Below are 144,179 nucleotides of genomic sequence, written 5' to 3'. Positions count from 1 at the left end.
TCATAGGTACTGATGTGTGCGGCCCAATGAGTGTTGAAGCATGCAGCGAATATTATTGTTTTCTTACCATCACTAGTGATTTGAGCAGATATGGATATATTTACTCAATGAAGCACAAGTCTAAAACATTTGAAACATTCAAGCAATTTTAGAATGAAGTTGAGAATCATTGTGACAAGAAGACAAAGTTTCTGCGATCTGATCATGGAGGGGAATATCTGAGTTATGAGTTTGGTATACAATTAAGATAGTGTGGAATTGTTTCACACCTCAGGCCACCTCTAACACCACAACGTAATGGTGTGTACAAATGTAGTAATCATACCTTATTGGATATGGTGCATTCTATGATGTCTCTTACCGATTTGTCACTACCGTTTTGGGGTTATACATTAGAGACATCTGCATTCACTTTAAAATAGGCCACCATCTAAATCCGTTGAGATGACAGTGTATGAATAATGGTTTGGCGAGAAAATTAAGGTGTTGTTTCTTAAAGTTTGGGGTTGCGACACTTATGTCAAAAGGCTTGAACCTAATAAGTTCGAACCCAAAGCAGAGAATTGCGTCTTCATAGGATACCCTAAGAAAAAATTGGGTATATCTTCTATCTCATTTCCGAAGGCAAAGTCTTTGTTGCCAAGAATGGATGCTTTCTAGAGAAGGAGTTTCTCTCGAAAGAATTTAGTGGGAGGAAGGTAGAACTTGATGAGGTTACTGAACCGTAACTTCAATTGGAGAGTAGAACGACATAGAAAGGTGTTTCTATGACACCTACAACAATGAAGAGGAACCTAATAATGATGATCATGAAGCTTCACATCAAGTCACTACCGAACCTCGTAGGTTGACAAGCGCACATACTGCCCCTGAGTGGTACGGTAATCCTGTCTTGGATGTCATGTTGTTGGACAACACTAAACCAACAAGGTGTGGAGAAGCGATGATGGGCGTGGATTCTGACAAATGGCTAGAGGCCATGAAATTAGAGATAGGATCCTCGTATGAAAACAAAGTATGGACTTTGGAAGAATTACCTGATGGTCGTAAGGCTATTTAGAACAAATGGATCTTTAAGAAAAAGACGAATGCGAATGGTAACATCACCATCTATAAATCACGACTTGTTACAAAAGGGTTTTCACAAGTTCAAGGAGTTGACTATGATGAGACTTTCTCACCCGTAGAGATGCCTAAGTCTGTCAGGATTATGTTAGCAATAGCTGCATTTTTCAATTATGAAATCTTGTAGATAGATGTCAAGACATCATTCCTTAATGATTTCCTTAAGGAAGAGTTGCAGATGATGCAACCAGAAGGTTTTGTCGATCTTGAAAATGCTAACAAAGTACGCAAGCTCCAGCAATCAATCTATGGACTCGTGAAAGCATCTCGAAGTTGGAATCTTCGCTTTGAGGAGGTGATGAAAGCATTTGGGTTCATACAAGTTTATCGAGAAGCTTGTATTTACAAGAAAGTGAGTGGGAGCTCTATAGAATTTCTAATATTATATGTGGATGACTTATTGTTGATTGGAAACAATATAGTACTTGTGGAAAGCGTGAAGATATATTTGAACAAGATTATTTCTATGAAAGACCTCGGAGAAGCTGCTTACATATTAGGCATCAGGAACTACAGAGATAGATCGAGATGCTTGATAGGACTTTTACAAAACACATACCTTTATAGGTTTTGAATAAGTTCAAAATGGATCAGTCCAAGAAGGGGTTCTTGCATGTCCTACAAGGTGTGAAGTTGATTAAGACTCAATGCTCAACAACTATAGAGGATTGTGAAAAGATGAGTGTCATCCCCTATGCTTTAGACATAGGCTCTATCATGTATGCAATGTTGTGCACAAGACTAGAAGTTAGCCTTGCCATAAGTACGGCCAGAATGTTTCAAAGTGATCTACGAGTGCAAAACTGGACAGTGGTCAAAAATATCCTTAAGTACCCGAAGAGGACTAAATAGATGTTTGTCATTTATGGAGGTGATCAAGAACTCGTCGTAATGGGTTAAATTGCTGCTAGCTTTGACACAGATCCGGATGACTTTAAGTCTCAAATCAAATACATATTTATTCTGAACGGTGGAGCAGTTAGTTGGTGTAGCTCCAAGCAAAGCGTGGTTGCAGATTCTACATGTGAGGCGGCGTACATAGCTGCTTTGGAAGCAGCGAGATAAGATGTGTGGATGAAGTAGTTCATGATGGATCTTGGAGTTGTGCCTAGTGTGCTGGATCCAATGACCCTCTTTTGTGACAACACTGGTGCCATTTCTCTTGCCAAGGAGCCAAAATTTAAAAAAGGACCATACACATTATGCGTCGCTTCAATTCCATCTGCGATTATATCAAGGCGGAGGACATAAACATTTGCAAAGTACATACGGATCTGAATGTTGCAGACCCGTTAACTAAACCTAGATCACGTGCAAAACATGGTCAACGCCAGAAATGTATGGGTGTTAGATTCATTACCATGTAATGCTAGATTATTCACTCTAGTGCTAGTGGGAGACTGTTGGAAATATGCCCTAGACGCAATAATAAAGTGGTTATTATCATATTTACTTGTTCATGATAATCGTTTATTATCCATGCTATAATTGTACTGATTAGAAACTCAGATACATGTGTGGGTATATAAATAACACCGTGTCCCTAGTAATCCTCTACTAGACTAGCTCGTTGATCAAAGATGGTTAAGGTTTCCTAACAATAGACATGAGTTGTCATTTGATAATAGGATCACATCATTAGGAGAATGATGTGATGGACAAGACCCAACCATAAACATAACATTTGATCATATCACAAAGTTTATTGCTACTACTTTCTACATGTCAAGTATCTATTCCTAAGACCATGAGATCATACAACTCCTTGACACCGGAAGAATGGCGTGTGTGTATCAAATGTCACTTCGTAACTGGATGATCATAAAGATGCTCTGCAGATACTTCCGAGGGTGGGTGTTGGGTTGGTATGGATTGACACTGGGATTTTTCACTGTGTATGATAGAGAGGTATCTATGGGCCCTCTCCGTAATACAACATCACAAGAAGCTTGGAAGCACCATGACTAAGGAGTTAGTCACGAGCTCTTCTATTACAAAAGGAGTAAAGATACTTGCTGGTAACGAGATTGAACTATGTATGGAGATACCGACGATCGAATCTCGGGCAAGTAACATACCACTCAATGAAGGGAATTGCATATGGGATTGATTGAATCCTTGGCATCGTGGTTTGACCAATAAAGATTTTCATGGAATAGGTAGGAACAAATATGGGCATCCAGGTCCCGCTACGGGTTAATGACCGTAGATTTGTCTCGGTCGTGTCTGCATAGTTGTCGAACCTGTAGGGTCCGCATGCTTAACATTCGATGACAATATAGTATTGTTGAGTTAAATATATTTGTAACTGGATGATGTTCGGAGTCTTGGACGAGATACCGGACATGATGAGGAGCTTCAGAATGGTACGGAGGTGAAGATTCATATATGCAAGTTGGTATTCAGGTTCTCAAAAAGTTCCGAGACTTACTGATTTTTTTCCGGAGATGCTAGAAGTGTTTCGGGGGTCCACCGAGAGGGTCCACCTGCCCCGGAGGCCCATGGGTTGAGAAGGAGGTGCACCAGCCCCTGGTGGGTTGGGCGCCCCTTCTGCCGAAAGGCCCACGAAGCTAAGGGCTATGATTGGAGTTAGTGTAGCCGCCATCCCTTGCCTTGGGGGCCAAGGTAGCCCTTTAGGGCGCCACCCCCACCCCTAGGGAAACCCTAGGGTAGCCGGCTGTGACAACCCGAGACCGCCGCTCCAGAAGATTCCCCTTTATTCCGTTGTTGCCGTGTTGTTATTCGTTTGCTGCATGAATCATCGCACGATGCGCATCATCTGCATTGCATCAGCACTCCGATGCCGCCAGTTTTCAAAACGTGCATCCGTTAGTAGTTGTCGGTGCTATCCATTTTCATCGTTGGCCGTTTTGAGCCTGACCACACACGCATGCGCCCGCGACACCGTTAAAAATATTGTTTTTTAAAGTGCATATAAAATATTCTCGAATTGAGTTGAAACTTGGTGGGCGGTCTTAATATTATATAGGTAGACCGCCTGCTAATTTTCGTTGCGATCGGATTCCGTCTGGTACCCGAACGGTCGACCGTAGCGACACCATCTTCGGTATATCGTCGAACGTTTTAGGTATTTTGAACTTTATCATCGGGTGCCCGTTTTCCCTCTCGTCTTAGCCCATTCAACCACTTCCATCACAACTAGCCAGCCCGCCTAACCCTAGGACATTTTCGGAGCCGTCCGATCGAGAACAAAGGATCCGAAAATGCCCAAAACCCTAACCCTAGCCCTTGTCTACAAATAGACAGGCAAAAATCCCCTCTCCCTCAATTTCCATGCCCTTGCTAACCCTAGCCGCCACTTGGCATCCGCTGCTCCTTCTCCCACCAACCTCCCAGCCACCAGGCCCACCGAGCTCGCATGCAGCCCACGTGATGCCCAACTAGGCTCGGATGCATCGGTTGTCGCCCGTAGCTCCCGCATCCACCGTCGCCCGCAACCGCTGCTCGCGAGCTCCCTCACGCACAAGCACCCGCGCCCTGCCTCCTGCCGCGTCACCGGAGTGCCATCACCAGCCAGAGTCGCACCAAGCAGAAGCCAAGTCGTCGGCCTCGAGCAGCCCTGATCCGCCGCCCTCTGCGTTGTGCTGCTCGATATCCTCACCCCGGCTCCGCCTCGAGCTGTCGTCGCCGAGAATGGGGCCCTGACGGCCGGAACCGTCCATCCCCGCCGGTACCCCATGGCTACGTCGCCCTGCGCTCCGCATCGAGCTCTGCCGATGCCGCACGCCATGGGAATAGGAGCAGCTCCGCCTCGCGTTGACCGAGTGCTACGCTCGCTTGCTCGCCCCATGTGGCCATGCGCAAGGCCCAGCTAGGCGCGAGCCTCGGGCTAGCGCCATCTCCACCACCCGAGGCACAACCTGCCTCCATGCACCATGGACTTGGCCCACGAGGTGAGAACCCCCCCCCCCCCCCCCGTGCCCCTATTCCTCGCTCATGTACTATTTACTTATCCTGCTCGCATTCCATGTTAGACCCAATAGTAGCATATTCGGCCCATAGTGATATTTTTATTAACGTGCAAATTTAGTATTTCAGAAAACCAATTATTTTAGATCGCCCGCAGATTTTATTACGTGAGTCGGATCGCAGCAAGTTATGTATGTAATTTGGCTAGAATTTCGCATAGATTACTAATTTCTAGCTCTCATGCATATTTAAAATTGTTTAGCATGTTGTTTGCATCGGTTTGCATGTCGACTTGTCAAAAACATATGTAGTTTGACTAGAATGACGTGTAGTTTCTCGTGAACTACTTTGTTTTGCGGCTTAACAAACAAAAAATGTGATTAGGACAAATCTGGACACATTTTGATTTTAACACGTGGGGTCGTTGCGGATATGCTATATGTCGTTTCCGGCCTTATTTAAAATGCCTAGATAGGTAGATTAATTTGTGCTTCACCCCTTGCCATGTTTTACAACATTTAATATTGCCATGTAAATAAACGGGAGGGAACTAAATAATTAAATGTGGAGTTTTGTCAATATGCAAGTCGTTCCATATTGAGCTCCACTTAATGTGTAGTGTTTGCGTGATGTGAATTTTCATGCCATGCCTTGCATATTTTAAACCATTCATGCATCATATGTGTTGTGCATCATGTCGTGCATGTGCCGTGGTGAATATCGTGTGTTGATGCTTGTTTCCGGTTTGCTTCGTCTCGATAGAGTTCCGGAAGCGTGTCGGAATGTGAGGATTCGTTAGACTATGTCGGTTCGTCTGATTCACGGAGTCATTCTTCTTCCAAGCAGGATCTCAGGCAAGATGATCATTTCCCTAGATACAATTACTATCATTGCCATGTTAGTTGTTTCGTTTCTATCGTTATGTCTCGATGCCTACCACCTGTTTAATATGCCTCCCAACATTGCTATGAAAACCCTCAACATGTTCACAGCCTAGCAAACCACTCATTGGCTATGTTACCGCTTGCTTAACCATTGGATAGCTTTGCTAGTTGCAGGTGTAGTTGCTTCCATGTGATAACATGGGTTCCTTGTTATATCACCATATTATTGCTAATTGATTTAATGCACCTATATACTTGGTAAAAGGCAGAAGGCTCGGCCTTTCTAGCTTGGTGTTTTGTTCCACCTTTGCTGCCTTTGTTTCGGTTACCGGTGTTATGTTCCATAAATGAACGCTCCTAACATGCTTGGGTTTATTATGGGGACCCCCTAGATTCTCGTTTTGGGATAAAGCTCATCTGGAAAGGCCCAACATTGGTACTATATTTGCCCAACATAATAATTATGTTAATACAGAAAAACATAGGGCGTCATAAACCCGAGGAGTAATTCAACGTAATGCAGGAGGGGCCAGTGCTGATGGTGTTGGTCCCAAACAGAGCAGCTTATTAAAACTACCTGGGGCAACTTGGCGTTTGGCGTGGTTACCATAGCTCATCCATCGTGTCCTGAGAACGAGATACACGGCTCCTATTGGGATGTTGCCACGTCGGGCGGCCTTGCTGGACTTGTTTTACCTTTCTCGAGCTCTTCTGCGAGGGATTCCGAGGATGATTTGGGTAATCTCGAGGTTGAGGTTTTCCAATAGGAACCCGAGGATATCACGGGTTTCCCTGATCAAGGTCATTTCGTCGTAGCGTGTGGTAGTTTGTGATGGACTAGTTGGAGCACCTCTACAAGGTTAAATCTTTTGGAAAGCCGTGCCCACAGTTATGTGGCAACGTGGAAACTTTGTTTAACAACCAATTCTAGATAACTTGAAGTAAACTTAATTAAAAGTTGCCAACTAAGTGCGTAACCGTGACTGTCTCTTTCGTGAGCTCCTTCTCCGATCGAGGACATGGTGGGGTTATGTCTGACGTAAGTAGGTGTTCAGGATCATTCACTTGATCAACAGTAGTTCACGTCCGCTATGTGTAGATCATCCTTCTCTTATTCTTGTACTCGTAAGTTAGCCACCTCAATAAATGCTCAGTCGCTTGTTGTAGCCTCACCACTTAACCATACCTCACCCATTAAGCTTTGCTAGTCTTGATACCTTTGGAAATGAGATTGTTGATTCCCCTGTGGCTCACAGATTACTAAAACACCAGTTGCAGGTACAGATAAACGGTTACTTGACGCGAGCGTGTTGACTGTTCACTTGGAGTTTCTTCTTCTACTTCATCGATCTAGGATGGGTTCCAGGCCGACAGCCTGGGATAGCAAGGATGCACGTCGTTCTTTCATGGTTTTTTTCATCCACAGTAGGACCCTGCTCTTCTTCATGATGTTTGTATGTATTGTACTGATGTGACTCTGATGTAGCATGTGGTGAGTGTAAGCCAACTCCTTATACTCATCTTTTCAGTACATGTACCTGTAACGATATCCATTCTTGCGAAACGACGAGATGCGTTTCTATCCCTGTCGAGGCCCTCGCGCCAAAATAATGATAGGGCCGCATCTTGGGCGTTACAAGTTGGTATCAGAGAAGTACCGACCTAGGAGCCCCCTTGATTGATCGAACTTGGACGAGTCGAGTCTAGTGATAAAAACTACTTCGAGTCTAGTTATTTATTGGAGAGTAGGATTCTTTTTTCTCCTCATCTATGTCTTCGTGAGGAATCTTGACGTAAGAATTTTAACTCTACTCCTCTTCTCACTCAATTTTTTTTAGGATCACGCGGATATTTTTGGAATCTGTATGACATTGATGTGACGGGGTTCTGACTTAGTGCCTCCTGCTGTGTTGATTTTATTCCGAGTAGTTGAGCTCCAGGGATTCTTGTGCACATCGTTATCATTTAGATTTCGTAGTATCTCAAGCCGTAGGATGTTCGAAATTGCTTCAATACTAGTAGTGGCGAGATAACCCCGGCATCCCCAGTACTGGTGCAGAGAGTTCGGGGGTACTACCATACTTAGTATAGTTGTGATTACGAGGATGTGAGATAGACGAGTTTCCGAGATCTCTCGTTATGTGTTGACGGATGAGATAAACTCGATGGGTAGTGTTATTGCTAGGAGTTGAGTGATGGATTTTACTCCTTGTATCCGGGGACCCGATTGCATGACCATAAATTTGGGGAGTTCTTAGGTGGGAATTAAAGTAGTTAATTATAGGAAAATGTTCCAACAGATGCATGATGTGAGGTTGGGGTTCGACATCTAGTGGATTCGTTTGTTCACGGTCATCTTACAGCGGTTCTCATTGTGTCTTAAGGAGTCCTTGTAGCTTGCTACGACTCGGGGACACTTCTTATGTCGTGTGCACTACCTTGTACATGATGGCTACTGTAGGATAGTGCCCATGCGATCTTATCCATGAAAATATCGAGCGAAATATCTATCATGAGTTTGTTCTGGCTAATTTGCAAGCCTCATCGTTTCTTTTGTTGGAGTATGGTAATTCGAGTTGCTTTGATGTCAAGTGGTGATTTCTTATCTTTTCCAAGAAGTGTTCCCATATATTTATGGGAATGCAAATTCTTTTGCTAATTCAAGTTGTCTTTTCAATTCTTCTCAACCGGAGTCGTCATGTCAATTCTTTTCCAACCGGTGTGCTTCTCTTCATGTGAATTCAATCCTCTCCAATTTTGCAAGATCAATCTCTCATTTCTTTCCCGAGTTCATCTCATCTATCCCAAGTTGTCTTCGTTTTTTCCCCTGCCCTCCGACCCTATTTCTTCAACATTTCAATTATCATCCAAGTGCCTTTGTTTCCATTGTTGCTTACACTATCTTATCCTCTGTGTGGTACCCGGTGATTCCTTGTGAAGATTCTCAGGAGTTGCTAGTTCATCATTCTTCATTCCTGTTTTCTTCTCCGGTGGAGTCAATTTAAGATTTTGGTGTCATCATATCCTTTCCATTTGTTCAGTACTTTCAATGTTGGAAATTCTTATCAAGTCTTTCTTGTTTTTTTCATCCATCTCGTTTCTATCCAGAGTGTTGAAGATATCTCAGAAGTTACTTGTTTTCAATACTTTCAATTATTTCGAGGTGCTAACCTCATCAAGTTTTCTTTATACCGGTGCAGTATCTCTCTTTCTAAGCAATGTTTTCAATGGTGTTTCTTTTGAGTGGGCCCATAACCCACAAGTTTCCCCAGGATCTTTCCTGCCTCTTTTTATCTTTTCTGGAGATCTCTAATTCTTTTCAAGTGTCACGTAAGAATGATTTTCATCAGTGATGTTCCTTCTCCAAGATCACTTTGAATTCATTTTCATCTTTGGCTCAACCTATTATTCTTCATCGTTCCGAAGTGTCTCGGTATTTTGGTGGAGTTCTCATCATTATTCTCATCTTGGAAGACATAAGTAGTGTTTCTCTTAAATCTTGTCCATTCTTTTGAAGATGGTCATCTCAACTTCGTGCTATCTTCTCAATAGTTTGCACTCAAGAGTAATTCCTTCCATATCTATCCCGTGCATTTTAGTGTTGTTATCATTTCTCGATCCTCCGAAGGCCATTATTTCAGAAGATTTCTTCGTTCTCAGCTTTCAGTTTTCATTATCAAATTCTTCTCAATTGTTGTCTCTTCGTTCGTATCTCAATTATTCCGGTGCCTCATTATAATTTTTCTCTCTGGTGGCTCATGATCTATTCGTTCTCATGTATCTCCATTCATTCTTGTTATCCCCATTCATTCCAATTCTTACCGGTGGCTCCTTCAAGACTTGTCATCAATTAAGTGGTATGCTAAATCCGTTGCTTGTCATCAATTTAACTTGATGAAGGATAAACATAAAATAATTCTTATTCTTGTTTCATAGTGATTTCAATTCTTCTTCTCGAGTGGCTCATGATATCAATTCTTTCCTCAATTGCTCATCTTTTATTTTTCGGAGTTCCAATTTTTCTTAAGTATCTCTTCGTGAAGCTTCATCTAAGTCATGGAGGGCCTGAATCTTATTCTTTTCATCCTTCATATCTTTGCATCATTCTCTTGTAGACAGAGGTTTTTCTTGCTGGTTCTTCAAGATTTCATTAATTCTCAAGGTGTTCTTCAAGATTCTTGTTGGAGAACGTCAAGTATTCTTTGTCTTGCATTTGAAAGTGCAATTCGTCCTCCTTTATTGTGGAGACCCCGACTTACAAGTCGAGATCACCGAATGAACGTGCTCAGTGATCCCAGAGATCAATGCTCACCGAACACACAACAACTGAATAACAAGAGTGTTACATCCGTACATACCATTTGATACAATAAATGACCATTGCGGTCAAGTCTTACATATATAGGGCCTTGAGGGCCGACACACCAAACTTGACGAATAGCGGAAATATTGGTCGAAAGCGTGAACCCATGCCATCAGCCTTAATCCTACGGGCATTCTGACTGGGAAGCGTCCTAGCTCGCAGGAATGTCACCAAGTTACTCTTCACCTTATCCTGACCTCTCATACCTGGTCAATGAAATAACCAGTGGCAAGCCAATGAGTACTTTGAATGTGCTCGCAAACAGCCCATGATGCGGATAATGCAGTTGGTATAGTAAAGGTAATATGCATTATTGGTGGAAAGTAACTTGATTATAATAAACATGATCATAGATGGATGTGCAACATAAGCTAGATGGTATTTAGAAGACCAGGTTACAGATATCAACATATCTGTTGTGGGCTCAACACTTCGGGTTCACCCAGCATGCCAAGTCACCAAACTTGGTCATGTCATCTCTTACTGAGATAACTCCTTGAACACACACACAGTCACACTTGGTTTATGCGAAAACGACTAGACGTAGTTTAAGCAGCACCACCCAACTGTCCTTGGCCGTGGACACGGCTATTCGAATAGTTTTACACTCTGCAGAGGTTGTACGCTGTACCCACGAGATCCGGGAAACTTCTGTGTCATCCACGACTCGCGGTATATAACATACCCAAGGTAAGTACCCGATCATTGCCTTTCCCCTAATGATACTATACAAAGAATTCCACTTGATTGGTACCCATGTCACATGGTGTACGTCTTATGACCACCAACTCTCGACATTGTCATCCATGTGAGGACCAACGGTGTGCCCGGAACACGTAAAACGACATAGTCGACCTACCTGGTACGACCCCGTCACGAGAGTGACCACATATCACTCCGGCCACTAGTAATGTGGCCTCTTTGCTAGCACCGACCAAAGTAATTAACAAAGCCCCGTCCCATCAAGGGGTATTGTTGTCGCATATGTAAGGTTGGGACGGTCGACACATCATAAACCTAATAATGTTTCCGAAACCACTCACATCAAAATATTTACCGTTGCACCATTTCTCCACAAGTGGTCACCTAACTCATCATCACCCTCCGGTATTAGTGGCACCCGTCGGGGTTTTCAAAAAACCTTTGATATATTACATCATCATGTTCATGCTTCTACTATGCTTAGTTCTACTGTCTACATGTCAACAGAATATTTGTGTGACCCTCATAGGTGGTAGGATCCATTGATAACATCATATCAATGATTTACCGAATACTCATGATCATATGCAATGGGAATAATTGCTCTACTTAGCATGCAAATAATATTTTTCTCAAACATGGTCAAAGGGCTGCTTGCCTTTGCTCACATAAGTTCTCGGGGTCTTTGAGGTCTTTCGGACCAATTCCGAGTACTCCGTCTACTCCGTCAACTATGGTCGGAACAACACAGTAAGCCAACAGCAAGCAGAAACAAAAGTGCTATAAAAATGGAAGTTTTATTTTTCTTGGACCACTCTGGTCATAAGAAAAATACATGAAGCTTACAATAGGAGGTTTGGACCATCGGGGATTTTTGAATGGATGAAACAAGGAATAGGTAATCCTTAAAGAAGCCTACATAAAATATTTCTTGGACCACTCATTTAAGCGAGCATAATTTTAGAAACATCTAGGAAGTTGTTTCACTGGATTTGGAGTTGATATGAATATAATAGGGATTTCCTAACATTGGATAAATAGAAAAAGGAAGCTATTTATTTAGTGCAACAGAATCATGCCAGATAAAAATGTTGACCAAGGCTTCAAAAATAGGGCATGATATTAGAAGGCTCTGGAATTTGGAATCACTCCATTTGGAGTTGATTTGAATCCTCTAGGATTTTTGAAAGGTGAGGCTAGGAGTATTCAAATATGTATTTGATTAATGATGCAACAGAAAAGTTGTTTGGAAAAATGTGGAAATCACATCTTTGGATAGACCTTGATTTTAGGAACATGTAGGATTTTGAATCATCAATTTTGGAGGTCATATGATTTTACTATAGATTTTTGAAGATTCTCATGAAAGGAAAAGACAAAAGAAAAGGGCTACCAAAGGTAAAACGTCGCCCAAAGCACTTAGTAGGATTCGGGCCGGCCCAGCTCCTCAACCGCGCGGGCAGGCTGGCCACGTAGAAGGCGCATTCGGTAGAATGCATCTCCATGCGGGGGAGGCGTCTTCCATCCCAAGGTGCTGCCACATAACTAGAGTGGGCCCGGCCGCTGTGTCTCTGGCAGGCGGGCCCCGCTAGTCTGGAGCTTCTTCCTCCTCTCGTTCGACCAGAGAGGGAGTAGGGAGGCAGGGTCGGCCGAAGGAGGAACTTGCCCAGGCGGCTCTAGCCACCTCTCGGCGGTGCGCCGGTCACCAGCACGCTCGGGGTAGCGAGGCGCGTCGGCCTAGGGCCCCATTCCCGCAAGGGAACCGCGGGGGCGAGCAGGGTCTTGGCCGCGGCAGGGCTAGCTTGGGTTGCTGAGAAGGAGGGCACCCCGACCACCTAAGAGGAAGGAGGGAGAGAGGGGAGGACTCACGCCGGCTAGGAGTGATCCCGCGGAAGGCTAGAGGCGAGGGGAAACCTCTGGTTGGTCCGGCTCGAGCGGAGGCTTCCAGTGGGGCTTCCGCCATTGGAGGGAGGATGAGCTCGGGAGCTGCTCTGGGCTAGTCTCGGGAGCTGAAGGAAGAGAGGGATGGAGGAGGAAGAAACCAGGGGCTCGGGGGAGGCCCTAAATGGAGGGTGGCCGAAGGGTGAGATCGAGAGCTCTCGGTGCTCTATGTCATGGGAGAAGACACGCATCCTTGGGGCGCTTTGGAGGCTAGCCAGCTTCGGGGAAGGCTTGGACCAGTCAAGGGGAGTGCCTCACACGCTGGGACACGCAGCCATGGCTGGACACATGCTGCACCTAAAGAAAAAGGTGCAGAGCACCAGTCTTGCATGCCAGTGGCATGGTCACCACTGCACTGCGTGTCCTGGACCATCTCATGGTCAAGCCTTGTTGGCAAACATGCAAGGCATGCCCTCTGGAGACTGATGGTGGAGTTTGGTTGCACCAGGGGTAGGGTAGGTAGGGTTTTGACGGTTGTCCAGTTTGCAACAACAAACTTAGAGCTAAAAAAAGTGGGTCTCAAGTGGGGAGTCTTTGGGAAAATCAATGTTTGGCAGTGATAGCTATACAAGGACTACAACACTGCCAAGTTTGAGCTCAAGCAAAGGAGGGTAGCTAGTACTTGCTGTACAAAGCTACAATTCATCCAGAAATCAACTTGTAGACGTTGTTGGGGATATTACATGCGTTATGACCCACCCTGGTTGGCCGGGTCAGGAAAGCGGCGACTCATACATACATGGTGAGTGTAAGCCTTGGCCTAGGGCCAATGGTGCACTCGGAGATCTTCGATAAAAGGCCGCCAGGGCCCATGTGCTGGATGGTGGCTCAGGATTGATGGAGAAGATAAGTCGCCAAGGAGATTTCCTGGCTTGGAAAGCACGGCGACTTAGAGATATGGAGAGCCAACGTTTGTAATGTGTCCAGGACTTTTGTAAACTCTAGGGCCTCGACCTGTATATAAAGGCTAGTCTGTAGGGCAGATAGACTAAGTTAGAAATCATCGAAAGCTAGGTCAGGCGAGTTATGCCCTCCTTGTAATCGAATCCACCATCAATATACACAAAGCAGGACATAGGCTTTTACCTCCACAAGAGGGGCCGAACCTGGGTAAACCCGAGTCTCGCTTCCGCTCACCCTCTTTGAGTCACCACCAAGATGCGATGGCTCCATCACTAACTCCTTTCACGAGGACATCTGCCGTGACAAAACCACGACTGTTGGCACCAACCGTGGGGCTTGCGCACGGTGGAGTTGAGTTCTCAAAGGGATCCCTTCCGGGGTTAGGAAACTACGCGGTCGGCAACATGACGAAGAGCCGCCGCGAGAGGTACTACATCGACAACTCTCAGTGGAGACCGGAGGCCGATTCGATCGAATCTGGATACAGGGTCCCCTTCGGCATGATTCACGTCTTCATCGGGAAGATTGGGTCTCCCGTGCCTGAGTCGTACACCTTGATACGCCCGTCCCGCCAAACATCAGGTCAGGAAACACCATGCTTTCGTTGGTTTTACACAAGGAACCGACCGACCGGACAAGCCGGTGATACAGGAAATCACACCCTGTCAACTCAGGCGATGAGTCGTCCATAGGCGACATAGATTCAATCTACCCTCTCCATGAAGGACAACTCGGGGGGTTGCTTGAAGAAGTGATCTCTGAGGATGTTGAAGGTCCCCACCGTCAAGTTACCATCGACATGGCGGGAGCAGCACCGCCTCAGCCAAGCGCGGCGCATAATAATGAAGCCAGCGAATTAGGGAAGACTCCGGCTCAAGCTATGGTGGATCTGCTAGCAGACACATCCAAACTCATGGCGATCACTGTGACGACGGATAACCAGGAAGCGGTCAACGCCGAGTTGACAAAACTAAGGGAAGAGATGGCCAAAATCCAGCGTGACATAGAAGGAGAAGCCACCAGGATGGCAACGTAGCGGGCCCAGATGACCACAGAGGCAGAACGACTGAATGCTGAGGGATGGCGGCTTGAGGGACAACAGCGCTCCTTCGATGCGATCCACCAGAGGAGGCATCATAACCGTCCGCCGGCCGATTTAAATCCAACTTGGCTCTTTGACAACCCACATACCCCTGGGATGGAGCCCAATCGGCTCTGGCAAGTCGCCCCGCGAGGCGATCCGGCTCAGCCGCCGCTTAACCCACAACCGCCTTAGCCAACGACGGCTCATGCACCCCGTTTCTAAACGCCGCGGGGTCACTTCTCCAACCCCGTCGACAACATGTTAGCAGCAACCCGCCACCTTGAGTCTCTCCCCATTCACGGAAACTCTCCGACTGAGATGGAGGCAAGAAACGCCATGGAGATGCTGAAAACAGCGTTAGTGCAACACGCGCATTACTCATATAGCCGCGAGCGGCTACACTCCACGTCCCAGGCGAGTCACACCACGAGTCGCCATGATGATCCGCCTGTAGTGTCCAGCAAATGACGGTTACCGCAGGTCAATCTGCCCGGTATGCCCGACACATGGGCTCATGACCTTGTGGATGCGGCGCGAGCCGCCCGCCTGATGGAGGTGGCGGCCGCGGTGGGTCAGGGTTATCCGGCTTATACCCTACCTTCCCCCGCGTGAGCCGAGACAGGTGGCAGGAACATCGGGATACCTTGTCTAGCACCCGCTCTTTGCAATGAGCGTATGCCTAAAGATTTCAAAGGTCCACGGAAGGTCCCTAATTACACACCGGACCTAGAGCCAGGTGCATGGATTGAGAGTTATGAGCTTGCAATGGATATGCTCGCTGTGAGTGAGGTGGTCTGCGCCAAATATTTCACCGTGATGCTTGAAGGGACAACACGCACGTGGAGCATTTGGTGCTGATCATGGAGAAATATTATCACTACGAGCCTTTCGTGCTGAAGCTCGGGTCACTCAAATGAAAGGTGTAGGACATGGGGGAATTGATGGACACCCTGACTATGTATGCCGAATCAGACGACGCCAAAGATCCCGGGGACGATGACGACAGAGTCAGCACCGCCAGGAGAGGCGAGTTGTCAAAAGGCCACCCTCAATTCCAGGGGCGAGGCAACCACAACCCCAGGGGACAAAGGAAAAATAGACAGCAGGAAGGCGTCACGGATATTGTTGCTAATACTAAAGCAGGGAACGGGAACCAACGTCAGAAGAAAAGGGGCTTCAGTGGGAAGAAGCCATGCAACTATCATGAGATGCTCAAGGGCCCCTGCCCACAACATGCTACCGTGGAAGCTCCATCTACCCACTCTTGGGAGGATTCTTATGTGATGCAGGAGTTTCGCGCTGAAGCACTCAAGAACGGGCAAGGAGGCAACCATGGCGGACACCGGGATCAATTTGGTGTGGGCGGCTCACACAGAAACCCGTTCCGTGGATTTCCTAACCCGGGCTCACACGACACGTCACATGCTAATACCGGGCAATATCAGATTCCGAACAGTCAGCAATACAATGCGCAAGGTGTTTTTTCAGCAGCAGCCTCCGCAAGGCGGCCCCCAGTGGCAAGATGACAACGGCGGCTTCCAGAATAACCCTAAGCAGCTAAACAACGGGCAATATCATGTGTTCACCACCAGTACTTGCAAAAGGGATCAAAAGGTGAAGCACGGAGCCTTCAGCATGATTGAGCTGGCGCTTCCCAGATACCTCAAGTGGTCTGAGCAACCCATTGTTTGGAGTAGGGAAGATCACCCGCCCCGGGTTGATAACCCTGGCGACTTAGCTTTGGTCATGGTGCCCCAGGTTGGGGGCTATACCCTTTCCAAGGTCCTGATGGATGGAGGCAGCAACATTAACATCTTATATTCTGATACCTTTCGGCGGATGAATTTCTCAAAAGGCGATTTGATGCCATCCTCCACGGTTTTCCACGACATTGTCCCGGGTAAGTCGGCATACCTTGTTCTACGGATCAAGCTTAATGTGGCCTTTGACACATGGTTAATTACATGAGCGAGTCCCGCATGTTTGAGGTGGTCAAAATCAAGAGTCCTTAACACACGCTTTTCGGAAGGCCGGCTCACGCTCATTTCATGGCCCGCCCATGCTATGTCTACCTTAAGCTCAAAATGTCGGGCCCTAAGGGAACTATCACGTTCAACGGGACAAGAAGATAGCTCAAGAATGCGAGGAAGGTGATGCAACTTATGCTGAGTCGGCTTGTGCAGCTGAGGAACTCAAGTTTCATCAAGCTAATGTTGACCCGGCAGATATGACACCGCTCAAGAGACCCCACAATTAATTCAGAGCCGCCGCTCAAATTTAAGCCGATAGATGACACGAAGTTGATAGATTTCATGCCTGGCGACTCCTCCAAGCAATTCACCATTGGGACGGGTCTGGACCCCAAATATGAAAGCGCGCTCATCGAATTCATCCGTGAGAATCGGGACATCTTCGCATGGAAACCTTTTGACATACCAGGTGTAACGAGAGAATTCGCTGAGCACCACATTAACATTGACCCTAAGATAAACCCGGTTCGGCAGTATCTTCGCCGGTTTAACGAAGAACGGCGTAAAGCAATTGGGGAGGAAGTCGCCCGGCTCTTGGCCGCTGGATTCATTGTTGAGCTTTTTCATCCCGAGTGGTTGGCTAATCCGGTCTTGGTGCTCAAGAAGAACGATACATTCCGCATGTGCATTGACTACACCAACCTCAACAGGGCTTGCCCAAAGGACCCTTTCGCCCTCCCTCGTATCGACCAAATCATTGACTCTACGGCGGGTTGCGAGTGACTGTGTTTTCTGGATGCTTACTCAGGATACCACCAGATCAAGATGGCTCTGGCAGATCAGGAGAAGACGTCATTTACAACTCCCTTTGGAGCCTTCTGCTATGTGTCTATGCTGTTCAGGCTCAAGAGCGTGGGGGCGACTTATCAACGCTGCATACAGAATTTCTTGCACGGTCAGATTGGGTGCAATGTTGACGCCTACGTTGATGACATAGTGGTCAGATCCCAGAAGAAAGAGTCAGTGTTGGAGGACCTCAAGGAGACTTTTGACAATTTGAGCGTGTATCAGATGAGGCTTAACCCGAGCAAGTGTGTTTTCGGTGTACCTGCAGGAAAATTATAGGGCTTCTTGGTGTCAGAACGAGGCATCGAGGTTAACCCGGATAAAATCGAAGCGATCACTTCGCTTGGCAAGCTGTCCTATGTCAACCAAGTTCAGCGCATGGTGGGTCATATTGCGGCTCTCAGTCATTTCATAAGTCGCCTTGGGGAGAAGGCCATCCCTCTTTATTAGCTGCTCAAGCAAACTGATCGTTTTGTCTGGACGGATGAAGCCAATGAAGCTTTTTAAGCCTTGAAGAAACAACTGGCTGAGGCGCCTGTCTTAGCTGCTTCGATTGACAAATAGCCTATGCTCCTGTACGTTGCTGCCAACTCTAAAGCAGTAAGCATAGTAGTGGTCGTCGAGCGTAAAGAGGAAGGGAAGGAATACCCGGTTCAAAGACCGGTTGTAATGCCCAAGAGTGTAACTTGCCTTATTTGGAACCTTCTTGTATGTAGGTCCATCATGTCATTGAGATGAGAGTTATATTCCATGTGGTATTTCATGTGCATGTCTTGTTTCCCTTGCATGCATGCATCCATATCTTTTGCCTTCTTTGTATTTGTTGTTCTTGTGGGTCCATGAATGTGGTGGTGATATGTGATGATGATACGTGATGTGATGAGTGCTGCATTTGAAGTGGGGTGCAACCATGCTAGTTTCCAAATAGGATTCAAAAATCCTCCTTCTCTATTTTCTCAAAGCTCAAGTTTTACTTGCCCTATCCCTGATTCAAAAATGTTTATATTTTAGAGTGAATAGTGGTGGATGTGATGCTAGGTCTAAAGTGTTTTGAATCTATGTTTGAGAGGGGTAAATATTCACAAAACAGTTTAATTAATTCTGTTTTGTAAATATTTGAACGCTCCAAAAATTCCTTTTCCATTTTATTTAAATAGGTCATAATTCCTTATGACCAGGGGCATTTTTATCTTTATTTTTGAAGCCATAGACTACCTCGGAGATTTATTATTTGTTGGATGTGTTTTAAATAGGAAAACCAAAAGGTTTTCCTTTTCCTTCTATCTGGCGCCAGCATGGGCCTCCTTCCCCTCCCGAGGCCCATCTTCTCCCTCTCTGTTTGCCCCAGCGACAGCCCACACGCGTTCCTCCCTTCTCTCTAACGGCGTCTTCTACCCTTCCCCTGTTTTTTCTGTTAGTAGCAGGCGCGCGAGTGAGAGAGCGTAGCGACGCTGTGAGTTCACGGACGTCGAGGCCCTATATAACCTCGGTGTGCGTGCCCTGCTACCTAGGGTTCCGCGTCCTCCCTCCTAGCGCCGCCACCTCCCTTCCATCTCCCTCTCCCTCTCCCCGTCAGGTAAGATCTGTAGGAGAGGTTCAGGGTTCAGTGATCACCGCCGACGTTCCGTTGTCCCTCCCCTCGTCGTCGACGCGTCTCCGTCGAGCCCGAGGCATCCACAAGGATGGGGGATCATCCCCCGTTCCATTTCCAACTCTAGCAAGGACGATCCTCCTTCCTGGCGTCTCCTCCACGTCGTCGTCGCCGAAGCAAGCTGCGGTCGACGCGAGGGCTGCTACTCTTCTTCCTCTTCGTCGAAGCAGATCGTCCCCGAGCACTCCAGGGTGAGCTGCTCATCCTCTTCTTCCTTTTCCCCCTCGCGCGTAGCATCCTAGGGCGTAGCGCCGCCGCTCTGTCGCCGTCGCCGCTGCTTAGCTAAGCTTGGTTGCGCCGTCGTGGCAGTCTTCCACCTGCTGCGGTAGGCACGGGAATGGGTCCCTGGTGGATCCCTCTTCCTCCCCGCGAGCAGCCGCCGATCAATTTAGGCCGTAGCTTCATCGGTGGTCGTCCCCTGTTCCGGCCGCCGCCGATCTATTGCAGGAACACAGAGGGGTTACCCAAGTGAGTAGCCTCCTCTACTCTGTTAAGTCCCGATTCGTAGCGTAGTGGTAAGTAAGTGGTATTGGCACCTGGTGGTCGTGGGTTCGAGTCCCGAAGCGCGCACCCCTTTTGTTGTTTTATTTCTGTGGCACAGTAGCTTCAGGGGAAGAGTATAACCTGCTCCGTCTCCTCTGTTCTGTCGAGCCAGGTGTTGCAGCGCAGTGGTAGAGCGTTGTGTGTGTGCACAGCAGGTCATGGGTTCGAAACCCCTCTAACCCCCTTTTATTTTTGTTTCTTTTTGTGTTGCTTGTAGCTGTTGCTACTATGTGCTTCATATCCTTGCTTGAGCAGCAAGTGGAGGTGTTCCTACCTCATTCCAGTAGGTGGCATACTTGTTTGTTTTGCTAGTATGCATGTGTAGGGCGTTAGTGAGCTAGTGCTTGTGTGTAGGGTGTATATGTGAGTGCAAACTACCATGTGTATGTGTGCTTGGGTGGTGCAAGCACCCAAGAGCATGTGTTTGTGTGTGTGTGTGTGCTTGTGCATATGTGCACTAGTGCATGTGTATGAGGTGTGCTTATGAGTGTGCAAGCACCCATGTGCTTGTGTGTGTGTAGGTGATCATGTGTGAGTGTGACACCCACATGCCAAGGCATGGTTTGACCTAGTGAGCTCTTTGTGCAAGCATGTATTTGTGTGTGTTAGTGATAGTGGTGTGAGTGTAAGTATGTGTGTGTTTTAGAATAGCATGTGTAGGTGCTAGTTTATGTATGCTTGATGTATGTGTGTGTGTGCGCTGGTGTGGTGGTGTGCTCAGGCACATGAACATGAGGTCTACCCCTCATGTGCACCATTGGAGTGATGAGAGTGTGCAAGTGCATGTGTAGGTGATGAACTAGTGTGCAACACATGTGATATGGCACTATTTGAGACTATTTGATTCCATATAGAATTTTCATCTTAGCTTTGTGCCTATTTGTTCTATGCAAGTACCTAGGCATAAGATGTGTTTTTGGGGTAGAATCATCCTAGTAATCCAATGGTGGAATTAGATTTCCCTTTGGAACACTTTCTGGGAATGTCATTTGTCTGTTTTGAACTATGTTTAGAGCTTGGTGCCATGTGATGTGATGAGCCTAAGAGGGTGATTCCTTAATGTGGCAGTAGAGGGTGAACCCCGCTACAGCAGGGTCGTTTTGTTTTATGCTTAGGAGTTTGTATGTGCAAGTTTTTCTTTGTCAAAGTCGGCATGTGGCTGAAATTATCAGCTTAGTGAAAATCTGTGATTTTCACTAAGTCTGAGAAACTGCTGATATTTTCTTCCCTTGTAGTTGTGGTTGCAGAAGTTCATGTGTTGGGAATCAGCCCTTGCAATAAACTATAAAGTTGGAGCTTTTGTGTTTGTCTAGCTCTCTGTCAATTTTCATTCCATTTAAATTTCTGTATATATTGTTTTGGGTGCTGTCAAAATGCTTCAGAGCATAAACAGGTGGTGAGAATATTTTTCTCCAAGTTAGCAGTTGTAGATCCTTCTGTGTGTAACTCCATTGTATTATATTTTTTCTCATGCTTGTAGAGATTTTGAATAGCTTTTGCCACATAGCTTATTTGACACATTTGGGTGGCTGTAGGTGCTTTGTATGTTGCTCTCACACTGCTATGTTGTTGTTTATGACAGAATGCATAGTTTTGTTGTTTTGATGCTTGTGAGTGCATAGTTGGTGGTGTCTTGAGTTTCTTGGCACAACCCCACCTATATTTGTTTGTTTGGTCATGTGGCAACCTGGGAATACCAGAAGTATGGCATTGGAGTGTGATTGTGGTAGATTTGGTCCGTAGAACTCTGTATCTTGTTTCCTAGTTTACGGTTGATCCGTAGCTCCGTTCTCTATGTTCTTTATATGTTTTTGCATCGTTTTCTCGTGATGCACCTGTTCATGTCATCTTCATGCATGTCAATATATATTAGAGAGAAGTTCTATCCAGAAGTTTGTTTTATCTTCCCATGCATATGCAAGTGATTAGAATACAGATGCATGATCATTCTCATCTCATGCATCATGTGTTTGTTGCATCATGTGGTGTTGTTGTTCATCAGATGCTATTTTTATGTTGGGTAGCACCGGGATCAGAGAGTGAGTACGTGGATTCGGGAGAGTACGTGCAGGACGAACAAGAGCAGTTCCAAGCTGAAGACATCACAGGCAAGATGACGTGACCTTGATACCATCTCTAGTCTTGTTGTGCTTATATTACGTTTCCTTCGTCATATGCTCGCTGCCTACCACCGAAATAATTGCCTCGTGATATTGCCATGAAACTCAGACACTTTCCGCTCCTACCTAATATTGAATGGCTAAGTATGCTTGCTCAACTTCTAATGGTAGCGTTGCTAGTTGCAGGTGCATTTGTCTCATGTGATAACATGAGTTTTGATATCATTATGTTTATAACCTGCTATTTAATTAATGCACCTATATACTTGGTACTGACGGGAGGCCTAGCCTTTTGCCGGGTGTTTTGTTTCGTTATTGCCGCCATAGTTTTCGGCTACCGGTGTTTGTTTCCATAACTGATCGCTCCTAACACGTTCAGGGTTGTTATGGGGACCCCCTTCATAAATCGTGTAGTGTTAAGACTTGTTCGGCAGGACCCAACATTGGTTTTAATTTGCTAATCACTTAATAATAATCTGCATAGGGAACATCAACCCCGATGATTTAATCAACAACCCGGGCCAGTGCTCCTCATGAGTGTTGGTGCACCCACCTAGCAGTCGGCAATACCACCTCAGGGAAACTTGAGGCGTTGGTAATTGTCCACTATGCATAGACGGTGTTGCCGTGAGACTGAGATACGCGGCTCTTATCGGGGTCGTCGACACACCGGGAGGTCCTGCTAGTCTTGTCTTACCTTAGTGATATATCTTGCGTATAGGAATCCCGGTGAAGCTTTGGTTCTCCCTAGAGGTGAGGTTTTCCTCTAAGGAATCCGACGAGATCACGACATTCGTGATAGAGAATTACTTTGCGGCCCGTGACCGTTTGTGATGGACTAGTTGGAGCACGCCTGCCGGGTTTAATCTTTTGAAAAGCCATGCCCGCGGTTATGTGGAAACTTGGAATATTTGTAGACATACGGTTATAGATAACTTGAGCTTAATCTAATAAAATTGCCAACCGTGTGCGTAACCGTGACTGTCCCCTTCGAAGACATATCTTTGATCGGGAACATGGTGCGGTTATGTTTGACATAAGTAGGTGTTCGGGATCACTTAGTGATCATTAGTCTTCAACCGCTCGCATGGACCACCACATCTATAGCTTGTTCTTCGTAAGTTAGCCACCATAAAGCTTAGGATGCTGCAACCTAAACACTGAACCTTCCTCACATAATAACTTGACTAGTTTCGGTACCGAGGTCATAGATTGCGGAGTCCCTGTGGCTCACAGATTACTTCAACACCCCAACAGGTAGAGGAACGCCCGACACAGGTGATCCTGATGGCACGCAGCTGGCGTGGCAGTATGATGAGGAGAACGACCGCCTGTACGTGAACTATCCAGAAGACCGAGGCGTGGTCAAGGTCGTGGGCAAGCATGCGGGATAGCATAGCCTTTTCTCATGTTATGTAGTCCGTAGAGGAACTACCTTGTCTGAATAAATGTGTGATGTAAACTCTGATATTATCTATGGAGATGGCAAACGATTCCCTATTTGTCATTCTTGTATTATGTATGTGCTATGTTTATCTTGCTTGCGAGACGCTTAGATGCGCTTCTTTCTATTTTGGGGCCTTGTTCCCTAAATTGGAAAGGACCGCATCTTAGTCGTTACAAGTTGGTAATCAGAGCCTTACGACCATAGGACCTTTGTGTGATCGTACTTGGCCGAGTCGAGTCTAGTAAAATGTTTTGAGTCTTAGTTATATCGGAGAGTAAGTTTCTTTTTTCTCCTCTTCCATGCTCTGGTGAGGTTCTCGACATAGGAAATCTTAAATCTACTCCTCTTCTCGCTTAAATTTTTTTAGGATCACGCGGGTATTTTGAATTCTATATGATATCGATGTGACGCAGTTCTGTCTTAGTGCCTCCTGTCTGCCTTGATTTCTTCCGGGGAGTTGAGCTCCACGGGATTCTTGTGCACATCGCCATCATTCAGATTTCTGAGTATCTCAGAACGAAGGATGTTCGTAATTGCTTCAATACTAGTAGTGGCGAGATAACCCCGATGTCCCTAGTACTGGTGCAGATTGTGCGGGAGTACTGCCATACTTTGTATCATTGTGATCACGAGGGTCTGTAGTAGATGAAGGTCCAAGATTTTGGTTATGTGTTGATGAATGTGATACATTGGATGGGTTAGTATAGGAGTTGTGTGAATATTACTCCTTGTATCCGTGTACCAGATTGCATGACCAGATATTTCGGGAATTCATAGGTGGGATATCAAGTAGTGACTTATAGGACAATCTTCCTACAGATGCATGATGTGAGGTTGGGATTCGACATTCAGTGGGTACGTTTTTACACGGTCGTCTTACAGCGGTTTTCGTTGTGTCTTAAAGAGTCCTTGTAGCTTTCTACGACTCGGGGATACTTCGTAAGTCGTGTGCACTACCTTGCACAGGATGGCTACTGTTAATTCGAGCCCGTGCGATCTTATCCACGAAGATATCAGATGAAATCTCGATCATATGTTTGTTTCGAGCAGTTCTAGCTCATACTTGTTTGCAAGTGATCTTAATCAGAATTTTGTCGACAGTCACTTTGAGGAATCATTCTTACTATTTTGTTTGTGTGCAATTGCTAATATTCCTGTTCAGATATTCCTGCCTTTTTGATTCAGCTTTACCTTCAATATTATTTTGTGGGCTAATGTGTTGTCCGTCTTCAGGATGGCTCCACCAACTCGTCAGAATCGAGGTCGTGAGGGTACTGAGATGCCGCCACCACCTCCTCCTCCAGAGAATCCTCCTCCGCCGCGGCCTCCTCTTGCAGAGGCTTGGCAAGCGGTGATGGCTGCTACAAATGCAAACACTCAGATGCTGATACAGTTGTTGCAAGAGAGGACTAATTAGCAGCAAGGCAACTTCCATCATGGTGGCGATCAGTTTGCTAATCTGAGTCAGTTCCTGTCAAATCAGCTGAAGACTTTCACGTCGTGTGACCAGCCGTTTGATGGTGAGGATTGGATCCGCGACATGAACAATCACTTTGAATGCAACAATGTTCGTCCAGAGTATTTCGTCAAGTTTGCAACATTCCAGCTGAAGGGGCAAGCATCTATCTCGTGGCAGCAGTTGAAGGATTCCAAGGGTGCTAGAGTGATCCCTTGGGATGAGTTCTGCAGAGACTTCAGGTCCCACAACATCCCGTCCAGCTTTGTGGAGGAGATGCATGAGAAGTTTAGGCGCTTGAAGCAAGGTGGTAACTCCGTGTACAAGTACAACGTCGAGTTCCACGAGCTAGCACGGTATGCCTTGCAGGATATTCTGGATCAAAAGAGCAAGATTTATCAGTTCAGAGGTGGTTTGAAACAGGATTTGCAGCTAGCTCTTGCTTTGCACGATCATGAGGAGTTCGATAAGTTCTACAACTTGGCTCTGAGGGCTGAGGTAGCTTTGCTCAGGGTGGAGAATTCAAAGAAGCGCTTCAGAGATTCCAGCTCGTCTTCCTCAACTCAGGTGGTTCAGAAGCAACAGAAATATTGGGTGTCTTCTCCATCTCCTCGGCACACGCAGCAGTTCAAGCATTCAGGTGGCCGTGGTTCTTCCCACCCACCCAACCCAGCTTTCCAGCAGAGATTCCAGCAGCAGAATCTAGGGCCTCCTCAGACACAGTACCGTCAGCCGGCAGATGTTACTTGTCACAGGTGTGGGCAGAAGGGTCACTATGCCAACAAGTGCACTTCTCAGCTCCGTCTTCCGCCTCCTCCTCCAGGCAAACCTCCAAGAAATTCTATCGTGAAGTTCAACCCCGGGTCTGTTAGAGTCAATATGGTGAATGCGGCTGAGGCAGAAAACTCGTCAGATGTGATTATGGGTAACCTCCTCGTTAATGATATTCCTGCTAAAGTGTTATTTGATTCTGGTGCATCGCATTCGTTTGTCTCAAGGCCATTCTCATTTAAGCATGGGTACTCAACTCGTGATTTGCCTAAGCCTCTATCAATTGTGTCTCCTGGCAAGATCATGAATTCCCACATGGTGGTTCCGAATGTTTCTGTCAAGATGGGTAGTTATTCTTTTCTGGCGTCTCCTATTGTCTTGGGCAATTCTGACATTGATTTGATCCTTGGTATGGACTTGTTGACCATGAACAAGGCATCGATTTATTGTGAAGCTAAAGAAGTGAAGATAACACATTCTTCGGAGGAAGTGATTATCTTGGCGGCATGTGATGACACAATCCGTTTATTTTTCTTAAATGAGAAGGGTGAGATTAATCCAATTTCGCAAGTCCTAGTGGTCTGCGAATATGAAGATGTGTTTCCAAAAGAACTGCCAGGAATGCCTCCGCACCAAGAAGTTGAATTTGTTATTGAGCTTGAACCGGGTACTGAGCCTGTGTGCAAACGGCCATACAAATTGGGTCCATAAGAGCTGATGGAACTTAAGAGGCAACTCGATGAGCAGGAGCGTTTGGGTCTGATCAGACCAAGCTCATCTCCTTGGGGCTGTGGAGCGTTGTTTGTCAAGAAGAAGGATGGCATGGACCGATTGTGTGTCGAATACCGTCCATTGAAAAAGAAGACAATCATAAACAAATATCCACTTCCTAACATAAATGAGTTGTTCGAGCAGTTGAAAGGGCTAAGGTCTTCTCCAAGCTCGATCTCAGGATGGGCTATCATCAAATTCGCATTCGCGAAGAGGATATTCCGAAGACTGCTTTTTGGACAAGTTTTGGCTCGTATGAGTATACGGTCAAGTCTTTTGGTTTGGCAAATGCTCCACCGACAATTTGTCGAATGATGAACTACATATTCTCTCCGTTCAAGAATGAGTTCGTCTTCCTGTATCGCGATGATATTCTGGTCTTTTTGGAGACTAAGGAAGAGCATGAAGAACATCTCAGACTAGTGCTTGATAAGCTGAGAGAGCATAAATTCTATGCCAAGTTTTCCAAATGTGAGTTCTGGTTGAAAGAAGTTGTCTATCTGGGGCACATCATCTCTACCGAGGGCATCAAAGTTGATTCGTCGATGGTGCAGGCCATTGTTGAGTGGGAGCCTCCGCAAAATGTGAAACAACTTCGTAGCTTTCTCGGGCTTGCAAGCTATTGTAGAAGGTTCGTTGAGAACTTATCCAAGATTGCTAGGCCTCTCTCAAGTCTTCTTCAGAAAGGTGTGCAGTATGCCTGGTCTCCAGAGTGTCAGTTGGCCTTCGACACACTCAAAGAGAAGCTCACCTCTACTTCAGTCTTGGTTCCTCCCGATGACTCCAAACCATACCAAGTGTTCTGCGACGCCTCACTTCAAGGTCTTGGTGCAGTTCTAATGCAAGAGAAGAAAGTGGTTGCTTATACATCGAGGCAGTTGAAGCCAAGTGAGAAGAATTATCATGTGCATGATCTTGAGCTGGCAGCAGTGGTACATGCTCTGATGACCGGGAGACACCTCTTGTTGGACCGAAAGGTTGAAGTGTTCACCGATCACAAGAGTCTCAAGTACATATTCACCCAGCCTAGCATGAATCTTCGGAAAACTCATTGGGTGGAAATACTCCAAGATTTTAATCCGAGCATCGAGTACACTCCAGGCAAAGCTAATGTCGTGGCAGATGCTTTGAGCAAGAAGGCTTACTGCAACAGTCTCATTCTGAAGCCTCTCCAACCCGACCTTTGTGAATCTTTCAGAAAGCTCAACCTTCAGTTAGTACCTCAGGGATTTCTTGCAAATCTTCAGATCTCTCCTACCTTGGAAGATCAGGTCCGAGCAGCACAGTTTCTTGATGCAATGGTGAAGAAAGTTAAGATTGGCTTGGCAAAGGGAGTTCCCAAATATAAGTGCTTTAGTGTTGATGCCAGAGACACATTGTTCTTTGAGGATCGTCTTGTCATTCCAAAAGGTGACCTCAGAAAGGTAATCATGGAAGAAGCTCATCACTCTCTGCTCTCAATACATCCAGGAAGCTCCAAGATGTATCAGGACTTGAAATAGACCTTCTGGTGGACTCGCATGAAGCGTGAGATTGCTCAGTTCATAAATGAATGTGATGTATGTCTAAGGGTGAAAGTAGAGCATCAACGTCCAGCAAGTCTTTTGTATCCATTGCCCATTCCCGAGTTGAAGTTCGACCATATTGAGATGGATTTCGTCACCGGGTTTCCGAAGTCCAAGAAGGGTAACGATGCCATCTTCGTCGTCATTGACAAGTTGAGTAAAGTGGCTCATTTTCTTCCAGTCAAGGAATCCATCTCGGTAGCTCAGCTTGCAGAGTTGTACACTTCGAGGATAGTATCTTTGCACGGCGTGCCTATGTTGATTTGTTCGGATCACGGAAGTATCTTCACTTCCAAGTTCTGGGACTCTCTTCAGTCTGCGATGGGCACGAAGATATGATTCAGCACAGCTTTTCATCCTCAGACTAGTGGGCAAGTGGAGAGAGTCAATCAGGTCCTTGAGGATATACCAAAAGCCTGTGTTATCTCTTTTGGCATGAAGTGGGAAGACTGCCTGCCTTTCGCTGAGTTCTCGTATAACAACAGTTATCAAGCTAGTTCAGGCAAAGCTCCGATTGAGATTCTCTATGGCAGGAAGTGTCGTACCCCGCTCAACTGGTCCGAGACCATCTAGCGTCTGATTCTTGGGAATGACTTGATCGAAGAAGCTGAAGAGATGTGTCGGGTCATTCGGGATAATCTCAGAGTAGCGCAGTCCCGTCAGAAGAGCTACTATGATATCAAGCATCGTGACATGTCTTATGAGCTCGATGACTTCGTCTATCTCAAAGTGTATCCTATGAAGGGTACACAATGTTTTGGCATCAAAGGAAAGCTTGCGCCTCGTTTCGTTAGTCCTTTCAGAGTTGTTGGCAAGAGAGGAGACCTTGCATATGAACTTGAGCTCCCTTCCAACTTTGCAAATGTGCACGACGTGTTCCATGTCTCTCAGCTCCGGAGATGCTTTAAGACTCCCGAGCGCACAGTTGATCTTCAAGACATCGATCTTCAACCCGACCTATCCTATCGTGAGCATCCAGTTGCGGTTCTCGAGGCGACTGAGCGCAAGATCCTCAACAAGTCTATCAAGTTTCTCAAGATGAAGTGGTCACACCATTCCGATAAAGAGGCCACTTGGGAACGCGAGGATCACCTCCGTTCCAAATTCCCAAAGTTCTTTCAGTCCTAGATCTCGGGTGGAGATATTTTTGTAGTGTGGGATAGTTTGTAATGCCCGAGAGTGTAACTTGCCTTATTTGGAACTTTCTTTTATGTGGGTCCATAATGTCATTGAGATGAGAGTTATATTCTATGTGGTATTTCATGTGCATGTCTTGTTTCCCTTTGCATGCATGCATCCATATCTTTTGACTTCTTTGTATTTGTTGTTCTTGTGGGTCCATGAATGTGGTGGTGATATGTGATGATGATATGTGATGTGATGAGTGCTGCATTTGAAGTGGGGTGCAACCATGCTAGTTTTCAAATAGGACTCAAAAACCCTCCTTCAATATTTTCTCAAAGCTCAAGTTTTACTTGCCCTATCCCTGATTCAAAAATGTTTATATTTTAGAGTGAATAGTGGTGGATGTGATGCTCGGTCTAAAGTGTTTCGAATCTATGTTTGAGAGGGGTAAATATTCACAAAACAGTTTAATTAATTCTGTTTTGTAAATATTTAAATGCTCCAAAAATTCCTTTTCCATTTTATTTAAATAGGTCATAATTCCTTATGACGAGGGCATTTTTATCTTTATTTTTGAAGCCATAGATTACCTAGGAGAATTATTGTTTCCTGGTTGTGTTTTAAATAGGAAAACCAAACGGTTTTCCTTTTTCTTCTATCTGGCGCCAGCATGGGCCTCCTTCCCCTCCCGAGGCCCATCTTCTCCCTCTCTGTTTGCCGCAGCGACAGCCCACGCGCGTTCCTCCCTTCTCTCTGACGGCGTCTTCTACCCTTCCCGTGTTTCTTCCGTCAGTAGCAGGCGCGCGAGTGAGAGAGCGTAGCGATGCCGTGAGTTCACGGACGTCGAGGACCTATATAACCTCGCCTGCGTGCCCTGCTGCCTAGGGTTCCGCGTCCTCCCCTTGTCCTAGTGGTTCCACCTCCCTTCCATCTCCCTCTCTTCCATCTCCCTCTCCCCATTAGGTAAGATGTGTAGGAGAGGTTCAGTGTTCAGTGATCGCCGCTGGCGTTCCGTCGTCCCTCCCCTTGTCGCCGACGCGTCTCCGTCGAGCCCGAGGCATCCACGAGGATGGGGGATCATCCCCCGTTCCATTTACAATGCTAGCAAGGCCGATCCTCCTTCCTGGCGTCGTCTCTGCGTTGTCATCGCCGGAGCAAGCTGCGGTCGACGCGAGGGCTTCTACTCTTCTTCCTCTTCGTCGAAGCAGATCGTCCTCGAGCACTCCAGGGTGAGCTGCTCGTCCTCTTCTTCCTTTTCCACCTCGCGTGTAGCATCCCAGGGCGTAGCGCCACCGCTCTGTCGCCGTTGCCGACGCTTAGCTGAGCTTGGTTGCGCCGCCGTGGCAGTCTTCCTCCTGCTATAGTAGGCACGGCAATGGGTCCCTTGTGGATCCCTCTTCCTCCCCGCGAGCATCCGCCAATCAATTTAGGCCATAGCTTCATCGGTGGTCGTCCCCTGTTCCGACAGCCGCCGATCTGTTGAAGAAACATAGAGGGGTTACCCAAGTGAGGAGCCTCCTCTACTCTGTTAAGTCATGATTCATAGCGTAGTGGTAAGTAAGTGGTATTGTCGCCTGGTGGTCGTGGGTTCGAGTCCCGCAGCGCACACCCCTTTTGTTGTTTAATTTCTTTGGCACAATAGCTTCAGGGGAAGAGTATAACTTGCTCCCTCTCCTTTGTTCTATCGAGCCAGGTGCTACATCGCAGTGGTAGAGCGTTGTGTGTGTGCACAACAGGTCATGGGTTCAAAACCCTCTGACCCCTTTTATTTTTGTTTCTTTTTGTGTTGCTTGTTGATGTTGCTAGTAGGTGCTTCATATCCTTGCTTGAGCAGCAACTGGAGGTGTTCCTACCTCATTCCAGTAGGTTGCATACTTGTTTGTTTTGCTAGTATGCATGTGTAGGGGGTTAGTGAGCTAGTGCTTGTGTGTAGGGTGTATATGTGAGTGCAAGCTACCATGTGTATGTGTGCTTGTGTGGTGCAAGCACCCAAGAGCATGTGTGTTTGCGTGTGTGTGTGTGCTTGTGCATATGTGCACTAGTGCATGTGCCTGAGGTGTGCTTATGAGTGTGCAAGCACCCATGTTCCTGTGTGTGTGTAGGTGATCATGTGTGTGTGTGTGTGTGCATGTGTTTGTGTGACACCCACATGCCAAGGCATGGTTTGCCTTAGTGAGCTCTTGGTGCAAGCAGGTATTTGTGTGTGTTAGTGATAGTGGTGTAAGTGTAAGTATGTGTGTGTTTTAGAATAGCATGTGTAGGTGCTAGTCTATGTATGCTTGATGTATGTGTGTGTGTGGTGTGTGGTGGTGTGCTAAGGCACATGAACATGAGGTCTACCCTAATGTGCACCATTGGAGTGATGAGAGTGTGCAAGTGCATGTGTAGGTGATGAACTAGTGTGCAACACATGTGATATGGCACTATTTGAGACTATGTGATTCCATGTAGAATTTTCATCTTAGCTTTGTGCCTATTTGTTTTATGCAAGTACCTAGGTATTATATGTGTTTTTGGGGTAGAATCATCCGAGGCATCCAATGGTGGAATCATATTTCCCTTTGGAACACTTTCTGGGAATGTAATTTTTCTCTTTTGAACTATGTTTAGAGCTTGGTGCCATGTGATGTGATGAGCCTAAGAGGGTGATTCCTTGATGTGGCAGAAGAGGGTGAACCCCTCTACAGCAGGGTGGTTTTGTTTTATGCTTAGGAGTTTGTATGTGCAAGTTGTGGTTTGTCAAAGTAGGCATGTGGCTGAAATTATCAGCTTAGTGAAAATCTTTGATTTTCACAAAGTTTGAGAAACTGCTGATATTTTATTCCCTTGTAGTTGTGGTTGCGAAAGTTCATGTGTTGGAAATCAGCCCTTGCAATCAACTAGAAAGTTGGAGATTTTGTGTTTGTCTAGCTCTGTGTTAATTTTCATTCCATTTCACTTCCTGTAGATATTGTTTTGGGTGCTGTCAAAATGCTTTTGAGCATAAACAGCTGGTGAGAATCTGAGATTTTCATTAAGTCCCTGAAAACTGATACTTTTGTCCAAGTTAGAAGCTGTAGATCTTTCTGTGTGTAACTCCTTTGTCTTATCTTTTTGATCATGCTGGTAGATCTTTTGAATATCTTTCGCCACATATCTTGTTTGGCACATTTGGGTGGCTGTAGGTGCTTTGTATGTTGCTCTCAAACTGCTATCTTGCTGTTTATGACAGAATGCATAGTTTTGTTGTTTTGATGCTTGTGAGTGCATAGTTGGTGGTGTGGTGAGTTTCTTTGCACCACCCCACCTGTATTTGTTTGTTTGGTCATGTGGCGACCTGGGAATACGAGAAGTATGCCATTGGAGTGTGATTGTGGTAGATTTTGTCCGTAGAACTCCGTATCTTGTTTCGTAGTTTCCGGTTGATCCGTAGCTCCGTTCTCTACTTTCTTTATATGTTTTTGCATCGTTTTCTCGTGATGCACCTGTTCATGTCATATTAATGCATGTCATGATAGCTTAGAGAGAAGTTCTTTCCAGAAGTCTATCTTATCTTCCCATGCATATGCAAGTGATTAGAATAGAGATGCATGATCATTCTCATCTCATGCATCATGTGTTTGTTGCATCATGTGGTGTTGTTGTTCATTGGATGGTATTTTTGTGTTGGGTAGCACCGGGATCGGAGAGTGAGTACGTGGATTCGGGAGAGTATGTGCAGGACGAACAAGAGCACTTCCAAGTTGAAGACATCAAAGGCAAGATGACGTGACCTTGATACCATCTCTAGTCTTGTTGTGCTTAGATTACGTTTCCTTCGTCATATGCTCGTTGCCTACCACTGAAATAATTGCCTCCTGATTTTGCCATGAAACCCAAACACTTTCCCCTCCTAGCTAATATTGAAGGGCTAAGTAGGCTTCCTCAGCTTCTAATGTTAGTGTCGCTAGTTGCAGGTGCATTTGTCTCATGTGATAACATGAGTTTTGATATCATTATGTTTATAACCTGCTATTTAATTAATGCACCTATATACTTGGTACTGACGGGAGGCCTAGCCTTTTGCCAGGTGTTTTGTTCCATTATTTCCACCATAGTTTCCGGCTACCGGTGTTTGATTCCAGAACTGATCGCTCCTAACACATTCGGGGTTGTTATGGGGACCCACTGGATAAATCGTGTAGTGTTAAGACTTGTCCGGCAGGACCCAACATTGGTTTTAATTTGCTAATCACTTAATAATAATCTGCATAGGGAATAGCTACCCCGCGGATTTAATCAACAACCCAGGCCGGTGCTCCTCATGAGTGTTGGTCCACCCACCTAGTAGTCGGCAATACCACCTCGGGGAAACTTGAGGAGTTGGTCATTGTCCACTATGCATAGACGGTGTTGTCCTGAGACTGAGATACGGGGCTCTTATCGGGGTCGTCGACACATTGGGAGGTCCTGCTAGTCTTGTCATACCTTAGCGATATTTCTTGCGTATAGGAATCCCGGTGAAGCTTTGGTTCTCCCAAGAGTTGCGGTTTTCCTCTAAGGAATCCGAAGAGATCACGAGATTCCTGATAGAGGATTACTTTGTGACCCATGACCGTTTGTGATGGACTAGTTGGAGCACACCTGCAGGGTTTAATCTTTCGGAAAGCCGTGCTTGCGGTTATGTGGCAACTTGGAATATTTGTAAACATCCGGTTATAGATAACTCGAACTTAATCTAATAAAATTGCCAACCCTGTCCGTAACCGTGACTGTCCCCTTCGAAGACCTATCTTTGATCGGGAACACGATGGGGTTATGTTTGACGTAAGTAGATGTTCTGGATCACTTAGTGACCATAAGTCTTCGACCGCTCACGGGGACCACCACATATATAGCTTGTTCTTCGTAAGTTAGCCACCATAAAGCTTAGGATGCTGCAACCTAAACACTGAACCTTCCTCACCTAATAACTTGACTAGTTTCGGTACCGAGGTCATAGATTGCTGAGTCCTTGTGGCTCATAGATTACTTCAACACCCCAACAGGTACATGTACGCCCGACACAGGTGATCCCTATGGCACGCAGCTGGTGTGGCAGTATGATGAGGAGAACGACCGCCTGTACGTGAACTATCCAGAAGACTGAGGCGTGGTCATGATCGTGGGCAAGCATGCGGGATAGCTTAGCCTTTTCTCTTGTTATGTAGTCCGTAGAGGAATTACCTTGTCTGAATAAATGTGTGATGTAAACTCTGATATTATCTATGGAGATGGCAAACGATTCCCTATTTGTCCTTCTTGTATTATGTATGTGCTATGTTTATCTTGCTTGCGAAACGCTTAGATGCGCTTCTTTCCATTTTGGGGCCTCGTTCCCTAAATCGGAAAGGACCGCATCTTAGTCGTTACACCGGTCTACTTTGTCAGCGAAGTCCTAACCCTCTCCAAACATCGTTACCCGCACTGGTAGAAGTTAGTTTTTGGGATCTTCATGGCGAGTTGAAAATTGAAACATTACTTTCAAGAGCACCCCATCATGGTGGTCAGTTATGCGCCGCTAGGTGATATTATACAGAACCATGAAGCAACCAGGTGGATTGCTAAGTGGGCTATTGAGCTTGGACCCCATCATGTGAAATATACAGCTCGCACGGCCATTAAGTCTCAGGCCTTAGTGGATTTCATCAACGATTGGACCGAGTTAAAAATTCCAGAGGACATACCTGACCACACGTATTGTACTATCCATTTTGATGGGTCTAGACAGATGGAAGGCTCTAGGGCTGGAGTAGTATTGACCTCACCTCAGGGTGACAAGTTTTGCTATGTCCTCCGACTTATGTTCTCGTGTACCAACAATGCGGTAGAATACGATGCTTTGCTCCATGGGCTCAGAAATGCCAAAGAGATGAACCTCAGTCGGGTCAGATGCTTGGGCGACTCAGACCTCGTGGAACAGCAAGTCTCTAGCACATGGGATTCCAGAGATCCCGTGATGGTGGTTTATAGACGTGCCGTGTCAGACGTGGCGGGTCATTTTCATGGTTACCAGGTTGATCATATTGATCGTCGACTCAATGAGGCGGCTGAAGCTCTTTCACGACTCGGATCACAGCGTAAGACGGTTTGCCCTAACGTCTTTTTGGATATATTGCATAACCCGTCAGTAAAATAGCCTTTTGAAGAGGACTTAGCGGTTCGTGACCGGGAGTCTCAACTTGTGGCGGCTCTCCATGCTACCCCGGATTGGGCGGTCCCTTACATGGCATATCTAGCGTGCGACGAGTTACCTACTGATGAGTTGCTTGCTCTACGAGGTTTTGTTTCAAGTCGTCCACAGTTGAGTCGTCCCAAGTCAGTGATTCCTGCAACAAACATCGCAAAACCAAGTTTCAGGACTATTGCAAGCAACATCCCTGACACTTGGGGGCTAATGTATGATTCAATTCTTCTAAAGTCATACCTTCAAACAAGACCCGGTTCATCTTTCAAAAGATGACTCGGCTCTTGGGGGCTACTGGTTCAAGCTTTTGTTCAACTACAAACCAGAGATCCGGCTCATCTTTCAAAAGATGACCCGACCCTTGGGGGCTATAGGTTGAAGATTTTATTCTAAGTCTTAAATTAAAGTCCCGGCTCATCTTTACAAAGATGACCCGACCATTGGGGGCTACTAGTTGAAGATGACACAAATGGACGATTCATCATGGATGACTCGTCCTTTGGAGGGCTAATGGGAGGATATGTCAATAAGAATAAAAGATATCATACCTCATGTTTGATCTGCATCATTTTGACCAGGCTCTTTTCCATCTCGTGGCTTGTCTCCACTCGGCTCACAAAACCAGAATATAGTTCCTCAAACTCTAGTTTTTCATAGTTGGGAAGCTTAAGCTTGGTGATATCTTTATCTATAAATACTTGGGCATATTTTGGCGCGTGTTTGGTTAACACCGCGGTTGGAGGCTTAGAATAGCCGGTACCAGTAACAACGACTGAATCTCGGTCTTCAGGCGCCTTAGAAGGACTGGACGGGTTGATGTTTTCAGTCATTTCCTTTTGAGGGCTTGAAGGGTTGACCCGGATATCAGGAAAATCATCAAATATATCGTCGCGAATTTCAGCTGGTTCTTCTGGAGCCTCTCGGATGAAGGTAGTCATACCAAACACTTCAGCCACTTTGGGATCAGAAGATGAGTCGCCGGTTTTCCTCTTTTTTGCTTGCACTCTGAGAAACAACGACACCAATGTTGAGACAGAGACATTGACATCCGAACGAACATGTTAGTAAAGGAACTTACCCCTGAAGACGTATCATTGGGGGGAGAGTCGACATAGCTGAGTCGCCAGATGATGGAGGTGAAACCTGATGGATAAACATTCAAAGAATGGGTAAATCAAGAGAATATCTTGCACAAGAAGAAAAAGATGCTTACAGTAACATACCTCGTTCTATCGTTTGCGACCAGTTGTTCTCTCAGGCAAGCCGGATAGTAGGTCCCCAGAGTGGCTTCGAGTGTGACGTTTCGGTGTATAACTCGCCTTCTTCAAAAGGAAATTGGGATCCAGATGAGCGTCCAGGTGAGACATGGGAACTTTCCTACAGATTCGCTTGGCCGGCTTGGGGGGAGAAGAAGTTGAGTCGGAAGAAATGGAAATTACCTAGACATCTTCATCTTGGCTCTCAAAGTCATCGTCCTATAAACGAAGGTAGCAAAGCGTGAGTACAAGTCAGATTGTTCTTCGCTGACCCGAGACTCGCCAACAATGGATGAATCTTTTGTTGTGCCTTTGCCTTTGCTCTTCTTCGTCGTCTTAGCGGCGGGTTTGGTTGTTTTCTTGACAATTGTCTTCAGTCTTCAGTACCAAAACGTTGAATCCCTCTGATTGACATGATGTAAATCTCAGATCAGAAACATGAATGAGTACATTGAAAAGCTAAAAGGGCGACTTGGATTGTTTACCTCTGGAGCCGGGTTGGAGACGCAAAAAGGTTTAAGTCCAATTTTGGAGCAATTCTCAATGGGCTCACCACTTAGTTTCTTCACAATCTCGACAATGTCTTCTTCCGAAAGCCTCACATTGTAAAAGCATTGGGGGGTGGTTTAACTCGCCATTGTATTCACACATCAAGCCATCTCGGCGGCTTAAATGCATGATTCTCCACTCCACCTAGCAGCCAATCAGATCGATCCTAGTAAGACCATTGACGGTAAGGGCCTTCAGCTTTGCAAAGATAGGGGCAAACATGGCTTCCTCTTCTTTAGTTAGCTTTTCCGGCAACTTGAATTCATGGGCAGACGTTCTTTCCTGAAGCTCAGTAAAGGGTTCTCATTGGATGGAGAGGTGTCGCAGCAGTAGAACCAAGTCTTTGCCCAACCTTTGGGATGGCTAGGAAATGTAACGGCCGGAAACCCGCATTCACGACGTCGCTGGATGTTAACTCCCCCAAGTTCTAAGCAAGGCCCTTTGACAAACTCAATCTGGCGGTTCAGATAGAAAAACTTCCTGAACAACAATACATTGGGCTCTATTTGCAGATAAGCCTCACAGAACACTTGGAACTAATAGAGGCTACTGATGCAGTTTGGCCCCATGTCTTGGGGATGAAGGTTGAAGAAGTGCAAGGCATCTCTGAAGAATTTAAGGTGATCAGCAAAAACAACTACTTCCCCTTCGCTGGGTTGAGGGGTTGTTTCCCCAAAGGCGGTTCACCAGCCAATAACTTCCTTGGGATCAAGATTACCCACTTTTACAAATTTCTCAAGATAAGCGTGATTGACTTCTGTTGGCAGCCAGTTACATTTAGAGATGGTACCCATGACTACAAAAAAAGAGATTGGCGGGTTGTCAGGATCTACGAATAATAACTCGCCAGCCAACGTTGGAACATATCTACAAGGGTGTTATAACTCACCATTGCATTGAGGGCGGATTGTGGCTCTAATGGTTTCCTTAAGGATATTCCCAATTGAGGACAGACATGTTTCCAACACTGAGAGATAATTTATGGATCTACGGGTAGTTCTATTTGAGAAAATAATACTAGCCAAAAATTCAGGCGCTAAGAACACAAGAACATTGCAAAAACAGTGTGTGGATCTATGGAGCAATGGAGGAAGAATACAACTCGTTAGGGAGCGCGATGGAACTACCACGGTTTATTTCTACGCAGAAGGATCTAAAATGCCATGCCTGGACGGGTTAATGGTAAAATAATCTAGCATTCATGGAGTTTCGGTGCTGCCCTAAGAAATATGGGGGTTCAAGATCTAGCCCTAATGAAGAAAGAGAACTTACCCGAAGGAGAAAGGCGATGACGGAAGAAGGTCGCAGAGGTTCTGCGACAGAGACCCCGCCCCCGATCAGCCTGGGAAACGGTTGGTCCACGGCAGAGGATCGACGATGGCGAGCTTGTCGAGGCGCAAGCTCGAGTAAGATGATGCAGCCGAAGAGACGGAATGGAGGTAGGTGAGGATGCCCCCCCCCCACTCCCCTGCGACTATTTAAAGACCTAGGGCAGGGTTGAAACGACAGGAGCGGGAATCGAGGCGAAAAATTGAAAACAAAAAATAATGGTGCCTATATTTTCGGGATAACAAGTGATGTCACCAATAAATGACTTGGTGACTCAAGCAATTTGTGAAAGTTGGCGGCTCGTCGCTTATTGAGGAAAGGACGGAGGTAATATGAGTCATCGAAGACAAGCGTAAGCGTTTATTGGCGTGAATGAATTCAATTCAATCTCGGGCCTAATGTTGGGGATATTACGTGCGGTATGACCCGCCCTGTTGGGCTGGGTCAGGAAAGCAGCGACTCATACATACATGGTGAGTGTAAGCCTTGGACTAGGGCCTGAGGTGCGCTAGGAGATCTTCGATAATAGGCCGCCAGGGCCCATGAGCTGGATGGCGGTTCAGGATTCATGGAGAAATAAGTCGCCAAGGAGGTTTCCTGGCTTGGAAAGCACGACGACTTAGAGATATGGAGAGCCACACTTTGTAACATGCCAGGAATTTTGTAAACCCTAGGGCCTCGACCAATATATAAAGGCGAGTCTCTAGGGCAGATAGACTAAGTTAGAAATCATCGAGAGCTAAGTCAGGCGAGTTACGCCCTCCTTGTAATCGAACCCACCATCAATGTACACAAAGTAGGACGTAGGCTTTTACCTCCACACGAGGGGCCGAACCTGGGTAAATCTAAGTATCTCTTTTGCTCAACCTCTTTGAGTCGCCACCAAGGTGTGATGGCTCCATCACTAAGTCCTTTCACGAGGACATCTGCCGTGAGAAAACCATGACAGACGTGCTGCTCATTTTTCCTACGTGAGCATGCCCTCTCTTGGATTGAAATGATGCATTGACATATTAGAGATGCCGTGCAAGAATGTGGGGGCTTTTGATTAAGCAAAAGCATAGGAAGAGGGGTAAAAAACGGGGCTGCCATGGTGTAAATGAAGGATAGTTTCAAGGGGGTCTCTCTCCAATAAATGACTAGAGGCCATAGCAAGGCTACTGGTGGTAAAGGGTAATTAGGGGAGGCTGTGGTAAATGTTTAATCTCAATGGTAAATGTGGAAGAAGGCAAAGTAGCCACTTTGGTGAGTGCACACAAGGTGTTTGATGAGTGTTGGGGATATCAGATGGACTTCAATTGACATGAAAATTAACAAGATCTAATAATAGATGAAAATAAGCTTTTACACAAAATTTGGGATTTGGTGCAGAAGGTTTCCAATGTAGACTTGGAACCCATGAAATGGGCAGGAATGACCTTCTGCTTACAAAACTATTCAAATCAATTCCCACAGATCCAATATTTGGCGCGGCGGCATTATTTGAGCATTAAAGCATGCCCAAAAAGTTTGGGTATAATGGGAGAAACTTTGTAATGTAAAGTTTCCCAAAGCCAGAAATCAACAAAGAGGGTTTTGAGGGGCTTGGGATAAGTTCTTCCATTCTCCTTGATGCACCACTTGGTGTGGACGCATTGTTAGAGTATAAGAACATGTCTACCAAATTTGAGCTCAATTGGAGACACTTGACAATGTAGAGTTGCTCAAATTTGGATCTGGACAGATGGGGTTTTAGAATAATTAGGGGTATCAAATCAACTTGGATTCAGATGCAACTTGGCAAGTTCATCACATATATCATATGTGACATGCTAGAATTTTACAGGAATTTATTGAAAATATTTCTTATAGAAATATTCCAAAAGCTTGAAATAGGCAGGGAGGGTTTTGAACGGGTTTGACCAATATTTTGAACATGACCATATGTTGAAACTCATAAATATGGAATATATATGTCAAGTGAGTCTCCCTACATTTTCTCAAATATTTTGAAAGCAATAAAAATAACTTTCCTTCACAAGAGTCCATTTCTGGCCTCATACGAAGGCATTTAAATAAAATAGTAAAATAACTATTGAAATAATAATATTGTGGTTTTGAGAAGCCATTTTGATAATGGGTTTTAAATAAACACTTGGTGAAAAATATCTTCCTAATTTGAGGACTTGTAGTATAAATCCTTACTCAGGGGTTTTTGAAAGTTTAAATCAAGGAAATGCTTTTGGTGTAAATAAGGTTTGGTAAAAATAGGTTTTGTTCCTAGACACATGGCATGATCATTAGGCAAGGGTTTGGGCCAAGGAGCTGAGTTTGGAGAGTAGGAGGATCATTGGATTCAAACACAAGCAATAGGCAAGCAAACATCACATCAAGCATCACAAGCATTCACAAAAATAATAATTAATTGGCCCTAGTTTTGTAAATAAGTTAATTTAATAAGGAAGGCTAAACACAAGGTGTTACGGACCTTACCCCCTTAAGAAAATCTCGTCCTTGATATTTGTTAAGGTGGTTACAAGGGCCCGCTCCTGCTATGCCACTGAATATAGCGATAGCAATTTATTCTAAACATGCGGTCTAGCGTGGTCACCAGAAGAATGCTAATAATCGGTGCGTCTACGGTTCACGATGATGTTGGAGGAAGGGAAAACTTTGCAATACCTCGTTGTGCTAGTCGTACCCGGCGCTTGGTACCTATCCCGGCTGACAGGTGGGCCCAGGGGCCGCTGCCAGCCTCTTCTTCCTCCTCCGATTTTTCTTCCCTGAGTGAGTCCCACGTGTTGCCTCCAGTTGTGGTGCATAGGGGCGTATGGTGCCCGGGGCTGGCCCGCTGTGCTGCGCAGTGAGCCAGCTGCCGGCACAACGAGCACTCACCTTGTGGGCCTGCGCGTGTCGGCACTGCTCTGGGATTTCCAACGAGCACCGACGGCCGAGCGACAAGCGGGGCTGGTGGCCTTGCCAGCGTCCCATCGAGCCCGGCTATAAATTGGCCATGGAGTCCCGTCTCGTTCTCTCACCCGGCCTCGTTCCTTGCTGCTTCTCCTGTCCTCTTCCTTCTTCTTCTTATCCTTGTAGGGGCTCGAGAAGAGGCTTCAATGGCGGACGAGCTCCCGGGATGGCTCATAATTCTTCATGCGTTCCTATGCAAGAACCTCGGGGAGGTATACAAGCTCCTAGATTGAATCAAGGCACCACAAATTCAAATGTCCAGCTAGATCATCCAATGGACCAGATACTGCATTCCTATATTAAGGAGACACGTAGTATACCAATCCAAAGTCTTGTTTCTTTTCTATGAATCCGATCAAGTGGTACATCAATCCGGTCGATCATCACTGGTCCAATTAATCCGACAAATCTAATATTGATGGGGTTCTACATGACCACTTAGAGTGCTCATAATTCACGTATTATCGCCAGGACTACGTCATAGTATATCCACCAACTTCCAATATCATGGCCAACTAATCTCCTAGGCCATGCTTATCCAGATTCGTAACCACCGAGGAACATGCTATCATGATCAAGATTATCGGGCTAAACCCAATTTACTCCGAACCATGTGGCCTCGTACATCATCGATATTCTATTGAGATTACCTATTTCAATCCAAAACTCATGTCCAATGAGAACTTTTACTTTCTACTTCAAGTCACCATGGTAAAATCATCAAACCATGCTAGATACTTGGTAAAGTCAACTGTACCACCAAGAATTTCAGGTCGAAATCAGAATCTTCCTACAAAATCCAAACTAACTCCAGGAATACGCAGGTTACACTACTTATCAGCTTGCTCAACCAAGTTCACCTACCTTTATAAAGGTCGTATGATCCACCAAGATAGTCTAGCTATATCCTCCAGACAACTATCATCATCACAACAACCTTAGTCTAATACTCTTATATCCGAGAATGGACCTTCTTATGGCATCAGGGTCATGATGCTAGCTTAAGATTTAGGGATACTCGTTCACCGTGATCACTTGTTCCATAAAGAACCCGGTACTAAGAGGGGGTTTATCGGGGATCGACGGGTGTTCTGGCAAACCATGCATTAGACACGTGTCCAGATATCTGAGATGGAGAGCTCGGAGGATTATGTTGGTCTAGTGAGGGCCTTCTAATCTTGAGGGAAAGCATCACTTCTACACATCACGTCTGGTGGCACTACAAGAGGAACCCCCTTATAGCAACGGGTTTTTCCGTATCTATAAGTCCATATATGCGTTGTTACTGTATTTACCAACGGTTTGGCATGTGTAGCCTTATCCAGTGTTGCTAGAGCATAATACAATGCTTACACTACCGTTGGTAAAAGGGGCCGTTGCAAGACAACAACACATAAAACAGACTTTTACAACACTTTTATATGTTGGTGCTTGATTTATAGGAATCAATATCCCATTGATTGGCTCCGGAAATTTTGCAACGCTTGAAGAGTTGGTACATATGTAATGTGCATATATTATTATATATATTGCCAGTAATTATTTTAATGCTCCATGGAATGGTGATAATTATGTATTTCAAGTGAACACAAAAACAAGAGAATTTACTTACGAGGAAGAAGTCATATATATTATATGAAAATATTAGATTACAATAGTGGATATTACACGAGGAATATCATTCAAATGTGAGACATAATCTAAATATTTTCGTGAAATCAAAATTTAAACTGAAAACATCCATCTAAATCCTTACAACTTAACTAAAACTTAACCAAGGAACATCATCCAACTGGAAATCTCCCTACAGACTAAAACGGAAGCATCCATCATCGTCATTGTGAAATGAAACATCATCCTCATTGCAGTATACTTGACATGCACCCATATAACCATCCATTCATTTTCTAGATCTGTAGACAAAAAATCAAAATGAACTGTTAGCACACAATGCATTGACATGATGGAAGGAGTGACACAGGTAGGATATTAGTCACGTACAAAGGTTGTAGGTCATGCGATCTTTGTTTTTTCTGCATCATGGAGAGTATTGCATTTTTTTCAATTACGTTCGAAATCTTCCCGTTTTCACAAGTGCCATATCGGTGTGCACTTCCCAAAATTTAGGATTGCAACTTACAATTATAGCAAGAGTTGCATCACTGTCATGATTATATAAGCTCTTCAAGAACACTGAAATTATTCCCTGATAGAGGAAATCAAATAACACATTGGAAGATTCATCCTCGTCACCATGAAAAAACAAAGAGAAAACATAGGGATCATATGAAATGAATTCGAGTACTCTTACATAGGGCACCCAACCAACTCATTGAACCACTTCTGTAAGGTTCCAAATATATTTCAGATTCCTCTTCTTTCTTACGCTCTTCTTTTTCTGAATTATCCGCTGAATATATAGACACATAAATTATGTTACGGTGATGAATAGTCATGTATTGCAAGCAGCAAGTAGTGAGCAACAAACTTACCTTCTTCATTTTCATCCGCATCAGCATCATCACAATTTATGAAGCCTTCATCACTAGTGGCTATTTCTTGGACATCGGATGATGAGATATTTTTTTCACCAGAATTATGATTCGAATGGTTCTTCCATCATATATTCTTTTGCAACATGACAATGACCGAAAGTTTAAATAAAATATGGAAAATACAATATAGGTTGTTCTGGAAACTACAATATATAGCACACAGAGGTTTGGACAAAACTACAATTCAATCTGAGAGAGACACCAAACATAAGAATCTGGATAGGATCCATGGGAAGGGGTAATCTGTTAGTTGAAGACTTGCTAGATTAAAGCCACCAGAAGCTATATTGCGTGCAAGCTAGCAGACACGCACCTGGATTCATTCACAGTAGCACTAGCCACTAGCACACGTATATACACGTACACGTGAACTTGACTATTGATTAGAACTAACCTTGCTGAGCTCGTGGTGTGTGCGTCACCGGTCGCCGGGCGATGAGTCTTGGCTGACGGCCCGTCAGGGACAGAAGCAGCCAACTTCGAGATGTTTCCGGCACAATCGACGACAGCGGGGCCATGCCCTTTGGAGTTCAGACTTGGGCAGCTGCGTTCCCTGGACGATGGTCTCGCTGGCGGCAATTGGTCCCACTGCAACATGCATCGGCCCCCGTCTATGGGTCTGGAACTTGCGGCGGAGCATACTCACTACCCGGCATCGGCACCTGGTGACACCTTTGCGTACAGGCAGAGCACGGGGTGTGCCCTCGAACTCTGGCAAGAGCTGTGCAGGCACGGGATTCATGGGGGCACCAGCCATGAGAGATAGGCGATGGCGGGCAAGGAGTTGGGCGGTAGCAACGGCGAGTGGATTCGGCGGAGATTGGAGATGAGATATGGAAGGAAACCGTGTTAAGATTGGTGGAACAGTTTCCGATATTGTTGGCACAATTACCTCGTCGAGATCTGTTTCCATCGTGCTTCGTATGACACATAGAGCCATGGTAATGAAGCATGCGTATTTAAATATATATTTTGACCAGATTAGCCGCTATTAGAGGGAGAAAACGGAGGGAAAGTGAAAATTGAAGCAAAACATAATTAGAAATACTCCCTCCGTTTATAAATACTCCTTCCGTTCCAGAATAATTGTCCCAAATTTAATATTAAATTAGCATAAATTTTGTATTAAAGCAGCAACACTTATTTTGAGACGAAGGGAGTATAAGTTTTTTAGATATTTCACTAGGGAACTACATACGGAGTAAAACAAATGTATTTACACTTTAAAGTATATCTATATACATCCGTTTATAGTCCCTAGTGAAAACTCTAAAAAGACTTATATTTAGAAACGGAGGGAGTACAAGGGAGTCCAAAAATTTGGAGCGAAACATCTTGTACGTGACAGGCACTTTATATAAAAAAATGTGTCAAACAAAACGTGCTTCTTCTAGGTTTATACAAATCAAGATCACTAGTTGTCCGTCCATGATCACTAGCTAGTTCTCATGGACATGAGCTTTTGAAATGGACACAATATTTGTTTGCGGACACAATGATATGAGAGTGGGCCATCAAACTCTTGTCCCAAACTTCTGCCCTCAATACAAACATATTCAGATATAATTCAAGCAAACTTGATCGAACACATTCAAACATATATACATTCAGTATCATTTACATACATGAAACGATAGTTCGTCCATTCAACTAAAATTTAGTAAACCTAAACTATGCAACACGTACCTAGGCAACATATACCATTTGTCGCAACTATGTACTACAATATGGCTAAGAGGTGCAACTCTGCAACACATGCGCTACAACACATATATGTGTATCTACAGATAATTTCGCAACATATAATGAAAATGTTATAGAATTTGTGTTGCTTCATAAGAGGTATCCTTGTAGTGTGGAGCACGTCATAGTTAGCGTCTTGAGTCTCGGTTGTCCGTCGAAGTGGATCCCTGGTGCATCTTGTCTTGCTAGTCTTCAGTTGACGAGAGGGGCGAGAGAGAGAGAGAGAGTTGTAGCACAAAGGGGAGTGCCTAAGGGGTGCTATAGTGCAAGTGCAATCAAACAAGTGTTGGAAAAGTAAACTCAAACATCAAGATGAGGAAGGTGATATAACCGCATGCTTGTTGCCTAGAGCAAAAGTGCGACTTATATCAAAGCACAAACAAACAAAAACAAGCAACACACGACATGGTCCCATCCGAACCATTTCACAGACTCGACTTCGTGTAGGGGATTACGACTCATCATACCCTAGGGTTCTCGGACTCAACAGTTGTGCTTGCTTCGTGCTCTGGGAAGGAACCCGCTAAGTGTTCTGGGCCTTCTCATGATGTTTCCACGTATCTAGTTGTTGCTTGCCGAGAAGACCAGCGTTGATTTCAAAAGAGTTCTTGATGACTTCTCGTCTGGTGAGCTGCCGACGACGTTGGTTCCTCATGGCTGTTGTTGACAGGTCTTCTGTTGTCTTCATAATCTCGTTATTGTCTTCTTGTCTTCCGAGGCGTCGAGAGTTCCAAGGAGACGACCTTTATGCAATGATATCAACAAGGCGTGGTAGAGTTTCGACCTGTCAGTCACTTTGATCACAATATCGACACTTAGATAGGGTGATGAAGAGAACTGTTTTCCTGCTCACTAAGGATAGGCGGACCAAATGGCGATGTTCTCATCCACCGGTGGTGGTCGACACAACCTTGATATTGACAGGGTCACTCTATTAGTGATGCAGGTCATGGCCTTGCATATATTACGTCATGATCATCATAGGTGAAGGTGGCATCACTCCGCAAGAGTGTCGACGGTGTCGCCATCTTCTGGGTCTCGATATCCTTGTTCCTCAAGGAGGTACTTTTGTTGGTGTCGTCTGGTCATAGAGTTGTTATCCTTCTCCTTCAGTACATGGGCGGTCACTTGGAAAGATTGCTTCCTTCCAAGTTGCCTATGAGGATTTCAAGTAATCTAGAGGTCAGAGGGCCTAAGGGTGCTAGCGACCATTTGTAAGTTTTGAAAAAAGGGACAAGGAGTGTCAGAAAATAAGTGTGGAAGTGCTAAGGCAAACCTTGCTTCCTTTGAAAATTTAGGAGAGGTGAGGAAGATTCAGATTTTTGCAAGTAAGTTTGAAAGGTCAGGAAAACAGTCTTGTCCTAACTAACGTCCGTGCTAGCTAAGGGCTTCCTACAGTCAGGATGGCTGTGATACCAGCTCTATGGGTACCCTGACTTACAAGTCGAGATCGCCGAATGAACGCGCTCAGTGATCCCAGGGATCAATGCTCATCGAACACACAGAAACTGAATAACAAGAGTCTTACATCCGTACATACCGTTTGATACAATAAATGACCATTGCGGTCAAGTCTTACATATATAGGGCCTTGAGGGACGTCACACCAAACTTGACCAATAGCGGAAATATTGGTCGAAAGCGTGAACCCGTGCCATCAGCCTTAATCCTACATGCATTCTGACTGGGAAGCATCCTAGCTCGCATGAATGTCACCAAGTTACTCTTCACCATATCCTGATCTCTCATACCTGGTCAATGAAAGAACCCGTGGCAAGCCAATGAGTACTTTGAATGTGCTCGCAAACATCCCATGATGCGGATAATGCAGTTGGTATGGTAAAGGTAATATGCAGTATCGGTGGAAAGCAACTTGATTATAATAAACATGATCATAGATGGATGTGCAACATAAGCTAGATGGTATTTAGAAGAACAGGTTAGAGATATCAACATATCTGTTGTGGGATGAACACTTCGGGTACAACCAGCATGCCAAGTCACCAAACTTGGTCATGTCATCTCTTACTCACATAACTCCTTGAACACACACACACACACACACTCACACTTGGTTTATTTGAAAACGACTGGACGTAGTTTAAGCAGCAGCACCCAACTGTCCTTGACCGTGTACACGGCTATTCGAATAGTTTTACACTCTGCAGAGGTTGTACGTTGTACCCACGAGATCCGGGAAACTTCTGTGTCATCCACGACTCGCGGTATATAACATACCCGAGGTAAGTACCTGATCATTGCCTTTCCCCTAACAATACTAGACAAAAATTCCACTCGATTGGTACCCAGCCCATGATGTCAGCTGAGCTTCCCTTGCAACGACACCAGAAATTGTCGTGTCGACAGCACCATGAATCCTTCAGCTGCGGCTACGCCTTAAGGGACTTCCTAGGCAAGTATGCAAAGGATTTCCCCCGTGGCCTTGGAGCCTTGCGTTGGTGTTCCCTGGAAGCGGAAAGGGTGATGAAGCACATCGGTGGTAAGTATTTCCCTCAGTTTGAGAACCAAGATATCAATCCAGTGGAGGAGTATCACAAGATCCTGCACAAACATAAAAGCTTTCTCCCAACGCTATGAAGGGGTTGTCAATCCCTTATAGATTGTTTGCCAAGTGAGAACTGAAAGCAACAAAGTAACAAAGCAAAGTAAAAGCGGAGGTGTAAAAGATGGATGTGAATAGACCCGGGGGCCATAGTGTTTACTAGTGGCTTCTCTCATGAAAGCAAGTAGACGGTGGGTGAACAAATTACTGTCGAGCAATTGATAGAACCACGCAAAGTCGTGACGATATCTATGCAATGATTATATCTATAGGCATCATGTATGAAACAAGTAGACCGATACCTTCTGCATCAACTACTATTACTCCACACGTCGACCACTATCCAGCATGCATCTAGTGTATTAAGTCCATAAGAACAGAGTAACGGCTTAAGCAAGATGACATGATGTAGAGGGATAATCTCAAACCAATGATAAAAACCCCATCTTGTTACCCTTGATGTCAACTACTTGATGTGTGCCTTGCTGCCCCTACTGTCACTGGGAAAGGTCACCACATGGTAGAACCCAAAACCAAGCACTTCTCCCATTGCAAGAATCATAGATCTAGTTGGCCAAACAAAACCCAAGACTCAGAGAGACATACAAGGATATCAAATCATGCATATAAGAAATCAGCAAAGACTCAAATATATATCATAGATAATCTGATCACAAATCCACAATTCATCGGATCTCGACAAACACACCGCCAAAGAAGATTACATCGGATAGATCTCCATGAAGATCATGGAGAAATTTGTATTGAAGATCCAAGAGAGAGAAGAATCCATCTAGCTACTAACTATGGACCCGTAGGTCTGAAGTGAACTACTCATGAGTCATTGGAGGGGCGATGATGATGATGAAGAAGCCCTCCAACTCCAAAGTCCCCTCCGGCAGGGCGCCGGGAAGGGTCTCCAGATGAGATCTCGCAGAAACGGAAGCTTGCGGCGGCGGAAAAGTATTTTCGAGGCTCCCCTGATTTTTTGCTGAATATTTGGGAATATATAGGCCAAGGATCTAGGTCAGGGGGCGGCCATCACAAATATAAAATGAAGAGTCTTCTAGCGTGAAGCTTGAGCCAATATTTTTACTTTCTTGCATCAAGGGGTATCTCCACATAAACCTTAAGCCATAACATCTTTTGAACTTTTCTGAAATATACTTGGAGAACACATTAGTCCAATGATGCATATATTGCAAAGTTATCAAAATCGCGACTCGAGTCTTAGAATATTACGACCTTGTGATCCAAACTAGCCCCTCTGATTCTATGATTTTGCTCATAGAATCTGAGTTTCTACGATCCTGGTAGTTCAGATTCTATGATTCTCGATCGTACCAATGGAGCGCCAATACGATTCAGAATCTAGATTTTGTTAACATTGATATGTTGTGATGAATTATCAAAACAACCCTAGGGAGAAATTGTGCTTTCAATCTCCCCCTTTTTGGTAATTGATGACAACATATGGATCAAAGCTTTGACAAAAGATATAATCAATGATTAGCATCGAAGCTTTGAGAAGTATGTGAAAAGCAAGAGCTCCCCCTAAATTTGTGCATTATTTAAAATTTGCGTTTGATTGCAAATGCACAATCGATTAGGATCATGGGTTACTCTTCCATGTCACATACATCTTGGTGGTGCGTAAAAGTAATAGCAATGCACATGACACCAACAAGATAAGTGATTCATCATCACAAGGATAGATAAAAGATGATATCGTAGTATCACATAGGATAAAGCGTATAAAGTTAAAATCTCTCTCTCACGCGAAGTCTATGATCTATACATTTCTCCCCCTTTGGCAACAAGTTACCAAAAAGTTCAAAAGTATAGAACTACTCATCTCCCTGGTTAGCTGATGATGGAGTTGAGAGAACAACGTCTGCGAAGGCTTTGCCTGAATGTCCTGGAGATGGCGGAGTTGATACTGAAGGAGCTTGAGTTGGTGCTGGTGCTGAAGGAGCCGAATCTTGTGCTGAAGATGTCTGTCTTGTCTCTTGAGCCAGAACAACAGTCGACCGAGGCCTGGTGCTGAACCTACTGGTAGTGGGAGGAGGAGACTCATCGTCGTCGTCATCATCATCTTCATCCTCATCCTCTAAGAGTGGAATCTCCATAGAGTCAACTTCATGTTGAAGCTGTCTGACAATGGTGGTCAACTCAGCTACCTTCATACCCATGTTGTAGAATTTTGTCTCCACAACTCTCTCAAGACTCTTATGATTTTGTATGATCTCTTGGATGTTCTTTTCCATGCCTTGAACAGTGCTCACTAGAAATGCCATTTTCTCAGCTTGAGTTCTGAGCTCTGGAACTGGAGGTGGCCTATTTCTAGCAGCTTCAACCTCTGCTTCCTCTGCTTCCATTCTTGCTGCAGCTGAGTTGGGATCATTGTCATCCATCACAACCTCATTATCTTCAAATTCAGGCTGAAGAGGTATATGGGTATGATGAAGCAGGTATGCATGCTTGCCTAGCTTGGTATTGATGAGCATCTGGATGTAGGGTGCATACCCACAGGATCTCTTTTGATCCGCAGCAGTCCTTCGGATAGTCTCAACTATCAAATCTGGTATGCATATCAAGCACGTGCAACAGGTTGACAGAATATCCTCTAAGCATCTTCTCATCACCTGACTTAGGCATGATCGTGTATTATAGTATAGTGGTTGTCGTAGGAATGTCAGCTTGAAGAAAATATACTGAACCAAACTTGTGACTGGCCAAGTACTGATGTGGAAAGATCTTGTACATGTTGGCCATGGAGTTGTGATTCTGCTTAGCTTCTGCATACATATCTACATCTGCTTCTTCCTGCTTGGGAACACGAATGATAGCAGCCCATTCAGCTATTGTGGCTTCATACTTGTGACCATCAGTCATCCAGACTAGAGAGTCATCATAGAAGTGAACAGTTGCATAGAATTGCATGATTAGCTCATCATTCCATGGGGCCATCTATTTCCCAACAAAATCTTCTATGTCAATTAGTCTAAAGTTCTCTTGAACATGTGGAAAGAAATTCTCAGTTTCCTTGATGTATGTCCGGTCGACATACCTCATATCACCGGCACTAGGACTCTTGTCATACAAGACATTCTCATAAAAATCTTATTGTTCCTTGGTGTGAAACCTTGGATCAACAACAGTTCTTATTCCGACAACGTACGTATCAATAACTCTCCACTTTCTTACTACGACATCCTTCCTCTCCTTCATATCATCTACTACAGGATGAGCATCATTGTGGAGTGGAAGGGTTGGTCTAAGCTTCCTGAGAATTTGAGCATTCTCATCTTCTTCTTCCTCTGTAGCATGGGCACTAGATGCAGGGCCTTTGCTCTTAGCAGTTGCAGGTATATCTTTGGTGGTCTTCCTGGAAGTTGGAGCCTTCTTAGCTTTAGCAGTAGGCTTAGGTGTAGACTTCATTGCATCAGCCATCAACTTCTTTTTCTTGGGAGGAACTGGGATCTCCTCAGGAGCTTCTTCCTCAGCTTCTTCTGGTTCTTCAAACATAGAGGTCTTTGTGCCAACAAGATTGATAGTTCTCTTACTGGGACTTTTCACACCAGCCTCCTTTACAAGTGCATCCTTGGCAATTGATTTGCTCTTCTTGGCATATTCAGGTGCTCTTAGATCAGCAGCACTAGCAGATATCCTCCTCCCAGAGTTTCCTTGGAGGAGCCTTAGGAGGAGATGAAGTTTCCTCTGGCATGAAGTCTGTGTCCTCTTCATCATAAACTATCTTCCTCCTTTGCCTGGTGGCTTCCTTGGGAAATCCATGGGAACTGGGAGAACTAGGGTCTGAAGCAGTCATCTCTGGACTAGTTCCAGAGTCCATCTTGACACTCTACTCTCTAAAGTCATTCTGACTATCATCTGATCCTGACATATAGACTGACACGCTCAGCAGCAAATAGTAGAACTTGTGAAGTGGATATAGGAAAGACAGAATGGATGAGCATCACTAAATTCAGATGTTTTTTTTCAAAAAATTTGAAGTTTGAAACTTAGGGTATTATCTTCTGCAGGATGTAAATCGGTGGCACCGAGTTGGCAACGTTGGAGTTACCGAGAAAGCTGACTCGCTTAGCAGAGACTTGGTAGTCATTTTGGTGGCACCAAAAAGAGCTACCTGGTCTCACCGAGTTGCTTCTTAGGAACCCTAAAACAAGAATCGGTGGAACTAATTTTGCAAACTCGGTCTCACTGAGTTGCATGCTGCGGCAGATCAGATCCAAAATTTCTACTTCTTCTACGAGATTCATCTGGTGGAAGAAAGGGTTCGCACACGGGGCTTAAAGAAAAAAGTTTCCCAATGCGTAAGAATCTTTCGGGAATGCAAAGGAAATCGAATCCGTACCCTAACTTGGTGGCGGTCCGGCTACGGCGACGACGGCGGAGCTGATTGTGTTGACGGTGGCGAATCCCGGAGGTGGATGCGCTGGGTTAGACAAAGGCGATGACCTGGGGTCTCAGGGGCAGCGAGGGTTTGGCGAACGAAATGGTTTTGACGAAGTGATGTCATATATATACCCGTACACTGTTGGTGTCACCAAGATGGCAAAATTGGTGTCACCGAGTTCTTGAAGTGTTAATAGACACGGAAACTCGGTGTAACCGAGTTGGCGATTTTAGTGGTAACGAGATTGGAAAACCTGATCAACTTTGAAAAATCGGTAGCGCCGAGTTTGTTGAGTTGCTCACACCAAGTTTTTCAAAGAGGTTTTGGAAGGCAGCCTTTGATGATACGGAACTCCGAGTGCACCTTCACACAGAGGGATCGACAAGTGTTTGTTCAAGTTTTGTGATGAAGCATGAATAGAACTTGAGATGAGATAACATAGATAGCTAGAGAAGGGTCCTAGGCATTCTTGTCCGTCCATATGGAAAAAGATAAATCAAAAGCCAAATAACAACAATTGGATGTCCTCGAATGATCAAACACATGCAGACTAACATGCTCACACAATAGGAATGATGAATAAAACATGGTGAACAAGCACAAATATCCTAGCAGCTATCAAGCACTTGGGCAATGATGAAATCATCTATATACGAGTATATTGACATAGGAGCCAAATAAGAATACTTGATCATAGGTCATACTCATCGGTAAGCACAAGTAAGGTTACCACTTTTACATAAGCATTAATGTGTTCATATCCTTAGGAGATGCTTATACTCAAGTCCTAAAGTAAAGCTCCCCCTTGATATGATAACCCCACTAAGAGGGATCAACTAACCTTGGGTTTTGTCGTAGAAGACTTCAAGTAGGTGAAGTAGTGGTGGATGCTCAATGTTGATGAAGATCATCTTGAGTTAAGAGCAATCCTTGTTGTTTTCATACTCTTCTCATCTACATGGGTTAGTCCCAAAGCAAAAGGAACATATGCAAGAATACCTATGGACCTGGAGTGAAGCACACATGGGATAATGTCCAAAGATGCATTAATTACCTTGTTCCTTGCTTTCCTTTGAGGGAATGTATGACTCCTTGAACTAATGCATATGGTTGAGGTTGATTCGATATAGTTGTCGCCAAAATGAATAAGAGTGAATTTCATTGGCAGAGTCACCCCTCAAGAACTTCTAGTTCTTCCTCTTGGGAATCCACACAAAATTGATGGGAATCCTTGGAGTTGTGGTAGCACTTGTTGAGGTAGATGTAGTAGTATCCTTGGGAATCCACTTGACCTTGGCTTGGGGTTCTTCTTCAAATAGGTCATTATCATCTTGAAGCTTTCCCTTGCCTTTGTGGTCTTGGGTAGAAGTCCATCTTTTGAGCGTGTCCCTTTGGAAGGAGTGGACTTCTCCTCTTGGGGAACAAACTTGGGAGTGGGATATGGACCTTCTTCCCAAACACCTCCGTTGACGTTGAAGTAGCCAACACCATGTTTCTTCCGATGTCCTCCTTGCTTGCGCACAATTTCCTCAAATTGCTTACTTCTCGCAAGAATCTTGAAGACACCTCTCTCTATAATCCCTTTCAATATATCATTTTCTTGCTGAAGTGTAACTTGACTAAGAGAATCGTTAGTGGAATCAATAGAGGTACTAGGAACAAAATTATTGGATTTAGCTTTAGCATTGTTGTTACTGGATGAAGAAACCTTCTTGCCTTTGTTACTAGTGTTCCTAAGTTTAACTTGTGGAACTAAATTAGACAAGAGTAATTGTTTGGCTAGATAAGAAGAACTCTTCTGCCGAAGATCATCATTGATTTCATGCTCTTGCTCCAAGTTGAGCTTCTCGAAGCTTAGCTTCTCATGAGTTCTTGCAAGATCTCTATGATCTTCTAGAGTAGTCTCATGAACTAACTTAAGAGTTTTTAGTTCTTGAGTTAGTGGTTAATTTATTTCTTATCATCATCATTCGATTTATCTTGACTAGCATGATAAATAGAAAGTTCATTTTCAGTGCATTCACTAGCTTTATCTAGAAGCAAGTCATCTTCTCCTAACAAGTAATACTCATCACTATTGAAATCGAGATACTCAGGATGTGATACTTTGGGGCCTTTAGCCATGAAGCAGTTTCCGACTCCCTCATTTGGTGAATCAAATAAGTCATAGGAGTTGGTGGAAACAAGCGCAATCCCGGCAACACCTTCATATTGACTATAGTCAGAGTTGGAGTGATAGCTTCTCTCGGAGTGGTGATCAGACTCAGAGCTAGAGACCCATTCACCAACATGATCTTGATACCTTCTTCTTGAACTGCTCTTGGGGTATTTGTCCTTCTTTATCAATTCCTTGCCTCTCCGTGAGTGTATTCGTTCATAGTGATCTTCTCTACTCCTTTTATCTCTACGAGGTGACTCATCTCTTGAGCTTCGTGTTCGAGGTTACTCTTCTCTATGTTTGTAAGGAGCTCGACACTCAATTGAGTAGTGTTCGGGCTTCCCACAATTGTAGAAGTTTCGGTCACGACTGGACGAATGCCTCTCATCATGTCTTGTATTTGAGCTTCTATATTTGTCTCTACTCTTGTAGTACTTGTTGAATTTCCTGACCATGAGGCTTATCTCTTCACTAGTGACAAGATTATCTTTTGAAGTAGCGGGAGCATCACATGAAGCTTTATAAGCACCGCTTGAGTTGTTGTGTAGCTCATATTTGTCCTTCAGTGACATCTCATGAGCAACAATCCTACAAATGACTTCAGTTGGCTTGAGATCTTTGTAATTTGGCATCATTTGGATCAATGTGCATACTGTGTCATACTTTCCATCAATAGATCTAAGTATCTTCTTGATGATGAATTTGTCGGTCGTCTCTTCGCTTCCTAAGCCGACAATCTCATTGGTGATGAGAGCTAGCCTAGAGCACATTTCAGCGACCCCTTCACCATCTTTCATCTTGACCTTGTCAAGCTGACTTTGAAGCACATGAAACTTAGATTCTCTGATAGAATCAGTACTTTCATGCATATCAAGCAAAGTATCCCAAATTTCTTTTGCATTCTCAAGACGACTGATTTTGTTGAATTCTTTGGGGCAAAGGCAGTTGAAGATGATATCGCGAGCTTGAGCATTAAGTTGCAGCATCTTCAGTTCACCAGTTGTCGCATCAGGATCTGGTTCATGCCCTTCTCCAAAGAAGTTACCTTGCACGCCAACACGAATAACAACCCGAACATGAGGATTAAAGCCAAGTATATGCATTCTCGTTTTATCCTTTCAACTAGCAAAATTAGTGCCATCGAAGTCAGGAACTCTATGACGATAATTTCCCTCACTAGATTCCATACCTTCCTAGGTTGCTAAACCAATGAAATGGAGACCAAAGCTCTGATGCCACTTGTAGGATCGAAAGTATGCCTAGAGGGGGGGTGATTAGACTACTTGACAAGATATTTTTTTGCCTTTTCCCAATTTTACTTGAGAGGCAGCTATGACAGTTATAACATGTCAAGTACACCCTACACATGCAATTCTAATAGTATAGCAGCGGAAAGTAAACATGCAAGTGTAAAGTAAAGCAGTAAGGTAGGGAGATCAAACGCATGAGGTTGACACACCAATTTTTGGCATGGTTCCGATAGGTGGCACTATCGTACCTCCATGTTTGTCGAGACTTCAACCCACGGAAGGTAACGGTTGCGAGAGTCCACGGAGGGCTCCACCCATGAAGGATCCACAAAGAAGCGGCCTTGTCGACGGAGGACTAGCCTTACTCACGGTAGATCTTCATGAAGTAGGCGATCTCCTTGCCCTTAAAAACATCTTGGTTCAGCTCCACAACACGAAGTAGGAGGCTCCCAAGCGACACCTAACCAATCTAGGAGGCACCACCCTCCAAAAGGTAATAGATGGGGTAGATCAATGAACACCTTGCTCTTGTGCTTCTAAAGATAGTCTCCTCAACACAAATCACTCTCTCACAGAATATGAATGGGTAGGAGAGGTTGATTAGGTGGAAAGCAGTTTGGGGAGGCTAGAGATCAAGTTTCAAATGATTGGATTCGAATATCTTGGTCTCAACACATGAGTAGGTGGTTCTCTCTCAGAAAACTGATCTGGAAGTGAAGTGTGTGTTCTGAGTGCTTCTCTCACGAATGAGAGGTGGGTGGAGGGGTATATATAGGAAGCAGCCAAAATCAAACCATTACACACAAAAGTGCAAACTCGGTGACATCGAAGTGGACAACTCGGTGGTACCAACTAGTACTAAAGGTGTGAAATTTTGAATCTCGGTGAGACCGATATATAGACCTCGGTGGCACCAAAAAGGTGACTAACATTCATATGGCCAAACTCGGTGGCACCGATACTCACACTCGGAAATTCCGATTTTGTGTATCTTGGCAACAGAATGTTGGTCCCACTGAACTCGGTGGCACCGACGCAGTTTCGGTTGCACCGATTTGGTGGGAATGGCTCGGGTTAAGTCTGAGGTTCAAACTTGGTGGGTCCGATGTGGAAATTTTGGTGACACCGAATTTGTGAATGTGGAACTTGACAAAGTGGAAATAAGGAAATAATGAGTGATTGTTTTGGTGGCTACCTTTGAGGATTTGAGCAATCAGTTTATTTTACTACCTCACCCCCTTTTAATAGTATTGGCTTTCCTATGGACTCAAAAGTGATTTCTCACAAATATAAAATGAAGAGTCTTCTATCTTGAAGCTTGAGCCAATAGTATTCCATTCTTGCATCAATGGGTATCTCCATATAAACCTAAAGCCATAGCATCTTTTGAACTTTTCTGAAATATAATTGGAAAACACATTAGTTTAGTGATGAATATGTTGTGATCAATTATCCAAACCCCCTAGGGAGAAATTGTGCTTTCAGTTGGGCATCCACAAGATTAGGCACTTGTCGCTCCTTATTCCTTCATCTATGATGATAACACCCAAAACTTGAAAACTTGAGCACACAAAACTCAATAGAAATCTCACAGATCCGTTAGTAAGATAGGCGAACCATAAATATTAGGTACTGTTATAAATTGATTCATATTTTATTATTACATAAGGTATTGTATTCTAACTACTCCATGACTTATACCCCCCTTATTTAATCCATAACATCATGAAAATAAGCAAACTATGCAAGAAAAGACAAAATGTGTTTAAAACAAAGTTCGTAGTGATCAGCAAAGACACCCTACTTCTGTAACTCTAAAAATTATGAAAAAATTGGAAAACCTTAGGAATTTGTATAGCAATACTGTGTAAAAAATTACGACTGAAAAGACGTTCAAGTAAAATTACAGAAATTTGCACTAGACGTCACAATTTTTATTTTTGCACAGTATCAGTTCTTCTTATCATTCAAATCATCCCAAAGGCTTTACTTGGTACAACTACTAATTTAAAAATAAAATATAATCACCACAATATAAGCAATCATGTTATATCACACAAACATAAACTAGAACAAGTAGAATAAGATAACTATTATGTTGCCTCCCAACTAGCGCTATTGTTTTACGCACCTAGCTAGGCATAATGCATATGATTCAAGTGTTGGGATAATCGTGACGTCGGTCCTTCATGCTATAATCATATTCCCTTATCTCAGCAGCAAGTTGTCTAATAAGTAAGAAATATTAGTTTTAGGGACAAAACATCGCAACACAAGGATCCGTAAGATCTATTTTGGGAGGAATAGAAGGCTCCTCCTTAGGCTTTCATAAGTGATAGTTAACTTCTCATTGTATAAGTTTCAATAGAGGTGTTTACTTAATTTTCTCTCAAGCTCAGAACCCAATCTAAGATGTGGTATAGCAAATTGAACATTGTGTTCATAGATCTTATTAACTAGGACATTAGGTGGAACCTTTTTTTTAAGGTTTTCATCAAAAAGAAACATAGTCCATAGATTTTAATTTTTTTGTCTCTTCCAAATCATAAAGAATCCCTTATATGGGAGGGCATTCACCATTTACCCTGTAATGATAAAATATATATCTAGCCTATTGCATGAGACTATTAAGAGACAATTACATTTGAGCCCCTAGTTGTGTCACACCCGTTTGATTTGCCCCTAGATTCAAAAAACCCTCGTTTGTGTCGAGGCTTGTTTGCTTCACCTATGCTTTTTCCCTTTGACCGTTTGACCGTCACTTCTAAAACTTCATAATGAATTCATAGTAACTCAGAAAAATTCAAATAAGATATCAAAATGTTCAGAAAAACATCACCTACATCTGTATGCCGTTTACATTCATGACAAACATCCTCGAAAGTCTACATGTAAATTTGAGCTCATATGATCTCAGTCAAATAGTAAAACCCATAAAAATTGAAAATAAATTCAAAAATTATGAACTTTTTAGTGGCAAATATTTAAAATGTTTGGAGTGATTGCAAAGTTTCATCACGGAATGAAATTTGTGGAAGTCATGGCAAAAAACAAAATCAACACTCAAAAATGCTTTTGTTTTGGAGCATCATTTTTGGTGTTTTGCCACGACTTCCATGAATGTCATTCCAGATGAAACTTTGCAATTGCTCAACACATTTTTCAATGTTTTCCACTAATTTTTTTTAGAATTTTTCATTTTTTTGGATTTTACTATTCTTGGTGACATCATATAAGCTGAAATTGAGATGGGGACTTCCCAGCACTTTTGTCATGAATTGAAATGAGATGCAGATATAGGTGACGTTTTTTCCAACATTTTGAAATCTTATTTTTTTCGATTTAGTATGAATTCCCTATGAAGTTTTCAAAGTGGTGGTCAAACGGTCGAAGGGCAAAAACATAAGAGCAGCAAACAAGCTTGGAGAGAAACGAGAGTTTTTTGAATTTAGGGGAAAATCAAACGGGTGTGACAGAACTAGGGGCTCAAATGTAATTGTCCCTATCATTAAATTCTTGAACAAGGAATATTATGGCTAGGCGTTTAGTAGAAGCATATTGAATCTTAGAGAATTCTAGAAACAACCATTATATGAACGGATGCATATACATGAATTCTATTTCCAATTGTACTTTAAGCAAAGATATAGCATCCACATAACTAATAGTTCTAGCAACAATAGATCTTCTTATCAAAGGTAAAGACCCCGCTCAATAAAAAAAATCTTGAATCATAGTTCTCCCAATAATGTTACCACTACTTTTGCAGAATTTCCTTGTTTGCGTAATAGGTTCTTCATTAGAAGGATCATCGTATGCAAAGGTATTATAAGTGCATATAGTGCCCCTTAGTGATTTTGATGTATTGAAGACTTATAGGTTAAGTTACTAATATGTTTGTGAGTGTACACAAGCTCTATAAGTCATTAAGGAGTTTGATATATTCGAAGAATGTCGACCCCTGAAAATAAATGTATTTAACTGAAGACTTTGAATGTGAAGAAATTGGTGTGTCCTTGATGATATTTCTGCGAGGACTATGAAGCGTGAATACTTTTGTTTTTGTAGTATCATTTACTTTATTTTGAGTCATAGGGATACCATACTGTTAAAGGGGGTCGAGGTAATACTAAGGAAAAATTTCCAAGTGATGCTCATCTCAAAGCCTACACATAACCTATCGTCCGGGTGAAGCCTTTGGAAATCTCTTGTAGTTCAGTAAATTTCTTCAGTAACAGAGACGATGTTCTTTTTTCTATGAGGAAATTGTTCTTGCTGAGCAGTTAGGATTTCGCGAGTGCGAATTGCCTACAAGTGACAAACATGATAGATCTGAGGATTTTCATAGTTCGAAAATTCTAACCTTGCTGTGCTTTGCGCGAGCTGTCCCCAAAACCTTATCCACATAACGATCATATCATTGGGGGGCATTTATGTCATATAATTTCAGGATTACGCCCTGGCTATAAATAGCCACCCATACAACCACTAGCTGGTTGGCTGCTCCGAGAGAGAACTTGACACTTGTGAATTGAGAGCATCCAATCCTTCGAGGACTTTGAGAGAAAACCATCAGCAAGGAAGAGACCAAAAACCCAAACCCAACCAAAACCCAAAGTGATTGAGCATAACTGAAGAGATTGTTCCTGTGCGGAACCGATGCTTGTTACCTTTGAGGACAGTGTATCTTCCACATGGTTAGGCGTCAAATGGTCTAGAGCATCCAACAGTAAATTGTGGATTGCCGGGTCACCAAGTTTGTGAGGGTTTGTAAGTATAGCGTGAAGACTTACCACGAATGTAGGGTGAGATCTGTGTGACCTTAGCTCAAGGAGAATATAGTAAGGACTATGTGTCCTGGGACAGGGTGTCCTTTGGTTTGAATACCAAGCCACTCCAAACCAAATGTACGACCGTCATAGCAGGTGGAACTGGGTGATCAAATCATTGTCTTCATTGAGCTCCCGGTTCTATTTCCTCAACTCCTTTATTTCCTCAAGTAGTTGTCGGTGAAATTGATCATTACAGTTTGAAGACTCTGATTGAAGACTTCCTCAATTTTGTCATCTCAAATTCTCCACCTTGTTCTTCACCTGCTTATCATATTCTCACGCAACCGGTGCTCTGTGTATGTTTAATTTCATCACGGTGAATGTGCTACTACAATGTTTCACATGCACTTGATTACTTATTCTACTGCTAGTGTTTCGTCCTTCAAAATTTCGTCAATGATTAATTCCTAAGTGATGAATTTGGAAAAATCGTCTATTCACCCCCTCTAGTCGATATAACACACTTTCAATTGGTATCAGGGCAAGGTGCTCCCTTATTCTGTGTGATTTTGGTTTAACTACCTGGAGTTTTAGTTATGTTGACTGCAGGTATGATCAAGGTATGCGTGGGTTGTCCTACCTTTGAAGGGACGTAGTACCCCTACTAGAAAAACAAGATGCTCATGCATCTCGAAGCAATTGACAACGATCTTAGGTATGTTGCAGAAAATGGTGTCCCCTCCGTGACCCCGTCCATCAACGCTGCTGATGTGAAGAGATTCAAGTAACTCAACTCTCAAGCTAAAAATATCATATCTGGCTGATACGTCTCCGTCATATCTACTTTTCCAAACTCTTTTGCCCTTGTTTTGGACTCTAACTTGCATGATTTGAATGGTACTAACCCGGACTAACGCTGTTTTCAGCAGAATTGCCATGGTGTTGTTTTTGCGCAGAAATAAAAGTTCTCGGAATGACCTGAAAATTTACGAAGAACTTTTCTGGGATTTATGAAAAATACTGGTGCAAGAATCAGCGGAGGGAGTGGAGCCGTGAGCCCACAAGCCTGCCAGGCGCGGCTAGGGGGGCCGCGCCTGGTGGGCTTGTGGGGCCCACAAAGCTCCACCGCCTCTCAATCCAGCTCTATATAGTTTGTTTCATCCGGAAAAAAATTAAGGAGAAGGATTCATCGCGTTTTACGATACGGAGGCGCCACCACCTCCTGTTCTTCATCTGGAGGGCAGATCTGGAGTCCGTTCTGGGCTCCAGAGAGGGGAGATCGTCGCCATCGTCATCACCAACCTTCCTTCATTGCCAATTCCATGATGCTCTTCACCGTTCGTGAGTAATCTCATCGTAGGCCTGCTGGACAGTGATGGGTTGGATGAGATCTATCATGTAATCGAGTTAGTTTTGACGGGGATTGATCCCTAGTATCCACTATGTTCAGAGATTGATGTTGCTACTACTTTGCCATGCTTAATGCTTGTCACTAGGGCCCGAGTGCCATGATTTCAGATCTGAACCTATTATGTTGCCCCCAATATATGTGTGTTTTAGATCCTATCTTGCAAGTTGTAGTCACCTACTATGTGTTATGACACGGAAACCCCAGAGTGACAATAGCCGGAACCACTCCCGGAGATGACCATAGTATGAGGAGTTCATGTATTCACCAAATGTTAATGCGTTGTTCCGGTTCTTTATGAAAAGGAGAACCTTAATTTACCGTAGTTTCCATTAGGACCCCGCTGCCACGAGAGGGATGTACAATAGATGTCATGCAAATTCTTTTCCCTAAGCACGTATGACTACATACGGAATACATGCCTACATTAGATTGACGAACTGGAGCTAGTTACATATCTCTCCTTGTTATAACTGTTACATGATGAATAGCATCCAGCATAATCATCCATCACCGATCCAATGCCTACGAGTTTTTCCTACTGGTCCTTTCTACGTTACTTTGCGGCTACTGCTCTCACTTCTGCTACTGTTACTCTGTTGCTACTGCTGTTACTTTGCTGCTACTGGTTACTATTGCTACTGCTGCTATCATACTACTTTGCTACTGATACTTTGTTGCAGATACTAAATCTTTCATGTGTGGTTGAATTGACAACTCAACTGTTAATACTTGAGAATATTCTTTCGCTTTCCCTTGAGTCGAATCAATAAATTTGGGTTGAATACTCTACCCTCGAATACTGTTGCGATCCCTTATACTTGTGGGTTATCACTGGCCATGTGAGCAAAGGTTAGTATGGTAGAGTGAGCTCTTTGGGATCTACAAAGCTCATCTGGGACAGGCTGTCGAAGGTCAATGAAGGAATCTCAACTCAACGTGAATCTAGGGTTGATGTTCTTCACAATCTGTTCAGTCGCTTCAAAATACTCGACAAAAAAAATGTTCAGAAAACTTTTGATTCCCTCACTGATATCTCCAATGAGCTCCAAGCTCTTGGTGCCACTGACATCACCGACCATGAGGTGGTGAAGAAATTGTCGAGATCTCTTGAATCCTCATTCGATACACTTGCTTTGATGATTCAAGACTGTGGAGACTACAAATCACTAGATCGTGCTGATATTGTTAAGAGACTCAAGACTCACGAATTCAAAAAATCCAAGGAATGAGATATGTATGGGCCAAGCTATGGAAGATCTCATGTGGTGAAGGAAAATGGAATTTCCTTTACTGAAGAAGAATAATATGATTGCAGTCTTGGTGACCCTAAACAACTTGGTCAAGAATTTGCAATGTTTGTGAGGAAATTCCAGAAGTTCTCCACACGAGGCCAATTTGGAAAATATTCAAGAAGAGATATGAAGAAATCATAATCTTCATTTGAAGACTCCAAGAAAAGAACTTGTCACCAATGCAAGAAATTTTGCCATTACATTGCTGGTTGTCCTTGCTGGGTAAAGGAATCAAAGAAGAAGAAGTAAAAAGATGACATTTCTGATGACTCGAAGAAAAAGAAGAAACCTTCAAAGTTCTCATCTTCAAAGTCCTCATGGCACAAGAAGAACAATTACACAAAGGCTTGGGCTCATATTGGCAAGGAAATGGATTTTGAGGAAGAATCCGAAGAATGTGAGGAATAGGAAGGTTCTAAGGAGGAGTCATAATCTGGTGTGGCAAGCCTAGATCTTGCCACAACTTTTGCCAGTGCTACTACAACAAAAGACCTTCCAACAGCGCCAGAAACACGTGCTGACGGGAGACTATTCTTGTCTTGATTCTCCTCAGCAACGGCACCAGGAATCCTTCTACTACGGCTACGCCTTTAGGGATTTCCTAGGCAAATATGCAAAGGATTTCCCCGTGGCCTTGGAGCCTTGCGTTGGCGTTCCCTCGAAGCGGAAAGGGTGATGTAGCGCAGCGGTGGTAAGTATTTCCCTCAGTTTTGAGAACCAAGGTATCGATCCAGTGAAGCAGTATCACAATTACCTACACAAACACAAAAAGCTTGCTCCCAACGCTTATAGATTGTTTGCCAAGTGAGAACAGAAAGCAACAAAGTAACAAAGCAAAGTAAAAGCAAAGTGGAAACGATAGGTGTGAATAGACCCGGGAGCCGTAGTGTTCACTAGTGGCTTCTCTCATGAAAGCAAGTAGACGATGGGTGAACAAATTACTGTCGAGCAATTGATAGAACCGCGCAAGTCATGACGTTATCTATGGCAATGATTATATCTATAGGCATCATGTCCAAAACAAGTAGACCGATACTTTCTGCATCTACTACTATTACTCCACACGTCGACCGCTATCCAGCATGCATCTAGTGTATTAAGTTCATGAGAACAGAGTAACGCCTTAAGTAAGATGACATGATGTAGATGGACAATCTCATCTCTACAACAAAGCCCATCTTGTTACCCTCGATGGCAACAACACCATGTGTGCCTTGTTGCCCCTACTGTCACTGGGAAAGGTCACCACAGGGTATGAACCCAAAACCAAGCACTTCTCCCATTGCAAGAATCATAGATCTAGTTGGCCAAACAAAACCCAAGACTCGGAGAGACTTACAAGGATATCAAATCATGCATACAAGAAATCAGCAAAGACTCAAATATATATCATAGATAATCTAATCAGAAATCGACAATTCATCGGACCTTGACAAACACACCGCCAAAGACGATTACATCGGATAGATCTCCATGAAGATCATGGAGAACTTTGTATTGAAGATCCAAGAGAGAGAAGAAGCCATCTAGCTACTAACTACGGACCCGTAGGTCTGAAGTGAACTACTCACGAGTCATTGGAGGGGCAATGATGTTGATGAAGAAGCCCTCCAACTCCAAAGTCACCTCCGGCAGGGCACCGGGAAGGGTCTACAGATGAGATCTCGCGGAAACGGTAGCTTGCGGCCGCGGAAAAGTGTTTTCGTCGACGCCCTGATTTTTTTCTGTATTTTAGGGAATATATAGGCGAAGGAGCTAGGCCAGAGGGCGCCAGGGAGGCCACAAGGTTGGTTGCCGCGACCTCCCCCCTGGCCGCGGCAACAGGGCTTGTGGGCTTCCTGTGGGCCCACTTGCTTGGCCCTCAAGCCTCCTGATCTTCTTCCGTTCTGGAAAAAATCATTTTGGGGATTTTATTCCATTTGGACTCCGTTCCAAAATCAGATCTGAAAAGAGTAAAAAACACAGAAAAACGAGGAAGTGGCACTTGGTACTGAGTTAATAAGTTAGTCCCAAAAAAGATATAAAAGGTAAACAAAACATCCAAAGTTGACAAGATAACAACGTGAAACCATCAAAAATTATAGATACGTTTGAGACGTATCAAGCATCCCCAAGCTGAACTCCTGCTCGTCCTCGAGTAGGGAAGTGATAAAGAATGAATTTTTGATGCTTTCATGCTACCTAGCATAGATGTCCTTTGTAACTCCTCTTATGTGACGTGAATGTCCAGATCCATTAGATTCAAAACAATGGTTTTCTATTGACGTGGAAACAATAATACTTCAAGCAAACTAGCAAAGTAATCATGAACTTTCAAAATAACAAGGCCAAAAGAAAGTTATCCCTTCAAAATCATATAGTCTAGCTATGCTCTATCATCATTGCACAACGAATTTAAATCATGCACAACCCCGGTATTGGCCAAGTAATTGTTTTCACACCTTTACTTTCTCAAACCTTTTCAACTCTCATGAACTACATGAGCGTGAGCCATGGTTTTTGCACTATAAGTGGTGTGGAGTGTGGTGGAGGTTGCAAGAAAAACAACGAGAAGATGGTCACATTAACTAGGCATATCAATGAGCTGTGGACATGCTCATCAATAAATATCAATGTGAATGAGTAGGGATTGCCATACAAATGATGCACTAGAGCTAAGAGTATGTGAAATATCTTAAAGAGAACTAGTGGGTGTGCATCCAACTTGCTTGCTCACGAAGACCTAAGGCAATTTTGAGGAAGCCTATCATTGGAATATACAAGCCAAGTTATATAATGAACATTTTCCACTAGCTATATGGTGTTGACAAAACGAGAGACTCTCAATCATGAAGATCATGGTGCTTAATATGCACAAGTGTGGAAAGGTGGTAGCATTGTCCCTTCTCTCTTTTTCTCTCTTTTTTGGATGGGCACTTTGGCCTCTTTTTTTATTTTTTATTTTCATGGGCATCTTTGGCCTCTTTTATTTCCTCACATGGGACAATGCTCCATCAATGATGATCATCACACTTACAACTCAATACTTAGAGCAATGATGACTCTATATGGAATGCCTTCGGCAGTGCACTGTGACAATGATCTAGCATGGCATGGACATTAATGGAAACATCATGCTAGCTATCTTACGATCATGCAATGGCAATGTAGACGCGGTGGCACATGTCATGGTGGTAGTTGCATTGCAATATATCTCGGAATGACTTTGAAAAAGCCATAGTAGCTAGGTATGGTGGCTGTTTTGAGGCAGGCTAATGGTGGGTTTTGTGCACCGGCGACAGTTGCACGACACTAAAGAAGATAGTGATGGTGGAAGGTGAAAGTGCATCTAAACCATGGACTCAACATTAGTCATGAAGAACTCATATACTTGTTGCAAAAGTTCTATTAGTAATCGAAACAAACCATTCAACGCATACTCCTAGGGGAAGGGTTTGTAGGTATAAACCATCGCGCTATCCCGACCGCCACACAAAGGATGACAATCAATAGACTAATCATGCTCAGACTTCATCACATAGCAGTTCACCATACGTGCATGCTACAGGAATCACTAACTTCAACACAAGTATTTCTAGATCCACAACACCTTACTAATATGACTTTAATATTACCATAACCACAACTCAAAACTAGTTGAGATGAATCAAACTTCTCTAACTATTCAATGCACATGAAGGTGGAAGTTTTCGTATCCCTTTGGATAACTACCCCTTTTGAGACTACTTTCAAAGCATAGATCAACTACCAAGCCACGCACCGCCGTGCTCTAAAAGATATAAGTGAAGCACATAGAGCTAAAGCAACTAGCTCAAAAGATATAAGTGAAGCACATGTGAGTTGAATTGTCTACCAAAGGATATAAGTGAAGCTCGACAAAATCACGGTGAGTGCATGTCTCTCTCTCTAGGTGTGCAGCAAGGATGATTGTGACACAACAAAAATAAAAGACTCCTACGATACAAGACGCTCCAAGCAAAACACATAACATGTGGTGAATAAAAATGTAGCCCCAAGTAAAGTTATCGATGGATTGACGACGAAAGAGGGGATGCCTTCCCGGGGCATCCCCAAGCTTAGGCTTTTACGGCATCCTTGAATCATCTTGGGGTGCCTTGGTCATCCCCAAGCTTGAGATCTTTCCACTCTTTATCTTTTTTTTCATAAGAACTTCACCCAAAACTTGAAAACTTCACAACACGAAACTTAAACAGAAACTCGTGATAACATTAGTATAAGAAAGCAAACCACCACTTCCTTAGATACTATAGAAAACTTAAATTCTACTTATGTTGATGTTGGGTCACTGTATTTTCAATCTTCCATGGCTAATACCCCCCGATAGTATCCATAGTTTCATCAAAATAAGCAACCAACACAACAAAAACAGAATCTGTTAACAGCAGACCAGTCTGTAGCAATCTGTATACTTCGTATACTTCTGGTACTTCAAAAATTCTGTAAAATTACGACAGTCTGAAGAATTTGCGTAGCAATCAGCAGCAAAAATAATCAACTCAAAAGCTCTTAGAGAAAAAAATTAAAATTCTTTTCGTGAGCAGAAAGTTTTTGTCTGATCCAGCATGACCAAATGATCATCCCCAAGACTAATCATAACGGTTTTGCTTGGCACAAACGCAAAAAGAAACACAAAAAACACAATCATAACAGAATTATGAAAGTGTGGAAAACACAAAACAGAAATAAAAAGGATAGATTCGTTGGGTTGCCTCCCAACAAGCGCTTTTGTTTAACGCCCTTAGCTAGGCAAAAGGTGATGGAATCACGTATAGTCATCTTTGGTGCTCAAACCATAATTAGCCCTCATCATTGATTCATAAGGCAATCTTATTTTCTTTCTAGGAAAATGTCCATGCCCTTCGTTAGAGGAAATTGAAATCTAATATTCCCTACCTTCATATCGATGATAGCACCAATAGTCCTTAGGAAAGGTCTACCAAGAATAATGGGACATGAAGGATTGCAATCTATGTCAAGTACAATGAAATCCACGGGTACATAGTTCTTATTTGCAACAATAAGAACATCATCGATCCTTCCCACGGGTTTCTTGATAGTAGAATCTGCAAGATGCAAACTAAGAGAACACTCTTCAATCTCATGAAAACCAAGAATATCACATAAAGTCTTTGGAATCGCAGAAACACTAGCACCCAAATCACACAAAGCATTGCACTCATAGTTTTTGATCTTGTTTTTGATAGTAGGTTCCCACTCATCATGAAGTTTTCTAGGTATAGAGACTTCTAGTTCGAGCTTCTCTTCAAGAGATTTCATCATAGCATCTATGATATGCGCGGTCAAAGCTTTGCTTTGGCTATAAGCATGTGGGGAGTTTGCAATGGATTGCATCAAAGAAATGCATTCAAACAAGGAGCAACTATCATAATTGAATTCCTTGAAATCCAAAGTGGGAGTTTCATTACTACCCAAAATTTTGATTTCTTCTACTCCACTCTCCACACCTTTATCATCAAGATAGGTGGACTCCGAATAATTGGGGCGTTTTTCAACCAAAGTGGATTCATATCCAGCCCCTTCATCAATAGGTTTGACATGCGAAAACAAAGATTCAAGAGGAGTCACACCAAGCACTTTAAGATCTTCGTGATTTGGATCACTAGAACGCACCCTTTTAAACCATTCATGCCTAGCGCGAATTTGGGCGGTTCTTTCTTTGCTCTCATTCATGGAGACACGCATGGCTTTCAAAGTTTCATCCAAGTTGACCTTGGGAGGAGCACATCTAACTTTCAAAGCATCAATATCACAAGACATCCTATCAACCTCTTAACCAAATCGTCAATTTTGAGTAGTTTTTCCTCTATGGACGCATTGAAAATCTTTTGAGAGTTGATGAACTCTTTGATATTACTCTCTAAAACAGAGGGTAATTTGTTGTGATTTCCATAAGTTTTGTTGTAGGAATTGCCATAATTGTTAGAGGAGTTACTAGGAAAAGGCCTAGGAACATAGTTTCCTCTAAAAGCATTGTTGTAGCCAAAATTATTCCTACCAACAAAATTAAGGTCCAAACTAGCATTGCTACTCTCAATCAAGGAAGATAGTGGCATGTCATTAGGATCTAAAGGAGCGTTTCCACTAGCAACCAAATTCATCTACTCATCCATCTTAGCACTAAGCGAGTTAATTTCTTCTATAGCGTGTACCTTTTTGCTAGCAGGTGACCTTTCTGTGTGCCACTAAGAGTAGTTGGTCATGATATTGTCTAGGAGTTTTGTAGCGTCTCCTAACGTGATTTCCATGAATGTTCCACCTGAGGCGGAGTCCAAGATATTGCGAGAAGCGAAATTCTAGCCAGCGTAAAAGATTTGTATAATCATCCACAAACTCAAGCCATGAGAGGGACAATTTCTAATCATAAGCTTCATCCTCTCCCAAGATTGTGCAACGTGTTCATGATCAAGTTGCTTGAAATTCATGATATCGTTACGTAAGGAGATGAACTTAGCCGGCAGAAAATACTTGGATATGCAAGCATCTTTGCACTTATCCCAAGAATCGATACTATTTTTAGGCAAAGAAGAAAACCATGTTTTTGCGCGATCTCGCAACGAGAAAGGAAAAAAGCTTCAACTTAATCACGTCATTATCCACATCTCTTTTCTTTTGCATATCACAAAGCTCAATGAAGGTATTGAGATGGGATGCGACATCTTCACTAGGAAGGCCAGAGAATTGCTCTTTCATAACAAGATTCAGCAAAGCTGCGTTGATTTCATACAATTCCGCACTAGTGGCGGGAGCAATCGGAGTACTAATAAAATCATTATTAATTGTACTCGAGAAGTCGCAAAGTTTGGTGTTTTCAGCCATGATGACTTCAACAAACAAACAAGCACAAAAGCAAGCAAGAAAACCAGCAAAGGAAAACGGCAAAAAAGCAAAAGGCAAAAGGCAAAGAAAACGACAAAGGAGAAAGGCAAATGAAAACAGCAAATGTGAAGTGGGGGAGACGAAAACGAGAGGCAACTGGGAAAAAAGTAAATGCACGAGATGAGTTTGTGAGACCTACTTGGATATATCTCTCCTTCCCCGGCAACGGAGCCAGAAATACTTCTTACTACTGCAACAAAAGACCTTCCAACGACGCCAGAAACACGTGCTAACGGGAGACTATTCTTGTCTTGATTCTCCTCAGCAATGGCACCATGAATCCTTCTGCTACGGCTACGCCTTTAGGGACTTCCTAGGCAAATATGCAAAGGATTTCCCCGTGGCCTTGGAGCCTTGCGGTGGTATTCCCTCGAAGCGGAAAGGGTGATGTAGCGCAGCGATGGTAAGTATTTCCATCAGTTTTGAGAACCAAGGTATCGATCTAGTGAAGGAGTATCACAAGTACCTGCACAAACACAAAAAGCTTGCTCCCAACGCTATGAAGGGGTTGTCAATCCCTTATAGATTGTTTGCCAAGTGAGAACTGAAGGCAACAAAGTAACAAAGCAAAGTAAAAGCGAAGTGGAAACGATAGGTGTGAATAGACCCGGGGGCCGTAGTGTTCACTAGCGGCTTCTCTCATGAAAGCAAGTAGACGGTGGGTGAACAAATTAGTTTCGAGCAATTGATAGAACCGCACAAAGTCGTGATGTTATTTATGGCAATGATTATAACTATAGGCATCACGTCCAAACAAAGTAGACCGATACTTTCTGCATCTACTACTATTACTCCACACGTCGACCGCTATCCAGCATGCATCTAGTGTATTAAGTTCTTGAGAACAGAGTAACGCCTTAAGCAAGATGACATGATGTAGATGGACAATCTCATATCTATGACAAAGCCCATCTTGTTACCCTTGATGGCAAGAACACGATGTGTGCCTTGCTGCCCCTACTGTCACTGGGAAAGATCAGCACACGGTATGAACCCAAAACCAAGCACTTCTCCCATTGCAAGAATCATAGATCTAGATGCCCAAACAAAACCCAAGACTCGGAGAGACTTACAAGGATATCAAATCATGCATATAAGAAATCAGCAAAGACTCAAATATATATCATAGATAATCTGATCAGAAATCCACAATTCATCGGATCTCGACAAACACACCGCCAAAGAGGATTACATCGGATAGATCTCGATGAAGATCATGGAGAACTTTGTATTGAAGATCCAAGACAGAGAGGAAGCCATCTAGCTACTAACTACGGACCCGTAGGTCTGAAGTGAACTACTCACGAGTCATTGGAGGGGCAATGATGTTGATGAAGAAGCCCTCTAACTCCAAAGTCACCTCCGGCAGGGCACCGGGAAGGGTCTACAGATGAGATCTCGCGGAAACGGTAGCTTGCGGCCGCGGAAAAGTGTTTTCGTCGACGCCCTGATTTTTTTCTGTATTTTAGGGAATATATAGGCGAAGGAGCTAGGTCAGGGGGGCTCCAGGGAGGCCACAAGGTTGGTTGCCGCGACCTCCCCCCTGGCCGCGGCAACAGGGCTTGTGGGCTTCCTGTGGGCCCACTTGCTTGGCCCTCAAGCCTCCCGATCTTCTTCCGTTCTGGAAAAAATCATTTTGGGGATTTTATTCCGTATGGACTCCGTTCCAAAATCAGATCTGAAAAGATTCAAAAACACAGAAAAACAGGAACCGACACTTGGCACTGAGTTAATAAGTTAGTCCCAAAAAAGATATAAAAGGTAAACAAAACATCCAAAGTTGACAAGATAACAACGTGAAACCATCAAAAATTATAGATACGTTTGAGGCGTATCAGCCAGCTAGTCCTTCTTCAACTTTGAAGAAAAAGATATTGTCAACGACACTAATGACTGCAACGACGACTCTGCCCCCACTTAATGCTTTATGGCAAAAGGTGCCAAGGTACTTGATACGTCTCAAACGTATCAACTTTTCCAAACACTTTTGCTATTGTTTTGGCCTCATTCTTGCATGATTTGAATGAAACTAACTCGGAGAGACGCTGTTTTCAGCAGAGCTGCCTGTATGGTTTTCTTGTGTGCAGAAAAATGCAAGTTTTGGTGGCCCGGAAAATTCTAATAAAAAGTAGAGAAAATCCATGCATCAGGAGAAGCCCTTGGACAGAACATGGGATAGAGGGGGGCCACCAGGCCTCCAGGTGACCTGGTGGCGCGGCCAGCCCCCTGGCCACGCAGGGAGGCTGCTTGGGTGGGCACCACTTCTTTTGTGCCCTACCTTGGATCCTATTTTTACCCGTGACGGAGAAATCCCAGAACATAAGTCGTTTTGCAAGTTCTCGACGTGGAGCCGCCACCACCCTCGGTTCTTCTTCGGGAGAGCTAATCTGGAGGTTGCCTTGGCCTCCGGAGAGGGTAAATCATCGCCATCATCATCATCATCACCACTCCATCACCCTTCCATGGATTACCCTTTCATGTGTGAGTAATTCCCTGCTGCAGGTGAAGGGGACGGTAGGGATTGGATGAGTTATATGATGTAATAGTTCGTCGGATTGTTGGGGCATGTTGCCTATCATCTACTATGGTGTTTATCATCTTTCCTACTACTTGTTACTCTTAATGCTTGTCAGTTTGGGCCCCGAGTGCCATGATTTCAGATCTGAATACCTTATGTTTTCATGAATATAATGGTTTTCTTGATCCTATCTATGAGTAGTATGCACCTATTATACTCCGGAACCAGCGATCCCAGTGGTGACAGCTTGGGACACCAAAGGGATAGACTATAATTAGAGGATTCCATGTATCCATTGATTGTTAATAATTTGTTCTGGTGCTCTTTAACAGGAGTACCTTAATCTCCATAATTTCCTTTTGTCCCCGTTGGTAGCGGGATGGTAGGACAAAAGGTCTTGTGCAAGTTCTTATTGCAAGCACTCACGACTACCTTAGGATACATGCCTAATGTTTGATATTTGCCTAGATGATCATTACTTTTCTGTCTGCCTTGCCCCAAGTTAAATACATGATATCTCTCATCCATGACCGACCATCTATCTCCCTAGCGTAGAATGTTTTAATCTTGCTGGTCACAAGTTGCTTTACTTTTGTTGTTTTACTTCTGTTGCTTTGCCACTATTATTTCCGTTACCACGATCACTTCCATATTACCATTGCTACTAATATTTTGTTGCCTTGCAAGTATCTTTCAGTTGCGGTTGAATTGACAACTCAACTGTTAAACCTTATAAATATTCTTTGGCTCCCCTTGTGTCTAATCAATAAATTGGGTTATCTTACCCGCGAAGACTGTTGCGATCCCCTACACTTGTGGGGTATCAAGACTATTTTCTGGCACCATTGTCGGGGAGTCATGAGTAAAAAGAGAAGTTTGTCATGTTTTCATTTCCTTTATCTTTCATCCTCCTTGTTGTACCAAAGTTTTATGTTTTAGAAGCTTCATATGTTTAACCATTGCTTTGATCTTTCCCGATGTTTTGCAGCTTTCGGTGCTTCGAAAGTTTTTCAAAAGTGAAGTTGTCACTAAAATTCCAGAAAATATAATAAAAATTTCCGTCAAAAAAGAGATGCAGGGGAACCTATGGCCAACCAGGGGGGCCACCCCTGGACCAGGCGGCCAAGTGGCGCGGCCCGGCTCGTGGCCGCACCCACAGGGCGCTTGGGCCCACCCGGTCCCCTTTCCAGGTACTTCTTCTTCCCTTATCTCTCTCTCGCTCTAAAAATCCTGATTTTTCTCTTGGAGCTCGAGTTCTTGCTGTTCTTGGTGGCAAATTTCAATCTGTCTCTATAGCCCATCATTTGCATTGAGAATTTGAGCATTTGCTCCTTGGTATGTGACTCCTCCACTCCTCCAATTAGAATTTTGGTTGGTAGTCTTATTTGTGAGTATTTAGGAGTTCTTGGTGCTGTTCATATGAGCTTGCATGCATGTTTAGAAATTTATTTTTGAAGTTTTGACGCAAGTTTATGCATCAGGGAAGTGAGTAGAATAGTTTGCTCCAACTCATTTTTCTTAAACCTTCATTTTTTTTATGTACCAAAAAATTCAGAAATGAGTTTGTATGGAAAAGCAAAAGGATGGCTTGGGAAGAAGAGATCCAAGCCTACCGATAGACTAACTAGAGCTGCAACTTCACCTTCTACTGTGAGGACAAGTTACAATGATGATATCGTGCCACCATAGTTTGTCCACGAGACAGACACGACATGTGCCATGGCATACCCGTGTTCAGATTTTCTTGCGGCGGCAGGTATTAAGGATGAGTTTGAAAACCTCTATGCAGCTACAGGTTTGAGACGTCTCGTAACACGACGTGTGCCACAATGTCCAAAGCTCACCTATTATTTTGTCAACTGCTTTAGATATAATGATAAAACTTCCATGATTGAATTCCGATTATATGAGGATGTCTTTACCATGTCTTTGGCAGAATTTTGTGACGTTATAGGTGTGCGGAATGTGGGGAAGATGGCCAAAATGAAAGTTCAGCCCTACGAGTTGAATTCCCTATTCGCCTCCCTTTGTAGCAAGGATCCGCCAGACATTCACCTAGGGAAGATCCCCAGCATCTTGTTTCCCCACATCAGGGATTTTTCATGCTATATTACTCTAGGGGTGTTAGCTCGTGACAACACAAGCAACATTTCGGGTCTGGATCTTGCTATCTTGGCAGCCGCTCTCTTAGGAGATAACACGTATAATATTGGTGCTTTGATTGCTCGTCGCATCTTTGCTAACAGCGGCAAAGTGCCTCAATTTGGTGGCATTTATGCCACACTTATCCTCGAGCACCTCGAGCGCACTGTACGGGCGGATGATATACCTTTTTCATTCATAAGCTTTGATCTTATCGCTCTGAAGAGGCATGAGTTTTTTACTAGGACTTCCGAGTTTCGTAACCTTGTTTATATTATGAGGTTTGGCCAGTTGACTACTCACGAGATACGACTCCCTGCACCACTTTTGGTTGATTATACTAGAAGGAACGGATGGTCCTTCACCGCGATTGAGCTGGACGAGTTCGTGATCCACCAGCAGTTCCACAACCCCATGGAGGGGATTATTCCTAAATAAGAGGAGCCTTCTCCTTGGGAGGACAGCCGGGCATGACTCTACGTGCCCGAGGCCCCGTACTATTCTTGGAGATACCAGTACCACTCCGGAGCCGGACGAAGCTCCTGGAGCCCGTAGTAACCAAGCCCAACTTAGGCCAAAAGCCTAAGCTTGGGGCAGTATGTACCCTTCTCCCCTTTCATTGTATCATCCGTGGTTTCCTTTTTAATCTTTTCAGAGTTTTTGCCTGTTCTTCTTTGTTCTTTCTTTGCAAAAACAACAAAAAGATTCCTCTTTTCTTTTTCTTTCATTTAACCTTTGGAAAACCACAAAATATTTCCTTTCTCTCTTTAGTTTGCTTTGTTTGCAGAGTTCAGCTCACGTCCATGGTTGCAATTGCACTTGATTATATCTTTCTATGTTCGATCGTGCAAGTGACGATGCAATGATGACGAAGATCGACGGAAGGGGTGCAACAAGGAAAGCCAGTATGAACTCTATTTGTTTCTACTTTTCTACATATGCCTCTACTCATGATCTACAGACCAGCTTGTAGTGATATAGTGCTATGTTTACAATGCTTTCCCAGTAGTTCATGCTTTCTTTGTAACTTGTCTCAAATAGCTGGAGTGCATAATGTGTTATTGAAATGATTTGCATGCATTTCATTGTTCATGGCTTTGCATATTGGAGTGGTATTTCCCTTTAGAGAGTTTTTGGATTGACTTGGCACATGCTTACACATGTTTATGACTAGAAGTCTATCAAGCATTGATGATCTCTTTATTTTTAGAATAGTTATATCACTTTCATGCCCGATTCAATGTTGCTTTGTCGCTCTGCATGATTATGACCGTTAATTGCTCTCTAGTTGGCCGATTCCCCCTATTTTGCTAGCGTTCGCCTGTACTAAGCGTACTGAATGCTTGTGCATCCAAAATCCTTGAAATGAGTTGCACCATATGTGTCCACCATACCTACCTATATGCGATATTTATGTGCCATCCTAAGTAAATTTGCATGTGCCATACTCTAAGTCTTCAAATAAATATTTTGTTTTATATGACCGAATCGCTCATGTCGCGACTAGGGGCTATCAATATCTTTGATGCTAAGTGTGTTATTCTCAAGATATGTGTTGATTCACTATCATTCACGAGAAAGTGGCTGGTAACCGGGATGCCCAGTTCCATGCTCAAAAGTCAAATCAAATTTAATGAAACAAAACTCCCCCCAGGATTGTTGTTTGTATGGATGGTACCCGTGGATTCGGCCCGCCGTGTAGTGTGATCGATAGGTGGAGGGGAGTAAAAACTTTACTATTCTATTTGGGAACCGCCTATAATGTATTTAGCATGGAAGATATTGAGATCTCTTAGTTGTTACATTGATAATGAAAGCATACCACCCAAAATTTTGATTCATCTCTGTTTTAAAAGCTCAAGTTCTGGCACCTCTGCAAATCAATGCTTCCCTCTGCGAAGGGCCTATCTATTTTACTTTACTTAAGAGTCATCCTCTTCATATAAAAAAGGCACCAACTATACAGAGCATAATTGTCATTCTGAGTGTAATGTGCATTGTCCCAAAGTACCACATTGTCTTCTGCATGATTGTGATATTACTTATTCTGAATTATTTATTTCTAGTCTCCTTTAAGACTCCGAAGGAGCATCTGCATTTATGTTTTGCTTCACTCATGGGGGCTAGCGAGATACCACTCTAGTATGTCCAAGCCATGTGCATTGTGATCACGTCATGATTTTCAGTTGCGTATTATTCATTCTTAGTTGTTTGAAACTCTTCACATGATTGAAGGATTGCTTCGTGCATTGTCTTTGTAGCATTGCTTCAATACTTGTTGGACTTGTTCGTAGTACATGCTTATATACATCTAATGAAGCAAAAGAGTTTGTCAAAGTTTTCTTTGTCGCGTCGAGTTCGTTGAACTGAATTGCTTGAGGACAAGAAATATGCTAAGCTTCGGGGAGTTGATACATCTCAAACGTATCGACTTTTCCAAACACTTTTGCTATTGTTTTGGCGTCATTTTCGCATGATTCGAATGAAACTAACCCGGAATGATGCTATTTTTAGCAGAGCTGTGTGTATGGTTTTCTTGTGTGCAAAAATGGTTTTTAGGTGTCCTGAAAAATTCCGAAAAAATAGAGAAAATCCACGCATCAGGAGGAGCCCTTGGCCAGAACATGGGCCAGATGGGGGCCACCAGGCTTCCAGTCGACCTGGTGGCGCGGCCTGCCCCTTGGCCGCGCAGGGAGGCCGCCTGGGTGGGCCCCACCTCCTTTGGTGCCCTACCTTGGCTCCTATTTTTACCCGTGATGGAGAAATCCCAGAACAGAAGTGGTTTTGCAAGTTCTCGACGCGGAGCCGCCGCCACCCTCGGTTCTTCTTCGGGAGAGCTAATCTGGAGGGTACCTTGGCCTCCGGATAGGGCAAATCGTCGCCATCGTCGTCATCATCACCACTCCATCACCCTTCCATGGCTTCCACTTTCATGTGTGAGTAATTCCCTGCTATAGGTGAAGGGGCAGTAGGGATTGGATGAGTTAGATCATGTAATAGTTCGTCGGATTGTTGGGGGCATGTTTCCTATCATCTACTATGGTGTTTCTCATCTTTGCTACTACTTGTTACTCTTAATGCTTGTCACTTTGAGCCCGAGTGCTATAATTTCATATCTGAATACCGTATGTTTTCATGAATATATTTGTGTTCTTGATCCTATCTATGAGTAGTATTCGCCTATTATAGTCCGGAACCGGCGATCCCAATGGTGACAACTTGGGTCACCAAAGGGGATGGACTATAGTTTGAGGATTCCATGTATCCATTGATTGTTAATGCTTTGTTCCGGTGCTCTTTGACAGGAGCACCTTAATCTCCATAAGTTCCTTTTGTCCCCGTTGGTAGCGGGGTGGTAGGACAAAAGATGTTGTGCAAGTTCTTATTGCAAGCACGCACGACTACCTTGGGATACATGCCTAATGTTTGATATTTCGCTAGATGATCATTACTTTTCTATGTGCCTTGCCCCAAGTTAAATACATGATATCTCTCATCCATGACCGACCATCCATCTCCCTAGCCTACAACGTTTTAATCCGGCTGGTCACAAGTTGCTTTACTTTTGTTGTTGTACTTCCATTGCTTTGCCACTATTATTTCCGTTACCACCATCACTTCCATATCACCGTTGCTACTAATATTTCGTTGCCAAGCAAGTATCTTTCAGGTGCATTTGAATTGGGTTATCATACCTGCGAAGACTGTTGCGATCCCCTACACTTGTGTGTTATCAGTACTCAATTATGCTTCCTCGTCTCATTCAAGTGATGAACCTGATGATTATCAGAAACCTAGCTACTACAAACTAGCTAATATTGCCACTAAGGAACATAATGCTATTGAAAAGCTTCAGAAACTGCTAGACAAAAGCGATGACCTATTGAACAAGGAAACGGATCAGACACAAACTCTGACTGATGACTTTAAACATCTTCAATCTAAGTTTGAAAGCCTTTAAAGTCATCATGGAACACTCTTAGCTGATCATGAGAAACTTTCTTATGAATTTCTTCACTGAAAGCAAGACCTTGAGAAACTAAGAATGTCCCATCAGGATCTTCAAAGGGAAAACGACTCTTTGCTTGCTCAACAGACCAGTTCGCTCAGGAAGAATTCATTCCACCATGTTTGAAATGCATCGATTATGAATTGGCTAATTCTTCACCTGAATGTTCAAATGCTTCTATTGCTGCAAATTCTTTAACTATATATGTGGTCACAAATTCCTCACTTGAGGAACCCACAAGTGTCACTGACGAAAATGCAGGGTTGAAGAAACTGTATGTGACAGGCATATATAAAGTATCAAAGGGCATCAAACCCTTTGTTATGTGCTCAAAAAGAAAATTCTTAACAGAAACCCTAGGAAAGAGGGTATTGCATTTGAGAAGAAATTGAATGTTGATGGATCATACTGCAAACCTGAGCAGTATCCCAAAACCCCGTTCGTTCCTGCAAAAGGACCTCCTATAAATACATCTACATTATCTTGTCTTACATGTGAATCTTCATATTCCTCTGATGAATCATTTGACTCCCACTATAAACTGTCCAAAAATCAGAATGGTGAACTGTTTGCTAGATATGTTGGAACTAACTACAGGAATGGACCACACTTGAAGAAGATCTGGGTTCCCAAAAGCTATTTAGAATATATTTAGATGAATTTCCTCATGACACCACCCATGAACAACATGAGTAATAAAATTCCTCCAGTGGACAAAAGTCTTCACATGGTGCGAATCCTCATATGGTCAAAGTTCTGCTCATACTCGTGCTAATGCTTATGTTATGCAGGCAAAGTACAAGGGCCATGAATATGTGCATTATTATTCAAATCATTATGTTCATAAATCGTTAAAGAATTTCTCTCAATATGCATTCAAGTACGGTCGTGGATTTGTCACGACATATGTCCTCGTGAAAGGACTAAGTCTTGGAGCCATCACACTTTGGTGGAAACTTGAAGGTGTTAGTTGGGAGACAAAAGACGTGAGTTTACCCAGGTTCGTCCCCTCCGATGGAGATAAAAGCCTATGTTCTACTTTTTTGTCTTATTGATGATGGTCATCTCGATTACAAGGGTGCAGAATCGCTAACCTATCTCTCGATTATTTCTTACTCGTCCTTTGTACCTCAAGGGCTCCCCTTTAGATATGAAGGTGGAGGCCGCGAGATTACAATTGAGTCTGGGTCGAATAGAAACCCGCATCTTCTTCTACTTCTTACTATCTTGGGAGAGGTAGAATCTTCACGTTTTCCCCTTACAAGCCGGCCTCTACGTGATGGGAGCAAGCGAGCCTCACGACGAGTCTCCCTTTGGGTCTGTGTGTTTTGGGCCTCCGGCCCAAAGTGTAGGCATGGTGGATTATCCCCATGGCAAGTAACCCGTGGGGTATATCCCCAGCATTAGCCCCTAGTTTAATGTGAATTTATTCATGTAAAACTTCATCCTGGAAAAGAGAAAATCTCAAATACGAGGATTAGCATGAGTCGCTTTTTAAGTTGACATCCTTCCTTTGTAAAACATATTTACCCTGGTCAGCATTTTTCTGGTTCATTTGTCTTATTGAGCACTTGGTATTTTCTTCAATTGTCATGGTCATGACACCATCCTAGTCATTGGTGACATCATCTAGTCATCATAGTGAATCTTCCCCAACAATGCATCAAATCCCTGACAAGCGCGAAAATCAAGGTGTCCACTTTGCCTCCAATTACTCCATTTTTTACTGCGCCGCTTTAGGTCTTATTATTAGAATAAGACCGGTCAGTCCTCCTTTCACTTCTTCTTCTTCCTCTCATCTACAACAGCTTCTCTCACACTCCACTAGCATCGCCTATTCTGTGTCGACTTCGTCCCTCACAATTGCCGTCGGAGTTCATCTCAATTGACATCAAAGGTCTCCCGAACGCCATCGACCATAGCTTTCATCTACCATGAATCTTGGTATGTTCCCCATTATATCTTTTTAGGTCATCACCGTCCATTTGTAGTTTCATCCAAAGTTCATCGTAGGCATATTGAATCACAGCTACAGGTCTCTTGTTTTATTACATGCGCATTGGATGCGGTTTCACCTCCGTCATCATCTCGCAAATTTTTGTTGATCCATGATAGATTTATCTGGCCTTCCCGTAGATGCTTACTCTCGGTAGTTCTGCTATTTAGAACAGACTTTCCATCTTTTATGTATCCCGTAGATCCACTTCTTTGGCCACTTGAGTAGGAAAGCGGTTTGTGGCTTTGTAAAGTTTCACTAAGTCTTGATAGAATCTTTGGATTGCTCCCAAGATGACTTATGTATAAATGAAATATTTAGTCTACTTCGTTTAGCCGGCTTACCCATAGGTGGACCATTGTCTGCCCCATGCAATGTATGAGCCGCCAAATCGTTGTTTTAAATACTGGCCTCTAGCTTTGTATATCTCAGACCGTCTTACCACATGAGCCCTTTATCGGCTTTATTGTTCATTCCAACTTTTCTTCCTTTGAATTGTTTGCCGCTTTTCAATTATGATGGCCCTAATGACTAGTAAAGAGGTCGAATGGGTTAGGTCCAAGGTTACCACAATTTCTTTAAATGAGTTGGTAACCCAAGGATTTTTGCCGCCAAAAGATGAGATTGAATGGATGGTGCCTGAGGAAGAGTCAACTCCTCAACCCGCCTGTGGAGAAGTTGTGATATCTGTCAATCATCTTCTTAGAGGGTCAAAGTTCTTTAGGGACTAGCTTCATTTTTATGGTCTCACGACTCAAGACCTTGGTCCCAATTCAATGACCAACATGTGTCATATTGTTGTACTCTGTGAATATTATCTTCAGATGGAGGCCACACTTGCCTTGTTCAGATATTTATTCTATCTTAATCACCAAACTGAGGTGAAGAAAGGCCCAAGCGTAGAACTTGGTGGAATCACTATTCAGAAAATGAAGAACATTCTTGTTCCTGAATCCAAGCTCGCGAGTCATCCCAAAGGCTGGTTTGCCACTTGGTTTTATTGCAAGGATACATCTCCACAAGGTCAAAATCCCTTGCAACGTTATAGGGAAAACTGGCTCGAGCCACAGTGGAATTTCTGGGTTGGCCAAGCGAGGAAGATCAAGCACGGTTGGCACCCATAATCTCAAGGTTGAAGTCCCTGACCGCTCATGATCTTACCGGAATTGATCTCGCGAGTGCTGGATAACCTGGAGGATTCAACCCCTTAGCTTGAGGGGAGATCTGATGTGCAATTATACTTGTGAATCAAGGGACATCCAACATTTTAGCGAGGAGGAATTGAATGATAAAGAAATCGACAAAGCTACCAAGCAGATATTTGGCGACTCAAAAGAGTTGTTTAGCTTTTGACTGATAACCCGGTTCCACGAGTAAGTACTCTATGTTATTTTACTTATTATTCTCTTTCAATATCCACGCTTGCTAAACCGGCTCGTATTTCTTCTTTCTAGGAAACTTCTCATTTCTAGAACACAAGGGACAGTACTCCTGCTCCCCCTCCTTCTGGTCAAATGGATGACTCGGCTAATGAAGCCAACTCAGGACAGGAATCGAGGTAGAACTTGACTCCTTAGGCCGCCTCTCTATCGAGATTTGATACATATATTTTGCATTATGTTTTGCTACTATTATTTATATTGTTTTATGCATTATACCAGTTTATGGACTAATTCTAATGCCTTTTCTCTCATAACGTGCAAGGTTTACACCAAGACGGAGAATGCCGGCAGATGGAATTTTGGACCTGAATAAGCTACGTTAGAGATACCTATTCTGTAAATCTCCAGATGGGATGAAACTTCATGGGGAATTTTGACATAATAAATAAAAATACTGGAAGAAAGAAGTACTTGAGGGGTGCTGCGAGGTGCCCACTAGGCACCAGGCTGCACCAGCCCCCCTAGCGCGCCCTGGTGGGTACTGGGCCACCCAGCCCTCTTCCTGTGACCATCTTCTGGTATATATTTACTTTGGACCTAAAAAACAAATACAAAGAGGACTTTTGGGATGGAGCGCTGCCGTCTCGAGGTGGAACTTGGGCAGGAGCACTTTTGCCCTCCAGCAGAGCGATTCCACCGAGGGAACTTCCCTCCTGAGGGGGTAATCGAGGCCATCGTCATCAACAACCACCCTCTCATCTCGGGGTGGCCAATCTTCATCAACATCTTCAAGAACACCATCTCCTCTCAAAACCCTACTTCATATATTGTGCTCAATCTTGTACCGGAACCTCAGATTGGTACCTAACGGTGACTAGTAGTGTTCATTACGTCTTGTAGTTGATGCTTTGTGGTTTATTTGGTGGAAGATCATATGTTCAGATCCAATATGCTATTTAATAGCTCTCGGATCATGAGCATGTTTATCATTTGTGAGTAGTTACTTTTGTTCTTGAAGCCACTGGAGAAGTCATGTTGCAAGTAGTCATGTGATGTTGATATTCGTTTGATATTTTGATGATATGAATGTTGTGATTCCCTTAGTGGTGTTATGTGAACGTCGACTACATAACACTTCACCATCCTTGGGCCTAAGGGAATGCATTGTGGAGTAGTTATTAGATGATGGGTTGCGAGAGTGACAAAAACTTAAACCCCAGTTTATGCGCTAATCCGTAAGGGTTGATTTGAATCCCTAAGTTTAATGCTATGGTTATAATTTATTCTTAATACTTTTCTCGTAGTTGCGGATGCTTCTAGGAGGGTTAATCATAAGTGGGAGGTTTGTTCAACTATGAAAAGCACCCAAGCACCGGTCCTCCCACATATCAACTTATCAAAGTACCGAACATGAATTAACCCCACATGACGAAAGTAACTAGATGAAGTTCCTTTGTGGCCTCAAAAACGCTTTGCCTATTATAAGAAACAGTTCCGGACTATCCTTTTCCACAAAAGGATTTGTCTACCTTGCTGCACTTATTTTTACTATTGCTACTCATTACTTGTTATAATTATCTTGTTATCAAACAACTTGTTACCGCTACTTCAATGCTTGTAGAAATTACCTTGGTGAAAACCGCTTGTCATTTTTTTCTACTCCTCGTTGGGTTCTACCCTCTTACTTATCAAAAGGAATATGATTGATTCCCTATACTTGTGGGTCATGAAGACTCTTTTCTGGCGCCGTTGCCGGGGAGTAAAGTTCCTTTGGTAACCGAAATTTGGTAAGGTAAAACTTATATTATGTGCTGAAATTTAGTGTGACTTGTCACTATGGAAGGTAATACTTTGAGGAGGTTGTTCGGGGTATATTCACCTCGACTGGAAACACCAAGATTTATCCCTCAACCTACTAAACCTACTGAAAATGTTTATTATGAAATTTCTTCGGGTATGATAGAGAAAATGCCAGCTAATACTTTTGGAGGGATGGAACGAAACATCTCGATATGCACCCAATCTATGTGGATGAAGTTTGTGTATTATTTAAGCTTGCAGGTTTATCCGGAGATGAAGTTAAGAAGAAGGTTTCATATTTATCGTTGGGGGGAAAGAATTGACATGGTATAGGCTATGTGATGATAAAGGATCTTGGAACTGGAACCGATTGCAATTGCAGTTTCAACAAAATTTTATCCTATACATCTTGTTCATCGTTATCGGAATTTTATCTATAGTTTTTGGTGTCATGAGGGCGAAAGTATCGCTCTATCTTGGGGGAGGATTAAGTCAATGTTATATTCATGCACCAATCATGATCTCCCGAGAGAAATTATTATTCAGAATTTTTACGATCGACTTTCTCAAAATGATCGAACCATGCTCGATACTTCTTGTTCTGGTTGTTTTATGAAGAATACTATTGAATTGAGGTGGGTTCTTTTGGAAATAATTAAACACAAGTATGAATATTGGGAACTCAATGAAGGTAAAGAGTCACGTATAAAACTTGAGTTTGGTTGTTTTATGAAGAATAGTATTGATTTTAGCACTAAATATGGACTTGAATCTGAGATAGTAGCCTAATGTTGTGAAACCTTTGCTACTCATGTTGATCTCCCTAAAGAGAAATGGTTTAAATATCATCCACCTATTGAAGAAAAAGTTGAAGAACCAATTCAAGTTGAGGATGAAACTATCATTTAAAATGTTGACCTAGTTGTGCCTACTACTTATATTGAGAAACCACCTTTACCAATTAGGATAAAGGAACATGCTAAAGCTTCAACTGTGGTTAACAAAACTTATGTTAGAACAACCAAACCCTCTCATCAAATCAAGGTAGAACCTAGTATTGATATGGTTAAAGATCTCTTGGTTGATAATATTGATGGGCGTGTTATTTATTTCTATGATGAGGCTCCTAGAATTGCCAAACCTGATACTAAAGATAAAAATAAACCCGTTGTTGGCATGCGTGTCATCTCAGTCAACATAGGAGATCATTGTTGTCATGGTTTATGTTATATGGGTGCTAGTGTTAGTGGTATTCCTTTTACCTTATATCAAGAAATTACGCATGAGATATCACCCGCTGAAATAGAAGACATAGATGTTACTATTTAACTTGCTAGTAGAGACACCATCACACCACTTGGGATTGTTAGAGATGTTGTAGTCTTGTGTGGAAAAGTAAAATACCCTATTGATTTTCTAGTACTTGGATTGCCACAAGATTATTTTTGTCCCGTAATAATTGGTATACCCTTGTTGAACACTATCAGTGCTCAAATATATTGCAAAAAGGAAACTCTCGGTGTTAGTTTTGGTGGTATGTCTCACGAGTTTCATTTCTCCAAGTTAAGTAAGCAACACCATGATAAAGAATTGCCTAGTAAAGATGAAGTAATTGGTCTTGATTCTATTGCCATTCCTCCCATTGATCTATTAGAACAATATTTGCTAGACCATGAAAATGATATGCATATGCGTGGAAGAACTGAAATAGATAAAATGTTCTTTGTACAACAACCTATCCTTAAACATAACTTGCATGTTGAAACTCTATGAGGTCCTCCTCCTCCAAAGGGTGATCCTGTGTTTGAATTAAAGCAATTACCTAACACTCTGAAATATGCTTATGTTGATGTAAGGAAGATGTATCCTATTACTATCGCTGCTAGCCTTAGAGATCATGAAGAAGAAAGATTGTTAAAAACTTTAATGAAGCACCGAGCTGATATTTGATATACTTTTGATGATCTTAAGGGCATTAGTCCCACTCTGTGTCAGCACAAGATTAATATGGAACAAGATGCTTAACCCTTTGTTGATCACTAATCAAGATTGAATCCGAAAATTAAAGAATTGGTAAGAAATGAAATATTAAAGCTTCTAGAAGTAGGTATAATTTATCCGATAGCTGATAGTAGATGGGTAAGTCCCGTTCATTGTGTTCCTAAGAAAGGAGGTATTAGTGTTGCTCCTAATGATAAAAATGAACTCATTCCACAAGGAATTTTGACTGGCTATAGAATGGTAATTGATTATAGAAAATTAAACAAAGCCACTTGAAAATATCGTTATCCTTTACCTTTCATAGACCAAATGCTAGAAAGATTATCGAAGCACACACATTTTTTATTTCTAGATGGTTATTCTGGTTTTTCTCAAATACTTGTGTCACAACCTCATCAAGAGAAAAACACCTTTATTTGTCCTTTTGGAACCTATGCTTATAGACGTATGAATTTTGGATTATGCAATGCACTTGCTACCTTTCAAAGATGTATGACTGCTATATTCTCTGATTTTTGTGACAAGATTGTTGAGGTTTTCATGGATGATTTTTCCATTTATGGAACTTCTTTTGATGATTTCTTAAGTAACCTCGATCGAGTTTTGCACATATGTGAGAAAACTAACCTTGTCTTGAATTGGGAGAAGTGCCACTTTATAGTAAATGAAGGTATTGACTTGGGTCATAAAATTTCCGAACAAGGTATTGAGGTGCATAAGGCTAAAGTTGATGCCATTGAGAAGATGACATGTGCTAAAGATATTAAAGGTATACATAGTTTGCTTGGTCATGCTGGTTTCTATAGGAGGTTTATTAAAGACTTCTCCTAAATTTCTAGATCTGTTACCAATTTTTTACAGAAGGATGTTCCTTTCGTTTTTTATGATGATTGTGTAGAAGCCTTAGAAACACTTAAGAAAGCTTTAACTTATACACCTATTGTTCAACCTCCTGACTGGAACTTGCCTTTTGAAATTATGTGTGATGCTAGTGATTTTGCTGTTGGTGCTATTATAGAACAAAGAGTTGATAAGAAATTAAATATTATTCATTATGCTAGTAAAACACTAAACAGTGCCCAGAGAAATTATGCTACCACTGAAAAAGAATTTGTAGCAGTAGTATTTTCTTGTGATAAATTCATATCTCAGATGATTGATTCTAAGGTAATTGTTCACACTGATCATGCTACTATTAAATTTTTATGGAAAAGAAGGATGCTAAGCTTGGAATTATTAGGTCGGTTCTTTTGCTAAAGAATTCTATTTGCATATCATTGATAGGAAAGGAGGTGAGAACCCCGGAGCTGATAACTTTTCTAGGTTAGAAAATGTCCTTGATGACCCACTACCTATTGATGATAGCTTCCCTGAGGAACAACTAGTTGTGGTTAATGTTTCTCATAACACACCGTGGTTTGGTGATTATGCTAATTACATTGTTGCTAAATACATACCACCTAGTTTCACCTATCATCAAAAGAAAAAATACTTCTTTGATTTAAGACATTACTTTTGGTATGACCCACATCTTTATAGAGAGGGATTACATGGTATTATTAGATGTTCTATACCTGAGAATGAACACGAACAAATCCTTTGGAAGTGTAACTTCAAGGCTTATGGAGGAGACCATGCGGGAGATAGAACTGCACACAAGGTATTATAGTCTGGATTTTATTGGCCTCTCTTTTCAAAGATGCTCGTAAGTTAGTGCTCTCTTGTGATGAATGTCAAATAATTGGTAATATTAGTAGACGTAAAGAAACCGCTACGAATTATGCACTTGTTATTGAACCATTTTATGTTTGGGGATTTGATAATATGGGACCTTTTCCTTCCTCTAATGGGTATACACATATTTTGGTTGCTATTGATTACGTCACTAAGTGTGTAGAACCTATTCAAACGAGTAGTGATGATCATAACACCTCTATTAAAATGCTTAAGGAAGTTATTTTCCCACGGTTTGGAGTCCCTAAATACTTAATGACTGATGGTGGTTCACATTTTATTCATGGTGTTTTTTGTAAGTTGCTTGCTATATATGATGTTAACCGTAGAATTGCATCTCCTTATCATCCTGAATATAGTGGTCAAGTAGATTTAACCAATAGAGAAATAAAATTTATATTGCAAACGACTATCAATAGGCCTCGAAAGAATTTCTCTAAGAAATTAGGTGATGCATTATGGGCCTACAGAACAGCTTATAGAAATCCTATAGGTATGTCTCCTTATAAAATGGTTTATGGAAAAACATGTCATTTACCTCTTGAGTTAGAACATAAAGCTTATTGGGCAATTAAAGAACTCAACTATGATTTCAAACTTGCTGGTGAAAAGAGGTTATTTGATATTAGTTCACTAGATGAATGGAGAACCCAAGCTTATGAAAATGCCAAACTATTCCAAGAAAAAGTTAAAAGATGGCATGACAAAAGAATCCAAAGGCGAGAGTTCAAAGTTGGTGAATATGTTCTATTGTACAATTCTCGTCTTAGGTTTTTTTGTAGGAAAACTTCTCCCCAAATGGGAAGGACCATATATCATCGAAGAAGTTTATCAGTCCGGAGCTATTAGGATCAATAATCCCGAAGGCACTCACCCGAAGGTGGTCAGTGGACAAAGAATAAAGCACTATATTTCAGGTACACCTATTAATGTTGAAAAAAAAATTCAAACCATGACCCCATAGGAATACATAAAGGAGACCTTCCAGAACACTCCAGAATATCCACGAAAATATTTTCTGTTAGTTCCGGGATATTACAAAAATTAGGAAATTGATAAACACGAGAAGGCAACCCAGGTGCCCACTCGGCACTAGGCCGCGCTAGCCCCACCAAGCGCGCCCTGGTGGGTAGTGGGCCCCTCGGGCACCTTCCTGGCTCCGTTTTCTTGTAGGACAAGGATTTCCCTATATAAAAATTCTTTATATATAGCTCTCAATGATATGATCCCAGTACCATGGAGAAATCGTCTCCTCTTGTTTTGTGTTGTTTTTCCTAGCATATCTGAAATTATGTCGCCTCAAGATTCAGAGGGAGAGAGCTATGTCGCAAATTACATCGCAAACCACGGAGAGGTAGATCACTACGGCTGGACTATGGAGGAGAAGGAAGGCAAAAATATGAAGGAAGCAAAGGAGGATAGCTCCAAGGAAGAGGAAGATCCACAACCTCAACCAGGAGATATGCATGTGGAATTCAAAAGTCAAGCCTCACTATCAAGTATAAACCTAAAGTCCAATTTATCCCTTCGTGTTTATATAAGAAAGCAAAGTGTCATTACGTGAAAAGATATTAAAGCTCGATTTGAAGAATGAGGATCTGAGGGAGGATAACTGTAGCCTCAAATGCAAGATGGACAAGGAAATGCACCACCACGTTCATATTCCCCACCAAAGAAGGAGACTTGAGTACATGGGTATGGCACTCTCCTTGGCTTGTGCCAACCTTGGGGAAGGTGCCCGGTATGTATCAACATCACTCTTATTATCTTTATCCATCTTAGTCGATCTTCAGTTATTTTGTGATTTAGTCAAATAAAAGTTTAGTTTGATCCATCTTTTTGAGTGCTAGCTTCATGATCTATCTCTATATCTATGTAATCGAGTGAGAGTTATAAAATAAAGTTCAGTTCGTGTTTTTGCTTCTTTACTTTCTTGTTGCAATCAAAATAAAGGAAAATAATGAAAAAGATCATAAGCTAATCTTACAGTAAGTAGTGATATCACATAAGGAAATGTATATGTGGTAAAATTTGTTGAAGGTTGACAAACATAGCATTGGTTGGTGATGCAACATGGGAAATAATTAATAAGGGAAGAGAAGATTTACATGCAAATACACTATCCTTGACATCTTTTATGATCGTGAGCCCCCATTAATTATAGTATGCCAAAACTATTGATGTTGGATAAGGAAGACAACGTAATGATTTATGTTTGTTCACCTTCACAAAGAAGTTATATTGTTATAGATCACCTAACATGTGGTGCTTTCCCAATATCCTTTCTAGCCAAAACTCCGCACTAAGTAGAGATACTACTTGTGCATCCAAAACCTCAAACATAAATCCATGTTTTAAGAATCCAACATACCCACATATGGATTGAGTAAGATCCTTCAAGTAAGTTGTCATTAGTTCACAAGGCAATACAAATGCTTCTAAACAGGTTTGATCATTTAGTGTAAGGTCAATTAAGCATTGTACAAACTTGTGGTGGCGATAATAAAAGCAATAAAATGCATAATAAAGGCTGCATCATAAGGGGCAATATAACGTAATGTTCCTTTGCACTAAGGGATTTGGCATACAACCAAAAAGCGCATGACAACCTCTGCTTCCATCTCGGGAAGGCTTATATTTTAATTTTAGGTATTTAATTTTATAAAAGTGTCAAAGTATTCTTCTCTACTCTTTTTTATTTTCACTTTTGCAAGCATCATGTGGTGGGGAAAGATCTAGGCATATTTATCCAGTTGAATTTGGGTGGTCATGAGTTATTGTTGTTGACATCACCCTTGAGGTGAATACGTTGGGAGGTGACACTTTAAGCCCCTATCTTTCTATGTGTCCGATTGAAACCTTTTGATCATATGTATGTGGTGAGTGTTAGCAATCATAGAAGACTAAATGATGGTTGAGTATGTAGATTTGCTTAAAAGCTCCTATATGTGACCCTTCCTGAAAATGTGATGAATTGTGTTCTAATGTTGACTAAAAACATAGTTTGTTAGTTTTCAATAGAGTTTATGCTTCATACTTCGATGTTGTGATGAATTGTTACCTGTTTATGAGAAGTTTTTATGATGAAATTTATATGATGAAAATGTTGTGATGATGTATTTTATAAAGTCTATTTGATGTTATAATAATGAACATGATGCTACTATGTGCGTATTTTGTTTTCATCAACATCTCTCTCTCAAAGCATGTGGTCATGATTTTCGTTATCGGCTTTCGCTTGAGGAAAAGTGAGGTCTAAGCTTGGGGGAGTTGATACGTCAATTTTTCATCATGTTTTGTACTATTATTGATAGTGTTCTTATGCATTATACCACTTTATGGAGTAATTCTATTGCCTTTTCTCTGATAATATGCAAGGTTTACACCCAAGAGGGAGAATGCCAGCAGATGGAATTCTCGACCTGAAAAAGCTACGTCAGAGATACCTATTCTGCACATCTCCAAATGGGATAAAACTTCACGAGGAATTGTTATGGAATCAATAAAAAATACTGGAAGAAAGAAGTACTCGAGGGGGCTGCCATGTGCTCACTAGGCACCAGGCCGCACGAGCGCCCCCTAGTGCGCCCTGGTGGGTAGTGGGCCATCCAGCCCACTTCTGGCGACAATCTTGTGGTATATATTCACTCTTGACCTATAAAAATAGAGAGATGACTTACGGGACGGAGCACCACTGTCTCGAGGTGAAACTTGGGCAAGAGCATTTTTGCCCTCGAACGGAGCAATTCCGTCGGGGAAACTTCCCACCCAGAGGGGGAAATCGAGGCCATCATCATCACCAACTACCATATCATCTCGAGGAGGCTAATATTCATCAACATATTCAACAACACCATCTCCTATCAAAACCCGAGTTCACCTCTTGTGCTCAATCTTGTACCAGACTCTCACATTGGTACCTGGGGGTGACTAGTAGTGTTGATTACATCTTATAGTTGATGCTTTATGGTTTATTTGGTTGAAGACCATATGTTCACATACAATATGCTATTTAATACCTATCTGATCATGAGCATGTTTGTCATTTTTGAGTAGTTACTTCTGTTCTTGAGGCCACAGGAGAAGTCATGTTGCAAGTAGTCGTGTGAAGTTGATATTCATTCGATGTTTTGATTATATGTATGTTGTGATTTCCTTAGTGGTGTTATGTGAACATCGGCTACAAAACACTTCACCATCTTTGGGCCTAAGGTAATGCATTGTGGAGTAGTTATTAGATGATGGGTTGCGAGAGTGACAAAAACTTAAACCCCATTTTATATGCTATTACGTAACGGTTGATTTGAATCCCTAAGTTTAATGCTATGATTAGAATTTATTCTTAATACTTTTCTCATAGTTGCGGATGCTTACGGGAGGGTTAATCATAAGTGGGAGGTTTGTTAAATTAATAACAACACCCAAGCACCGGTCCAACCAAATATCAAATTATCAAAGTACTGAACACGAATTAACCCGACATGAGGAAAGTGATAAGATAAAATTCCCGTGTGCCCTCAAGAACGCTTTGCCTATTATAAGAAACCGTTCTGGCCTGTCCTTTGCCACAAAAGTATTGGATTAGCTTGCTCCACTTACAGTTACTATTGCTAGTCGTTACTCATTAAAATTATCTTTCTATCGAACAACTTGTTACCGCTATTTGAGTGCTTGTAGAAATTACCTTGCTGAAAACCGCTTGTCATTTCCTTCTACTCCTTGTTGGCTTCGACACTCTTACTTATCGAAAGCACTACGATTGATCCCCTATACTTGTTGGTCATAAAGCTTGTCGACTCCTCTTTCCCTCAAGATAATGATGGAAATAGTCAGAATGGTGATGTCGATGTTATTTCAATCTCCTCTAGTTCTTCACAAACATATGTTGTGAAGAAGACAAAATGAGCCATCTGAAAAGTGTAGTTTTCACATCCAGTTGCTTACTTATATCTTGACATTCTTTTGAAGTGAGATGAACACGCCTATCAATCAAAACACAAAACTCGGAGCAGTCTCTAGAGAATTATCTACTAGTTTGGCGCCACCTACTCGTAAGCGGTGTCAAGAGGTGCCACATAGCTCGAATGGTTCTCATACTCAAGCTGGTATTCTCTAGCGACCCTTAGTCCATCTAATTGAATTTATTTCCAGGAGTCGTCTCCTTCATATCGCGATTCAACCACATCTCAACTCCCAGCTTTCACCATCAATCATGGGTAAGTATATATTTACAACATCTTTTGTCCGACCACATCATCACTCTATTTTTTGTCTTGACAAAGCTATTCTGATGAATTGTAGAGCCAAGGATTTTGTGAGGGAAAAAGTGGGTGAATCTTCTTCCATTACTACGGGAGATAATTGCCAAAATCCTTGTGCTGAATTGGCGGCTCATATTGAGCCATCCATTCAAGGTGAGCTATCTTTGGATTCTGAGCCGGCTCGTGATATAGTGATGATTCCCATCAATGAACCAACCACCTTGGAAGTCACTTGTGATAAGCAACATCCACTGATGAGCCAGTCATGCACCCTCCCAGCTCAGATGCTCCTCCAAGTCCGGTTCCTTGTATGGATAATATTGTTCCATCGACCGGTTTGGAAAATATAAAAGTAGTTGTTACTGCTAGTCTTTTCAGGCGCGTGTCCCGTCAACTGCTATGACCAAGGTTGTGCACAAAAATGACTCGACACGCAAAGAGAACGGGATAGCAAAGCTTGAGATTCCCGAAATTGAAGACCTTGACCTTCAAGGTTTGTATCAGCAATATGTGACCTAGCTTTCTAAGAGCCGGGGTTTTGAAGGAAACTTGGTCAATATCATGAAGACCAAGTATGAGGTAAAAAGATTGCTCCTTACTTGTTGTACATACCTAGAGGTAATTTAGTGCAGATAGTAAATTGGCTCTTTGAAATTTTGTGCGAAAAATCCATTAGTAGCCCCAAGGGCCGAGACATTTTTATAATAATCCGATACTTCGTGTAGAGATCAATCATTGTTGATGGTAGCAATAGAGGGCCGAATTGTATTCATGAGACAGCCGAGTCTTTCATGTAAACCCTTTAATTTGTTAATAGAGCTGAATGCCATAGCCCCCAAGTGCCGGGCTGCATGCCTGCAGCATCCTGGGACTTTTTAGGTTTTTTTTGAACTAAGATGTGTAGCCCCGAAGTGCAGGGTCAGTTTTCCTAAGGCGACTCGGGACTTTATATGTATTTCTCTTTTTGAAAAGAGATTCATATGATGTATCCCTGAAGAGCTGGCTGTTCTCTTTGAGATGGGCATGTCTTTATATTGTAGAACAAAGAAAGTGGTGTATTAGCCCCCCAAGTGTCATGTGGGTTACTTGCAACTTCATGGGACTTTAATCAATATGATGCTAATTTTCTAAATCATCTAGCCCCCATGTGTTGTGGTGCCATTGTTTGAGGGACTTAAAACTTGTGTTTATTTGCTCTTTGCTTTTGTAGGATTCTTTGCAAGACTTTCAGTCCATTGCAGCCGACCTTCAAAGGCATCTTGTGGATGGAAAGAAGCTAAAACTACTGCAGAAGACACAATAACCCCTCTTGATGCAGAGAAGAAAAAGGCGATAGATCTCCTTGAGAAAAACAAGGTTGATTTTGAGAAGGAAAGAGTTGCCTTGCTGCAACATGTTGTGGATGCCGAAATCCAGCTTGAACCTGTTACACAAGAATTGTGAAGATTGACAAAGCAGCTTAATGATATGATGACTTCAATCTTTGTTATGATGCATGAATTGTTCTCTTAAATTCTAGATTGAGAGAATTTATGGCTTATCTCCTAGCTCCTTGTTTTGCAGGACGAAATAATGTATACCAGGTCCGGCCGCCTATCGTGAAGTTGAAGGATATCTTTACTTATATTGAGCAGCTATCTACTAGGTCTCTTGCTACCATGAGGGTGGCCAAAGATTTGCATGACCCACCCTTGAACATAAGGGATATACTTAAGAAATTTCCCACATTTCCTCAATGGATTGATGAATACAAAAGATCGGTGGCTCAGAGAAGAGCCAATGTGGCACTTGCTCGTGTGAAGGCTTACGTCCCTGACCTTGATGTTGAATCGGCCGCCAATGCTTTTCTAGAGTTCAAGGCGGACGGCTCAAAATCTACCACGGAAGATTTTAACAAATTCATAAAGGAGACCCACCCCTTGCAAGTGTTCTTGCGAAGGATATGAACATCAAGAACTATCATGCGGCTTATGATATTGATAATCATCACATTAGTGCACTGCAAGACCAGCCATTTGAAATTGTTCCTCCTCATCGCAAGTGCCACCTTTTATCTCAATGTTGATTCATCTGTAATTCTCCGTGGTACATCAGAGTTCCCAGCGTTGTGCTCAATTGGATGAACTGAAGAAACAACAGATGGAAGGAGACAAGTCGGCTGGGGGAGAAGACGCACGAGCCGCTGACCAGGAGTAATTATTACTACCATGGGTGGAAGAAATGATATATTTTTGGTGGTTCCTGAGAGCCTATAATAGGGGGTAGTGACTTTGACCCGCCTTTTGTGCCATCGTGCACGAGAAAAGTTCAAATTTTGAATCTGATGTATGATATTTGGCAATTCTGCGTTTGCGTTTCTTTACTTTATGGTAAGTCACTCCTTGTTATTTATGTATGGGACAAGCTTCCACAATCAATATTCCTGTGATATCTTTATGACGAAAGTAAGTGGTCATTTTTGGACCCGGCAAAGTAACCCGGTAATCTTTGAATAACGCAACAATAATTTTGTCCAAGAAAACAACACATCATCTTTGTGAAACATTGTAATATCTTGGTAGTCAATATATGACTAAAATTCCTGGAAAAATATTTTGAAATAATATATGAGCCGGCTTTATAAGCTCGGAGATGTAAATCAATTTGTGAGACTGAATCTTTACTACAATGAAACTAGCATGATAGCCACTGGTTTATTCTCGCTTTTTGTAAGATGGCCCTCACATGACCCAATCAATGTTTTAACCTGGCTAAGTTCAGTCGCGACTTACGAGAGTACACGGGGTTGCAGTAGCATGTTGTGAACAGGTAGGTTTAACCAAGTTTCAAAGAAGGCTATTCATGAGGCCATGGAGTATCCTTGCTTTCTGATTTGCCAGCTCTCACGTTACACAAGTGTGTTTTAACATGCATAAGTTCACGGTCCCGAAGGATTGACTTATCGAGAGTACACGGGGTCACCTTGTTCGCTCAAGCGTCTTGCAGACAGGAAGGTTTAACCATAAGGTTCTGTTTGTATTTGGCTTGAAGCCTGGTCAAGAGGGAAATTATTACTGGCTAAATCATTGAGTCAAAAGCCCCCAAGTGACCTATGTTTCAAAGAATAAAGACTCAGACAACTCTTGTAGCTGAAACAACAGAGACCTTGAGTTATTGGAGATGCCAACTTTATTATATTGAACACAAAGATTGATACATGGATATGTACATTGTTGAGGAGCCAATGGCTCTAAGTGTAATAAGGCCGAAGTTGAGCAATGTTCCGGGGCTTGTTTGTTTCTTCCTCTTAGGTACGTGACTTTTTGTGCTCATGCATGTTAGTCAGATAATATGACCCATCGTTGAGGTTCTTGCTGATGACAAAGACCCTTCGCATGGTGCTAATAGCTTGTGCATCTCTGTTTGATCTTGAATCAAGTGGAGCGATAAGTTGCCTTCCTAGAAAGTTCGGCTGCAGACTCTATGACTGTGATAGCGATGTAGGTCTTGTTGATATATGGCAGATCGTGAAGCGGTAAGGTCATGTTCTTCATCCAATGCATCAAGGGCGTCTTGGCGAGCTTGTTCATTGTCTGCTTCAACATAGGGTGCAAATCTGGGGGAGTCATGTCTGATATCACTTGGTAACACAGCTTCTGGGAGTAGTGCGTATCGTCCAAAGTACTGACTGGGAGTACCATGTGGACTAACTGGGAGTAGTGCGTATCGTCCGAAGTACTGAGGGAAGTTCTTCAACCCAACAACCCGGTGTTCACTCTAGAGGGACCATGAGCCGGAGTTTGATTCCACCCAAGAGTTCTTGTTTGGCTCCCTCGGCCTGTATATTTGATTGTGGATGTGCTACTGATGCAAGATCTGGCCAAATATGTTATTGCTGGAAAACTCCTCCATGGCTCATGTAGACAGGATTGTGTCATTATCTGTGATGATGTCATGTGAGTAACCGTAGAGATAGACCATCTTTTTCATGAATTGCACCGCAGTCGCATCATCACACTTACTAGTCGGTTCTATCTTAATCCACTTGGTGAATTTGTTTAATGCAACGAGAAGGTGTGTCTTTTTTCTGACTACATTTTGAAAGATCCCACCATATCGAGACCCCAAACTTCAAACGGCCAAGTTATTAGAATCATCCGTAATTCTTGAGTCGGAACATGACCTTGTCTTGCAAACTTCTAACAACCATCACGCTCGGCATCGGCATGAGCGGTAAGCTAGTAAAAACCATGGTGATAACCTTTTCCACCAACGATCTTAAGCCGGCATGATGGCCACAATCTCCAGTATGGATTTCATTTAGAACTTCTTGGCCTTCAATAGGAGAAACACAATGTTGAAATATGCCGGTGACGCTTTAATGGTGTAACTCGCCACTGACTACAGTCATGGACTCGCAACGTGTGACAATTTGTCGTGCGATGATTTCCTCATCACAGAGCTTGCCTCGTGTCAAATATGTCAAATAAGATATAGTCCAATCAGGAATTGCGTGAAGAGCTGCCACGAGCTATGCCTCAGAATCTGGGATAGCAATATCCTCCTGTGACGGTAATTTGACTGAAGGATTGTAGAGAACATCAAGCAAAACGTTGTGGGGAACCGGCTTACATTGAGAGCCAAGTTTGGATAAGGCATCTGCAGCTTCATTGAGCCGGCGGTCAATGTGATCAACTTGATAACCTTGAAAAAGACATGTAATAACTATGATTGCTCGTCAATAAGCCATCATACGTAGACTATGAAGGAGAGCTTCATACACAGTTACATTCTTAGTGCATCGAAACATAAGCCATAAAACATAAGAGAACTTGTCGCCTTGAGGACAAGATAATATAACTCCGGCCCTTGAGCCTTCGAGCTGCCTTGTCCCATCAAAGTATATTGTCCAGTACATGTTATCTGGCTTTCCTTCAAGGACTTATGATTCACTCCAATCATCAATGAAGTGCATCAGAGCTTGCGACTTGATGGTTTTCTGGAGCACATACCTCACATGATGTGGTCCAAGCTCGATCACCCATTTTGGATGATATGTCCCGAAGGAGCTGAACTGACCACTTAGATGGGATGTTCCTGGAAATAATGCTTGCGTTTTGAACTGGCCATGAAAACACCAAAAACAAGCTTCTGCCCATCTCGGTATCACTGCTTTGATAAGGCCAAGACTTCGCTGACATAATAGGCAGGTCTTTGCACTAGATATTCCTTCCCTGCCTCCTTGCGCTCAACAACTACTAGAATGATCACTGCTTTATTATTTGCTGCAATGTACATGGGCATAGGCTCTTTGTCAATGGGGGGCAGGTAAAAGAGGTAGCTCAACCAATTGCTTTTTTAAGGCTTCAAACACGTCGTTGGCGACATCGGTCTAGACAAAGTTATGACCCGCCTTCTCACCAAGGAGGTTTATGAACCGGCTCAAGGATGCTATATGACCCGCCATGCGCTGGACATCATTGATGTTTGCTCACTTAGATAGAGAAGTCGCCCCCTGATTTTCCTCGCGTTGGCTTTGATGCCATGCTCCGAACCAAGAATCCTAGTAACTTGCCTGCATGTACGCCAAATACACAGTTGTCTGGGTTAAGCTTCATCTTGTATTAACAAAGGTTGTCAAATGTTTCCTTGAAGTCATCCAGCAGAGTCTCTTTCTTCTGGGACTTGACGAGAATGTCATCGACATAAGCATGAATGTTAAGTCCAATTTGACTATGTAAACAATTATGGACACAATGCTGATAAATAGCCCCCACGCTCTTAAGCCCAAAAGACATAGAGACATAGCAGAAAGCGCAAAATGGGGTGATGAAAGTCATCTTTTCTTGATCCTCAACAACCATCTTGATACGATGATAACTAGAATAAGCATACAAAAAACACTTGCGCTCACATCCGGCTGTGGAGTCAATGATCTGATCAATGCGAGGAAGACCACACATATTTTCGGTGCAGGCATTGTTAAGATTTGTGTAATCAACACACATATGCCAAGTGCCATTCTTTTTCAACAAGAACTAGATTTGCCAACAACTCTAGGTGAAAAACTTCAATGATGAACCAGATAGCTAGGAGCCGAGCTACTTCTTCACCAATAGATTTCTGTCTCTCCTCGCTAAAACGATGGAGGAATTCATGAACATGTTTCATCTTAGGATTAACATTAAGGTGGTGCTTAGCGAGTTCCCTCGGTGCACCAGGCAGGTCAGAGGGCTTCCATGCAAAGATGCCCCGATTCTCATGGATGAACTCGACGGGCGCGCTTTCCTATTTGGGATCCAGCCCTGTCCCAATAGTGAACTGTTGAGACGAATCTCCAGGTCTAAAATCCGCCTGCTTGGTGTCTTCGGATGGCTTGAATTTTAGGGCGGGTTCAAATTTTGTGGTGGGCTTCTTATGAGAAGTCATGTTGGCAGGGTGAACATTGTCTTTGTAATGTTTCAATTCTTCTGCAACACAAGCTGTCTCCGTGGAAGATGCATCCCCTTCCTCGCACTCATGTGAGAGGTTTCGACTCCCGTCGACTATGATGGTCCTATGTTTCCCCGACATCTTATTCTTGAGATAGATATAACAAAGCCGAGCTATGAATTGAGCATAAGCCAGTCGTCCAAAAAGAGGATGATATGGACTCTACATTTTTACCACGTCAAACATTAGAGATTCATATCTATAATTGAACTCCGAGCCAAACGCAACAACAGTTTGATCCCGCCAATTGGATAGTCAGATTTCCTAGGGACGATTCCATGAAAAACTCTAGAAGATGGGTGCAATATCCTCGGAAAGGTTCATGCGTCGGAAGGTATGATAGTACAATAAATTGATGCTTCTTCCCCCATCCATGATAACTTTGTTGAGAACATAACCTCCCACTTGAGGTGCCACCACCAGAGCCAAACCACCCGGATTATCAAGCAGGGCTGGATGATCTTCTCTGCTCCATGTGATTGGGTATTTGGACCGATTCAATACCCGGGGGTTGCCGGTTCAACCATATTTATGGCCCTCTTTTTGACCTTACTCTCCTACCTACAGGTACTAGTGATGAACACATGATACTGTCCGCTACTCAGTTGCTTTGGATTGCTCTGAAAACTGACTTGATTATCATGCTACTGATTTTCATGTCCTGCGTGTTGCTGGCCATTATTGTTACCGCTAGAGTGCTGATAACCTGCCTCTGAGCAACCCAACTCATGAGAGCTGGGACCTACAAAGCCCCGAGATGATCCACCGCTAAACCCACCGGAATGACCATTATTGCCGCCTCCATTACCTCCTTGAAAGCGCTGGAATACTTGATCACGGTACGCCCACATAAAGTGGCAATTTTCCCACGAATGAGTGGATGGATTATCGGGGAAGCTATGTTTAGGACAAGGGGCATTGAGTGCTTCTTCAAAATTGCATGTCTTCTTGGTATATTCCCTGCCAGAGTTTTTTTTTTGTTGCTGGTTTTCGAAACCAGTGTTGATGTTGGCGACAAAATCTGACCTGCTCTAGATTCTTGCGTTTCCACCATTGCCTTGGTTATTATGATTTTCCTGATGCCCATAATTGTGTTGCTGATGACCTTTGCTATTGTTATTCATGTTTCCTTTGCTATATTTATCATCATCTGAACCAGGATCTTTGGTAATATCACACTCAACATACCTGGTAAGAACATCCATCAGGTCTGCCATATCTCAAACCTTCTCTTTCATGCGCCCAAGCTTCTGAACAAGAGGTTGGAAGTGGCAATTATTATCCAAGATCAGAACTAGCTGGGCAGCTGTATACTATCAGACGAGTGGATGATCTCCACGACCCGGCGAGTCCAATAGTGCGCCGACTCATCTGTACGCTACACACAGTGCTGTAAGTCGACAATCGTCATCGGCCTCTTGCACTTACCTTGGAAATTATTGATGAAATGCTCCTTCAATTCTGACCAAGTATTAATGGAATTGGGGGAAAGTTCTTCAAACATGTACGAGACGGTCCTTCCCGCATCATGGTTAAGTACTTAGCGCACACAACATCGCTAACATTGAGCATGTCCATAGCTAGCTCATAACTTTCAATCCATGCCACTGGCTCAAGGTCAGCTGTGTAACTTGGAACCTTGCGAGGGCCTTTGAAGTCCCTTAGCATAAGCTCGCTGCATAGAGCTAAAGATAAGCATGGAACTCCAATCGTCCAACTGTTTAAACCCGCCACTGAATATTCAGGCCGGGTTATAGGGGGTGGCACTTTACCTGCCGTTGCTGATACAGCTTCTACTTCTTGTAAGGCTCGAGTTGCTTCCACTATTGCTTTGCCATCCGAAACCACATTCTGGATCGGGGAAATCTGGCGTTGCCGCATGCGTCCACTTCTGGACACCGCTGGCAAATCATGGTGAGTCTTGTTGCGGCTTGTATAAGGTGTAGAGTGACACCGGTCTTAACTGTAGGAATATTGTGTGTGCTGGGTGGCTCCTGTTTTCAGAATGTTGATGGGTTCCTAGCTTCAACCTTGATTGAGGAGTTCCCAGTGATCGGAAGAGCCTCAAGGTAGTGGGTCGCAGCCAACATGTTATCCATCGGTTCGCAGCCAACATGTTATCCGTCGGAGTATGGAAACGACATGGTGATGGCCGAGCCAGTGGTCTCTCAGCCACTCGTGGTTGCTGAGCCGGCTGATGGGGTTGTTCCACCTAAGGTTGACCAGTCCCCAGTGTATGCTGTGGAGTATCGAACAATCAAGTCGGCTCAATGTTAAGAGTCCGGTGGCTCTCATGTCTCCTTGGGTGAACAACTTCCAAAGAATTTTGACGGAGTCCCGGCTGCCATGTTTCTGCCTTTATGCGCTAAGTCTCACTACGAATGTGATCCCAAAGATCCGCCATGTGAATGTTCTCAACACCGATCCTTCCCTGGATCCGGGTTACCTCACTCAGAGCCTAATCAACTCCGTGTTACCCTCCTCCTAATTTTCCGATGTAACCGGTGATGCCACAAGACTTGATATCTCCACCATCAAGTCTGCCAAAGCCTGAGCCAATGTCTCGTCTGCTCCGGCGGCTCCCGAAGCTGACCCGTTGCACTGTTGGCTATTCCGATGATCGTGGAATTATGACCAATAGTGGTCCTTGCCATGTAAATGATGGCTTGGCACGACAACTCGGTCAACTCCAGATCGTTTGTGCAGCCCACAAGCCGGACATCAAAGAGTGGGAAGATCGACTCGGTATCACAGGTTGATGACTCATCATCTTTAGAGTTGACGAAGGTATCCCTGCTGTCCATGGAGTTTTCTGAAATTTCAACCCCCATAGTAAAACTAACAAAGAAATGCTTTTGACCGGTTTGAACGCATTCGGGTTGCTTAGGCCGAGGCGACACAACGATTTTGGTGGACATGTCTAGCTCGGGTTCTTACATGCCGATCTTGCTGATGAACACATGGATCTTGTCGAAGGGGACTGATGACGAGTTGATGAATATACTTCTTTCCCCTCGTTGGTTACCCCAAGTGGAAGGTGGAGATCTAGTCAGCAGGAAGTTTTCCCTTACACGGAGATTGTAAGGTTTATCAAACCAGGAGAACTCCGAGGATCAACAAGTAGGTGTCCCCTGCCCTGGTGCAAGCAGAAGACGTGGACCTGCTCACACACAAATAACATTGCTCCCAACAGAGAGGTTGTCAATCTCTCCGGCCTTGTAGTTTGCAAAGGATCAAAACACAAGCGGGAATACTGATAGTGATTGCAACGGAAAAGTAAATGAAAGCAGTAAATGATGGACGTGTAAGCAATGGTGGTGATATGGACCGGAGTCACATGATGCTCACTAGTGATGTCTCTCTCCCAAAAGACGATAAACAAGTATACTTGGGTAAAAAAATTACAGCTGGGCAATTGACAAAATTATGAACGCACCGCAATGCTAATTATGCTACTTGAAAGTTAGAGGCTCAATAGTAATGGGAAGTACGCCAAGACAATTAGACCGTTTATTCATCAGCATCTACTTACTAATCATCCACCTTGAGATATCTATCTAAAACATCTCGCTGGTATTAAGTTGCGAGCCACACCCAAAGTGTAAACACTAAGGAATGGACAACTGCATTAACAAACTTTGTGTAAGGTAAACAATACTTGCAACCACGGTCACAAGCACCGTTGTTTTCTCCCTGGTGGCAACAACACATCCCCTAGTCTCATGTTTCTATCACTCAAGCTAGACATCAGGGGCATGAACCCACAATCATGCATAATGCTCCCTCTTGGAGTTACAATCTACTACTCGGCCAAAGCAATACAAAGCAACGGAGAACATGCATGAATCACTAAAGAACATAGTATAAAAGGATAATCAAATATATAACTCATAACAATCTGAACATAATCTCATAATCCATTGGATCCCAACAAACCGAGCATAGCAATAGCACGAAAATTACATAGATGCCTTGATCATGTAGGGCAGCTCACAAGGGCTAAGCATGGAAGCACAAGATTGGAGAGAATACATCACATAGCTACTTGTCATGGACTCATGGTCCAAGGAGGACTAGTCACGGCACATCCGGGAAACGTCCATGGAGGTGGAAAAGATCCTGAAGGTCAATCCTCCCTCTGGCAGGGTGCCGGGAAGAGGTCTCCTCACGCTCCCGATCTCGAAAGCGTTGCGGCGGCGAAACGATGGAGAAATTCGTGATTCTAGATGTGATGGAAGGGTTTCCTCTCGGAGGAGTAAATATAGGCCAAAGGAGGGCGTCAGAAGAGGTGGGGCCCACCCAGGCGGCCTGTGGGCATGGCCAGGGGCCAGCCCGCGTCGGGTGGTCGCCTGGGCAGCCCGTGACCCCCCTCTGGCCCATCTTCGATGATTTGGAAGCTTCCATTACACTGATTTTTATATATCTTTCTCGGGATTTTTGGGGCTCCAGAAATTTGGGCAAAAGCTCCTGGAAAAAATACATCAGCAGACAGAGACTGGCACTGGGTGCACTGAGTTAGTAGGTTAGTCCAAATATGTGTAAAAAGATATGAAAGTGTAGCAAAACATATAACAATGTCACCCAAAAGATCATGGAACAAGCAGAAATTATAGATACGTTTGGGACGTATCACCATGCCCATGCTTAATTCCTGCTTGTCCTCGAGTAGGTAAGTGATAACACAATAATTTATGTGGTGACATGCTAACACACATATAAGAACATCAAACTAAAGCAAGTAATATATGCAATTCAAGTCAAGACAATAACAAACAAGAGTCTATATTTAGTATTGAGTTTAGCAAAGTAAGAACATAATGGTGCAAGAGCTCTCGCTGTCCGTGACTCGAATGTTTCCAAATGGTCTTTGCATGCAAGAAATGGGAGATGGTTTGGAGCATAAAATATATATTTTCAAATGAGAACTCAATCTACTAAACCATACACTTAGTCTCTTTTGGAATCTTATTTTGACTCATCCCCAAACCACTAGTCAGGCACAAGTCAAAATGATCCTCTCCCTTTCGAATTTGAGCACTCATGCAATGGATGAGTGAAAGCAAGATATGTTGGAACTTAGGATAGCAAAGAGAATAATGATGGGGAAGGAAGACAAAAAGGTGTGAAAGGCTCACATCAAAACACAAGCGGGAATAGTGCAAGTGATTGCAACGGAAAAGTAAATGAAAGCAGTAAACGATGGAGGTGTAAGCAATCGTGGTGATATGGACCGGAGTCACATGATGTTCACTAGTGATGCCTCTCTCCCAAAAGAGGATAAAGAACTATGCTTGGGTAAAAAAATTACAGCTGGGCAATTGACAGAATTATGAATGCACCGCAATGCTAATTATGCTACTCGAAAATTAGAGGCTCAATTGTAATGGGCAGTACGCCAAGACAAGTAGACCGTTTATTCCTCAGCATCTACTTACTAATCATCCACCTTGAGATATCTATCCAGAACATCTCGCTGGTATTAAGTTGCGAGAACCACCCAAAGTGTAAACTCAAAGCAACGGACAACTGCTTTAATGAACTTTGTGTGAGGTAAACAATACTTGCAACTACGGTCACAAGCACCGTTGTTTTCGCCCTGGTGGCAACAACACATCCCGTAGTCTCATGTTTCTATCACTCAAGCTAGACATCAGGGGGCATGAACCCACAGTCATGCATAACGCTCCCTCTTCGAGGTACAATCTACTACTCGGCCAAAGCAATACAAAGCAATAGAGAACATGCATGAATCATTAAAGAACATAATATAAAAGGACAATCAAATATATAACACATAACAATCCGGCAGGGTGTCGGGAAGAGGTTTCATGACGCTCCCAATCTCGGAAGCGCTGCGTCGGCGGAACGATGGAGAAATTCACGATTCTAGATTTGATGGAAGGGTTTCCTCTCAGAGGAGTACATATAGGACAAAGGAGGGTGTGAGAAGAGGTGGGGCCCACCCAGGCGGCTTGTGGGCGCGGCCATGGGCCAGGCCGCGCTGGGTGGTCGCCTGGGCATCCCCTGGCCCCCCCTCTGGCCCATCTTCGATTATGTGGAAGCTTCGGTTACGTTGATTTTTATATATTTTTCTCCGGATTTTTGGGGCTCCGGAAATTTGGGTAAAAGCCCCTATAAAAGAAGGCATCAGTAGACAGAAACTGGCATTGGGTGCACTGAGTTAGTAGGTTAGTCCAAATATGTGTAAAAAGATATAAAAGTGTAGCAAAATATATAACAATGTCACCCAAAAGATCATGGAACAAGCAGAAATTATATATACGTTTGGGACGTATCGGGGACCCTGTATCCGTACTCGATTTAGCCGGACTTGGGACCGTGTATCCCTACCTCCCTAGAAGAGCTCCCTTCAATAACTCAACTCGACCGTGTTATGGATCCATGGTGGGCGCCAACTGTCGTGGTTTTGTCATGGTAGATGTCCTCGTGAAAGGATTTAGTTTAGGAGCCATAGCAATTTGGTGGTGACTTGAAGGGTTTAGTATGGAGACAAGAGACGCGAGTTTACCCAGGTTCGACCCTGACGTCATAATAGAGCCATGATGGTGATCTCGATTACAAGGGTGCAGAATCTTTAACCTACCTCTCGAATCTTCTTTGCTTGTCCTTTCTACGTCAAGGGCTCCCTTTTATATATGCAGGTGGAGGCCCTGAGGTTATAATAGAGTCTGGGTCGAATAGCAACCTGCTTCATCGTCTACTTACTATCTTGGGAGATGCAGAATCTTCATGTTTTCACCATACGAGCCGACCTCCATGTGATGGGCTCAAGCCGGCCTCATGGTGAGTCAACCTTCGGGCCTCTATGTTTTGGGCCTCCTGCCTACTGTGTAGGCCTGTCGAGTTATCTCCATGGTGGGTTAACCTGTGCGGTATATCCCCAAGAAGTACACTAACCCTCCTGATGTGAAAAAAACTTCATTAGCTTCAATGCCTAAATTTTCATATGGTGCTCACATAATGATGAACTCTTTGCCACCCCTTCAGATGCGTGTGGTGAAGAAAATGAGCTAACCATTTATGCAGGTCAGGTCTCCAAACAAACTTAATAGTCTGAAGAATTTGTCGGAGACCTGAGGAAATGCTTGATAGGATGCAAGCTAATCATGATTGAATGAGACAATCCTTCACACGTCCTCATGCTATATTAACTCTACATCATTTGATGAAATTCAAGTATGGTGAATTTGATATCGTATTCTTCACTCTGAAGCATATGAGATGGTAAGTTGTACTAGTTCATCTGCAGGATGAAACCCCTAAAGCCACTTAGTGGGTCCTCAATAGTGGATGTACCAATCAAATGACTAGTGACAAAAATCTGATGATGGACATTCCATTAACTCCATCTCATCTGAAGCATATGAGTCAAACGAAAAAAAGCAAGGTATTGGATCTCGGTAAAGTTGCAATCTTGAAGGACTAATACATGGACAAAGTCATACTTGTTGAATCCCTCAGATTCAACCTCATCTCACTCTCAATGCTTTGTGATCTTGATATGATTGTCAGTTTGGCAAATATCGTTGCGTAGTCATCATGGAGTTGAAAAATCCAAAGTCTTCGAAGGCTTTAAGAGAGAAGATATGTATATTGTTGACTTCACTACAGGTCTAAAGCCGGCCACATGTCTACTTGCAAAGGCTTCAAAGGGCTAGCTATGGCATCGATAACTTGGTCATGCTAGCTTGATGAACTTGCACACTCTCATAAAGAAGAAGCACGCCACTCGCATCGAGGGCGTCAAATTCCTCAAGGATCATTTGTGTGGAGCTTGTGAGTCTCGAATGATGACTAGATCCAAGCATCCCTCAAAGACAATCATGACTACCACTCGTCCATTTGAATTGCTTCACATGGACCTCTTTGGCCCTACTCCTTATGCCACACTAACCAATGCCGTTCTCTATATGGCTTTGCCATTATTGATGCTTATTGATGTTACACTTGGGTGCATATTATCTGTCACAAAACAGGAGTGCACGAAGTCTTCAGACGGTTTTCCTCAAGGGCATCGACGAATTTCGGTGTCAAGATCAAGAACATCAGGAGTGATAATGGGACTGAGTTCAAAAACACCGGTCTTCCTGATTATCTTGATGAACTTGATATTACTCATGACCTCTGTGCCCCATATACTCCTCAACCGAATGGCGTCATGAAGCGCAAGAATAGGACTCTTGTTGAGATGGCTGGCATGATGCTTGAAGAATACCCAACTCCTTGTCACTTCAAGCCCGAGGTAATCAACACTGCCCGCCACATCATCAACAGGGTATATATTCACAAATTCTTCAAGAAGACCTCATATGAAATCTTCACCGACAAGAAACCCAATGCAAGTTATTCAAAGTCTTCGGTGCAAGATGCTCGATTAGAGATCGTGAACACAGTTCTAAATTTGCACCAAAAGCACATGAAGGTTTTCTGATTTCTTACAGAAAGGACTCGCACACCTACAGAGTCTTCAACAACTACCACAACAAAGTGGTTGAAACTGTAGATGTGCAGTTCGATGAAACTAATGGAACACAAAGAGAGAAGCTACCTCATGTGTTAGATGAAATTCCACCTGAGGAATCCATTAGGTTCAAGGCTACTAAAGATATCATACCCACTTAAGAACATCTACATGTTGTTGAAGTCATCGCGAACAATGAAGAAAGTCATGCTGGTGCACCTGAGGAAAATGATGCTGACAAAAATCCTCAACCTCAAAAAAGTCGTCAACCTGCTCATCCAAGGGTGGCAAATGAAGTTCACATTGACAAAATCCTCGATGATATCAATGCACCAGGTCCCCTCACTCGCTCAAAGGCTTCGCATTTCACTAAATTTTGCGAACACTTTTTTTGTGTGTCTATCGTAGACCCCTCAAAGGTTGATGAAGCCTTTGTGGAGCCTGAGTTCATTCAAGCAATGCAAGAGGAATTACATTAATTCAAGCTAAACAACGTGTGGGAACTTGTCAAGCGGCCTGATCCTCACAAGCACAACATCATCGTCACCAAGTGGATCTACCGCAACAAGAAAGATGATAATGGTTAAGTGGTGAGGAATAAGGATCTCCTTGTAGCACAGGACTACACACAAGTTGAGGAAATTAATTTTCATGAAACTTTTGCACCTGTTGCTAGACTTTGAGCTATAGAATACTGCTTGCTTATGCTAACCATCACAATATCACCCCATATCAAATGGATGTGAGAAGTCAATTCCTCAGTTGTAAGATTGAGGAAGAAGTATATGTTCCTCGGCCCCTATGTTTTGAAGACCCAAAGCATCCTGACAAAGTCTTCAGACTCAACAAGGCACTCTATGGCCTCAAGCAGGCCCCTCGGGCATGGTATGACACTCTGAAGGAAGTCCTCATGAAGAAAGGCTTCTAACCTGGTTCACTCGACCCAACTCTTTTCACAAAATCTTATGATAATGAACTATCCGTGTGTCAAATCAATGTAGACGATATTATCTTTGGTTGTACTGACAAACATTACAATGACGAATTTGGCTACATGATGAGGGAAGAAAAATCAAATGTCCGTGATGAGGCAGTTGAAATACTTCCTAGGTCTTCAAATTCATCAAAAACGCAACGACATCTTCATCTCTCAAGAGAAGTACCTTAAGGATGTCCTAAAGATATTTGACATGCAATATTGTAAAGGTGTCAAGATGCCAATACCAACAAACGACCACCTCTACACTGACAAAAATTGTAAAGATTTCGATCAAAAGGTATATCACTCCATGATTAGCTACTTATTGTACCTTTGTGCATCTAGGCCATATATTATGCTCAGTGTTTGCATGTGTGCCCTTTTTCAAGCAACACCAAAGGAATATCACCATAATTCTATGAAGCATATTTTTCGATATCTAGCTCACACACCAACTTTGGATTATGGTACCCCAAGGTCTCAAATCTTCATTTGTTGGATATTCCGACTCTGACTATGCTGGTGATCGTGTGGATTGCAAGTCAATATCACGCAGATGCCATTACCTTAGACAATCCTTAGTCTGCTCGGCCTCGAAGAAACAAAACCGCATGTCACTTTCTACTAGTGAAGCTGAGTATATTGCTACTAGTTCGTCCTATGCTCAACTGTTGTGTATTAAGCAAACCCTCAAGGACTACAACATCAAAATGAAAAATGTGCCACTCTACCGCGATAATGAGACTGCAATAAAAATTGCTCACAACCTAGTACAACACTCAAAGACCAAGCACGTCCGGATTCATCATCATTTTCTTCATGATCATGTACTCAAGGGAAACAAATTGATCGACCACGTGAAGATTGAAGAACACCTAGCTGATATCTTCAAAAACCCCTTGGATGAAAATAGATTTTGCAAGTTGTGGCGTGAGCTAAATATCTTAGATTTTTTATAATGTTCTACGGAAGGACACACATCCTAGCACTTATGCAAAATTGATGACTCAGATGTGCAACACACAAAGTAAGCTTTTTCTTGAACCAATGAAGACTAACCCTCTAAGTGTGAAGAAATTAACGAAGAATTTGACTCTTAGATCCCTACAACAATTGTATGCGATGTGTGAATCATCATTCTTATACGATGGGTCACGCCACTAAGAAAGTTGAAATTCTTCAAACTTGAGATTTTTTGCAAATTTTTCAACTTCCTCAATTTAGCAAATTCCATAATGTGTCCAAATTCTTCCAACTTCTTCGACGTGTGTTCTTCATTGACTATATACATATATATACATATATTTGAGCTTTCAAATTCCTCGACAACATTCACTTATTGGTATTTCCTCAAACTGATTTTCTTTTGAGTGAATGTGACCGGACCCGATCCCCCCTCTATGTTAAGCTCAACCTTGTCTATTCAAAAATTATTTATAGGCATTCTACTTGAAATCCATTTAAAGTCATCACTGGGTCCTTGTCGGGTAAAGAATTTTGAACGAAACTTTACAATATATTAAAAAATATTCGGCGATTGCCGCTCAAAACCGATCCCACTTCCCAGGAATGGATAACCCACGATCAACCACGATATCCACCTCACTGTACGTGTGTGACATGTGTCACATGGATTGGAAGGGTCGGGGGTAAATAGGTCAAAAATCTTTGGGCCGAACAGTTTTTCGCTCCGCTATAAATAACCCTTCAACCCCATCACTATCTGAGTTACTCCGCTCGATCTCACTTCTCTTGCTGCTCAAGCTCAGAACTAGCGTCGCCGCTGCTCTTCATCGTCGCTGGAGAAAAGAGCTTAGTTGCCTCAACATCCTCATCATAGTACTCACGCCGGCCACAGAAATCTTCACTCTGCCGCCACCGTAGCTATCTTCTGCCGCTGAGTGAGGGCGCACGAGATTTGGACTGACGGACTCCTTCTCTTTCACTCTGTGTTCGTCGTGTTCTTCAACAAGGGTAAATAAAATCTTATTTTACTCCCCTATTTGATCTTTTTCATTTTCACAATTTCTTCCAAAGGTGTTTATTTCTCCATAATCAATATAGTAAAGATCTGAATCAACTTCATTTCCCTTTAACTATTTCACTAAGTCATCAATTTCTTCAAAGTTTCCTGAATTTTGTAAATTTTACAATCTGTAAAAATCTAGAACCTGAAGCAAGAACACTTAGCAAAATTCTTTAAGACACATATGGTCAAATTCCTCAACATGGTATACTTCTGAAAATTTCTAAGAACACATATGGCCTCTTCAAATTCTTCGCACATATGCCCTATTCACAGGTACAAAATGTGTGTTGATGAATCTCTAGGTTCTCGTCAACTTAACTCATTTGCAGCGTTCCTTAAAGAAAATTTACACACTTCGTTAGAATCATGAAAATTAAAAATTCATCAAGTGAAGAAAATGGCTCAAGAGAAAAGATCTCAGAATGGAGGAAAGAATCAAGAAACCAACACTGATGTTTATATCCCCGAGGACCTATATGATGAATACCGCAGTATGATGAAGAAATTGATGGCAAGGAGACCAAGGATAAGTGGAAAACGCGCATCCATAAAATTAAGGGCATATGGGAAAATGAATGGAAGGAGTACAAATGTGTTACTCCCAAGTACATGAAGAAATTCGCAGTAAATCCTTCGTGCCCAAGATCTCCACTTTCTAAAGGCCAAGTTGCTGATCCCACCAACATCATAATTGGTGAAGAATTTCCCAAGGAGGGGGCCAAGCTGTAGTAGATTTCTGTAGAGGTGGTGAGGAAATTCAACCTTGAGACTGCTGCTGCCACCTCATATGTTGCTGAAGCATCTTCCACTGCAACAGCTCCAAAGCGAGATGTGGTGAAGAAATCTATCATGAAGACAAACTCTTCAAGTTCAAATCCCTCATAGCAAATTCTTCAACCATCTCCAAGTGTGGCTACAACTTCCTCAACAACTGCGAGAAAGTCTTCGACACAAGTGCACCTTGCGACGTGTCAGCGAACCGTGGGATTCACAATTTCCTCACAGACATCTGCATCTGGATCCACTCTCACTTCTTCAAGTGCCATAGCCATGAAGAAGAAAATGACTGCTAGATGAGGAAAAAGACCAAGTCCTCAGAAAGTGGTCTTCAATGTTCCCTCAGGATCAGAGGATGATGAAGAACTCGTTGAAATCATCAGAAGCAAACATGAAAGAGTGGCTCACACCAATGGCACAAATATCCTCTTATGTTGAACCCGAGAGATGTGCTGGATTTTATTGTTGTCTCGTATCAACATCCTCAAACACCAATTAACGATATGGAACTTCCACCTAGTCTAAGACATGTGCTAATGGCGTTCATTGCCGAAGAAAGATGGAAGTTTGAGAAGGCCAAAAGGGCCAGAAAGGAGAAAACCAAGAAGGACAAATTTCTGTAGAATAACATGCTATTCTTGACTCCCGAACAACTCATTTCCGCACAAACTAAGACAAAAAAACCTCAATGAAGAATACAGTCGAGAACATGCTAATTGGAAAGGCACAAAGCTAAGGTTCATCAATCTAGCAAACAAGGCCACCACTTACCACAACACTTGGGTTGCAGCTCCATTGCAACCATGAAATGCTTTGGCTAGATCTTCTGCACACCCAGAAGAAACTAAGCAGCCCGCTGAAGAAGTTCCAGCAGCTGAAGATATTGCGAGGAGTGCTAAAGAAGATGCAGTTCCTGAAGATACTGCGAGAGCTGCTGAAGAAACTATAGCTCCTTAAGAAAATACCAGGGCAACCTCTATTGTTGCTCCTCAGGAAACTGTAATACTAGCTGAAGAAACTGATGCGCATGAAGAAAATGCTATTGTGAGGGCGGCTGCATGAGTCATGCTTGAAGAATCTGCATCAATTTCACCCTCTCCTCCAACCGCAAAATATTCAAGGGTGAAGAGATTGATACTTCCTTCTTCATCAAAAGGGAAGGAAAACAAAAGCTGCGTAAAAAGAAGCCACATGAAAACGAAAGGCATCCACCGCAGGCGAATCCTAAGAAGTCAAATGCTTGAGTATTTTTCCAAGTTCCTCAAATGAGCTCATTGATACAAATCCCATCACTTCGGTACCCTCTTATGAAATGGTACCATTTGGTAAAGAGTATGTCATCCATGAAAAAGATGAAGAAAATAAATCTGTTGCTTCCTCAAAGCCGATCGATGAGGAAATTGAGGTGGATATGAACACTTCACCCCAATCTCAGTTATGTACTGAAGATGCTGGCGTTGAAGAAAATGAAGAAGAGGTGGACATTGGCTTTACCACCCCAGTGATAAGTGATGAATATTGGGAAACTGCACACCCAAATTCACCAGTGGACACTCCACTCCAACAAATTCCTAAGTCCCCTACTCCAAGTCAAGAAATTAATACAGGGTCTGATGGTTGTCGTACTCCGATGCATTCTATTCCAGAGGAAATGCCACGTGCATCGGCGGAAGAAACTATTGATCATGCTACTCACACAACAGAAAACATGGTTGAAGATATTAGTGCACATGTTCCTCACTCCATTGCAAATGAGAATGTAGCCGATGAATCTTCTCCGCAAATTCCTTAGTCTAAAGAACCAGTGGCTGAAGAAACAACACCTCAAATTCCTCTGCCAACAGTTGAGGAACCTGAGGTTGATATCATCAACACTAAGACTACTGATGACGATCCCATAGTTCAAAATCCTCACAGAGCAGTTGTTGTGGCACAAGCTCCTCAAACAACTATTGTGCCAAGAGGACTTGTTGGGAGATACAAGCTAAATCTTCGGACCAAACCACTCCGGCCATACAAAGGCACAAAGCGACCCAAATTCCTCAAGGAGAATTTCCATGATGAGCATCATTTCTTCATGGGTAAAAATCCCTATGATTCTCCGAGGATAAGGTGCAAGAGGTTCTGGCATCAATTCAAATCAACTTCTATGGTGCTGTGCTCTTTGATAAGAAAAAAAATTCTTCCAGCATCGTCAAATTCCCCATGCAGACTTGGATTTCATTCCGTGCTTCACCGAGTACTCAATGTTATTCATGAAGCTGGACTCTTGACATTTTGTGTGGATATCTGTGACTGAAATGAATAACTAATTCTTCAATTCTATGCAAATCTACACATTTATGGTGAAGCACAGGATATCAACACCTGCATACTAGACTGGATGACCGAAGACTCACACTATACTTGTCGGGGATATACCCCACAGTGTAACCCGGCTTGGAGTATGACCCGCCAAAGGACTTCGCAATTCACCGGCGACTCAGCAGTGACCTGGCGGGCAACTCATACTTGTCCCCACAGGCGACTTAGATAAATGACGAAGGCCCAAGGCCTAGCGTGCACCCTGGCATAAGGCGACTCATAGAGAGGCCAGGAGGGCTGACTCACAAGAGAAAGCCCAAGAAGAGGAAAGACACCCACAAGAAGGAAACAAGACCCGGATTAGGATTCAAGAGAGACTAGTCCTATTCCTACTACTAGTAGGACTCTACATGTAAACCTACCTCTTCCACCTATATAAGGAGGGGTAAGGCACCCCAAGAGGGAGGAGCAAGATTCACAACTTAGGTCTAGACAAGACAAATCATGAGATAGACAGATTAGCCACCCACGAGATTAAAGGTGGCGAGTCTGCACCCTTGTAATTGAGATCATCATCTTCATCAATGAAGCACAAGCAGGACGTAGGCTTTTACCTCCATCGGAGGGGCCGAACCTGGGTAAACTCGCGTCTCTCGATTCCGACCAACCCCTTCAAGCCGCCGCATGGTTGCGATGGCCTCACACCTAAGTTCTCTCACGAGGACATCTGACGTGACAAAACCACGACAATACTCCTCTAGCAACACAATTTCTTCATGTAAGTCCTAGTTGGTATGCCCTGAAAATGGGCAAGATGCATCTACGATGAACCTGAACTGCAAAATCATCTGATGCATGTGCCCATAAAGCCTTTGGCACCTAGCAATGCTCCTAGAACCACCTTCCTAGTGAAGGACTTTCTCTATGTGCCAAGAACGTTCGATCACCTCTTGACCAAAACCCTCAGTACTATCAAGGGTCATAATTCTAAACAAGAAGATATGGTGGGAGTCATGAAGAATCTATTGTTAAACATCATTCATGGGATTCCCGTCAACTTTCAAGATTTCTTCATGAGGATGTTGGCCAACATTGCTCACTCGGCATTTGGACTAAAGCCATATGCACCATGGATCACGAAGTTCATTAGAGCAAGATCCTCAATACCTTATCATTTCAAAATCATTTCAGTTTTCTTCCCCCACTCGAAGTCATCAAGAGAACTTTATCCTCAATGTAATGTAAGGGCAAAACTGTTATAGATGAAGGATCACGCCCCCTGTATGGACAATTTCGTCAAGCTGCTTCATACTCCACCAATGATGACACGACATCGCAAGATTCTACACCAAAAGCCTCAGCTCAAGTTCCTCGAGAAACTGCCCCACGAGTGATGACAGAATGAGAGCTTCTTCTAAGTCTTCAACAGAAGGTTGATCGAAACCACAAGTGGGTGAAACATCAGTTTGCTGGAATTCTTCAAGACACGACTGTCACACATTATTCTATGAGGAAGAATCACAATTATCTGCATTAAATATTTGATCGCACTTGGGCCATTCTGTCTCACCTCAAGACTCGTGAAGAACTTGAAGAGATGGAATTTCAGTAGGACTTTGACTGGTCTTATCCACCAAAGAAGAAATTCAAGAAATTCATGTTCCTCTGCTGGTCACGAGCTCATTTTCTTCACCGCGCTCGATGGATGAGGCTGAGGATCTTGACGACACTGATGCATGCCCTCCATCGACAAACGACCCCGACAAGCTAGTGGTCCTCCAGCACCATCAAGATGATATTCTTCAGGGGCGTTAGTCCTCAATTATGTCCCTTTTTGTCACTTGATGAAAAAGGGGTAGAAATTTCGGTTAGTCTTTAAGCGGGTCTACCTTTATAGGTTGTTTCTTGTTAAGTTGTAACTCTCATTCTTCTTAAGTGTTAGGATTTCACCGGGGCGAGTTGCATGCAAGTGAGGAACACGATAGTTGTGAGGATTTCCATAGTTCAATTTTTTTTACCATTGATGTAGTTTGCGCTAGCTGTCCCCAAAACCTTATCCACATAACGGTTATATCACTTGGGGGAATTTATGTCATATCATGTAGGGATTACGCCCTGGCTATAAAGAGCCACCCCCTACAACCACTAGCTGGTTGGGTGCTCCGTTAGGGAACTTGAGACTTGTCAATTGAGAGCATCCCATCCTCCATGGACTTTGAGAGAAAATCATCTGCTAGGAAAAACCCAAAAACCCAAACCAAAATCAAAACCCAAAGTGATAAAGCATCACTAAAGAGATTGTTCCTGCGTGTAAATAATGATTGTTACCTTTGAAGACTGTGTATCTTCCAGAAGGTTAGGCGTCCAATGGTCTAGAGAATCCAGCAGTAAATTGTGGATTGCTGGGTGACCAAGTTTGTGAGGGTTTGGAAGTCTGCCTCGAAGACTTACCACGAGTGTTGAGCGAGGTCTGTGTGACTGTGTGTCTTGGGACCGTGTGGCCTTTGGTTTTAATACCAAGCTGCTCCAAACCAGACGTACCACTGTCACAGTTGTTGGAACTAGGTCATCAAATCATTGTCTTCATCTAGCTTCTGGTTCTATTTCCTCAACTCCTTTATTTCCTCAAGTACTTGTCGATGAAATTGATCGTTACTGTTTAAAGACTTCGATTGAAGACTTTCTCAATTTCCTCATCTAAAATTATCCACCTTGTTATTGACCTACTTATCCTATTCACACGCTACTCATGCTCTGTGTATGTTTCATTTCATTATGATGAATATACCACTGCAATGTTTCACATGCACTTGAGTACTTATTCCGCGGCTAGTGTTCCATCGCTTAGCAATTTCCTCAACGAGTAATTCCACAGTGACGAATTTGTCAAAATCACCTATTCACCCCCTCTAGTCGATATAACACACTTTAAGTTATCAAGTTATTCTTTGGCAACTTCATCAAAAAATTTCATAGAATTCTCACTAATGGTTGAAGTTGGATATTCAAGACCTTCCACTCTAGAGGCGGAAGTATCACCAATTTCAAACTCAGACATGATAGAAACTACAAGCAAACAACTAACAAAAGAAACATGCAAACTAGCAAAGATAAATATTTTTCTATTTTTGATTTCTATAGCAATCAAAATATAACATAAAATAAGAATAAGCACAAGTGGAAGATAATTTGTGCGATCGTACTTGATGGTAAGTTGGTGAAACTCCCGGGCAACGACACTAGAAATCCTTCCTCATACTCGTGATCTGCATTCGGTTTCTCCGTGAAAAAGAACTGGTGATGCAATATAGTCTAGATAAGTATTTCCCAAAGTAAGAACCATGGTTACCAAACTAAAAGGAGGACCACGCAAACCCTGTCTTCAGCGCCTACGCATAGAAAAGCAAACACTTGCACCCAACACGGGCAAGAGGGTTGTGAAGCCCCTTGAACTTGTTACTTGCAAGTAGGTAAATAGTGTAGTTGATAGTGGGAAAAATATAAATTGAAAAAGAAAAAAGCAATTAATAGCAATATGTAAATATTAGCGTTTGTAAATTTATAAGTGAATACACTCGGGTGCCATAGTGTTCTCTAGTGGCATCTCTCTCGAAGTAGGCATACGATGGGTAAACAAATTACTGTTGGGCAGTTGATAGAAAAACGCATAGTTATGCAATCTTTATTCACGAAAATGATCATGTGTATATAAGCATCACATCCATGACCAAATAGGTCGACTCTTGCCGACACCTATTATTATTACTCCACCCATCAACCGCTATCCAGCATGCATCTAGAGTATTAAGTAAAATAGAGTAATGCTTGGAGAACAATGACATGATGTAGACAAAGAGAATCTAATTAATATGAATTAACCTCATCATTTTATCCTTAGTGGAAAAAATACAAAGACGTTTCTTGTTCCTTTCTATCACTTGGATATAGAGCATCGCCAGATTGAACCCACTACAATGCACCCCTCTCACGAAATAAAGATCATTATAGTTGGCCAAATCAAATCAATAGATCAGAGAGATTTATGAATCTAAAATAATCATGCAAATAAGAATCATATAATTCAAAGAATTCTCAAATATTTTTCATGAATAGTCTGAAGGTAAATCCAGAATTCATCAGATCCCAACAAACGCACCGCAAAAAGTGATTACAATGAATAGATCATCACGAAGATGCGGTGAACTTTGTATTGAAGAACATAGAGAGAGAGAGAGAATCATCTATATACTAGCTATGGACCGATAGGTCTGTAGTAGACTACTCACACATCACTATGGGAGTAGCGAGGATGATGTAGAGGCCCTACGTGATCGACCCCCCATCAGGTAGGGCATTAGAACAGGGCTCCAAATGGGCACATGTCGGAACAGAGACTTGCAGCGGCGGAAAAAGTGATTCGAGAGCTCCCCTATGCTTTTGGGGGAATATGAGAATTTATAAGCTAGAGAACAAGGTCGGGAGAGCCACGAGGGGCCCACGACCAAACAGGGAACGACCACGCCCCTGCGCGTACCCTGTTGGCTCATGGGGCCCTCGTGTGGCCCCCGACCTTCTCCCAAAGCTTCGAGGCCTTCTTTTGGTCCAGAATAAATCATCAAAAAAATTCATGGTATTTGGACTCCGTTTGGTATAGTAAACCTCAAAAGCCAAAGACATGTAGAAAACAACGAGTGGCACATAGCACTGGGTTAATAGGTTAGTTCTTAAAATAATATGAATTCGCAAATAAATGGCCAAAAAGCATCCTAGAATGATAATATTATAGCATGGAATAATCAAAAATTATATATGTGTTGGATAAGTATCACTCATCCTCTTGAAGCGAGATTCATACTCATAGTTTTGGTCTTTTAGATCAAATATTTGTTCTTGTAGATCTTGAAGCCTGTCATGGAGCTTGAAGATCTTCTCCACAATGTCCTTGTTCTCCTTCCTATTCTTCCGAAGAAAATATGTGATCATATAGTGATTGGCGCTGAGTCCACGCTCCACCATCCCGTGGGACTTGAAGATCTCATGTTCCACTGATTCAAGCCTGGCTTCTTGCTTCCCTCCTTCTTTGGCCCTTGTACGTCCCGAATGTGAAGCACCTCCTCATGCATCTCAATGGTTTGAGGGTGTTTCACCACCTCTGAAAGGTAAGGGTAGATAACCTTCTCGTAGAACTTATCCTTGGAGGAGCTTGATGGCGCTATGGCGATCAAAATATGTCACAAAAAACAACTCGAAACAAGAATAGAGGAGAAACTTGTGACGCGATAGTAAAATTAGACAAGAATATATATAATGATTTGTTCTTGGTCCAAATATGTGCCAAGGATGAAAACGGAGTCCGGGAGGCACACGAAGGCCCACAAGCTAACATGGCGCGCTCACGGGGGTGGGCACGCCTTGTTGGCTTGTGTCTCCGTCGTGGGTCCCCTTTACTCACTTTTATTTTTGTAATTTTTCTCAAATACCAAAATCAATAGATCATATTTTATCGGAATTTTTGGAGTCGGTTTACTTACCGTATCACATATCTTCCCGTTTTTCAGGTTTCTGGAGTTTTCTGGAAGGTCTCTCTTATGTGTTCTTCCGGTGTCATCACTTGAATAATATTAGTTTCAACATTGATGGGTGTACCTAGGATGTGGTGTTTACTTCTTTACCAATTTACCACTCTTGGATTTTTTTTGTTCGAAGTTGTTAATCTTGATAGTACCAGAGCGATATAACACCACGACAATATAAGGCCCTTCCCATTTGGAGAGAAGCTTACCTACAAAAAATCTAATAGAAGAATTGTACAAAAGAACTAGGTCCCCTACATTGAATTCCCATTTTTCAGTTTTCTTGCCATGCCATCTTTTTACTTGTTCTTTAAACAACTTGGCATTTTCATAAGTTTGTGTCCTCCATTCATATAATGAGCTAATATCAAATACCCTCTTTACACTGACAAGTTTGAAATCATAGTTAAGTTCTTTAATTACCCAAAAAGATTTATGTTCTAACTCTAGAGGTAAATGACATGCTTTTCCAGATACCATTTTATATGGGGACATTCCCATAACATTTTTATAAGTATTTCTGTAAGCCCATAAAGAATCATGGCATTTCTTAGACCAATTCTTTGTAAATCTATTAATAGTCTTTTGCAGTATCAATTTTATTTCTCAATCGCTCAACTCAACTTGACCGCTAGACTCAGGATGATAAGTAAATGCAATTCTACTGTTAACATCATATTTAGCTAGAAGCTTATGGAAAGCACCATGAATAAAATGTGAGCCACCATCAGTCATTAAATATCTAGGGACTTCAAACCTTGGGAAAATAACATCTTTACGCATTTGAATAGAAGTGTTATGATCATCAATGCTAGTTGTAATAGCTTCTACCCACTTAGTAAAGTAATCAACAACAACCAAAATATGAGTATACCCATTAGAGTAAGGAAAAGGTCCCATATAATCAGAACCCCAAACATCAAATGGTTCAATAGCTAGTGAATAATTCATAGGAATTTCCCGATGTCTACCAATGTTACCAATTCTTTAACATTCATCAGAAGAAAGGACATACTTACAAGCATCTTTGAAAAGAATAGGCCAAGAATAACCGGATCGCAATACCTTGTCTGTAGTTCCATCACCACCATGGTGCCCTCTGTAGGCCTCAGAATGGCACTTCCGTACGATTTGTCCGTGTTCATCCTCAAGTACACACCATCTAATGACACCATCTACTCCTCTTTATAAACATGTGGGTCATCCCAAAAGTAATGTATTAAATCATAGAATAACCTTTTATTTTGTTGATATGTAAAGCTAGTTGGTATATATTTAGCAACAATGTAATTAGCATAATTCCCATACCAAGGAGTACTACGGGAAGAATTTGTAACAGCTAATTGATCATCATGAAAATTATCATCAATAGGCAATGTGTCATCAAGAACATTTTCCATTCTAGACATATTATGTGCTAAAGGGTATTCAGCTCCCTTTCTATCAACAATATGAAAATCAAACTATTGAAGTAAAAGAAACCACCTAATTAGTCTAGGCTTAGCATCTTTCATTTCCATAAGGTATTTAATAGCAGCATGATCAGTGTGAATATTAACTTTGGAATCAACAATATAAGGTCTAAACTTATCACATGTAAAGACAAGTGCTAAGAATTCCTTTTGAGTAGTAGCATAGTTTCTCTGAGCACTGCCTAGAGTTTTACAAGCATAATGGGTAACATTATATTTCTTGTCTACCCTTTGTCCTAGAATAACACCAACGCCATAATCACTAGCATCACATATAATTTAAAATGGTAAATTCCAACTAGGTGGTTTAACAATAGTGTAGAAATCAAGGCTTTCTTAAGTATTTCAAAGACTTCTACACAATCATCATTGAAACCAAAAGGAATATATTTTTGAAGAAGATTAGTTATTGACCTAGAAATCTTTGAGTAATGTTTAATGAAACGCATATAGAAACCAACATGACCAAGAGAACTTCTTATACCTTTGATATCTTTAGGACATGCCACTTTCTCTATTGCATTTACTTTAGCCTTGTCTACCTCAATACCTCTTTAATAAATTTTATGCCCAAGTACTATACCTTCATTCACCATAAGGTGGTATATATCCCAGTTCAAGACAAGATTAGTTTCTTCACATATCTACAAAATTCGATCAAGGTTTCTCAAGCAATCATCAAAAGTAGATCCATAAATCGAAAAATGACCCATGAGTACTGAACTATCTTCTCACAAAGATAGAGAATATAGCCGTAATACATATTTGAAAGGTAGAAGGTGCATAGACCAAACCAAAATGCATACGTCTATCAGCATAAGTTCCAAAAGGGCATGTGAAAGTGGTTTGTTGTTGGTCCTCTTTAGACACATGCATTTGAGAAAAACTAGGAGATCCATCAAGGAATTAAAAATGTGTGTGCTTAGATAATCTTTCCAACATTTGATTAGTAAAAGGCAAGGGGTAATGATCTTTTCTAGTAGGTTTATTTAATTTCCTGAAATCAATTACCATCCTATAACTAGTTATAATCATTTGTGGTATAACTTCATTTTTATCATTAGGGACAACAATGATACCTCCTTCCTTAGGAACACAATGAACATGACTTACCCATCTACTATAAACAATACATAAATTATATATACCTACCTCCAGAAGCTTTTATATTTCAGTTCTTACCACGTCCTTCATCTTAGGATTTAAGCCACATTGATTATCAACAATAGGTTTAGCATCATATTCCATATTAATCATGTGATAACTTAGAGTGGGACTGATGCCCTTAAGATCATCTAGAGTATATCCAATAGCATCCCTGTGCTTCTTCAGAGTTTTGAGTAATATCTCCCCTTACTTTTCTGAAAGGTTAGCACTAATAATAATAGGATATATCTTGTTTTCATAACTATAAGCATATTTCAAAGTATTAGATAATTTCTTTAACTCAAACACGGGATCAACCTTAGGTGGAGGAGGATCCCCTAAAATGTCAATATGCAAGTTGTGCTTAAGAATAGGTGTTTGTCAAACAAAAATATCATATACCTCATTTGTCTCATTCATATGCATAACATTCTAATGGTCTAGCAAATATTGTTCTAGTGGATCAACACGAGGCACGACAATAGAAGAAAGACCAATAATTTCATATTTACTACATAACTGTTTGTCCTGTGGCTGTCTATGAAGCTTAGAGAAATTAAATACATGAGACACATTACCAAAGCTTAATTTAACCTTCTTACTAACACAATTAATTTCAGCATTAACAATATTTAAGAAAGGTCTACCAAATATAATGGGACAAAAGCTATCTTGTTTGGAACCAAGTACTAAGAAATTAGTAGGGTAATTAATTTTTCCACACAGGACTTCAACATCCCTAACAATCCAAGGTGGTGAAATTGTGTCTTTGTTTGCAAGTTTAATAGTTCAATCGATATTTTCAATTTCAGAGGGTGATATGTCATCTATTATTTCTTGATATAAGGTAAAAGTTATAGCACTAACACTAGCACCCATGTCACAGAAGCCATGATAACAATGATCTCCAATTTTCATAGAAACAACAATCATGCCAACATTATTCTTATCTAACTCATCCTGCTTGTTTCTAACAAGTTTTGCAATTCTACCAACTTACATCATACAAGTAAATAACCTGTCCATCAACATTATCATCTAGGATATCTTTAACGATAGCAATATTAGGCCCAACATTTATTTGTTCAGAAGGCTTAGTTATCCTAATATAACTTTTATTAACCACATTTTCAGCTTTAGCATGTTTCTTCATTCTAACTGGATCAATATGAGGCACAACTAGATCAATGTAAGAAGTAGGCACAACTAGATCAATATGATAAAAAATTGTTTCCTATTTAAGTTTAATAGGTTCATGTAGTAATTTCTCAATAGGAGGATGATATTCAAACCACTTCTCATTAGGGAGATCAACATGAGTAGCAAATGCCTCATAGAAATATGCAACTATCTCAGAGTCAAGCCCATATTAATTGCTAAACTTATCAAAAGTATAAGTTTCCATAAAAGATCGAACACAATCAAACTCAAGCTTTATACCTGACTCTTTACCTTTGTGGAGTTCCCAATCTTCAGAGTTACATTTAGTTCATTCCAAAATATTTCGTTTGAATTCAATAGTTCTCTCCATGTAGGAACGAGTAGAAGATGAATCGAGTAATTGATCATCATGAGAAAGCCGAGCATAAAAGTTTTGTACAATCATTTCTCTTGATAGGTCATGGTTGGGGAAAGTTTGCATCATAGATTTAAGCCCCCCCAAGCTTGATCTATGATTTCTCCTTCACGAGGACAAAATTTATATATGTAGTTTCGATCAAGATGAACTAAATGCATAGGATAATACTTCTGATGAAATTCCAACTTCAAGCGATTCCAGTCCCATGATCTAGAAACGTCCAATATCCAGTACCACATAAATGATTTTCCCTACAAAGATAAAGGGGGAAACTTCTTCTCGATTTTTTCCTCGGATATACGTGCAAGCTTAAATAATCCACATATCTCTTCTACATATACCAAGTCGTAATGAGGATGAGTAGTACCATCTCCTGTATAAGGATTAACTAGCAGTTTCTCTAACATACCAGAAGGAATATCGTAATAAATATTTTTAGTAGGCTTAGTAGGTTGAGGAGAAACTTTCCCACTTCCTTTTGAGGTGTAGAAGGAAATTATAAGCTCACTCAAAGGATGGTTATCCATAGTAACAAGCAATAGTAAATTTCAGCACGTAGTGATTTTTTTCCTTAGCATCTTCCACTTACCAAAGGCGCTTCACTCCCTTGCAATGGCACCAGAAAAGTGTCTTGACGACCCACAAGTATAGGGGATCAATCATAGTCCTTCCGATAAGTAAGAGTGTCAAACCGAATGAGGAGAAGAAGGAAATGATAAGCAGTTTCAGCAAGGTACTCTCTGCAAGTGTTGTGAGTAACAATGAAAGATAGTTTTGTAGCAATATAATTCAAAACAAGTGACAAGTAAAAATAGTAGAAAGTGTGGAGCAAGATAGCCCAATCCTTTTTATACGAAAGGAAAGGCCTGAAAGTACTCTTATATGAAGCAAGCACTCCCGAGGACACATGGGAATTTCTGTCTAGTCCTCTTAATTATGTTGAGTTGATTCACGTTCGTTACATTTATAATTTGATATGTGCGTTGACCGGTGCTATGGTGTTGTTCTTACTTGAACAAGCAACCCACTTATGATTACCAGTTTCAATTTGTATCAGAGCAAGGTATCTCCCTTGTTCTGTTTCATTTTGGTTTAACCACCTGGAGTTTTAGTTATGTCAACCGCAGGTATGATCAAGGTCATTGTGGGTTGTCCTTCCTTTGAAGGAAAGTACTTCCCCTAGTGGAAGAACAAGATGCGCATGCACCTTGAGAAATTGACAACGATCTCTGGTATATTGTGGAAATAGGTGTTCTGACTGTGTCTGAAACTGTCAATGCTGCTGATGTGAAGAGATTCAAGCAACTCGACTCTCAAGTGAAGAATATCATCTGTGGCCATCTGAGCAAAGGTGAGTATGGCAGAGTGAGTGCTTTGGGCTCTGGAAAGCAAATCGACGAAAGCCTATCCAGGGTCTATGAAGGAGTATCTACTCAACTTGACTCTCATGTTGGTGTTCTTCACAATCTCTTTAACCGCTTCAAGAGACTTCATAATGAGAGCTGTGAAGAAACCTTCGATCGCCTAACTGGTATCTCAGAGGAGCTATAGGCTCTAGAAGCCAGAGACATCACTGACCATGAAGTTGTGAAGAAACTGCTAAGATCTCTTGATTCTTCATTCAATACACTAGTTCTGATGATTCAAGAATGAAGAGACTACAAGGCACTAGATCTTGTTGATATTCTTGAGAGACTCAATACTCATGAATTGCAACAAGCTGAGATAAGAGACCTTTATGGAGCAAGTTATGGAAGACCTGATGCGCTGAAGGCAAATAAGGTTTACTCATCCGAAGAAGAGGACATTGATTGCATCCTTGGTGATTGTGAAGAAATTGGATAGGAACTTGCTATGCTTGTGAGGAAATTACAAAAGTTCTCAAAACGAGGCCAGTTTGGAAAGTCTTCAAGAAGAGATATGAGGAAATCAGAATCTTCATCTCAGGACTACAAGAAGAGAACCTGTCATAAATGAAAGAAATTTGGTCACTATATTCCTAATTGTCCTCGCTGGGTAAAGGAATCAAAGAAGAAGAAATACAAGGATGACAGTTCTCATGACTTGAAGAAAAAGAAGAAATCTTCAAAGTCCTCATCGCACAAGAAGAACAGCTACAAAAAGGCTCGGGCTCGTATTGGCAAGGAAATTGATTCTAAGGAAGAATCTGAAGGACGTGAAGAGGAAGGTTATGAAGAGGAGTCAGAGTCTGGTGTGGCAAGCCTAGCACTTGCTACCACATTCGTTAGCAAGTCCATCTTCAACCTCGAAGAAAATGACAACGTCAACAACACTAATGATTATGATGACAACTTTGCTCCCACCTATTGCTTCATGGCAGAAGGTTCAAAGGCGCCCAACCACACTTCCTCTTCTGACTCTAGTGACTGTGAACCTGATGACTATCGAAAACCCAGTTACTATAAGCTTGCTAATATTGCCACTAAGCAACAAACTGCTATTAAAAGGCTTCAGAAACTATTAAACAAAAGCGATAACCTATTGAATGAGGAAATAGACCAGACTCAAATCTCGACTCATGATGTCAAAAGTCTTTAGTCTAGGTTTGATAGTCTTGAGGATCGTCATGTCACCCTCTTGGCCGATCATGACAAGCTTTCTTACGAATTTCTTCAAAGAAAGCAAGATCTTGAGAAGTTAAGGGCATCTCATGATGATTTTCGATTTGAAAATGATTCTTTGCTTCCTCAAGATATCGGTACCACTTAGTAAGAATTCATTCCACCATGCTTGAAATGTATCAAAAGCGAATCTGCTAATTCTTCATTTGAAACTTAAAATGCTTCTATTGCTACAAATTCTTCAGCTATATGTGTGGTTACAAGTTACACACCTGAGGAAAGCACAAATGTTAGTGACGAAAGTGCAGGGTTGAAGGAATTGGATGTGACATGCATTTACAAAAGCCTCAAAGGGCATCAAACCCTTTGCAATGTGCTCAAAAAGTAGTTTCTGAACAGAAACCCTAGGAAAGAGGGTATTGCATTTGAGAGGAAAATTACTGTTGATGGGTCATACTGGAAACCTGAGCAGTATCCCAAAACCTCATGGGTTGTTGCAAAAGGACCTCCTATTGATCCATCTACTCTTTCAAGCTTTGCATGTGGAACTTTTTATTCCTGTGGTGAGCCACTTGACTCAAATTATAAGTTGTTTGAAAATCAGAATGGTGAAGTATTTGCAAGATATGTTGGAACTAACTACACGAATGGACCACCCTTGAGAAACATCTGGGTTCCCAAAAGCAGCTTGGAAAGACTTCAGGTGAATGTCCTCATGGCACTACTAGTGAAGAACAGGAACCCCAGATCAAATTCCTCATGTGGACCAAAGTCTTCACGAGGATCAGATTCCTCAAATGGTCAAAACTTTGCTCGTACTCACACTAATGCTTCTAATATGTAGGAAAACTATAAGGGGCATGAATATGTGCACTATTCCTCAAATCACTATATTCATAAGTCCTCGAAGAATTTCTCTACTTATTCTGTAACCCCCATCCTGTGAAACGAAGTGCATTAGCTTAAATGCCTCAATTTTCTTATGGTGCTCGCAGGATGATGGAATCTTTGCCACCCCTTCAGATGTGGGATGTGATGAAATTGAACTAATCACTTCTGCACTTTAGGTCTTCAGATGAAAGTCATCATCTCAACAATTTGTTGGAGACCTAAGGAAATGCTTGTTAGGACGCAAGCTAATCATGATGAAATGTTTATCATTTCACACATCCTCATTATGTCTTAATTCTACTTTATGTGATGAAATTCAAGTCTGATGAATTTGATATCATAGTTTTCACTCTGAAGCATATGAGATGGTAAGCAGTACTAATTCATCTGCAGGATGACAAACCCAAAACCACAGAGTGGGTTCTTGATAGTGGGTGTACAAATAACATGACTAGTCACAAGAGTTTACTGATGAATATCCCACTCACTCCATCACCACTCAAGCATATCACCTATGCTGACAAAGGTAAAAGAATGGTATTGGGACTGGTAAGGTGGCTATTTCTAATGACCGACATATGGACAAAGTCATGGTTGTCGAATACCTTAAGTTTAACCTAATGTCAGTCTCAATGCTTTCTAATATGATTGTCATCTTTGGCAAATATCGATGTGTTTTCATCATGGAATTTGACAAATCCAAAGTCTTCAAACGCTTTAGGAGAGAAGACTTGTACACTGTTGATTTCTCTATAGGACCAAAGTCGTCCATGTGTCTACTTTCAAAAGCCTCAGAGGGCTGGCTATGACATCGACGACTTGGTCATGCAGGCATGAGGAATCTGCACACACTAGCAAAGATGAAGCATGTCACTGGCATCGAATCTGTCAAATTCCTCAAGGGCATCTCTACAGGGCTTCTGAGTCTCGAAAGATGACCAGATCCACACACCCCTTGAAGACTATCATGAACACCACTCGTCCTTTTGAATTTCTTCACATGGACCTCTTTGGACCTACTTATTATGCTACTCTAACCCATGCAACATCTCTATATGGCTTTGTCATCGTTGACGACTATTCTTGTTATACTTGGGTGCACATTATACTTTACAAAACTGAAGTGCAGGAAGTCTTCAAACGATTTTCCTCAAGGGCCTCAACGAACTTAGGCGTCAAGATCAGGCACATCAGCGGTGACAATGATATAGAATTCAAGAACACTGGTCTTGATGACTATCTTGATGAACTTGGTATTACTCATGAATTGTCTGCTCCTTATACTCCTCAACAAATTGGCGTCATCGGGCGCAAGAACGACTCTAGTTGAGATCCCATGGACTATGATTGAAGAATATCATACTCCCCGTCGCTTCTAGCATGAGGCAATCAACACTACCTGCCACATCATCCACAGGGTATATGTTCACAAATTCCTCAAGAAGACTTCATACGAACACCTCACTCACAAAAAACCGAATGTAAGTTATTTCAAAGTCTTTGGTGCAAGATGTTGGATTAGAGATACTCACCACGGTTCAAAATTTGCACCGAAAGCACATGAGGGTTTTATGCTTGGTTACGGAAACGACTCTCACACCTACAGAGTCTTCAACAACTACCACAACAAGGTTGTTGAAACTGTAGATGTGGGTTTGGATGAAACTAATGGCTCGCAAAGAGAGCACCTACCTCATGTGCTAGATGAAATTCCTCCCGAGGAAGCTATTAAGTTCAAGGCTACTGAAGATATCATTCCTAGTGAAGAACGACCACCTATTGAGGAAGTCAAGGCTACTGAAGAACTACCATCGAATATCATATTGTATCAAATGGACGTGGAAAGTGCATTCCTCAATGGTAAGCATGAGGTAGAAGTATATGTCGCTCAGCCCCTAGGTTTTGAGGATCCAAACATCCTGAAAAAATATTCAGACGCAACAAAGCACTTTATGGCCTCATGCAAGCCCTCGAGCGTGGTATGACACATGGAAGGAATTCCTAGTGAAGAAAGGCTTCAAACCTGTTCACTAAATCCAACACTTTTCACAAAATCTTATGATAATGAACTATTTTTATTCCAAATATATATCAACGATGTCATCTTTGGTTGTACTAAGAAACGTTATAGCGACAAATTTGCCTACATGATGGGTGAAGAATATCAAATGTACATGATGGGGGAGCTGAAATTCTTCCTAAGGCTTCAAATTCGTCAACAATGCAACGACATCTCCATTTCTCAAGAGAAATACCTCAAGGATTTCCTAAATAAATTCGGCATGCATGAATGCGAAGGCGTCAAAATTCCCATGCCTACCCACGACCACCTTTGCACTGATGAAAATGGTAAGGATTCAATCAACAGGTATATTGCTCCATGATTAGCTCTTTATTGTACCTATGTGCATATAGGACGGAAATTATGCTTAGTGTTTGCATGTGTGCCCGTTTCCAAGTAACACCTAAGGAATCACACCATAAGGTTGTGAAGCACATTCTTCGATATCTAGCTCACAGACCAACGGTTGGATTATAGTGCCCCAAGGGCTCAAATGTTCATCTTGTTGGATAATCTGATTCTGATTATGCTGGTGACCGTGTTGATGGCGAGTCAACATCAGGCACCTGCCATTTCCTCGGATGATCCTTAGTCTGTTGGTCCTCAAAGAAGCAGAATTGCATGTCACATTCCACTGCTGAAGTTGAGTACATTGTTGCTGGTTCGTGCTATGCTCAACTGTTGTGGATGAAGCAAATCCTCAAGGATTACAACATCAACATGAAGAATGTGCCACTCTACTACGACAGTAAGAGTGCAATCAAGATTGCATATAACCCAGTATAACACTCGAAGACCAAGCAAATCCATACTCATCATCATTTTCTTCGTGATCATGTGCTCAAGGGCAACATCATCAGCGACCACATGAACACTGAAGGACAACTAGCAAATATCTTCACTAAGCCCTTTGAGGAAAAATATGTTTTGCAAGTTGCGGTGTGAGCTAAATATCTTAGAATCTTAGAATGTTCCCTGAAAGGACACACATCCTAACACTTCTTCAAAATTGATGACTTAGATCTGCAACACATGAAGTAACTTTTTCTTCAATCAATGAAGAATAACTCTCCACGTGTGAAGAAATTAATGAAGAATTTGATTCTTAGGACCCTACGAAAATTGTACGCAGTGCGTGAAATCATCATTCTTATACGGTGGGTCATGCCACCAACCCAATTTGAAATTCTTCAAGTTGAAATTCTTCAAAGTTGAGATTTTTATGAATTCTTCAAATTTTCAAAGTCTTTAGATCTGCAAAATCCTAAAGATTACAAATGCCTCAGAAGTTCAAATTCTTCAAACTTTTCAAAATGTGTTCTTCATTGACTATATACTAATTTACGAGCTTTCAAAGTCCTCAATAGCATTCACTTACAACTAAGTCTTCATGTTGTGTTTTTCTTCGAAGTGACTGTGATCGAACCCGATCCCCCTCTATGCTAACACTACAACAACTAAGCTCGTTTATGACAAAAAATAATGGCGTAGGTTTTATTGGTCATAGATATATGACTAAAATATACAAAAAGGTCATGAGGTGTCTAAGAGGGTCCAAACCCTAGAAATGTTTGACCATCTCTATCAAGAAGGTCATGATCCCATTGCACAAAATGGTCACTCGCATGTGTAGCTCTATTTATGCTCGCATTGTAGGTCCTCCATGAAAAATTTAAGAAGGTCATAGGATTAAATATAGGTGACTAGGCACACAACTCGACAATTTCGCCTACGTGTCTTGTATATATTGGTGTTGACAAGGCCACAAAGTATAAGTACGTTGACAGTTCGGAATTATAATTTCTTGATTGCCCTGAATATTTTTGGGAACTCTTTCATACACAGATCATTGCCTCATGAAGAAGATTTAGTTCTATTTGCCTATTAAATCGTCCTCAGCAAATTTCCAAAGTTTTTGTTCAGCTAGAAGCTTTGTCAAGGAACTACTAGCTACGCATCTCCTAATGAGCTGAATTTTTGCCACATATTCTATATGCCCAAATCATAGCTCTCCACAAAATTTTGTCCCCATCTAACAATCCATCTAAGCTCACAACCCAATCTTTGTTTCTCGTAGTATTTTATGTTTTTGACGCAACTATATTTTATATTGCTTTATAATTTCTGAAAACTTACCAGGGCATGACACTTCGCATAAAACCTCCCTCCATCAAACTCTAGCTCATTGTAATATATCATATTTCCCTCAATATTTCCCACAATCGTCGGATCTTCGCGTGCGAGCCGTCCGATCTAACTCCTGGCGTGGTTCGGTCGCCTTCCGTGGCACTCAGCCGAAGAAAGGCCAACTCCATGAGCGAGGTGTTTGCGGCGTGCCAGCGTCTTTGGCTGGAAAACGAGCTGGTCATGGTTGGACGGGCATGACGAGATGTGTCTGCTGCTTGAAGAGGTAATTTGACAATCTTCGATTGATGCCCTAGTGATTACTTCAGGACCCAGCCATGTCTTCTTGATTCATTTTTAAGAGAGTTTTTCATTCCTACAACTTCTGCATAGATTGCTCTGTTAGGCCCGACTAGTCGACTAGATGGAGATCTCACATGCTCGTGGCTATGGTTGTATATGCTTCAATAAACTCAATTTTTTGCCCAAATGTTTCCTGCCGATGGCAGTATTCCTCAGCTCTTCGACTATTGTTGTAGGAGCGCATGCATAGAAGAAGAAAAGCAGAAAGATGCATTAAATACTAATGGTCAATTTCTTAATGTTGCATCTTGTTCTTTTTCTGACTCACTCATGAAAAGGCAACCAAACCTTTCTCCTTCACTCTGTGCTAGTAAGTCCTAAAATAAACTAAACAAAAGTTTGGGAATCAAACTAATTCTAGTTCCCAATATCCATCGCCCTCCCTCCTCTATATCTCCTACTACTCTCCCCATTCTTTGCGAGACAGGTTGTACATGAAGTGCTCTGTTTGGTGGTTGTAGAAAAATGCATTAAATACTAATCATGCTCTAAGAATTCGGATTCTGATTTTAAGGAGTACAGAAAAAGTTAAATAAACGTATGACTATCATTGTATTCACTTTGATTGGGTTTTAGCTAACCTAACATCTCTACATAAATATTGAATTAGCTGCTTGAATTTTTTATGCATAACTTGAAAATTTATAAAGGACAACCACGGCCTCTATAAGTTAGATCAACGAAATGGCAAGTTAGCTCCAAAAGTATCCACATAGATTAGTGGATAAATCAGAAGTTGTATCAAGTAATAACCTCGAAAAAGAAATTCCAGTGTACTTTTTACCATTTCCTATGAACATATTAATGCAATCAGTGTTGCCCCCACTCCATCAATTTATATGACCATGTGTCTATTTACTCACCCATCCAATGTATAACCGTTGCAATTATGTGCCTATATACTATTTTCATGTAGCAATTTTTCCTGTTGTATAATCTTTTTAACATTACTAGTGGTCTCGGTATCAGGGTACAGTGGTGGTTGGCATTGTGCCTGATGCGCGTTGCATCTCCTCTCACAACAATGGTCAGTAACTAGCTATTACAGCCGGAGTTCTTCAGTATCGCCCCCTCTCTGTTATTTTACATGAGTATGTCTCCATTTACTCTGCCATGCCAAGTATTTTGCTTGAATTAAGTTGAAGTCACTAAAAAACTAGGTAGCAGAATTTGGATAGATTACATCTCCAAATATATTTCTTTTGGACACATCTACCTACAAGCTTACATCGGATTGGCACCTGTTTATTTCTTCAAAATTTTGTTGTACTATTGTATTTCCCAGACGAGTGTTGTGGTATGTGAAAAGTATCTTTAAACATATGTGAATAGGAGCATGATATGTAAAATAGCACAAAACACATACATCCAGCAAGGTTTTTTCTACGGAATGTTTCAATGCTAAATGTTTGAAATACACATCTGCATGGTCTAGTAATTCTTTCTGTGCACACTCTAAGCACCGGCCTAAGAATTTTTGAGAACCAACTTAAGAAATTTGATGTCCCATGTATAAAAGCGTCAAGGAGACATTTGGACAACCAAACTAAATAGGGAAAATCAGCCCCATCACAGGCATTCATGTACAGAATTCTGAAGAAAATATACAAGAACAACCAAGCCGTGTAATAAATAGATACCATGTAACTGATGGTTCCAGGAAATATCTCAGCAAATAAAGAACATCCGTATGAGTGCAGTTAAAATCCGTTGGGAGAACATTGTGTCTCACTTGGCACTTGGTAACCAGGAGCAGGAAAAATTCAAAATTATTACAGACACTTGGCACTTGGTTTGAACAACAGTAGTGTGAAAGAGGTATTCTCTTTAATTTGTCAGACACATATTGTAAGGCAAAGTGCCAAATCCACCCAGCATATTAACGAATCAAATAATAAGCAGAATTAAATAAATGCACATCCCTCGTAACAACTACATGGAAGAAAAAATTAATCATATTTGAATGGATGGCTTACCAAGATAGGAAAATACTTTAAATGTGAACAAAATCAAAGTCTTGCGGTGTATAGGAATTTCAAGCAAAAATAATGGTACGGATTTTCTTTACACCATCCATAGCTATGGACTAAATTAAATTGATGGAGCTTAGCTAGAATCGCATGATTACTCGCCAAAAATAGCACATTCACATCTGGTTTATGCTTGAAAACAAGCAAGCAATAACCTGAAGGAAAAAATCATATTTTTCTGGTATACAAGATTACTATTGCACCGAGGGCAGGTTAAACCAATATATTAGCGAAGATTGATAGGCTGGACCCTGGATGACGGTTAGTGTCCACCTCATGGCAATTGACTGCTCGAATTTGCAGCTTTCACCAATATTGATAGGCTAGGAGAGGATAAGTATCGACCAACGTAAGTTTCCAACAAGCCACATTTGATAATCTAGCACGCCGAACAGAGTCATCCCACATTCGCCCGCGGATATAAGAAATCTGAGAGGCAAGGTAAGAGATGTGGTGCCAACAAAACATAGGAGTGTGTCCAACTAATACATTTTCCAAGCTTACATGCAACATAGATTGCATTGTTTCTTTGCATCGACGTGAAATAGGAGCAGACCCAGTGATATCGTTCTCCTCAGCATGTACCAACATATCAAACCTAGAAATAAATAGGTGCTTAGCGATTCATCGTTCGTATTAAGCAATGTAAAAGTATGGGAACCAAACCTGAGAAAATTTAGTGTACTGTGTGCTTTCAAAGAGGAGACGAAGAGCAAGAAATGTACAATTAATGGAAAAGGAAACCTAATCCTACATCTTGCATTTTTTGCTAGTTGCTACCATGTCTCCTTAGTCTTGAGGACTGCACCTAGAGATAGTTCTAGAGTCTTCCACATAGAGATCCTCAACAACTGTAGGTCAAAGTAAATGCTTTTACCAGGACGACTTGAAGTTTTAGAAAAGACACATTTGCGTCCTTTAGCAAGATCAGGTACTTGACTGGTTTAAATTTCAATATATTCAGAGTATGATCAGCCTCGATAGCAGTGGTTCGACTAACTCAAAAACTAACAAAACCTTATACTCCTTATCATCAAGTCTGTGACATTATGCATTAAGATCACGGTTACTTGGCCTGAATGATTTGTGCTTGTTCTTGGGGTGTGATTCTTTGTTGTGAGGCTTGTTCTTTTGCATTTTCCTGTACTTTACCCTTTATGAATTTCGTTTCTGTCTTCTGCAATAGTGCAGATTCACAATGATGGGATAACCATCCTAATACAGTAGCAGCATCCCAAGTACATTTCTATGTTTAAATGGCGAACATGGTATTGTTCAATACTAGGTGACACTCCAGTTCAATCAAAACTATGGAGCTCTAGTCTAGTTTCCTTGGTCTGCTTTCTAAGCCTTACCATCATTTTCTTCTTGTAGGCGACAATGGCAAGAGTGGCATATTGTGCAGAGGAAGAGGATGAGAAGAAACTTGTAGTTCTCATCCAATCTTTGTCGAACTCTTTTTATTTGCGATTGTGCACTTGTTGGGTCCTTTTTCTGTGCGCACTTGTAAAATTATTTTGATGTGCACTTTTTAGGCCTTGAACCTTAATGCATGGAGTCGGTGGATGATGTATTATATTTGCTGTGATATGCTACCGAAATGAAATATACATTTTATTTGTAATCTTTTATTCTGTTGTACTTATTTTTTAATGGGCCCATCCTGAGATAAGCGTGCTTCTAGCCAAAAAATGCTTCAACCCAAATAAATCAGACATTTTCAATAGTCGAATAAGTATTGGGCCAGGCCCATGTAGGCTAGATTGGTGGACTGGGATCTAAAATTTACGATGATTCATTTGGTCACTAGCAATGCCACGTCATTTGGCCACGTCATATCCTATGTGGCTCAACAAATGGGTAATGACCAAACCAAAGTTCTGGTCAATAGAGATCTACGACCAAAATTTTAGAAACGTCATGTTTGTTCATTCTTGACGGCCAACTGTTGACCTTGTAAATTTGGTCAAAAAAAGGTGAATAAATGACAACAATGACGAATCAACGACCAATATAGGGAGTCAGAATTGACCTTATTTCTTATAGTGTAAGCTCAACCCAGTATCTTCTCAAATTCTTCATATGCATTCTATTTGAAACTCGTTCAAAGTATTCACTGAATCTTTGTGAGCTGAAGCATTTGAGAACAAAGTCCTCCAAATTTATTTCAAAAAAATTCCAGCCGTTACCGCTCAAACCGCACCGACTACATATAATTGGATCTGTATGATATGCACGATCCCCACTATCTCCACCTCTTAATACATGAGTGCCACCTGTCGAGCGGAGAGGAAGTGCCCGGTAAACTGTTCCTAAAATTTCAGGTCGGACCATTTTCACGTGGGCTATAAGTACCCCGCTCTCACCCCCTCGGTCACTTGTTCATCTTGTTCAAGCCAGACCTAGCGCCGCCGCAGGAAATTATCACCGTCGGTGAGTAAAAGCTTCACCGCCTCGACCTCATCATCGTGGTAGTCACGCCAGCTGCGGATTTTCTTCCTCCGCTGCTGCCGTAGCTGTCTTCAGTCACCAAGTTAGGGTGTTGAACATCTGAACTAACGAGCTTTTATTTTCACCTTCTACAGTTTGTCGTCTTCGTGTTCTTCAACTAGGGTAATTAAAAGCTAATCTTACTACTCCTGTAGATCTTTCTGTTTCCATAAAATCTTCAAAAAGTGTTGTTCCTTAGAAAGTCATCAGATGAAACTTCCACGTCTAGAACACTTGATAAATTTCAGTAAGTTACTCAATTCCTCAAGAGATTCCTCAATTGTGTGAATTTTCGGATCTACACAACTCTCGAACCCAAGACAAAGACAATTAGCAAAATTCCTCAAAAATAGTATTGGTCAAGTTCCTCAACTTGAGTCACTTTTGAAAATCTTCTGCGAACAGATATAACCTCTTCAAATTCTTTGCACCTATACTGTGTTCACACGTACAAAATGTGTGCTTACAAATTACTAGGTTCTCATCAACTTAACTCATTTGCATCATCTCTTGAAGAAAATTTCCATACCTCATTAGATTCCTGAAAAGTTCAAATTCCTCAAGTGAAGAAAATGGTGATGAGAAGAAACAGAAGGTTGGAAAGAAGGCCGATACAAACACTATTTTTGAGATTCCTATCGACATCTATGATGAATATTTCACCCCTTATGAAGAAGTTCATGGAAAAGAAACAAAAGAAAAGCACAAAATGCGCTTGCAAAAAATTGAGAGGAGATGTGCCAAAGAATGGAGGGAGTACACGTATGTGACTCCTAAATACATGAAGAAATTCGCTCTCAAGCCTCCATGCAAAAGGCCTCCTCTGGACAATCAACAAGTTGCCTATACCAAAAACATTGCCACTACTCAGGACTATCCTAAAGAATATGCAAAGCAACAAGCCAAACTACAGTAAGTTGCACACCAGGCAGTGAAGAGATTTAATGGGGAATTTTCTGCTGCAACTGCTGCTCCCTCCTCCTCTGCCGGTGAAGCTTGTGGTACCGAAATTGCTCCAAAACGAGCTATTTTGAACAAGTCTGTTGTCAAAGCAAAGTCCTCACCAGCAAATACTTCACAGCAAATTCCTCAGTCAGCTCCTAAGGTGGCAGCAAAGTTATCAGCTGCTGCCACACAGTCCTCACTGCATTTGAAGCTGACTACAAGCCAGAATCCAATGGGGACTTCAATAACTCAGGGCCTTCTTCAAGTGCTAACATGAAGAAGAAGATGATCGTGGGCAAAGAGAAAGTTCTAGCCCGAGCAAAGTCCCCAATATTCCTTCTGGATCAGAAGAAGAAGAAGAAGCTGATGATAAAGTACTTGCAGCAATCTTACCAGGGCTTGACATGCCGCCAATCCTCTTGGACCAACAAAGGGTCGCACAGGCCAAAGGGACAACCATTCCCCTCATGATGGATCCTAAGGTGATACTAGAATTCATAGATATTTGGTATGAAAATCTTCAAGCACCTATTGGCGACTTGAAGCTTCCTCCTAGACCAAGTCATATGCTGACTACCTTCATCAATGAGGAAAAATGGAAGGTTCAGATAGCCAAGCAATCCAGAAAGGCTTAGACTTAGAAAGAGATCTTTGTGAAGAAAAACATTCTGACAATGACCCCTGATCAGCTCCTCAGCGCTCAAACTGAGATCAAGAAGCTGAGTGAAGAATACAATCGCTTTCATGTGGACTGCAAGGCACAAAAGTCAGATTCATCAACATTGCAAACAAAGTCATCACTCACCACACCAAGGAGGTTGCAACCAAAACGCAACTTCTAATTCCTGAGGCTGCTTACACTATTGAACTGCGTGATGACACTCACAGGGATGAATAAATTCCTGCAACTAACGAACCTGCCAGGGCAGCTGAAGAAATGGATGCGCCTTGAAACCGTTACTGCGAGGATGACTGCATCCTGAAGAAACTACTCAAGCTCCAAAATTTTCAAAAGTGAAGAGAGTGAAGCTTCCTTGTGTATCAAAAGTGAAGAGAACAAAGACTGCTAAAAAGGAAGCAGCAAATAAGAGAAAGGCTTCAACGAGCTCAAAGTCCATAGAAGATTAACGCTTGAGGACTTTGACAAATTCCTCAAATCCCGCAATTGATGCCACCCCTTTCAACACGACACCCTCCTATGTAATGGTGCCATTTGGTGTCGAGCACGTCATCCAAGAAGGGGATGAAGAAATGGAAGACACTCTGCTTCTTCAACACCAATTGATGAAGAAATTGAAGCTGATCCAAATCCTTCAATTCCTCAACCCTCATCTCCTCAGCCAAAGTAGAAAAAAAAGATAGGAGATGAATAAAAAGATGAAGATGTGGACATTGGTTGCACAACATCAGTGATCAATGACGACTACTGGGAAGAGGCTCATCCCAACTCACCCTTGACCGACCCAATTCCTCAAGTTCCTTAGTCCCCTACAACCATTGAAGGAATTCATACAGGTTCTAAAGACAAGAGCACTCCGATGAAGTCCATCCTGGAGACTGGATCAGGTGCATCAGCTAAGGACACTCCAAATCCAATAGCTACTGAGGAAACTGCTACACCTGAAATTGATGAAATTGCACAACATATTCCTCAAATGAGAAGAGTGTACCTGAAGAACATTTTCCTTAGAGTGAATACACTGCCTTTGAACCTCATGTTGATAATCCTCAGTCGACAGTGGTCGTGGCTGAAATTCCTCAGACTGAAGATCTTCGAAGACTTGTGGGTGCTTCAAGCCAAATCTTCAACCCCAATCTCTTCAGCGTTACTCCGGAACAAAAAGGCCAAAGTTTGACAAGGAAAAATTCTTTGATGAACATCACTATTTCACCCGTGCAAATCCTTTTGACTCTCCAAGGATAAGGCGCAACAGATTCTGGACACTTACTCAGTTCAACTACTATGACGTTGTCCTGTTCAACAAGAACACAATTTTTCCACACCAGCAAATTCCTCATGCAGATATGGAGAATATTCCTTGCTTTGCTCCAGTTCTTCGCGATCTTTTTAACGCTGGACTACTTCCATTCTGCATTGGCATCTGTGACTGGAATGAGGAAATCATTCTTTAATTATATGCTACCTTGCACATCTCAGGTGATGTCTCAGAAGTCAACACTTGGGTTCTGGACTGGATGACTCAAAAGACTCATTACAAAGGCACTGCCACGAAATTACTTCATGCAATCCTAGTTCCAATTCCCTCAGAGGGAGCCAGATGCATCTATGACAAAACTAAACTGCCCAATCATATGATGCAAGTGGTGATGAAGCCTTTGGCTCCTGGAATGTCGTCGAGAACCATATTCCTCGTGAAGGAATTGCTTTATGTGCCCAGGACAGTTTACCACATTTTGACCAAAACTTTCTATCTAATCAAGGGTCATAACTGTGACGATGAAGAAATTGTGGGAAGCATGAAGAATTTGCTATTCAGTATCATTCACGGGCTTCCAATCAATCTTCATGATTTCTTTGTGAGGACTTTTACCAACACTATTGTGTCACATTTTGATCTAAAGCCATATGCGTCGTGGATTCTGAAATTCATCCGGAGCAGATCCATAGTCCCTTAAAAGGCAGATTTTCAGAATCACCTCACCTACTTGCCTCCACTTGAAGCTGTCAAGAAATCCTTCGAGATGATTGAAGGCAAAGGAAAATCTGTGATTAATGAAGGATCTTGGCCCCTTGATGGACAATTTCGCAAAGCTACGTCTTACTCCACTAATGATGAAACTGCTTCTCAAGACTGAGTTGCCACTGGTAAATCCCCTTACGAATCTACGTCGTGTGTGATGACTGACCGTAAGCTCTTGCTAAGTCTTCATCAGAAGGTTGATGGCAACCACAAATGGGTAAAGTGTGAGTTGGTGCCATTGTGCGAGATCAAATGCAACTGAGAATGGTGTGCGGAAACATCGCTATTATCTTCATGAGATCTTTGACCGGAAATGAGCCATTTGTCTCACCTCAAGACCTCTAAGGAACTCACTAAAATGGAGTTCCACCAAGACTTTGACTGAGCTTGGCCGCCCAAGAAGAAGTTCAAGAAAATTCTAGTTCCTCAGTTGGTGGCCAGCTTATTTTCTTCAACGCGCACAACTGATGAAGGTGAAGATCTTGATACCACAGCTATAATGAAAGTCCCCAACAACGCTCCTCCTCCATCAATAAGTTGATATTGTTAAAGGTGTTAATCCTTAGTTTCATCCCTTTTCGTCACTCGATGAAAAGGAGGAGAAATCTGAGTTAGTCTTCAAGCGGGTCTATTTTGTTACTTTATGGGCTTTTGGAATATATTTTCTTTAAGTTGCAACTCTCTCTCTCTTTCTTGTGAAATGTTTGGCTATATGAGTTGTAAACTTATGCCCGGTGGTGGTCCGACACTTTTGAACCATTTTGCCCCCATGCTTATTCCTCACACTAATTAATGCACGCATACTGAAATTCGTTAGACTCCACTTTCCATCATGCATTTCAATTTCCTCATGATATATGTGAAATGCTTCCATGGATTCCAAGATATAGGGGAGACCTCCATGATATAGATCCTTAGTGTGCATTTGCATTCCAAAGCAAATTTCTCAAATATGCACATCTTCAGGGGGAGTTTCTATATATCTTGCATTCAAATTCCTCAAACTATGTAATTAAACTTCATATTCTTATTCTTGTTGAAAACCTAACCAATTTGTCATCAATCACCAAAAATGGGGAGATTGTAAGTGCATCTAGCTCCCCTTAGTGATTTTGGTGTATTGAAGAATTATAGGTTAAGAGACTGATACGTTTGTGAGTGCACACATGCTCTATAAGTCGTTGAGGAGATTGAGTTATTCGAAGAATATCGACCCCTAAAAATGTATGTCTTCGGTTGAAGACTTCGGTATTTCCTCGAAGACTTTGAAAGTGAGGAAATTGGTGTGTCCGTGAAGAAATTGATGCGAGGACTCTGAAGCGTGAAGACTTTCATTCTCATAGTTTCATTTTCTGTATTGTGTATCACACGACAACCGTCCTGTTAAAGGGGGTCGAGGTTAAACTAAGGAATGTTTTTCCAAGTGATGCTCATCTCAAAGCCTACACATACAAAACCTTCGAGTGAAGCCTTTGGAAATCCTCAATAGTTCAATCAAATTCTTGAGTGATAGGGATGAAGATCTTCTGGTCTGTGAGGATTTTTCTATAACTGAGGAGTTAGATTTTTGCCAGTGTGAATTACCTACGTGTGAAGAACATGAGTGACATGAGGAATTTCATAACTGAAATATTCCAGCTGTGGCTGTGTTGCGCGCCAGTTGTCCCTAATCTTATCCACCTAACGGTCATATCATTGGGGCATTTATATCAATTCATGTCGGAATTGTTCCCCGGCTATAAATAGCTGATAAGTCTCCATCGTATCTACTTTTCCATACTCTTTTGCCCTTGTTTTGGACTCTAATCTGCATGATTTGAATGGAACTAACCTCGACTCACGCTGTTTTCAGCAGAATTTCCTTGGTGTTATTTTTGTGCCGAAATCAAAGTTCTCCAAACGTCCTGAAAATTTACGGGGAGCAGTTTTGGAAAATATAAAAAATATATGCGCCAAGTTCCACCTGAGGGGGTGGGCCAGTGGGCCACAAGCCCTGGCTCCGCCACCACCCCCCTGGTGGCGGTGGGCAGGCTTGTGGAGCCCACACGGCTTTGCCGCCCCCAACCTCAGGTCTATAAGTCTCCTTTCGTCCCAAAAAAAATAAAAATAGAAGTTTTCGCCGTGTTTGCGATACGGAGGCGCCGTGACCACCTGTTCTTCATATGGAGGGCAGATCTGGAGTCCGTCTTGGGCTCCGGAGAGGGGAAATCGTCGCCATCGTCCTCGTCAACCTTCTTCCCTCTCCAATTCCATGAAGCTCTTCGTCGTTTGTGAGTATTCTATTCGTAGGCTCGATGGGCGGTGATGAGTAGGATGAGATCTATCATGTAATCGAGTTAGTTTTGATGGGGTTTGATCCCTAGTATCCACTATCTTTCGAGATTGATGTTGCTACTACTTTGCGATGCTTAATGCTTGTCACTAGGGCCCGACTGCCATGATTTCAGATCTGAAATTATTATGTTGTCACCAATATACGTGTGTTTTAGATCCGATCTTGGAAGTACTAGTTACCTACTATGTGTTATGAACCGGCAACCTCGGAGTGACAATAACCGGAACCACTCCCGGTGATGACCATAGTTTGAGGAGTTGATGTGTTCACCAAGTACTAATGCGTAGGTCCGGTTCTTTATTAAAAGGAGAACCTTAATATCTCGTAGTTTCCTTTTGGACCCCGCTGCCACGGGAGGGATGGACAATAGATGTGATGCAAGTTCTTTTCCCTAAGCACGTACGACGACACACGGAATGCATGCCTACATCACATTGACGAACGGGAGCTAGCCACATATCTCTCCGAGTTATAGTTGTTGCACGATGAATATCATCGAAACAAATCACCGACCCATTGCCTACGAGTTTGTCCTACTACTACTGTTACTTGTCTTGCTCTACTGTTGCTGCTACTACTGTTGCTACTGCTGTTACTTGTCTTGCTCTGCTGCTGCTACTACTGTTGCTACTGCTGTTACTTGTCTTGCTCTGCTACTGCTGCTACTGTTGCTACTGCTGTTACTGTTGCTACTGCTGTTACTGTTGCTACTACTGCTACTGTTGCTACTGCTGCTACTGTTGCTACTATTGTCGCTTGCTACTGTTGCTACTTGCTACTGCTGTCACTAACGTTGCTTGTTACACTGGCGTTACTCGCTACTTTATTGTTACTACGTTGCTTGCAGATACTAATCTTTCAGGTGTGGTTGAATATGACGCATTCAGCTGCTAATACTCGAGAGTATCCTCTCACCTCCTATAGGCGTACCAACAAATTTGGGTCGAATACTCTACCCTCAAAAACTGTTGCGAACCCATGCGCTGGTGGGCCGTCAACAACATTCTTCTAGTTTCAATTGCCAGAGAGTGCTAGCAGCATTCTTCTGGTGACGCTGCAAGGGGAAGAACAATTGACATCAAGCATTTTTCTGGTGCCGTTACCGGGGATTGCTTTGATGAATTTGACAACTTTGTTGCCAAACAACATAGTTTCAATTATTATGTTAGCACACATTTGGAACAAAGTACTCATATGCTTAGCCATTTAAGTACTTGTGTAGACAGAAATGTCAATGATCTGAAGCTTCTGAGTAAACATGCCTCTATGATTACTACTCAGGTAGAACAATTACTTAAAGCTCAGAATGACCTGCTCAATGAAATAAATGACAACTCTGTCAGAGTCATTACTAGAGGAGGCCAAATGACTCAGGAACCTTTGTATCCTCAAGGTCAGCCTAAGAGAATTGGTCAAGATTCTCAAGGAATCAATGATGATACACCTAGTCATCCTAA

The sequence above is a fragment of the Hordeum vulgare genome, chromosome 2H (assembly GCF_904849725.1).
Source record: "Hordeum vulgare subsp. vulgare chromosome 2H, MorexV3_pseudomolecules_assembly, whole genome shotgun sequence".
NCBI classification, from domain to species: Eukaryota; Viridiplantae; Streptophyta; class Magnoliopsida; order Poales; family Poaceae; genus Hordeum; species Hordeum vulgare.
This window is presented reverse-complemented; position numbering follows the sequence as displayed.